The sequence below is a fragment of the Eublepharis macularius genome, chromosome 5, assembly GCF_028583425.1.
Source record: "Eublepharis macularius isolate TG4126 chromosome 5, MPM_Emac_v1.0, whole genome shotgun sequence".
In the NCBI taxonomy this organism is placed as follows: domain Eukaryota; kingdom Metazoa; phylum Chordata; class Lepidosauria; order Squamata; family Eublepharidae; genus Eublepharis; species Eublepharis macularius.
In genome coordinates, this window is record NC_072794.1 from 102433180 (window position 1) to 102577358 (window position 144179).

The 144179-nt window shown below is 42.6% G+C and overlaps 3 protein-coding genes across 4 annotated transcripts; all 3 read right to left on the minus strand.

Annotated features, from left to right (window-relative positions):
- Positions 1 to 17657: 17657 nt before the first annotated feature.
- UBL4B (ubiquitin like 4B) lies at positions 17658 to 18218 on the minus strand. The gene has a single exon (XM_054980403.1). It carries the CDS (start codon positions 18216 to 18218, stop codon positions 17658 to 17660), a length of 561 nt encoding a protein of 186 aa, XP_054836378.1.
- A 4573-nt stretch (positions 18219 to 22791) lies between these two features.
- On the minus strand, positions 22792 to 44853 carry STRIP1 (striatin interacting protein 1). Its single transcript, XM_054980526.1, has 21 exons — positions 44685 to 44853; positions 44131 to 44200; positions 42502 to 42576; positions 41884 to 42018; positions 40900 to 41020; positions 39507 to 39575; positions 38508 to 38614; positions 38006 to 38133; positions 34266 to 34448; positions 33933 to 34150; positions 33381 to 33446; positions 32679 to 32742; positions 32438 to 32509; positions 32034 to 32108; positions 31684 to 31781; positions 30499 to 30625; positions 30301 to 30401; positions 28301 to 28367; positions 28036 to 28140; positions 27652 to 27856; positions 22792 to 25078 (listed from the first exon to the last, which is right to left on the minus strand). Exons 1-21 carry the CDS (start codon positions 44817 to 44819, stop codon positions 24831 to 24833), a joined length of 2469 nt encoding a protein of 822 aa, XP_054836501.1. The 5' UTR covers positions 44820 to 44853; the 3' UTR covers positions 22792 to 24830.
- A 1522-nt stretch (positions 44854 to 46375) lies between these two features.
- On the minus strand, positions 46376 to 118755 carry AHCYL1 (adenosylhomocysteinase like 1). 2 transcript variants are annotated; one of them, XM_054980164.1, is made up of 17 exons: positions 118548 to 118755; positions 84108 to 84219; positions 79651 to 79794; positions 79063 to 79163; positions 78456 to 78558; positions 75356 to 75450; positions 61006 to 61112; positions 56394 to 56510; positions 56124 to 56187; positions 55267 to 55355; positions 52294 to 52364; positions 51953 to 52047; positions 51768 to 51866; positions 51082 to 51150; positions 50180 to 50258; positions 49036 to 49156; positions 46376 to 48656 (listed from the first exon to the last, which is right to left on the minus strand). In XM_054980164.1, exons 1-17 carry the CDS (start codon positions 118656 to 118658, stop codon positions 48650 to 48652), a joined length of 1584 nt encoding a protein of 527 aa, XP_054836139.1. In that variant the 5' UTR covers positions 118659 to 118755; the 3' UTR covers positions 46376 to 48649. The 2 variants fall into 2 exon arrangements, with proteins under 2 accessions (XP_054836139.1, XP_054836141.1); XM_054980166.1 differs by lacking the exon at positions 46376 to 48656 and having other exon boundaries at positions 49032 to 49156.
- Between the last annotated feature and the right edge of the window lie 25424 nt (positions 118756 to 144179).

Sequence of the window (144179 nt, forward strand, 5' to 3'; positions counted from 1 at the left end):
ATGATGTGCCAAGCTGGCCCAGAGTTCTGTCACATCATATGGGCCTACTTTTTTGCCAGAGGAACTTCTCTTGCTTTAGAACAAAAGAGCACAAAAGATGCAGAATGAAGCTTCTGATCAAAATGGATATTACCAGAGCTCAGTGTATTCTATCATACTATAATTGCGCTCCTTGAATGCAACAAATGGTAATGGACACGGAATTCTGTGAATCACTTCGTGGGAAAAACAGGTTCAAGTTCTGAAGCCTATCAAGATAGCTTTGAAAGAGAGACAGTGTGTTTCAGTAGTTAATGTTATGGATTAAAATTAGGGAAAAGGCTCAGATCCCCCCACTGCTGACCTTACGTTAATCACTCTCTCCTTCAGCCTAACCTACTTCATAGACTTGTTGTGAAGGTAAAAGGTAAGAAGAAAGAACCATGAACTACCTAAAGTTTCTGGGAGGTGGCAGAAATATGTGAATAGATAGCAAATAGACAGCCCTTGGTGAAATCTTCAAAGCCAGGAAGGAGCCATGGGTTTCCATTAGGCATGAAGTAGCCAGTACTTTGTGTAATTGGTTGCCCTTTGCTGTGATGTAGAATATATTTTGAAGTATATATGACTGATGAAGGACTTAGACTACTTTGGTGTAGAATTATAGTCTTGTTGATAGTGCTGTCCTTGTAGTGTCTGCTCCTTTTTAATTTCTTCATTATTTTTACATAAGCAATTGTTTGGATGACCTTTGGTTTTGAACAAACAAGCATGTCTGATGGATGCAGATTTTTCTTTTATTTATAGTGTAGAATATACAAAGCCCTGGACGTGGCATGTGTATGTACCATCAAGTTGCAACTGATTTATGGCAACCCCAGCAAGGGGCTTTCAAGGAAAGTGAGAAGCAGAAGTAGCCTTCTCTGCAAAGTCTTCCTTGGAGGTTGCCCATCTAAGTACTGACTCAGATTAGCTTCTGAGATCTGACAAGACTGGGCTATACCATGCAGCCTTCTGTCCCAGTTGTGATCTCAGGGGCCATCTTTCACAGAACTACCTATAGGAGAACAACTGTAGGACAGTAGCTGCTGATCTTCAGCCTTGGAGACCTTAACTCAAATCCCCACTTATTTATGAAGTCTCTAGTTATCTTTGGTCTAATCACAATCTCATCACCTCATTCTTCTCTCTATAAATTATTAATAATAGTCACCTGCCCTATAAGTTTATTGTCAATGCTGTAAAATATATCAAAGAGCTACAGAAATATAACACTGGAGATGAAGACACCAGGATATCATAGATATCCAGGGAGTTAAGCTCATTACAAAGGCACATCTGGAATTTCTGTCCCCATATCAAATGTTTTTTGTAAGTCTCTCTCTCTTTCTCACTCTCTTGCCCCTCTTCTTTTCTTTAATGACCAGCCAAGAAATTTGCAACATTATTAGCCAGAAAGTGAATAAATAACACTTTTATTCTGGCTCAGTCTATTTTCCTTCCTTGTTTGGTGGTAAAACGATACACACCAGCTATAACAATACAACCCTTTATTTAAAGCCAGTGGAAGTCACTAATCATATGACTCCCTTAATGCTATGATTACATTCACAAGATTTTTTTTTCTGGTTAGAGCCAGAAAAGAGAATACTAGTTAGTATAAAAACAAAATCCCCATCTTGCTATAGCAAACAGCAGCCAGGGACTGAGCAATAAAAGCAGAGCCAGTCTGCTGTAGATGGCAGCATCACCATTATAAAACATTTCCAAAAAAGTCCTCCCATAAATAAGCATATCCTCTCTCTGCCACACCATATGCCAAGTAATGTTCTCCCCTCTTTTAGAGCAAAAAATTGCTGTGGTAATAACAACCAAAGAAGGAAAATGATTCTGTGAGCAGCGAAGGCAGTGCAGAAGCAGAAAGATGCAAGAGCCACTGAAAGGGGCGAGGAAACCCCCACCTTGAAATGCCAGTGCTAGGTGGTAACATCAGGGGAGGGCCTTGGCCTCTATGCCTGTTTGTTGGCCTTTCTGGGAAACTGATTGGCCACTGTGTGAGACAGGAAGCTGGAGCAGATGGGCCATCATCAGTCTGATTCAGCCAGGCTCTTCTGATGTTCTCTCCTTAGGTTACCCTTGAGAAAGGGAGAGAGGAGGGGGGACAGGTGGAGGAGTGGCTCTGGCTGAATAATCTTAGAGGCCGCCAGCAACGCTTCTGAGGGTCCTGACATTATTCTTCATGCTTACTAATATCTATGGTACTTTTAGCAACATGCCATGCTATTTTAAATGCATCCTCCCGCCTTCTCTTTTGAATACACGAGTTTTGTGTTGCTGCACATATAATCACTACAAATCACATTTTAGAAATAGGGGTTAGGCTACCTAGTGAATCAATTCATAGTTAGCATTAGAAACTCAAATGTTCCTGGAAACAACATTCTATCTGGTGGTCCATATTGACTCTTGGCATCATCAGATGATGGTGTTTCTGAAGAAACACGCATGCTAAGCCATGTTCCCTTGAGAACATCAATATGATGTTCTTCTAGAAAGATTTTAATTTCAGCTACAAAATCACAGGCTGTGCCACAGAAGAGACCTTACTGGATTATCATGCAGTTTCATTTAACTGTAAACCTTATGTATGTGTGGGCCAAACACTGTGCTAATTTAGAATGGGTTTTGCAAGAGAATTCAGTGCCATTTGTCTAGGGAATATCATGTCATGCTGATCTAACCATTAGGTGAGCCTAGGCGTTAGTCTAGGTTATAAATGTCTCTGAGGCACTCAAGCCAGGGAGCCCAGGTTGCATGCATGGGGAGGATGTAGAGCTTGACAAGTGACCAGATGAGACAGATGAAAGGCTCCAAGAGGTCCACTCTCAGGATACGGGGGCACCATGGAAATTATTAAGCTAGGGCAACACATACCTGTCTGAAATAAGAACTTGGTATTTAAAGGTATAGTTAGGAACGATGAGGTTTCACCAAGATGCCTTCTTCTCTGGAACTTACATAGACCTAGACCCACACTACAGCCATTCCAGTTACAATTTGGTTTAAGTCTAGAAGCGCCACTGGAGAGTCACACACTTGCTTCCAATTGAATATATGAGTTAGAAGTAGAGGCCACTACTGCGACCTATTTAATGTGGGCTGGTATGCTGCAGTCTAATCAGCATTCCATTCTTCCTGCCCTGTACTTATTTAAATAAAACCATTCTAGATCCGCGAATGCCAAGGCCTCAGATGCATCAGCCCGAAGTCACAGCAACTCTTCACTTCCAGTCCCTTCAAATGAGTCAAGAGTACTGGATTTATGTAAAAGAACTGCATCCTTCTTTCTTGGGGGGAGGAGGGGGGGAGGTGGAGCCTATTTACATCAGAGGTAAAAATGGGCCCAGAACTGGACTCATGCCACAACTGATATTTTCCTCAGTGTCAGACCATGATGCCTTTCAAAACAAAAGCCACACTATTAATATCCTCTCCCAGCCCCCATTCTCAAAACGAATGTCATCTATTGCAGTCCAGATTGGAGCCCCTAAAGGAGCTTTCCGGGGGACGTGGCAGCGCCGGCGCTTCATGATTCCTGAGGGCGAGGGCAGAGTGGTTGCTGCTTCTCTATCCCAATGTTACAACCAAGGTCACACCTTGGGAGAGACACTCAAGGGCTTTAAACTTGCCTGAGGCTTAGATGGCAAAGCTGCCCTCCAAAGAGAGCAAACAACCGATCCTGGTTTGGCTCCCCACCACCTCCCTCCTTTCCTCAGCCCGCTCTCCGCCAACGGGGCCAGCAAAGTCTTCTGTCCTTCCGTTCCGCATCGCTTGATATTTTTAGGCTGCAGGTGATGCTGTCTCCTCTTCGCAGGCTCCTTCTCCGCCCTTAACCCACCTTCCCTCTCCTCCCAGGAGAGGCGAGATTCCTTCCCCCTTCTCTCCTAGCAACCGAGAGGGCTTTCCCCCCCTTTTTTTGCAAGCGAGGAAACAAGTAAATACTACCTGGGGAGGGAACAAATGGAGGGTGAGGCAGGAACCAGAGCAGCTGCCACAGCGTTGCACTTGCTACAAGGGCGCCTTACCTTTGGACGGGCCAGCCCGGGGAAGACCAGCAAGGAACGCTCAGGAGCGCGGGGAGGACTGGTGGAGCGGGTCGGACAACTCCTTGCATCGAAGTCCAGCGCCAAGGGAACTGCCCGGCGCTCGCCGTTCGTAATCGGCACGCAAAGCCGCGCGCTCCGGCTCCGGCTCCGGCTCCCCGCGCTGCGCTCCACCGGGGCTTTCTCCTCTAGCAGAGCCCAGCTGCTCCGGCCGCTCCTCTCCCTCCCCACACTTCTTCGGGCTCGGCGTCCTCCGGCCGCAGGAGCGCGATCACAGGTACAGTTCCAGCCCTCAGTGGCGCTCGCTCGCTCGATTCGCGCAGCTGCCGAGCCAACATCCAGCGGCTGCGCGGAGAGAGCGCCTTGGAGCGGCTCCCCTTTCCCTGGGAAAGGAGGTCGTCTTTTGGCAGGGCGCGAGTGACGTAGGTTTGAGTCACTGGGCGATGCGCGTCAGTGGTAAAGCGCGGGGCTTTTGTTGCCAACGAGCTCTACTCACCCTTCTGAAATCGGGCTCCGGATCACGTTGGAACTGGAGGGCTCTTCCAGAAACAGAACCAGCAGCATACCGAACGAGTGGCTTGGGCCCCTGGCTTAAAGTCGCAGCTTGTGTTGGATCAGATCGTCCGGGTCCCAAGGAAGGCCGACACCCGATGCTTCGCAGAAACGAGGGCTTTTGCAGAATGCATCGACCAGCTTTGGCAGGCCAAGAAAGTGCCCCCGATGGCCACTTGCCGGTTCATGCCGCGGGTTGATTGCTAGCATATGTATAATCGCGTGTAAATCCGAATGAATAAATGTGATGCACGCTGAAAAATCAGGAAGCTCCAGACTTTGGCCAGGTTCTCTCATATACTGTCCATATAAAGCACCAGCACTCATCATGGCTCCTCCACCCCCAGTTTGCTAGATTCCGTCCTCACCTGCCCCCTAAGACACCATATTCTTCCATACCTACACCCAAGGGGCCAAGTGTTTTGGAATACACACTGAGCAACCACAGCTCCACAGGAGACAATCGAAAACAGCTGGCCCGCACTATGCTGCTACCAGCTTAATTGGCAGGTAAACTGAAAAAGGTTTCTTGCCTGTGTTGGGGGGGGGGGGCAGAAACAGGCCACTTTTACAAGCAGCTGGTGCTTAAACAGGAGCCCTTATATGTCTCATTATGAAAAGCAAACCATTGATTGAAATATATCTGTGATTCAGAAGTGAATCTCCCATTTCCTGTCCCACCTTAACAGCATTTGTAAGTACACATTCCAGGCTGAGGCTGCAATGCTTACTTGTGAGTAACCTCACTGAACACAGTGGGACTTACTTCAGAGTAAACTTGCATAAAACTGGGCCACATAAGGCAGCATTAGTATCTCGAGATCCTGGGCAATCTTCCTGTGACTTTGTATAAAATCAGCAAAGCAAGTGGAAAGGCTGCATTGAATGTGCACTCAATTTGATGTGACTGCCTTCACTTTTCAGTCCAGCATTTATAACATGCTGAAGTGACACAATATATACCAGATGGCCTTAGGCAAACACAGATGGCAATTTGTCAATTAGTAACATACTGCAGAGTGCAGGTAAATACTTATCTGTATTGTCCTGAAGAATTTAGCCATGTTTCTGAACCTAATCAGAAATCTGGAGAAGATGGAGTATGGTAAAATTTTGTTTACCATTTGACAGGATGATACTGGCCTTCTTATGGCACATTCACAAAGTGGTAACTACAACATACAATGGTTCTTATTTCTCCCTTTTTACTGATGTATTTGGATCAATCGCTTAAGTAGTCTGTTGACTACTTGTTTTAAGTAAAAGAAACCATGTTGTGATTTGCCTTATGATCTGGCAAAAGTCGATGGGTAAAAATGAGAGATGGATCAAGTTGCATTCAGATGTCACAAACAATATTTGTCAGTGATGGAAATTTGCCAGACTCACAGGCACACACCACCCCCCGCCCTTGTTCATGTGCAAAATTGAGCCTGAGGACTTCTTGGTTTAGGAAGTTTTCATATTAACCACAATTTGATGTGGCACCCAAATTCAGATGCCTGAACAAACAGGTTTGTTCTCTGGCCACAAACCAGTATTTGAAAAAAATTGAGTTCAATAGCACCTTAGAGATCAACATATTCCAGGATATAAGCTTTTATGTGTCAACGCTCACTTCATCAGATACACACAGCTTTGACTCATGAAAGCTTATACCCTGAAACATTTTGATGGTCTCTAAAGTGCTACTGAATGTTGTTCTGCTACTACAAACTAGCATGACTATCCACCTGAAACCAGTATTTTAATCTACTGTTAAATCCTGGTTTAGAATCTTGGTTTGTGGGTAAGAAACAGACCTCCATTTGTGAAGGAGTTTGAATTTGGACATCACAACACATTGTGGTTGAATTAAAGGCTTCCTGCATCAAACAGAATGTCCTCAATCTCTTCAAACCTCATTCCACTAGTACCAGCCGGCATATTCCATTATAGGCCCTCCTGCTTTCCTGTTTATGTGAATGAAATGAAAACAAATGGGCCTACTTTAGGAACTATATCAGAATGGTAAAGAAATAGGTAGCAATGTGGCTTCTCTGCAGGATGGAGCCATGGTTCAGAGGTAGAAGATCTGCTTTGCATATATAAGTTCCTAGGTTCCATCAGTGGTATTTCCAGTTTAAGAAGGGATCAGGTAGTAGGTGACTTGAAAGATCATGGAGAACCACTGCCAGAGTAGAGAATATTGCTCTTGATCTGTCTCAGTACAAGGCAGCTCCACGTGATCACATTAATGAAAATGTATTCAGCAAATCTGAGCAGAATTTGCACAGATGTGAAAAGCTCCTTGTTTTGAGGGGTCTGAGAGGGTTTATGGGAACATCTCAAGATGAAGAAAATGAAGGTGAAGGTCACTTTCTTGATCTCAGCTTGATCAGAGATAGCATATGTTACAGAGAATCCTCCCTCAGTTCAGAATCTCCAGGGATTTGTATAATGCATGCCTGTAAAGAATAATCCCCTGCCCTGCCCTACCTGAGACATAGTGAAGATTAAAGCCAAAGCTCAAATACGGACGCAATTCCATAAATTCACAAACAGCAGCCTATAAATAACTTGCTGGGTTTGCAGCCGCCCTCCTGTGATCCTCATTCTTACATCTTACTGCTGCCATCTGTCACCATGGTGATAGAATCACATGGCCACCAGACACTCATTCATGGCAAGTCCAAGCTGACAGAATGGAAAGGGAAGGGGAGCAGGATGAATAATAAGGAAAAGTTCACAGCTGAGATTTTTTGGGGAGGGTGAATTCAAACATCTCAATAGATATGGTTTATATGGAGAAATGCCAATCTCTCCATAGGTGTTCAAGAGGAAAGATTTCATTAATTTCTAAAAGAATATCTGTCTTCAAGAAAGAGAGGCAGTTTTAACAACGACTAAACCAGTTCAGATTTATTGCTAACTCTTGATCTCAAGAGGCATTTGAAAATCTGCACATAGCACGGAGAAGTTGTAGCAAGTGTTTAATACTGAAATCTCACCTGTCAGATTTCTCCCTCCAATACGTACATCTCTTAAAAGGCACAACAGCATTCCTTAAGGCCAGGAGATAGCCATTCTTGTAAGGCAGATGATCCAGTGCCCTTTGAGACATGAGATACTATTGTTTCATTCAAAGAAAGTGACAAGAAGTAAAGGGGTCAGTGATGGAGCAAGCAGGGGTGATGACTTGTTGTCCACTGTACTAGGTTTGTTAGTGTAACCCCCTCTCTCTTACTGGAACAGCAACAACTTGGTAGTATGTGGCATCCTCACCCTGCAGTGACTCTTCCAGGCCGCTGGGAGTCCTGGGGGTCCAGCCATGGCTCCTTTGAGAACAGAGGGGAGACTTGGAGCTGCAGCAGTAGTGACGAGGCTTGGCAGCTCCTGGCAAACCCAGGTCAAGCTTCAAAAGCTAGCCTGAGCTTCAGGGGCACACTGCCTACAAAGAAGTAAAGGTTATCAGTCCACTTTGGGTATGGCATTAACTGTATGTGGGGGTATTTAGTAATATAAGTTTATTGTGTAATGTGTAATTTGTTTGTTGTAATGTATATTAACAATATGTAGTCATGAATTTATCTGCCCCCAAGTCAAGACCCTGCTGGAATCTGTTGCCTGAAGCCCATATTTAATATAGTATTTTCAGAATGTATCTATGCTACAGAGCTAAACTGGTTTAATAGTAATTCCTATCCCCAGGGGTATGCTCCAACTGACCTTATTTTCCAGTGCCACCATGTGCTGGTACCTATCCTTGTCAAATCATAGTACTTATTGAAAAAAATTGTTAATGTGAGTTGCTAGTTTCCACTCACTAAGTTTCAGATCTTTCCACAATATCTATATAAGTTAAATGTTTGTATGAGAGATATTTAACACATTTGCTTCCCTTTCCCCCATAACTACCCATCCCAAGGGTAAAGATTCTTGATGGCATTTGGGTTGCAGGCTGCTGTAATAAGTCCAATTGGCACCAACCACGCTTTGGTGGCTGGAGAGGAAGGGTTGCTGTTATCCTCCATGAGAACTTTAACTTTCGCAGACTTCCAGTGCAACCTATAGAAGGCATTGACTGTATGTTCCTTTCATTGGGAACTAGATAAGTTAGGTGTCCTGCTTATTTACCGTCCAACCACCTCCCCACTAAGCACCCTTTCTGAATTGGCAGAGATGATCTCAGATGGAATGTTGGATACATCTAGACTGATGGTTCTTGGGGACTTCAACATGCTGAATGTTCCCCATCAGGACCATCCCAGGAATTCTCTGCTTCTCTGGCACCCTAGGCCTCTCTCACATAGTGACAGGCCCCACATATGAAAAGGGTCACACCTTGGACAATATTTTGCACTGAGGCTTTGAAGGAGGGCCTTGCTTCAGGGTTGGATCTATGGCCCAAACCATGGTCTGACTATTATCTACTGAAGGCAAAGTGAATATGGCCTTGACATTCTCGAAACCAGGGCGACCCATTAAATTAAATCACCCACAAGGGCACAAGGACCATTCTAAATTCCAAAATGCCCTGGGGCATCTTAGGATTCCAAATACATGCTCTATCGAAGATGTCAAAAGAGCATGGAATGTGAAACTCCTTGAAGCTATTGACAACATTGCCCCTCACTGACTTTTCCCTCCCTTGTCTCTGAAACTTTCCTCATGGTTTACCACAGAACTGGATGACCTAAAGAGGGCTGGAAGATGTCTAGAAAGATGCTAACAGAAAACTCACACTGAAATTGATAGTGTGTGCTACAGAGCTCATTGGAAGACCTTTGGAGTGGCAGTGAAGGCAGCAAAGAAAAGCTATTTCTCTGCAACCATTGCATCAGGCAGCTCACAAACATCTCAGTTATTCAAGGTATTTCATCATCTCCTAAATCCAAATCTTTACAGCCTCAAGAACAGACCATTAGCTGTGATGCCTTTGCAAAGTTCTTTGCTGAGAAAATAGCCCAAATACGCTCAGATCTGGATACCAGCTGTAATGTAGGTGAGGTCGAAGAAACACCTATAAAACCATCTTATTCACATATGGACCACTTTAAAACAGTTACAACAACAGATATTGACAGGATCCTGGCATCTGTGAAAGCCACAACCTGTACACTGGACTTTAGTCCCTCTTGACTGCTAAAATCATATAAAGACCACATAAAGAAGCCCTTGAGATCTATTGTATATCTAACTCAGGGCGCTTCCCCCTGACTTCTCAAACAGGCAGTTATTCATCCACTATGTAAAAAAAAATCTTTGGACAAAAACAATATAGCCAATTATTGCCCAGTCTCCAATCTGGCCTTTCTGGGCAAAGTGATTGAGAGAGCAGTAGCTGACCAGCTCCAGATCTTCTTGGATGAATCTGGTGCTTTGGACCCATTTCATTCGGGACTCAGGCTGGACTATGGGACAGAGACTGCTCTGTCCCATAGTTAATTATCTCTGCCTGAACATAGACAAAGGCCATGCTTCTTTATTGCTCCTTCTGGACCTATCTGCTGCCTTTGATAGGGTAGACCATGCCCCCTTGTTGTGGTACCTGAAATGGGTATCAAGGGGTGTACCTTAGACTAGTTTAAATTGTTTCTTTTGGAACGGACTCAAAGGGTAACTTTTGGGGATCAATTATCTGCAGAATGGGAATTATTGTGTGGAGTTCCACAGGGAACATTCTTATCCTCCATGCTGTTCAATCTCTATGTAAAGTTTTTATGAGAGTTCATTAGTAGCGATGGAATTGGATGCCATCAATATGCAAATGACACTCAGCTCTATATCTCACTATCAAAATCACCATGGGATGCAGTATAGATCTTAGGTCACTGTTTGACAGCTGAGGTCAAACGGCTGAAAGCAAACAAATTGAAACTGAACCCAAACAAGACAGAAGTGATGCTGATTGAGAAGGCAAAGATCTTGAAGGAAATCATGCTTCCCACTTTCAATGGAGTTCTTCTGACCCTTGCAAACTTAGTCAAGAGCTTAGGGGTTATACTGGATCTAGTGCTACTGCTAAAAAAGCAAATTAAGGTGACTACAAAAATGCTTTCTACAAACTCAGCCTAACGTGGAAGATGGAGCCTACCTGGACACGGCCAATCTGGCCACCTGGATCCATGCCATGGTAACATCGAGACTTGACTACTGCAATGCACTATACATTGGACTCCCCTCCCAGAGACTCCAGTTGGTGCAGAATGCTGCAGCTTGGCTATTATCAGGAGCTAGGAGAACCATGAATATTACTCCCCATCTACAGTCACTCCACTGGCTTCCTATCAGTTACCAAGCCCACTTCAAGGTATTGACTATCATCTACAAAGCTCTCCATGGCCTTGGTCCGTTGTATCTATGGGACCACCTCTCTCCCTATATTCCACCACGGCAACTTTGCTCATCTGAACAGGGCCTTCCACAGGTACCACCCTTCACATGGGAAAAATCAAAAGCTGCCTGTACACGAGCATTCTTTGTGGTGGCCCCCATTTTATGAAATGGCCTACCTGAGGAGGTTAGGAAAGCTCTCACTCTTCTAGCCTTCCATAAATGATGCAAAACCGAATTGTTCAAGAGGGGTTTTTGCTCAGATGGGAGGGCTGTACTATAAGAAAGTGGCCTCAAGAGATCCATCAGTAAAGGGATAAGGAAGGACCAAAAACTTCACTGCTCTCTCTGTAAACAACGAGAGACCATAGACTTCACTACTGTTGCTGTAAGTATGATCTTACTGGGTAGTTCCTATGTTGTTTAATATATCAGTCACAGAATTTGTCTATGCTGTTTCAACACTGTTAAATCTTTAAACTTTTCTTTTCATTCATTCTTTCTTTCTCTTTAAATCTTGTAGGTTGCATGTATATACCCATTACATGAATATTGAAATATTGTGATATTGATTAATGTGTAGTGGTTAAGAGCATGGGACTCTGGGAGAGCCGGGTTTGATTCCCCACTCCTCCACGAAAGCCAGCTGGGTGACCTTGGGTGAGTCACAGTTCTCTGGAGCTCTCTCAGCCCCACCCACCTCACAGGGTGATTGTTGTGGGGTAATAATAACACTTTGTAAACCGCTCTGAGTGGGCATTAAGTTGTCCTGAAGGGCGGTATATAAATCGAATGTTATTATGTTATTATATTGATTGTACTGACTCACACCATGGAATCCACCTTGTGTCTCAGTGAAAAAGGTGGACTATAAATAAAATAAAATAAATCCATGATTAGGAGGGTTTAAATAAAAATAACTATTGTGGTCAGTTTACTAACAGCCCTGGGCAGGAAAGGCAATTTAAGAATAAATTAATACAGCATTCAGCTGGGAGAGAAAAATGTCAGTAATGCATAGTATTGAGGAGGGATGTATATCCTCCAACAGTGGTGCGAAACAAGTGTAGTAAAAACAACCACGTCTTTTTCATCTGTGAAATGTCAGAGAGTATGGAGCTGAAGGAACCGTAGTTCTTTCAATGGAGTCAGAGGTCTGTTACAGACAATTCTCAGCATCCTCACCAACCTACAATTTCCAGGATTCTGTTGATGAAGACAGCTAATTAACTTCAGGTTTATTAGCATGCTTTCATAACTTCAGCTGGGAAAGAAAAGCACATCCATGCATACAAGATGAGGAATAACTGGGTATAACCTCTCAAATGGGAAAGGGGTAAGTATCAGGGAGATTACAGAGGATTGCATTTAGAGCATGAATCATCAACAATGCTGCTACAAGAAGACAAATGATATTTTATTTAAGAAGCACCAAGCCAGAAGTACAGAGACCAATAATATCATTTTACCATGCACCAACTACACTTCTGATTTGGACTATGTTCAGTTCTAATGTTAACTAAATGGGAAATATAGCTGTCATTGGGCTTACTTTATGGCCATATCTAGAAGCATTATTCTCTGGAGTAGTGGCCTTCAAACTTTCTAGACCTTGGACTGGATGAGCATGGGATCCACTGATCTGCAAGCATGTGACAGGAAATCCTGTGACTTCAGAGTCGTGTGACAGGAAGAGGCAGTGGCATATAAAACAGACCAAGAGAGAGGGGGCAGGAACCACAAACTGAGGACTGAAAAGTACCAAAGTGAGATATAGGTCAAGAGTTGGAACCAAGAATGAATCTCCTCTGCTGAAAAACTTAGCCTTTCCCTCCTGCTGCTCCTCTCAGCATGCATGCAAGGAGATGGGAGATGTCTCATGCATCTCCTTGCATGCACACTAGAACAGAAGCAAGTCCTTCCAAAAAGCAGCCAAAGAAAATAGTGGTTCTTTAGTAGCTTGCAACCCAGCAGATGGGGCTCTGCTAGGGATCTCAGAACCCCTGGTGGGGGCGGGGGATTCCCTGCTTCTATTCTCTTCCATCACCTGGCTGTTGGGGAGGGGCATGGGCATTCTCCTGGGGTGGCGCAACAATGTCACTTCCCAGGAGTGATGTCATTGTACCTCCCTGAGAGTGCTCCTGCACTTCACAGCAGGCCCCTGCACCTGCACAATGACATCACTTCTCAGAAGATGGCATCACTTCCCAGAAGTGACATCATTGTCTAGGGGCGTCATTGTCTTGTGTGCGAGAGTGAGGAGGAATCCCAGGACAGTATAGAGATGAGTGCCGGGTCCCCCCTCCCACTGGAAGGGTAAGGGGATCTGGCAAACCCAGGCTTTACAGTCCCATTAAGAGTCTGACCCATGGATTTAAGACCACTGCTTTAGAGACAATCATAAGAGCAGGGTCAGTTAATGGTATTTTGTCGTCCCAAGCAAGGTACATCATCTCCTCCTGGGCCCACACTGCTGTGAAGTAAGTGCACACAAAGGCCCTGTGGTCACGCCCAGGAGGGATGGCAGTCACTTCCTAGGCTCCTGTTGGCTGGAAGCAAGCTGATCCCCTGTGGTACAATCACACCTTTCTCATTGTGCAGCTGCCCTCAAGAAGCTACTTGGTTGGTTTGGCCAGAGACCTGGTCTTGCATTAAAGGGTGAATTTCCCAAAACTGATTGGCTGAAGCCTCATTCTTTTTCTACAGCACAGCCAACCCAGAGTTAACTTTTTGGCAAATTGTGGCCAGTGTGTATCTAGATCTCAGTTCCTCACTTTCTGGTTCCACCCACATTCCACAGATTTTTCACGATGTAGTGAGCTGATGATTCAACATGCATCAGAGTATTCACACAACTAGTTTACCCCAACAAAATCTATGGAAAAGTAAAGTTACATAATTGCATAGCATGTGACTATGCAAATAGGTCTTCAGTGTTTCCATCGAATCCAGTACATAGTGAATAATCCACACCACAGCCAGCTCCTGTTGCTTGACACACCATCATAATCTGGTAAACAGAGACACTGTGCTTCTGAATATGGAGGCTCCATCTTTAGCTGTTGTAACTTGTAACTAAAATGCGCAATATTTTGTGAGCCACTTCCTTCAGGTAAATAGTGAAGCAGAGTGAGAGTGCCACTGTTAAGCCAATGACCAGGTCCTGACAAACAGCCTGCCATTAATTGCTAATAAGCAAACAACTGAGGGACTGCTGTTTTGAGCTCCAGTCATTAACCAGACACAGCAACTAATGACAATCAGTCAGATGTAAACCTGCAGCTGGCCCACTTGCTGTCACTACTTTCTAGGAACATCTTGCAGTTTTTTCACTGACTGACTCGGCTGCATGAAGTACTGTAGCTGGGGACTGGATAACCAGTTAGTTGCCCATAAAATTGCAAGGCAGTGTTCTGCCTTTGCTGTCCAGCTCTTGTGTGAGAAAGGGAGGGCAAGCTGGAGACAAGATGTTTCTGGGCCTGTAAATGTACACTCTTCCCCTTGCTTTGTGCCTCTACAGGGCAGCTCATATTTCACGGCTGCCACGTGATTTCTTTTGCCTCTCAGGATATTTTAAGCCTCTCCTTGACGTCAAGCCATCTCCACAGTATTCTATTCTATTTTGCTTTTCGGATCTGCACTCTTACCTTCCAGCTTGCTCCACCTATTATCTCCATTGCAAGGCACTCAGGGCTCTTTTAAGAATAATAAAGAGATGTGGCACAGCTGTAAGGGGGGATCTCGTTCTGCCCTTTTGTTCTTTGGTCACCACAAGAGCATAATTGAGTCATCACAATCAGGCCTTAGCTACCAAACAGACATTTCCTTTCTCAGCCTTGGAAGAGCCCTTGAAGAAGAAGATGCCGGGGATCTATGCAAATACTGGCCCTTGTGCATCTTACTGCCAGTCTCCAAAGGGCAAGGAGGAAAGGGGCTTGTTTCAGGTCAGGAAATGTGGGATAGACATAAGTGCCAGAAACTAGGGCTATGTTAGCATTGGGGGGAATGGAAGAGTGGGAGTGGCCTCAGAGGGAAGTGGCTGGCAGGGCCATAGCGAGGATCGCCAGCACCCGGGGGCAGCTCCAGAGCTGTTGCCGCCCCCCTGAGCACTTGTGCATGTGCACAAAGTGCATGTGCGTGCACCCAGACTGCACGATGATGTCACTGCATGTGACATCATCACGCAGGGCACTCTGCTGTGAGCCAGCCACCCCATCAGCATGGCAGGCAGCAGGGGCAGCATGCTGGTGGCCTCCCAGCCCTCCTGTTCTGTTGCCCTGTGCGCCACCCCAGCCACCTGCCGTGCCTGGCCCACAGCTGCTGCACCCAGTCGGAAGCGCATGCTGGTGGTGGTGGCAGCACGGGGCAACTGAATGAGAGGGCTGGGAGGCCGCCTGCTCAGTTGCCCCATACTGCCACCACCAGCACGCACTCCTGGCTGGGCGCAGCAGCTGCAGGCCAAGTGCGGCAGGAGGCATGGCAGGCAGCTGGGGGGGCACACGAGCAGCCTCCTAGCCCTCCTACTCAGCTGCCAGCGCTGCCGCCGCCAGCTCTGCAGCATGCACTCCCAGCTGACAGCCATGCCTGGTGCCCCCTCTTCATTGGCGCCGGGGGCAGGTGATTGGTGGCTGGATCAGCAGCTGATGAGTGGGTACACTGTGTCATTTGGGGCTATCCTTTGCTGCTCTTGCCTGGTTTGTGGATGTTGTTGGGGGTGCTACAGCCTCCAGCATGCTTGCTTTACAATATGTGCCTTCTGGAATGGCTGTGCATTGCTGTTTTGCCCTGCAGAATATCCACAGGAAATAGACCAGCACCACTACAATTGTGCTGGGGACCAGCTGCCATAGCAGCCCTTAGAATTGTACTGCCCTTTCCCCAAACACAAGCAGCAAATGTAAACTGGTCTGCTTTCTCCATGCTGAAACTTCAGTTTTGATCTTTAGCTCTAAAGCATCTGTTCTGTATAAGCATTGGTTGTTAATCAGAGGAATGTTATGACAAACTAAGAAACCCTCTAAAAATTATCATTTCTCAACCATCTTACTAGGTTGGAGACACTTGACGGCACATGACACACATATATGAAGCAGTACTGGCTAATTACGGCCAAGAAAATAATTTATTGGTAAATTGTAGAATTCAAGAATGATTCTACCAAAGGCAGGGAAACGATCACCTCTCACAGATCCATCAGTAGTTGCATCTCCTCCATGCTTTTCAACCTGAACTGCTATTTTTTTGTACTTAAGTATGCAAATTGTAACCCATGTATGGCTCTTTAAATGTCCAAAGTTAGGAATCTACCATAAACATTAATCAACTCCCTACCAGTTTGCTTGACAAGATTGCTTCTGGACTACAGGAAAGGTGCAGTCATTTACACCTATTTTACATGAAAAAAAATTCTGCTGTATTGAATAAACAAGATCGAAATAGAGAAAGCATGAGTTACCCTGGACATAGCCAATCTAGTTCAGTGATGTTAAGGCTGAGCGTTATTACAAGATCTTACTGGAGATATTTAGCTGAGCTATCAGGTATACCTATTTTTATTTGGCTACTCCACAGATGGAACCAACTTTCACAACAACAAAAGTATTCTAAAAATGTGTGGTCTGATACAATCTTTTTGTGGCTGAAGTCAGACATAGTAAAGCTGTACTTACTGATTTCAGCTACATGTTTATGAGAGAACATAAACAGCTGGTTGATTTCCCAGCATCTTTGGACCTTTCTGTTGATAAGACAGAGGGAGTGACAAGGGGCATGAAGGGGAAAGGAGAGGATTTACTGAACTGTGGCCCAGGTAAGAGAAGGAAAAGACAGTGTTCCCTGGCTTACTGCACTGGCAGCCAATGAAATTGCATTATTCAGGTTTCTTCATCAATGTGCTGCTGCATTCCCTTTTCCCAGAGTGAGGGCTTAGTCAGTCACTAACTGATTGGCTGGAAGTGCTAAGATAGGCGGTGACTGGAGAGTCTGGAGAAACAATTATACAAATTGACACAGAAGCAAGTGTTAATAAGCTTTTAGGAGAGTTCAAGTCTTATCCCCTTTCCTGAGTTGCCAGGTCCAGGTTGGGAAATTCCTGAAGATTATGGGAGTGGAGCCTGGAGAAGGCAGGGGACGGGGAGGGAAGGGACATCAGCAAGGTATCATGCCATACTGTCCACCCTCCAAAGCAGCCATTTTCTCCAGGGCAACTGAGCTCTATGGCCTGGAGATGAGTTATAATTCCGGGGGATCTCCAGCTACCACCTGGAGGCTGGCAACCCTACCCCTCTCCTCACATTTGTGAAGCAAATTTGGCACAGTATTATTTGTTATGCTGTCTAGAGTTCTGACTCTTTTTGTACAACATGTTGGTTCCTGTACTATTTAGGGTTGCCAGGTCCATATTGGGAAATTCCTGGAGATTTTGGGGGTGGAGCCTGGAGAGGATGGGGTTTGGGGAGGGACTTCAGCTTGGTATAATGCCATAGATTCCACCCTCCAAGGCAGCCATTTTCTCCAGGGGAACTGATTTTTGTCACCTGAAGACCAGTTGTAATTCCGGGAGATCTTCAGCCACCACTTGGAGACTGGCAACCCTCCCCCTCCCCCATGGAACATAAAGACATTCCTCTGTCTGTGCCCCTTGCATCTTCATGGTTTATTCCAAAGTTCCTAGCTCAAATGCTTCTTGCAAGTCTGCTCACAGTTCTTTCAGCAGGATCTTCCTTCCAGGATTTCTTGTGGCTCAGTCTGGGTGGCTTGTTCCTTCATGGTTTCAGACACTGGGGCCTTGGGTTGCCCTTTTTGATCTGGAAGCTCCCCTGTAATCACTGGCTGTTCCTCAGGGTTCAGAATATATCCTGCTAAGTCTTCAATATTTTCCAGGCTCAGCAGGCCAAGGCCTCTGTAGTAGTCATTCAGTACTTGCTCCAGGACTCTCACTGCATCAGAAGTTCTGAAGTGTTTCTCCAGGACCTGGGACAGTTGATACCACACTGAGTGGGGTTGGACAGGGGCTGGTTTGGAAAGCTCTTCAAGGTAAACTTGCTCTGGCTTTTTAATGACCAGATAGAGAATGGACTCTGGCCCAATTGGATAGTCAGATAATCTGTGCTCTCCCTCCAGTACTTTGCCTCGGAACAACAGGGTCTGCTGGTTTGCAGGAACTTTCAGTTCTTCTGATACAAGGCTCTTGACCAAAGAAATCCTTTCCTCTCCAGATACCTGGAGACGGCACTGCTGGCCAAGCAGCCTCTTCACTGTAAGCAGCATTGCCTATCCAAGTGGGCTAGAAAGCCAAGCCCTACTTTCAAGAGGCAATGGCTAGCCCACTAGAAGGAAGAGGGAGAAGGAAAGTGATTGGCTGATCTGTCTGATGTCACAATTCTGTTAAGGACAATGCCTGAAAAACACTCCCTTCTGCACTTATGAAATGTCCCTTTGAGAGCAGATTAACTTCTTGGGGAAATACTTCTGTATTAACCACTTAACTGCTACAGCTTATGTTTTATTTATCTCTTGTAATTTCCCCAATATAAATTGGTCCTAAATTTAACATCAGTTTGTTCCTCCCGTTTTTCATGAGTGAAAAGTTTTTACAATGAGCATGTGGAAAGTGTAGCATTTGACAAGAACACCAGCCAACCACGTTTGTCAAAGTGTACAGAAGTTATTCAAACACTCAGCAATGCTAATTCTGGCCCTCTTGGGACGTTCCACAGCAGTAACTGAAACATGTGAGAGGGGCATTCCTAGTAATTGTCCCAACATTAGATACACCTGAAGTGGAGAGAGAGGCAAATTGTATTTGTATCATACCCAATTTTTATGTTTCTTTAAAAAAAGGCTAAAGTGAAGAGTACGGTGAAAATAAGCAACCTAATTTCTTAGCCCAAGGCATAAAAGGAACAGGTTCAAGTCTGTAATGCTGGAGAAGATACTCTTTTGCAATTTGGACATAAAAACCACTGCTCTGTCCCTTGCCCACATCCCAATGCAACATCTTAACTCCACCATCATCATGTTCAGGGAGTTTGGTGCTCATTGGCTACCCTTGGATAACTTCCTTCCCATACAGACCTGCCAAAGCGTGAGTAGGTTTTGAAAGCAATGTATGACCTATTAAAACACAATTTTAGAGACCAGTTTTAAGTTTTTATAACTGAAAAACTTCTTGGATATTTAATATTTCTTCTACAATGAGTTACTTAATTTGCAGGTTCCTACGTAACACGAGGCAATTTTGTCAACCACTTGTAGACTGCAACACAAATAACAACTTACACATGAGTGAGCCATCACAAGTCAAACACTGAAGAAAAAATAGTCAGCAACATGAATAATTTTCAATGGAATCAGTTCATTCATTCCACTTCAAGTTTTCAAGAGCTGAATAATCAGTTGTATCTTTATCTTGTCCTTCCCTTTTCCAAGGAACTCAAGGTGGCATCCATAGGGTTCTCTTTTTGTTTTATTCTCACAATAACCTTGTAAATAAGTTGAGACAAAGTGTCTGGACCAAGGTCACTCTGTAAGCTTCAGGGCTGAACAGGAAGTTGAACTTAGGTCTCCTTGGTCTTAGTTCAGCAATCTAACCACTATACCACACTGGCAGCATAAACCATTCCTTAAAATATTTTGAAATTCCTGACACTAGACTTTCAGGATTCAGACACAGGGTCATTGCCTATGGATTGTGTTTCCCCGCCACTGGGAAAGAGAAGGCTCCCACAAACTTTTAAAGTTAGATCTGATGAACAGCTGACCACTCACATTAGAGGTGAGAGAAGGAGTTGTGCATCAGGATGTAATGAGGATGGATAAGAAGGAAGTTACTAAGAATTCCAGTTGAACAAATGGATTTGGAAAAGGGGCTCCATAAGGTTGTGGGGGGTATGGCTTGATTTGGCCCAAGTTTGATAGCCACAGTTATTCCCCACTTAACATATTTAATGGCTTCACAGATATGGAAGCAACGAAAACTGACTGATGTTATAGAACAAAGATACAATAAGTAACTCTAATTGCATCTGCATTTTAAATTGAAGAATTCAGAATGACTGAGTAGTAGTAATAGAGTGGCACACTAGTTAAACATTTTACAACCACTGCTGTAAAGAAAGACTTCATCCATGAATTTTTTTAAAATTTGACCAATGGAAGCTGTAGCATTTTTAGATGTATACTACACAATTGTTCCTCTCAATTATAGAGTATAAGCAAGTGTAATTACATAACCAACACATGTAATTGCAGTGATTGCTGTAATTACAGTCCTGAATTGCCTGCTGAAACGTGCTGAACTGAAACCTGAGTTTGTAGATGAGGAGGAAATAAGGCTATAGGACAGAATGAAGGAGACATTTATTTAAAAATATTGCAATGGGTATCCCATTGTGGGTGTCATAAATTTAAGAAAGGTGTGTCTAGGGAAGAGCAGAACACAAAGGAGAACAATTTGTGCCATAGCCGTGAGACTGCATACTCTAGAAAGACATTAAGGGCATCACTGAAAGATAGCTGTTACAAAGTGCATTAATGTTGCATGTAATTGAATTATACAAACATATGAAAAATATGAATGAAGGAGAGAGAGATGGAAGAGAAATGCAGAAGAATCAAAAGACTGAAAAACAGATGCTCCTCGCCTCTAGCTGAATCATAGGGAAAACCTGAAGGTTTCTAACAGCCTAGTCCTTTGCAGAAAGAAGTACTGAGCCCAGGGAAAGGAAAGCTTAGGGGTGACCAAACTGCACAGAATCTGATTGCTAAGCTTTTCAAAAGTAGGTGCCAACCATACATTACCTTTTGTAAAATACTCCTGCATATCATTCTTGAATGTCAACAGTCCCTTCTTTTGGGCCTGCAACAGGTGTATTGAATAGCTTTGCCACCACCCTTATTTGTGGAATATGGCTTCTCTGAAACTGAGAAAAGCTTTGCCAGATCCCACTCCCCTGTGGTTTCGGAGGCTGCTCAATGCATTCCCACACTGAAATCACCATTGTACCAGATAGTGGACTTTCACATTCGTTCACTGAAGGCAACAGTAATAGATAACAATGGTCCCTCTTTATTATTTGTTACCACAGAATAGCTTGTGTATGAGAAAATCCTGCACTAGAAACAAACACTATACCTCAAGTGCTACCATTTACTCCAGGACAATTATCAAAGGGTAAACTTGGTCTCCAAGCAAGATACTGAATTCCAAACTCCCTTGTGAGTAAGTAATTGGAAGGGTTATCCGAGAGAGCATCCCAATATCTAGACGTAATTGGAAATATTAAAAAAATTTCAAACCCAGTATCTAGAGGCAACTTGCAATTAGGCAAATTATGTATACTGATTTTGTATCTGGCTCCCATTACTTCCACTCAGTGCTTCCTCCCTTCTTCTACCATCCACAAAAGACAACAAAATGTTTTCTTACCTGGTGGTTTGTAGCTGGATGTAGTCCTCACTCCAGCCTCTACTGCTATTCTCTGCAGTAGAAGGCACAGCAAACAGATTGTCCAAACTATTTTGCCCTGAACCCTCTGCTTTTCAACCCTCTCCAATAAGAGGTGTGTTTGCTTTTCTCAGCCCCCATGAAAGATGAATGAGTGCAAGAAGACATGAGTCATGGCCTCATTTAGTACCTGAAGGTAAGACTAGCTTTACCTCCACAGATGCCACAAAAGAGAGCTATCTTATATTTGCATACAAGTTAGAGCTATATACTGTAATAAAACCATTTGTGTTTAACCTTTTTAGGGGGAATGACTTACAGTCTAAGACATCTTCCTTTCAGGTAAATATAGGTAGTGAAAAAGCTTCCTTAGTTTGTGGATGTGGGCCGTGGCTATAAAGAAAGATGAGAATGCACACAGCAGACTGTTTTGAGCACATGATTATTCCCTGCTTGAAGATGGCTTATCATGTCTCCCAAACTCTTGGTCTTCTGGAAATCTGTTAAAACTATGTTATTCCGGGGCGGGGGAGTGGTATTTCCAATATGAACTATAGGTTTTATCTGCTGTTTAGTTTTAAGATATTAAATCATTACGTTGTATGCCACTGTGAGTGCATGTTTAATTGTAGGAAGGTGTGGTATCATTTTCTAAACATATGCATTCATCCCTGGAAAGATGCCCCCCACCTTCTGCCTGCCCACAGGAGAGGAAAAAAAACGGAGCTTGCTGAAACACAAGCCAAGTGAGCACCAGTATTGACTTCACCAAGGGAGCAGGGAGGCAGAACTGAGTTCCTGCAACTGATGTTATCCTTCCATACATTGCCCCAATAGCCTAAAAACATTTTCATTTCATCTCCTGAAGCCTTTGCCTATCCTTCCTCATAAAACAGAGCAGCCTGAACAGCACGCAGTGCCCCTCTCTTTCCTGGGGAAAGTAGCACCCAGTAGTAAGGTACTATGGGCTTGGGGCACTAGAAGCCTTCTTCATTGTAACAGGCTGCCTGTCATCTCCCTCCCAGGATGCCCTAGAAAGGAGGACTCTTCTGCTGTAGCTCCACCAGGTTAGTTCAATTGGCCAAGCCCAATTAAGGTGAAGATTGGGGAAAAAATCCTGAACATCACAAAGACAAAGGCAGACTTATGTACAATGACTGTGAGGCTGTTCAGATGTGCCCACAACACACACCATAAATCTTCAAGCTTCCCTTACCCCATAACTAGTAATTTCCTAAAGCTGCTAGCATATCAAGCATAAAAAAGGAGTAATAGCTTCCTTCCAGTAGGAAGGAAGGAACAGATCCTTCACTTTCCTTCCAAATTCCTCTCTCTTCTGGGGAGGAATAATCTGAACCTCTTTCCAGAAGGCACTTGAAATTCCAGAAGTCACACACAAAAGTTGTAAGATGAAAAGTTTTTTCATTATTTTAATGCTTGATCATGTTCTTTTATGTGACAACATGCTTCTGCTGTATAACCATATAAACACCACCACACTGTTGACAGTACAGAAAGTACACTACCTTCTCAGGATGTTACATCTTGGTAAAGTTGGAAAGTCTTGTCCCAGTTGCATCACAAGTGTTCGACTGGCTGCCTGATAGTACTTGTTCAAGCTAGGTGCATTTATTTTACTAAATTTGATTCTTACTGTTAGAAGCAAAGTAGGCATTGGTCCCTACTGCTCTCTGCTTGCAGAACATGTAAATTAATCTTATAGGAGTGTTGGATATATCAGGATTAGTGCAATGTGCTGTCCCTTCCAAACCTATGACTTTGCACTACGTTTTAATGTCTTAAACATGCTTACTAAGGAATCCTATTCATTTCATGGGACTTACTTTCACATAAATAGTCTCAGCTTTGCAACCTTTGTTTGCAAAGCAGAAATAGGGGTGGGGGGAAGATACCATATTGCAGTCCTAGATGCTAACATTCATTGTATTTGCTGGTTCCTGAATGTTTGTAGTATGTACTACAGCAGTCCAACTCAAATCATACCTGTGAGTTGATTCTCATAGCAGATACCATCCCTCTTGGGGAAGATGGAACATCCTCTTTCAGGTCTGCTTACCATTTCTTTTAAATAGATGCCTTCACTTCCACCCCACTGTTTACATGCAACAGATTGTGGAGACTTAGATGCCTAGTTATCAAAAACAGTAAGTAAGATGGCAAACTGGTATCTGGACTGAACCACTGCAGGTGGGGGCTCCCCTGATTATATGCTCCTCGATACAAAACCATTTCCACACACAGAAGACTGCCATGCAGCAAAGTAAGCTTTCTCCCCAACATGCTAATTTTCTCTGTGTGCGGAGTGTGTTTTTATGGAAGAACATGCCCCTATCCTGCAATCTCTAGTACTGTAATCCAAAAATGGGTTTCTCATCTCTGTTTGCAAGAAGTAGACCTCATTAGATCATTTTCATAGGATGGATTGCCTGGGTATCTACAGACTGAAGAGCTTGGAGCTAAATAGGCTGCAGGCATAAGGATTGCACATGGAGGGAATCAGAAAATAATGTTAAGGCTTGTCTCTCTCAGGAGTAGCTTCCAGAAAGGAAGACTACTTAATAGATAGACATTAACACTGAGTTTCAGTGGGGAGTGTAGAACTGACAATTTAGACAGAGTTTTCCCTTCTATCCATGAAATAAAAATGGGACAAGATCCTTGATTTTAATGAAGCTGCTTACTCACTTCCTCAGCTGGGGCAAGCCAAATATGTTTCTACCACTTGACAGCAAAAGCAGCAGGTGTGAGAACTGTTGCCACTGCTATAAACACATTCTATTCACACCTCCTGCACCTTCCAATTACATTCAGTTCCTACAGGCACTAATGGGACCACAGAGACCTCCTTTCCCTGCACAGACAATGGTACACCATCTCTCTTTTCTTTCCCACCCACTACACACCATGAAACTGCTACTGCTCTTCTCTATAAACTAGCAGAACAAGGATGGCATTCTGCCCTTTGGGAGTAGAGGTTCAGGGCATAGTAAAGAAAGCCTCCATTCACATTTTGGAACAAAAGTAGCCAGCTGAATTCAGTGAACAGAAACATGACAAGCATTTAACCAACAGGAGCATGGAACATTTCCCTTGAACAGTAGACAAGGCTGACATTGGCATTTTGACTGAGGTTGTTCAACTACTCCACTTCTCAAGATGAACTACTGTGAATCCACTTTGCACCTTTCAAATCAACCAGTAACTGAGACAGCCCAAAAGATTTAGAACCATATTGGCAGGTCCTTAAGATCTGTATAAAGCCATGCTACCCCTGGAAGGAGGCAATAACTGCAGATTGAAAGCTGCATGAAAAAAATGACATCTCCTCCCTACACTTGGCTGAATGAAGAAGAAGAACCTGGCCTTGGGCACATACATTAGGTCTTCGCCCAATATCTTCTTCTTATCAAATATCACTGCAGCAACTCTTCCCAGCAGATAGGTCTAGAGAAAACTTCTCTTTCCAGCCATAAATCGTAATTCATTTGGAAATCTTCAGGCAGCTCCACACGCTGACCCAGAACACTCTGCAAACAATTATCCACAGGGAGAAATTCTGGGTTGTTATGTGCCCGGTCATAGCGCCGAGAATTGAATCGCTCTATGCTGGCACGCAGAGCACACTCCTCAGCTTGGAAGTCCCATGGCCGTGCATCCAGATCTGAAAAAGTCCAAGAAACACATGACCAGGCTCCAAAGCATCAAGGCAGCAAAGAAACCCCAGACACAAGAACAATTAGCACTAACTCAAGAAAGCTCATGCCGGAATAAACGCTGTCAGTCTTTGAAGTGCCAAGGGAATCCTGTTTTAGTTTGCTGCTACAGATTAACACTGTTAGCCACCAGGAATTTCTAGGGCATTCCTATACCTTGTCTAGAAACCTCAGATTCTCAGCTTTCAGTTGGACAGAACAGCCTTCAGAAGACTAGAAATCAGTGCTCCTCAAACAGCTTATTGAGATGCACCTAGTGAACTGTGGGACTCTTGTGGATGGCTGCCAGACTGCCTTCCTGTTCCACTCGCTTCTGGCTTCAGAGTAACAGGATAGGGTCATACAGAACTGATGATGGGCTACTATTTGTGATCCTCTTAACAAAATGTTACCACTAACTGCTTTCATATGCAACCCATTAATATCTAAACAAGGATTGTGCATTTTGATCAAATTTATAACAATGTTCATATAATTTTTTTTAAACCAAACGAAGTGTTCATCCACTTTGCAAGTATTGTTTAAGTCTCTACTGCCTAATCTTTACCCAACAAGATGAAAACCAAGGGCTCAGCTAAAAAAAAAGTGAAATAAACAGTCAAACCAAATGTTCTCTCCTCTGTTATTTTTTAGATGAGTGGAGTGAAAAACAGGATCAATACTATATTAATATCACACTATGGTTTGCATAACAGATGGTTATGGGTTTCAGCAAAATGAAAACAGGGTTGCATATACCTGTAACTGTTGTTCGCTGAGGTCTTCTGTGCATGCACACATGGGACTGTGCATGTGCAGGCCTGCCTACCAGATGGATTTTACAGCTTTTTCCCCCCCTCTAGAGGGGGCACTCTCCTCCCAAAGCACCTGCATGGTGATTTCCCGCCAAGAGACGTCCGTGCTTTGGGAGAGTGCACCCCCTGACTCTGTTTCTTTTCTGCCACCATACTCTCCCAGTGAGAAGTGAAGAGTATATAGGGCAGGAGGGGAGGGTATGTGTGCCTGCACTGTCAGTCTTCTGTGCAGTTCCACATGGGAGTTTAGCAAGCTATTACCAGGAGGGTTGACTCTTCACTGAAACAACGCTTGCCAAACTGCTTCTTTTGATGAACAACAATTTTGAGTGAGGCGAGGGCGTCTGAGGGGTTTTAATCCCCTCCACTGCTAGCATTTCAAAATCAACAACTAGCCTCTGTCTAGGGCCCTTCCTCCTTCTTGAAGTGTTTCAACTTGGATCCCGCCTCTTACCTAAGAGGCTCTGGGGCGTTGCATGCAGTCTCTCTTGATTCCAAGGATCTCAACTGATTGACTGTCAGATCTGAGGGATGGAGTCAAGGACTGAACCCTGCTGGACGGTTCCGATGGCCTTTTGAAAGGGGCCTGTTGGGTTCGATGGGAGACTGTTGGATCTGAAGCTGCCGCAGCAGTTGGCATTCAGCTTGGTTTCGAGGTTGGATCTGTATGTTCAGCACGCTCTGCACATTCTCTGCAAGTGCAGAGGTATTTGCTGTTGGGCTGGTCGTTGTCAACAATGCCCACTCCCACAACATAGCCTTGAGTCTGGTAGCTTGTTTGGCTCTGCATTGGAGGAATTCACATTGTGGTCTTCCCCAGGTAAACAAGGCGGAACAAGTGTCTGCCTGTCCTCACTATTTCATTGCACACTGAGTGCATTTATAGAGCACAGGCATCTCTTGGCAGGAGATTGCTGTGCAGGGAGGAGAGCGCCCCCTCTAGAGGAGAAAAAAAGCTGTAAAATCCGTACCATCAGCAGGCCTGCGCATGCACAGTCATATGTGGGACTGCACAGAAGATTGACAGTGAACTTCAATGATTTAGCCAATTCAGGTTTTACCAAAAAACAGCTCTGAGCATTTTTCCAGAGATGCAACTTTTATATTAATACCTTTTCATGATAACTGTGTACAAATCTGAACCAATCATGAGTTGCATATATGACTCATCTACTGGCTACCAAACAAATGATATAGTTCAGTGTAGGGGTGTGCACCAAAAAAATTAGTAAATCTGAATTTCCCTCCAAATCCCAGCCGCTAGCTAGCCCTCAGAGTGATTTTTCTACAGAAAATAATGGCCGAATTTTACTGAAAATTTGGTAAAAATTCAGGATACCTGTTTTTTCATTCAAAATAGCTGGATTTTACCAAATCAAACAAAATTCAGTATTTTAACCCAAATTCTGAACTGAATTGCACACTCCTTTTTCAGTGGATATTTGAACCTAAGTTTCCCTCTGCAAATAAGCGCCCAGTGCACTATATCACTGCAATAAAGCTAAGTGTCTGCTTTGAAGGCACAAGACAGGCCTTCACTGAAGAAAAATACAGCCTTCTCCAACTGGTTATATTTAGGACAAGTGGAATTGCCTTATGGAATCCTAAGATCTTTTGTGATCTTTCATTAGGAAGGCAGGCACTTCATGGGGTGTATCTTGACACAGTTAAAGCAGGTTCATGAAAAGTTTGGAGTAAGAGCATTGAGGGAGAGAACCAAGACATACCATTGCCATAAGCCCAGTCGTCATTGAGCCGATGCCGCACTTTCTGGTATATTGCTGACATGGTCTTCATGTTGCTCTTCCTCCACTGTCGCCCTAAATACTTTGTCTGCACCTTGAGAAGCTTCAGAACATAGAGTTGCATCATGGCTTGCTTCACCTTGAGAGCTCGTTTCAGAATGGGAGCAGACTTAAATACCACCAACATCTGGGGAATTAAAGTATCACAACGTCAGTTCCCTAAAGCTGCACTGATACCTTCATCACCATCCATCTTCTCACGATCAAAGTTTTAGTAAATCTTCTATAACACCTTAATGAAGCTAAGAAGAACATACACAGTGGGTACACAGAAAAGATATGGTCCTATAGAAGAGCTTCGCTCACCATGGTCCTAGAATGTTTCCACTTGGTTAACTTATTGAGTATCCTAAGAAGATTGATGCAGGAAAAAAGATTCCGCCAGCAAAACTGATTGTTGTCCCCAGCTTCCTACAAGACAAAGAAACACTGATGACAGGTGGATAATGTGATTGAGAAAGAAAAGCCAGCATTAGGAGGTTCTCCATGTTGACAATATTAAATTTAATGCTGTCCCCACCACCTCTGCATTTTCCCTGTCAAGGTAAAAGTTACAGGCAGCTTTACTCACCAGACTCTCCGCTGTCAGCTCAGGTAACTCATGTACCACACAGTAGGGATAATCCAAAACAGAGATGCTTAAACAAAACCACACGCAAAATGATCAGAAATGATAGTATACTAGGTTAGATTGTTTATCATCTCCATAACTGTTTGACACTGTTAGTTCAAACATATGAGAAATATGATGATATATGCCAATAAAGGCTTGCTTGACTTGACTTGAAATATGATGATACACAACAGGCTCTCCAAGCCTTTAAAATTCAGAAAGTTAGAATGAACACCTCTTTCCACGCCTACCTGTCCTGGGTACTTAGCTAAAGCCAATATGAGTAAGAAGATGACCAACCAAATCACATTCAGTAATGTCTCAGTGTGAAAGGGCGAAAGTATCTAAGCCTCCAGAACCACTCATGACCTTGGAACCTCTCTGTGGAAACTAAGTCAAGATGTTCAAACCTATTGTTGAGCTTTCCACCTGAAAGTAATTGCCAAGAAGGGACATTGATGACTGGGCATTTCTCAGGCAGGTTCTTATCAGGAGTGGGCAGGAGTGGGAATTATTAGATTGCTGACGCCATTGAGCAGTTTGCCACTATGCACTTTGAAACGTGAGAAATGTATTGAGCTGCTACTTTATTTATTGAAATACCATCCATCAAAATTGTTTAAGTAACTGCTTTGAGAAAGGGGATTCCGGAACGGGAACTTCCTGTTGGCGACCCGCCAAGCGGTTACTTTCATTGTATTTAAGTCTTTGTAGCACGATAGCAATTGTATATACTTACACATATTTTGAAGTTTCCTTATGATGGATATTGTACTACGTGTATACTTGCATTAATTGAGCACAAATTACCTTGTGAAAGCTTTTGATTAAACAAACTGTTGAACAATTCTTTATTGATACAGCATAGTTAGTAAGGTGCGGTTATTTGGTTTGTTTTGCAGGTTCTTATCAGTGGCAATAAATAACTTCCTTTTTTACTGGTTAAATTCTGTAACAAGATTAAATTCTGTAACAGCATTCTAAAATCCTCACCTAGGTAGCATCTATATGCCCCACTGCAAAGAGTCACATTTGCCATCACAGCATTCTAGGACATACCAGTGTTACCCTAATGGGGGTCTCCTTAGGGGGAATTTGCATTCAAGGAGATGCAGCAAGAGGGGGTAGGTGAGATCTCCACTAATGTATTATGAGGATTGTTCCCTTAGAGAACCCTCAAATAAACAGGCAGATATTCTACAGAAAAGGCTTCTTTATTAACAGAGAGATAAAAGGCAAGCATACAGAAAAACACATACAGCATACACACAGAATTAACTAGAAAACAAGGAGGAAAGTGGGAGAGAGTAATGCGATGGGGTGATATTTACCAGTCCTGAAGAGAAGGAGAGGTCTGTGGAAATAGCAGCAAAACAAACCAGTGCTTCGCAGAGAGAAGATGAGGCTCAACCAAACTTGAGCATAGATGTTTGGATCCGGAACACACACACACAGAGCACATGGCTGGGGAGTTTAATTATAGTGCAAAACGTACCCTGGGGCAGACTGATGTCTTGCCTCAAACACAATGGCTTGATGGCTTGTTGAGAAGTTTGGACAATAAGTGAGGAGAGGCATAATGGCTCTACTTGAAGTAGACAAAAGGTGTTAATGGGGCTTGATGACCCAGCAATTGCTTGATGGGGAGAGCAATCAGGTCCCTGAAAAAGCCCAGATTGGGTGGGTGAGGGAAGGTATGGAAGGGTGTTTATGAGATAAAGCTGGAATGCCGGAAAGACCTCTTTGTTTCACTTAAGTGCTTCTCTGTGGCGTGGAGGGGCAGCTAGTCAATTGACACACCTTCTGGTAATTTTCCACCTCTAGCTGAGGTTGGCATCTGTTCTGCCTTGCCAGGCAGTGTTTTGTGCTTAAGGCACATGAGGAAAAGGGGTTTATGATATTCCATATTCATAAACAGCCCTTCTAGCATGAGGAAAAAGTCTAACACCACCACTTACCTGTTCTTAGCAGTGATGTATGACATGATGTTCTGATTGAAGAACTTCAATATAAGTGGGATGCAGTTGGCAAACACCAGGTGCTGGGCCATGTATTCAAACTGGTTTAGGTAATAAACACAATAAGGTGCATGAAGCAAGCAAATTCCAGATTCACTTGATTACCCTGCTTCAAATGTTACGCCTTACCATGCTTACCTGATAAACATGATTTAGTTTGAAGTGCTTTAGCAGCAACAGCAGCACAGCAGAAATTGCTTTTACAATTATCTCTTTGTGCCGATTCACATCAACTCCCAGTTTCATGCTCTGCAACACAGTTGTTCTGGAAGCCAAAGCAGTGGTATTAATGACTGCGATGGAGTTAACTCCCTTCCCTGGGACTATTATCAAGTGCTCTAGAGGACTTTTAATTTAAGAAGCCTTTACAATCTTTGTCCTTCTCATCTTAAAGAACCCCCATGAGGAGTCACTATTATTCATATTTTATTAATACACTGGTAATAATCAGAAGTGATTCCTTGAGTTGCTCCACAGCTTTATCTAAATCCTTGCCAATTTTCTGATTAATGTCCATATAACAAAAAACATAATTAGCCATACATGTCTTCACCTACAAACAAAAGCAATCTGGGTGGGGTGGGCTGGGCTGGGCTGGGCTGGGTGGGAAAACACTGAAGGAAGTACTATCACTCAGGACTCACAGGGTACAATGTATTGTCGAAGGCTTTCACGGCCGGAGAACGATGGTTGTTGTGGGTTTTCCGGGCTGTACTGCCATGGTCTTGGCATTGTAGTTCCACTGAGTTCCATTGTAGTGACACAGAGATCTCTATCTTTTGGTGCTACACCTCTGAAGATGCCAGCCACAGCTGCTGGCGAAACGTCAGGAACTACAATGCCAAGACCACGGCAATACAGCCCGGAAAACCCACAACAACCACAGGGTACAATGTAGCATAATCTAGCCAATCTTGTGAAATGTTGATAGGTTCAGGCAGCTTTTGGTCTCACTTGAAGTATAGTATATTATTAAACTTGGAATAAGCCCTCTTCTAAAGTACAAGCATCTTGACTCTCCTGGAGTTTTCTCTAAACAAAGTTAAGCACTGGCTTAATTCCTTCTTACTAACTTAAGACGCCTGACAATTGAAAGGCAGAATTTCAAATAGCTTTCCAGGGTTGGTATGAAGGACCTACATGGATATTCTTTTCACCAGTGCTTGATTTCTTAATTATAGCCTACACATATTCATTTTGCAGTTTCCATCATCAGTGTTCCAGCTCATCACTACAGCAGAGAAAGCCAAGTAAAAGTCTAGCATCTTCCCCCTTAATTCATTGCATGTCACAACTTGCTTTTCCCCTCTGAATGGCACTCACGGCATCTCCTCTGGTAAAACATCTGCCAGAATATTAATGGAGTCCGTTTTGGCTTTGGAGGTGGGTGCTGCAGCCAGCAAGATTTTCAGCAAGGCAATCTGCGGATGAAGATCTGAGTGAGGTATAGAAGACCTTGTAGAGTAGCCAAATGTAGCAAAGAAAAGGCAAAGATAGTGGTAGATGAACATGATGCAATTTATCACATACCAACAAGCAAAGAAGTTACATATCAGAATAAACTTGTTGTATAACTCATCACTGAAATCAAGGAGGCTAGAAGAAGAAAGGAAGGAAGGAAGTGAAAGAGAGGGTGAATGGGAACACATACATTGGATTAGAATAAAGCTCACCATGTACTGGGGCAAACTAGGAAGCAGACCCTGGTACAAGATTTCTGCGGGAACTTGCTCAACCTCCTCTTCCCCCTATTAGCACAAGGAAATAATTACAATATCCATTCCACCAGTGTATGCATGCTGAGCATTTTCTGAGTATAATTTATTTTTGGAACATGGGCAAAGACTGCTTTTTATCACAAAACATCTTACTGAAGCAACCTTAAGAGTTGATATAGATGGGAAATGCACTGTGATCAGCAGTTTGGCAACACTGACAGTGATCCATGTATGTTCTCCAAACACAGAACCCACTAGAAAGAGCTCACTAATATCTAATTCCAGATAGAAGATTTAATCTCCCTTCCCTCCACTTCTTCAACACAAACTAATGGAGAAAGTCTTCCCACATCACTTACCCCTGACAAGGGGGAACGCAAGTACTCCTCTTCCATTTGTACTTGAACTTCTGCAATAGATGTATACTTGTGCTATAGGTGACAAAGCAAAGGAAACGTAACTATATGGCAGCACAGCAAATTCAAAAAATTTCCATCTAGGATGAGCACAGAGGAAACATTAATGGACTAGATAGGGTTTAAAACCAGCCCCTGCATGAGATGTCTTCTACAGATGAACACATGAATTAAGGGTACCCACCAATTTCAGAGTTTTGATACTCTCATGAATGGGTCTAGGAAGTCCCACCACAGTATTGGTGTCACTAGAAAGAACAAATCAAAACTTGTTAGGCAGCAAATGTCACAATGTAGCAAATGTCACAATGTAACAGATACAAATATTTAAAAACATGTTTTGGTAAAATTGTGTACTGGAGTGAACCTTACTCAGGGAGATTCTCTCCACTATTTTTTCTATCACCACTTGCAATCTATTAGGAACAGACATTTAAGTGAGTGTCTTTTGTGTGTGTGTGTGTGTGTGTCATTCATTTGTGAAATTTGGAAGCATCTTCTCCAAGTGAAGGCAATAGTATCTATTTTCATAAAAACCAGTATTTTGGGGATTTTTCATAATCTTTTCTTTTACAGTAAAAACAGACGTGACCACCTCTATAATGAATCCTATAGTTTAGTATAAATTAATACTATCTACCAACTTAAAAAACACAACTGTCTGAAACAAAACATTCTCCTGTGCTTCAAACTTTAAAGACATTACATTTTTAATCCATTTAGTTAATTATGCACTGGGTATAGAACTTGAAATAAAAAGAAACTTTAGAAATTGATAATTCTATAGTTCTCTCTCGCCCTTTTCTTAGAATGCCAACAATGACCCAACCTTATAAAATGCATGGTAAGCCCCAAATCCAGTAAGGCTGGGGCTGCTTTAACTTACCTCCCCAAGGTGTAGCCAATGAATTTACTCCGACTAGATTCCAAAAACATCTCTATGTCTTTTTCCCTGTAGAAAAGAGGAAAGATTAGCATAGAGTCAAAGCTTCATAGCTCCAGAAAGATAAGATTTTTTAATACTGCAAATGGGAAAAAAGAAAGGCATTCCAAAACCTTGTATTTCTCAGGTTAGCACTAACTAAGGTCTAGGAGAGATGTTCCTTATCCTTCTTAAATCAAAGCTTCCTTATTATTAGTGTGACTGCATCAACCCAAGAAGAGCACATCTTTTACTGTACCTAATTATCTGTCTGTCATGAACACTAGCCAAGTATATTGTCGAAGGCTTTCACGGCCGGAGAACGATGGTTGTTGTGGGTTTTCCAGGCTGTATTGCCGTGGTCTTGGCATGGTAGTTCCTGACGTTTCGCCAGCAGCTGTGGCTGACATCTTCAGAGGTGTAGCACCAAAAGACTAGCCAAGTATTTTAGCACTCTCATAAGGCAAAGAAAAGGGCCTCCAGCTTAAATGCAACCATCCTGGTACAAGTACTCACCTGACTTTGGGTGCCCAAGGCAAACCTTTTGGGCAAGTCAGTCGGTCAGCTGAAGGATGCTGGACAGGAGGAGGCATCACCTCATCTCTTTCAAGAGGGAATGTCTCTCCTTCAAGGCTATTATCATCATCATTCTCCTCCTCATCTTCACGGGAGTCATCAGTTTTATAGGGATCCCGCTCATTGAAAGCATCTAGATTATCCTGTTTAATAAGTGCCTGGAAGGACCAACACAGAGCAAAGAGCAAGTTAATCCATCTGTTCTTGTGAATACTGTTCTTCCCAAACAAGGCAAGGTTACCTCCTCTTAATCTCATCTGTTCCCCAGCTTACCTTGTGTTCCCGCCGGCCCCGTTTCTGCTGCTGTTCAATCAAATCCGAAGCAGATGCTGGAGGAGAAGCAGCCCTCATGTTACGGATTACTTTGATACTGTCCTCAGGAAGTGGGGGGAGTCCTAGCATCTCCCGCTTCTCTGCTTTCATATCCTGAAGTTCCTCAAATCCTCCAAGGGTACACTACATAGATGGGTCAATGCAAGTTTTTCTCTTAACTTTTTGGTTATTCATAAACAGTTTAGAAACTGGTTTGCTATCAATAAATCAAGAGAATAAGAAATGAAGGATTTGCTGCACTCAGTTATATACCAATGATTTTTCAAAGAACCATTTGTGAACGTTAGATACAATAAGCATCTTATCATTTTCAATTTGGCTGTATGCTCAGGTTATACTCCATTTTCACAAATAATTTTCTAAAGAATGAAGTCAAGGACACTCATTAAGATTTAAAATTATAATTTTTCTTTCCTAGTTATCACACTTATGTTCCTTCAAAATTCTGAGGGGTTTACATGGGAATCCCAAGCAATCTCCTGTCTAAGCATGGATGTGCATACATCTGCTGAACTTTAACAATACAGATTGCATCAAGCACCCTTAGACAATTTACCCAGCCATTCTATGGTGCCATGTTCTTTGTTACCCCGTTGCCAAATGGCTAGAAAAATAACAAGGCTTCAAAAAAGCCAAATATGGTAGGTAAATAGGTATATTGAGGAGTTAATTATGTATGTTGGCACTGCAGCAGTGAGGCCACATAGTACTGAGCTTTGAAGTAGTTCCTTTAAAATTCAGCTCTAACACTGCACTCATGTCCAATCTTTAACAGTTGTAAAGACAGTTATCGTGTGAAAAACAGCAGCCAGTAAGCTCGTAGCATCCTAGCTTTATCACTCTGGAAGCTGTAAAAGGCTGCAATTATGCAGGGTACGTTTCCATCTGCTGGCATCTAAATACTTCTGCAGTTTCTGCTCGCATGCTTTAAAACTGTGCATTAGTTCACTGCAAGTTGATTTATTATTGATAGTGAGCCCGCTTTTCTAACAAAGAAGTGGAAGTAATATTTTAAGGTAAAGAAATTAATTTTTTGAAATGATGGATTTGATAGAGTATATTATTTAATTTACTTTATTCCATTTATATTCAACTCTCCCCGCATCATATCATATGAATATTTTCACTAGACATTTCAAATTCAGACTGGCAAGTGATTTTGTGTTGGCTTAATGCTCCTGGAATCTTCAGCTAAACTGAAATTCCTCACAATGCTTTTTAGTTAGCCTAATGTCATGTCTGTGCCCATTTATGCCATTTATGTTTCTCTGACCTAATGTATTGATCTCATGCTTTGCTCACATGATTGTGTTTTGTTCATATGATTGTGCTTTGTACCGTAGTCACATAATCAAGTACCAATGTTGATGCTGACCTGCTTGAAAATGAAAGTGCCTTACTCCCAGAACAAGCAACTGTTATCTCTGAAAGTATGCTCAGTGACCTTGCAGCTGTAATGTAACTCTTCACAGGGGAAAGAGGGAGTTTTGATTCCTTGTAATCTTCTGCCTTTCTCTGTCCAGACTAAGCTATTGTATTCTCATGGAACTTTTTAGGATTTTCGCGCCTAAATGCTACCTGCTCAAAGGGAGGGGGGAAATAGTGCTCCTTATATCAATAGTGCATATGCTTGTATACTCATTCCTGCCAACCTATCCCATCTATGGATGCACCCATGAACTTAGTGGATCTCTAAATAAACCTTTTTTCACCCAATGCATTGGAGTACTTGCTGTGAGGGGTTTGGGGATCTATCTGCCATGGACTGCCGTCCCTAGAACTGACACCTAGAGAATAATTTATCATCTTTTTTCCTATTTATAAAAAGTGTACATTTATGGATTTTTAATAAAATCAGCTAGTATTCATTCTCCTTTTACATTAATACTGATTTTTATCTCCATAGGATACATTAAAGTTTAATTATGCCAGTGATGTTCCCCTGATTTCCTTCTCCTTCCAAACCCTCTCACAGATTCTACTCAGCCTGGGCAAGGACATTTGGTATTTTTGGACTCTCAATGTAAAATTGCCCCTTTGAGGAAGTGCATTGTCACTCTCCATTTTCTGAAGGAGCTATAAAAGTGTCTTGTTCAGTTAGCTTTATTGGCAGTCTGATAAGCCTGGTGGAAGGGAGTGGCATTACTTCAGATTGTTTTATACATTTTACAAGCTGCTGTCCAATGAGTATTTAACACAACATAAATTGAATCAGATGAACAGGTTGTTGAGCCCTCTGTGTTGGAGATCTTGCAAGCAGGAAGGCACGACCCTACATATGTGGTGGGAATGCCATTTTGTTCAGGAATTTTGGAGAGTGGTTCACAAAGAGATATTCAACATGATGGGTCTTTCGTTGCCATACTCCCCAGAACTTTTCCTATTGGATTTTTGGCCCAACTCTGTGTTAGATAGGAATACCAGATCTCTTGTCTCGATATTAGTTGCCTCTGCTCGTCTGGTCATTGCTGGGAATTGGAAATCCCTCAAAGGCCCATTGATAAAAAATGGTATCAGAAAATATGGGAGCAATATTTGATGGGTAGGATTATGCATAATCTGTTTTTTGGAACTTGCATATGGCAGTCCCTTCATTTGAATACGATGAAACATGGAAACCAATTTTAGATGTTTTAAATGCCAAAGAAGTAACTCCCCCAATGCAACAAAGTTTAAATGCTTGTTTATTGTAATTCTTGGGTTTTTAACAATTTGCCAAGAGTGGTTTTGATAATGTCTTTTATGGCTTAGTTTTAATCCCTTTCTTGTTTGTACTGTACGGTTTTATCATTTCTTGTATTAAACTTGGATTTTAAAAAAAAGATTGTTTTATACATACATCATATCACATCACATCACAAACTGCGCTGTCACAAATCTTGTATTTGTTAGGTGTTTTGAGTCTTCAAAGAAAAGAGTGGTATAAATGGTTTAATAATTTTTTTAAAATTAATTTTCCCAGGCTTGACTTCATGGTACCATCTCCTGATTTCAGGCAACCCAGAGAAATGTGGATGCCTAAACTCTCAGATAGCAGCCAACTTCAGAAAGCAATGGCATTATGACAAGAATGTGCTAAACAGCAGTAGCAATAAAAGGCTGCAAATGCAACACAGGATATATGTGTAGAAAATGCAAGAAATACAATAAGCCCCAAATGTCATGCTGTAGCTGCAAAGTAGTATTATTATATATCTGTTCCTTTCACACAATGATGGACAGTAATAGTCCCCACCCACTTCTCAATTTCCTGCTCTAACTCAGCAGTGTTTGTAGCCCTTGGAAATATCATGCAAGGTGGCTCCTGTGCCTGCTGCAGAGATAGAAAAAATACAATAAACCATGTTCCCAAGTGGTGGGAATTGCAAGATTTTCCCACAAGATCTTCCACTGGCAGAAACTGTTTAATTGCACAATGTGAACCATTCAAATGTAGCATGCAGACAATCCCACAGGGGCACAGATCCATAGTTCAGTGATGCCAGAACAAATACATAAAAGAACTCCTCATTTAGGCATAGTCTATACTTAAAAGGTTAAGTATGCTTATCTCTGTACAGAGCTCAGCCCAGGAATTAAAACAGCAGAGTAACATCATCTTGTTTGATCTAGCAACACTGACTACAGCATTAGGAGTATCATATTTGAAGAGCTCGTATTCATGGCTAGGAGACTCTTACCAAGACTGTCTTCCAAACCAGCAGCAACACCTTCTTCATAGGGAAGTGTGGGGCATGGCCACTGCAGAATTTGGTCACCATCCCAAAGAGCATAACAGAAAATGGCTCACTGTTATAAAGCGGTGCCCCTGAAAGTTAACATACTGGTGTCACCATTTTTACATAAAGATGCCTCTTTTCTTATGGATTATATTCCCATCCTCTGCAATCTCCTCTAGCAAACCCCATTTCCTTCGAATGAACTGTTCATAACTTCCCCTCTTTTTTTGCCCCTGAAATTTCTTCTTATACACTAGCTTAATGCTAAACTCATCCGCATAAATGTGATCCCATTCATTCTTTGAAAAGTAACAAGCTTCCTTCCATACTTGAACAGCTTTTTCTTACAAACTAATTCCAACTTTCTGGCCTACCAACATTTTATTTATTTACTATAAATCACTGAAGTTAGTAAGAAGCCTTATCTGGGCAAGTCGGAAACAACTGTAATGACAGCCCATACCTAGTTCTGCTCTGAAAGTTTGTCTCATTGTCTTCCACTCAGGCTTGTCTCCATCACACTCCTGACGGACAGTTTCTACAATAAGGTACATAATATTCAGCAGCACCCTGTAAATGGATTATAAAGATGAAGCAAGTTAGAGGAAGAAACGTTGATAATATGTTTTAGTTCATTCAAACTACTTTATAAAGTAAACCTTGCCATCAGAACATCCAGAGGGAGGGGGAATGGGGATGACAGCAAAATAAACAAATGCATGCTGAAGAGTATCATACTTTAAAGTTTTGCCACAAGCATCTCCTTGTGAGATGGGCCATTTCCCAGCAAGAGAAGTTCCTCTCTCTATGAGAGGGCAACACTGTGCACCAATTGCAACAACATCACCTACTACAGAGTTCATTCTATTATGCGCTATTCATGAAGACTTTCAGTTTGGGTGTCTCTTTGCTTCTTCTTCCTGTTCTCTCTTACTGCTCCAGTCCAGGCAAACAACATACTATGGCAAATCTCAAGATCGGAGTTTTGCACAAATTGGGGGTGGGGTAGGTGGGTTACAAGATAAGAGTTGTGTATACCTATGCTGGTCCATTACAACAAAGCAACAATAGTGGAATGCAAGGAATTAAGATCAATTACAATTTCCTGAAGTAGTGAATGCAAATTTAAACACCTCTGTTAAGCTGTTCAGTACTAAAGACAGGAGGGATAAGAAAAAAAGAAAACAGATCTTCCAGGGTAGATAATATGGGGCTCTTTCTTCATGTTTTACAATATCACCCCCTTTGTATAATTCTCACCCTGAGGACATACTAAGGAACTCAAAAGGTTGCTCACTACTTTATGAGATTTTAGTTACTCATAATATGAGTAAGCATTACTAGTGCTTCCAAGAAGCTGTATAATTTGAGCAGAGGAGGATGGGAGAAATAAGAAAACATCCTTGCTTCCATCATAAGGAAGTATCATCCCATTAGTGCTTTGTATGCCAATATTCCTTACCTCAGATCTGTGCTGTCAGCCAGGGAGATGGCTGGCTTTCTCACTGCACTGCTGCAGGCTGCACTGTTGCTGGAAAATAAAGCAGCAAGTACATAGTTCTTATTGCTCATAGTATGGGATAAAAGAACATGGTTTGAGATTAAGGCACTATGGGAATAAATGTGCATATTTTGTACTCCTGTCCTGGAAAGACACACCTACATGGCTTCACCGTTCACCAATTCCCTCTCATATCCATTTGAAACTGAGACCAACTGCTGTGGGGTCTTTCAAATCGAACTGCATTAACTGCTCCACTGTACTAAATCACTACAAACTCTAATAATATCATGCCAATTTCTTAGACTACTGTGTGGGAACATGTTTGACCTCACGGAGTCAAAGAAGAACTCTTAATAAACTATTGATACATCTGGGCATGAAAAAATTAAAGCCTCTCTTCCTTTCTGGAGAAAGGAAGGTTGTCTCCAGCCGTACTTGTTGTGGAAATAGCAGACTCCCAATGATACTACCATTACTGTCCCATCCTGTTGCAATTATATATACAAATATGGAGAGACTGATAATCTGTAGCATTCACTGCAATATAATTAAATAGACTATCCTTTGCATAATTTATCTCTTCTAAAAAACAGATTCTTTGACATCTTTTGTGAAATAAACACTGGATTCAGACACAGGAAGAAAAAAGGAAGGGGAGGGAGACAGAGCTGGACCAAGTGAAACTGCCAGGTCTGCCAAGCAAAGCATGAGGAGTCTCTAACTCAACTGAGCTAAACTGAGCTCAACTGAGCTGGCAGAATCTTTTTATATGCTTCCTGTAAACCTTTCACCGGACTACGCAAGTGCAGGCAAGACTTGGGGGCAGGCAGTCATATTCACTGGGAAAGCATTTGTAGAATATAAAGCAGAAGCCTTCCCAAACTTTAGCAGAATTGGATTAAGGAGCTTCTTCAAGCTTGATTAGACAAGTGCAGGGACTGTACAGCTCTCTTGCTCCCAGCCATGCTCCACAGGAGTTCCTGAGATCATTCAACCCCTCCTCCCAAAAGCTGGATTTAACTGCTCTCTCTGAGCTGTAGTCAGCATCCAGGACTTAGATAAGAAGCAGTTATCTTGTGAAAGGTTCTCCCTCAACAACATGTAAATTGTGACATGCAAGTCACAACTCATGACAAGCTGTAATTTTAAGTAACTACCATAAGAAACACAACTGAAATCAGCAAGGGATTTTTCAACGAATCAGATGAAAACTGGACAAATACCAGAACGAGTCTGGCATCTTTCACAATCTATAAAAAATATATATCTTGGTGGGGCATATCATAACCAGGCTATCTAAGCAGCCTGCATTCTTTTCAGACTCCCTACTTTGCAATAACATGGAACTCACTCAATTTCCATGTTCAGAAGTTCCACCAAAGCATTGAAAGTGCCAACTTCCAGTAGAAGAAAAATGTTGTAGCGCATCCAGGACTGAACTTCAGCCTCAGAGCTACACTCGTCAAATGTGCCTGCAATCACAAAGGAAATTTCTTTGAGCAGAGGCATCCCTTACTAGATCACATTCTACACTGACTCTATGAGTCTAAACCCCATTTTGCCGATAAAAGCAAGCACAGAGAGGACATAAGTTGTGCCTCATCTTGAGAACCCAGATGCCCCACCAAATTATTGTGCTGTAAAGGCAGCATCTCAATAAATATTTTTTAAACTAGCCAGAATACAGTTTTCCTATGCATCTGGAATTCAAAGCTACTGCAGGATAAAGAATGAGTATACTACAATATTCTACAGTAAAACATTGATCCCTGCGAACTTAGCTAATTACAATCTCTTCCCTAAGAAACAACACTGTACGAGATCAGCCTCTGTTTTCTTATGTTCCATTTGGTAAAAATCATGAAATTAGAACAAAAACACACGTTATTACACCATTTTAGTTACCACATATATGCCGTTTTAGTATACTGCATATACCATACCCCCCTGCCCCAAATATTCAACTAAAAATTGCAGAGTCTGAGAATTACAGTAGTATAATGTCCATGTCAGCTCCTGGTTCAAGGATACCCTGGACAGAGATGGAATATACCTTCCATGGTTCACTGCCAAGGTTATCCCACTCTATACACTTCTGAACTTGTACAAACAAGCCATAAAAAAGAAACAGACTAAGACTGAAGGTAAACTGAATCACTTAATCATGCTTTACGCTAATGTTTTTGCTGTACTGACTAATAGGAGCATCATGTCACAGGGAAAAGGTCTTTTTAAAAAAAGAATGTTGTTTAACCAAATTGCTGAATTAAATATTTTATCAAGCCATACTCAACAATTGAACTAAGCAGTTCATCTAACAATAATAATGATGTACCTTGTGCAACATAGAGGATGGCTCGGGCTACCCTGAGTCTTTTCTCCCGAGCGGTGACCTCGAGACCATCAAGTAGCCTCATGGCATGGGTACGATGCTGATGGGTGTCCAGTTCCGTCCATTTCTTATCCAGCACTGTAAAGACAAGCAGTGTGATATGATACAGCTTTCTGAAGTGTGTGTACATTATACACTACCAGGCAATTGACCTCTTATAGTATTGCCAATCTACCACAGCTAATCACAACTAAAATATAATAAACCAGCAACGTCTACAGTTCTTAAACTACGGTCTGAACTACTAGCTTTGGAAATCTCTTCAACTTAAGTTAAAAACACACTGAAAAAGTTACTATTTTGGCCTATTGTTTACAGTTCACCTTTCTCCAAATGATCACAGGAGGCAATGACTGATTTAAAACACAAACTATTCTAGAAAGACTCCAAATTAAAGTAGAACCCACATGGAAATAGATTAAAATACTCTTGTGATGTTTTAATGCAAAATTTTGCTATTTGGGAATGTAATTCTTCTAGAAGACACAGAGACCCTGATTTGGGGTAGCCCACATGTGGACAAAATCAAATTTTCACAACAGGAAAAGACAATACTCTTACCATGCATTCTAAAATCCTCTTCAAAGCATTTTCTGTTGATTTGGAATTCAGGGCCTTCAGTGTAGCTGTACAGTTCTGCAAAGAGATAATATGCATCCAAAATCTAATGGTTATTGGGTCTCATTTTAAACCAACTGGAGTATGACTTGAAGAACGTGTGTGGTGAAGCACTAAACCTGTATAAGATACCCTGAGGGCATTTATTCACTATAACAAAGGGATTAACATTATTTAACATCTTCTCCCTCATTTTTTTCTCTTTCGTATTATCCTCACAACAACCCTGTGAGGTTAGTTAGGAAGAGTGTATGTGACTGGTCCAAGGTCACCCAGGGAGTTTCCATAGCAGTAAAAAATGACAAAAACACTGTAAAGCAGCAGCAATTTAATAAAAAACTCAAGGAAATAAAATTGTCTTTACTAGGTCACTTAATAATGAAGACTCTCTGGGTAAGATGAAGGGGGCGGCGCCATGTCGGCCTCCCACCTTTGGGGTGGGGTTTCTCCCCACCATTGCACTTGGTTAATTTATTTCGTTATTGTTTTGTATATTGATTTTAGTATTGTTGTTTTCTTGTTTTTATTGATTTTAAACTGTTCACCGCCCAGAGCCCCTGAGGATGGGCAGTATATAAATTGAAATATAAATAAAATAAAAATAAATATTTCATAACTGGGGTTCCACCAAATAAAAAGCCCTTTCTCTGGCACTTATCCACTTAACTGCTGAAAGTGGGGACATTCAGAGAAGAGTCATAGATGTAGATGCATCATTTAACCATGGGTAAACACAAGCAATGGTTTACAAGCCCATTTCACATGCTACTTTTACATCTTGGTTTATTGTCCAACTCTTAACCATGATTTGGTATCCGCTTGTATGGTTTTGCTCAGGGGCAATAACCCTCCTCTTGAAGAAAAATCTGAAGATATCAAAAGCAGAAACCTCTGTAAAGTACATTGCCTTCTATCAGCTGCGGTTCATTTGCCAACTGTTTGTTGACCTGACCCTGTTAATCCAAATAAGCTTTACAGTGGGACTAAGAGACTACACTGGGCAGCCCTTGCAGAAACTACAACTGATTCAGGACACAGCAGACCAACCACTATGCAGGCTAGCCACTGGGAACACCTCTCTCCTCTTTTAACAGCCACATTAATTGCTGGTTTGTTTCTGAGTTCAATTCAAGGTGCTTGTTATAACCTTCAAAGCCTTCCACAGTCTAAGACTCATACAGCTGAAGAGCCGTATCGTTGGAGCTGCAGGCATTTTCTGGGAGAATAGGGTTAATAAACCACTTTTGTATATTTTTAATCTCATAAAATGTAAAATGCCTATTTATTTATTTAATAAACAAACAGATAAAAAGCATCACCAAATCCACACAAAACAAGAACCATCAACTGAGAGCTTTCACAGGACCCATCCTACATATTTTTATAAACACAGCATCATCCCCCACCCCAAGTATAACAAACCCCTGAAATTCAGCAACTCAGTACATAAACACTGAACACTTGACTTGTGCAAAATGACTGTGCTGAAAATTGAATTATAAGACCAATGGCACAAAATTTCTTCTGATCACAGCAAGATGTTAGGTCAGGCTAAGCCAACTCATACTTTACCTGACAGCTCAGCGGCCCATTTGTCCGTGTCTGCATATTCAAACTCAAAGTCTGGCGACTCGGAATAGCCCTGGGAAGTGGAGACATCAGTTCAGTTTTCCAAAGAGCGCTCAGCAACCTCCCCTGCACGCAGTCCCGCGGTAACCATAGTAACCCATTAGCCTGTCAGAGATGGTAGCAACGTCGCTCCCTTTCACCTGCTTTGCAAACCGGCTCTGCTACCTTGCATTTCAGCCCGGAATTGTGACAAGTCGTTCTGACGACAGAGCGGTCGTTCACGGCAGGCAATCCAAAGAGTTCCTTCGAGCGGCTCCTGTGAAGCCGTTCGTTTGAAGAAGGTAAACCACGGCTCGTGCCCACGAGGGCTCTCCCGGTCGTCTGAGGGGAGCGGGCGCCGAGGTGAACCGGCAGGGGACCCCAGGGGCACATCGCGACTTCCCCTGCCTTTTTTTTAAAGCCACTCTCGTCACATTGGGCCTGGTTCCTGTAGCAAGAGGCGCCAGAGGGGGCCACTCCTAACCCTCCCTGCAAGTCCCCTCGCAACCCAGCCTCACCTCCGAGTCCTTGCGTTGATTGCGGTTGAGTTCCCGACCTTTCCCTACCGGCGGCGGCGTCAGGCCGAGCCCCGCACTCCGTTGCTTGTTATTGACAATTAGCAAGCCCGTACCGCCACTACCGCCCAGCTCCATCGCGACGCGCCGGCAGCTCTCGCGGATAGTCAGAGTCTCGGGGCTAGAGTCTCACAGGAAACGCTGCCATCTTGAGCGTGGCGGAGGTTGTGTCGCGGCTTCGTAAACGCGCCGGAGATTTTTTAAAAGTCCACGGATATGTTGCGTTTCGCGCGCTTGGAAAGAAACGTCGCGGTCCCTCGCAGCCACCATCTTGATAGTGGCGAGGCAGGTACCGAATTACCATTAGCTTTTACTGGTGTCGCTCGATTTTCCTATGCGTCAAACTGCTTCTTTCTTTACACATCTTTATTGCGCTGTAGAGTTCATCTTCGCCGCGTGCGAGCCATAACCTCTGACCATCATCAGCCAGTAAAGCGCTCAAGTAGATCAAGTCCCGGCTCCCGCAAAAACTTCCCAATTTATTACACTAAGTCTGTCTTTGCTCAACTCCTCCCTTTCTGTAATTTTCTGTAAAACAGTTTGAGGCTTATTTCTCCTATTGTGCCTGAAGTCAGCTCTGTCCCGCAAAAGCTCATACCGGAATGTTAGTCTTTAAGGTACCATTGGACTTCTAATTTGTTTTGCTTCAATAAAATTTTAACACGACTACCCCGCTAGAATTGCCGACTATTCGACATGAAGACCGAGTTGGTTTCCAGGACAACAACGTCTGGTTTGCTGCTTACCTGTGTCCACAGTCTTGCTTCTGTCACAAACTCAATGCAGCCAAGATAGCCTCTACAAAAGCCACTCGACTGTGCAAGTAGACTTTTAATTTTGGCAGGATAACGTTAAAAAACCCTATCGTTTGGGGGGCTTTCAACATGCTAGCTCTCCTGTTCCTTCAACTGCTGTTTATCTTCTTTGCATGCCAACTGTTTCTATTCTCCTCCTCCTTGCTCATAGGGGGTCCCTACAAAGCTCACTCCCCAATTCCTTGTTTTTTATGGTTTCTTCCACTCTGATACTGACAGCTCCAATATACTCTTAATTCTTTCTGGAATTCTAATTAATGTCTCGTGCTGAACACCAGTAAATACAATCACAATTTTAGTCGCAAAACTTTACTTAAACATTTTTCAGAGATTATCCATGATGTTTTCAGCTGGACCGTTGTTTATATTTTTACATATTAAGCCATATAAGACATTGAACATGACTATTTACACACTATATGAATCTGTTCTGGACATTAATTTTAGATCTACTTCTATATGGTTTTATCCAATGGTGTCATGTGGTTGCAATGACAATTATAATCTGCTAGTTTTATTTCTCTGTATTCTCTGCATTCAGAGCTGCTAAAGATACAGGAAGCATGGATGCAGGGCCTTCCTTCAAAGCATGTAGTCAGTTACTAACTCTGGAAGTTATTCCCTTTCTTGTGCTTAAACACCTCTGATCCAGCCTACTCTGTCCAGAGAACGATAAACAGCTTGTCATGGATGAAAACTGAAATCAACTTCAACTGTAAGAAGCGGCTATTTGTTTCTTCATTTTCTTACATCATAAATTCCTGCAACCTGGCAGGTGAGCCTTGTAATAATAAAAAAAAAAGAACCCAAGGCAGTAAGAGTTTTTCTAATCATTTTATTTAGACTTTGCGTAATGATTTATTGCTCATCTGCAAGGATTAATATTGCGTTCATTAAAAATCATTCATATACAAAATAAACCTATCCCCACATCTGGGCTGATGCTATAACATGCTCCCTCTGACTGAACTGAGGTGTTGCCAGGCATGAGAATTTATTCCATGGCTTATACAGAGATGGAGCCCTTAGCTAAGGTATCTATTGACACTGCAACATAGAGGCAGACAAATGGAATGAAAGGGCCCTCATGGGCTTAATGGAGGACTTTTGGGAATATGCTCTCAGCATGGCTTAGAAGGATCCAAGCCAGTTCAGTGATCAGAACCTGTGGTACTAGAGCTGTGCAATTAACAAAAGGAAAAAAAAAACACCTCATGCCACCCTGGTATGTGGCAGACTAAAAGAACAACTTAAAGGAAACACACAAGACAAACGCACAGTCCTGGGCTCATTATACTAACAAGAAAGGTCATTTGGCCCGGCCAAACTTAAATGAAAGCTAATCAAATTCTGTGAAACTGAGTGGATAGGAGTTGCTGAAAGGAGAGGGAGCCCCTGTATTCAAGTCAGAGTCATTGGTCTAGAATACTTGAAAAGGCTTAGTTGCCAACACGCAACTATTTGGTCATTGATAAAAGTAATTTTGCTATCTCAGAATTATACAGCAGGCATTACGAATGTGCAAAGGTTTAGTGGCTATGAGACCCTCCAAATCACACATTATTCTCAGTGGAGGCCCATCAGGGAGACCATAGCCTACATAACCCAGCATGGATCATACAATTGTGGGACACAGTATATTAAGATGGAGTTAGGAATTTTATATTCAGTATTTACATCAAGTTTTCTGCAGAGTTTACATAAAAGGCAGAAAGTTCAAGGTTGGTTATGTGTTCACCATGCTTCATAGTAGTCTCTTCACATTGCTTCCCACTGAGATTTCAGCAAAAGTGTGAATCACTAAGCAACACTTGTTTGAACCACTCTTAACTGATTGTGTGCTTCCAAGTTGCTGAAACTTCCACTTTTTATGGCACTAAAATATGAAAGCTGGGCTACACTGTGATCTCACAGGACAGATACCAGTGCATCACATTAATTCAACAGAATATACTATCCTACAGATATAAGGTAATTAAAAGCAGCAGAAGAGCACTTAAAATAGCAGTGCCAATGGGAAGGAATTCCACCTTCAATATTCATTTGCTACAAATGGAGCCTGAAGATGGAGGGAATGCTTTATACAATGAATCATTCTTTATAAGACCGGAACAACTAGAGCTGCTACATAATCTGAACATTGCCAGTGCAATGCAAATGAAGGGCTGGAGTACAGGAAATACCATCTCAGCTCAAAAAGGCTGATGGGGCAGCACTAATAGGTCTGCAATAAAATTGCTGACATATTCTGTTTAAAATTATCACAACCAGGAGAAAAAGGAATTCTCACCCATTACTATTTAAAATAGGGTATTGGTACATCTTGTCTTAAAGAAAGAAGTCTAAAATCTAAGTTGCAGAAAGGCAAAGACACTGGATAGGTAATATCCATTCAAATTAGCACCCTAACTTCTCAAAAAGAGGAACTAACATCCACCTAGGCTTAGTGTAACCATGTATGCAACTACGAGTTTCATGTTGAAAAAAAAACAAATAGTATAACTGTTTGTATTTGAAATTGTCCCACTGAAATTAAAAGGACTCTCCTCTCCCTCAGATCATAATTAGGATCAGGGTTAGGCATTGTTAAATATAAGTTTATATCTTAGGTGGACACAAGGTGTCAACTCTGTTCCAGTGCAAGAAGAGGAGCATTGATCTAGCAGCTAACAAATTGGGGCTCATTAAGGCAATTTAGAATTTTCCTCACAAAAAATAGTACTCTTAATACTTTTATGATATATTAACTAGAACTAAGGTGCACTGGAAAGTTTTAAATTTTAAAAAAATCACCACAGGAAACAAATGCCCTTCATCGCCGAAAGAAATCCTCCCCTAGTGAGGGAGGTAAGAGGATGAAACCACACTATTTCAGTAGTGATGCAGCAGGGAAATCCCAGGTTGTCTGCAAGGTCAGACACAGAGACATGGAAATAACATATTTAAAATCAGAATGAAAAGGGACAATAAAATCACATGAAGAAATAAAAACAAAATATTTCAAAAAGTGAAACAAAAATACGTTCTTTAAAAATATTCTTGCTAAAGCTCTTGTTTTGCGTATGTGGTCTGGTCCTTCAGCATTATGGTCCATCAGTATCTACAACAAAGACACACAAAATTAAGCATTAGGTACCTCACTGAGTCACAGCAATCAATCACCTGTACTCTTGCCATAGCTACTGGTAGCATTTCTGTAAACTTGAGTTTCCTGCAACTGTCCCATGTCAATCTGTTGCAGGAAACCCAGCAAAGAGTCAAGTGGCACCTTAAAGATGACATTTATTATGACAAACTTTCGTCTACAAAAGCCAACAGCACAATCTATCTGCTCATGAGATGCCATGAGACATTGTTTTTGTATCTGTTCTCATCAATACACCAAGAAAACTACAGAAATCTACAATCCATGTTGTCAGATCTGTATATTCTTCAGAACACCCAAGTTGTGTCCCATTTTCCTTCATGGAGACAGTTACCTGTAATAGTTTGGTTTGAAGGGCCCATTTTTATTGAGACCCAGGTATTTTGCTTGATCATCTGTTAATTCTGTCAGGTGGGCATCAAATGAAGGCAGATGTAAGCTGGCAACATACTCATCTAGAAATGTAGAAAGGAGTTGAGATTATTAAAAACGTTTTCCAGAATACTTTAGAGTGTCCAGAAACATCTTTAAGAAGCAGCTAATGCTGGAAGCTGTTCCCACTCGATTCAATATAAAGCTAAATTACATATCTAGCACAGCAACTCTAGAACTCATTCTGTTATGGACCAAAAAGAGACTGTGTAATGATTTGCATGTAAATAAGTTTTTGTATTTTATTTCTGCTGATTAATGTGGGATTTTTAATATTTATTACCATGAGTTTAAATGCAGGCCTCTGAGGAAATGGGGGGGATGGGATGCTGTGATTGGAGGGGATGGAGTGAACTGCAGTTTTTAGTCACAGTACTGAGGGGAAGTGTTCATTCTGGCTGTTAGGCACTCTGTGAAAGCATGAAATGAGTCTCATTCTGTCAAATTCAGAAGAGATCTAAGGTGAAAGCCTTTGGTGGCAGTGAAAACCTTTTGGGAAGTAGCAATATATAGGTCACACAAACATGGCAAAATGCCATAAGGGGTGTTAGCAAAGAGATTCAAACCCAAAGGGAAGATATTCTCGAGGTAAAAAGCCTGTGCAAAACTGCTAGTGAATTTTTCACATTTTGGTGCTGGCAGACCCAAGGCCTTTATATTTAGAATTATACATTGTCTTTTGATAATGCTATTCCTAGGATATACCCCAGGTTTACAGTCATATTAACAATATGCAACAGATAAAAACTAACCAACACACATGATTTTAAACACAAAAGAGTCAGTATCTAAAAATTCCAGGGGTCTAAAGATCAGGGGCAAGGAATGAAAACAGCATAGGCTATGCACACCTCAAATCCATGGAAATACCATACCATGCATCTTCAACATTTCTTTCACATTGGTGAACCATGGCTGTTCATTACAAACTTATGATTAATAAGAAACTAAATGTATTGCAAATATAAATGCGAGTTATCTTTGAATCAAGGACCTCTCGCTGGTCAACAGGCTACTGCTAAAGCTTCAGTAATACTTTGTCTCACCCATCTTTTTAGGCAGCAGGTACACATCTTGTTTGTATCGTCCCTCAGGAGCATTGTAAAGCTCAATCAAAGCCAGAGCCTGTGAAGATTAGAGAGATGCTGAATGCCATTCTAGCTATTCTTTCCAGTACATGCTGCCCACATATACAATAAAAATTAATCTTAGCATGATTTGGTATGCCCTGAAGCTAACCAATTATCTTGTTACTCTAAAATAAATGTGGAGGCTGCCAGGAGGAGGGAAAAAGGAAACAGTGTGTGGAAACAGGCAAAAATGAAATACCCCCGTATGTCCTTGCAGGTTCCCCACCATACAACTAGGCTGTAAGGGAGAGGCTGCTGTGGGGGGGGGGGAGGTGAAGACGGGGGGTTAGACAAAGATGGATGGGAAGGAAAGAAGGAGACAGGAAAGGGGGAAAGGCTATGGCAGACAGGGAAGGGAGGACATGATGGAGTAGGAAACAAGTTGCCCCCCATAAGTCCTTGTAGGTCCCCTGCCTGTGTCTATCTATTTTCTGCCTCATTATATAGCTTCACTTCTAGTTCAAGTCTTTTCCCATTAAAAGCCATGTTTGATGAACTTTTAAGATTAAAGAATGCTGCAAAATAAATATGCAAGATTATCTGTATATGTATTTATACTGGTACACAGAATTTGTTTATGGTTAGTTGCATACTAGTATTCTTAATGCAGTAATATTTAATACTATGTGTCTAAAACTTTAAAGTGACATGCAAAGCACTGCTCAATATGAATTGGTCAATATGCTAGATATGCTTTTGCTCAGATTTAAGCTGTTAAAAACTACGATAACTTTTTCATATATTTTGCAATCCCAAGAACACAAAGCATTTTAAACATAGCACAGGATAGGAAGGCCAGGGATGTCACAGCCACATACCTGAGTGGTAGCTGTGATTGAGAGAACAAAGGTAGGAACAGTTGAACAGCTCAGATTGAGAAGTCGCCCCTAGAAAGACAGGACAGAAAATAAATCTGTGAGAAATTACCAGTACATGCAACCTGAGAGCCATGCAAATGTGTGCACAGTATTTCAGATTCAAGCATTACTATACTAAACCATCCAAGGCATGGACTTACCACACTATGCTATTACTCCAGCTATTTTAAGCATATATATCACAATATCATTTGGGCCATGAACAGTGTGGCTCTAATCCATGACTAATAGCCACAATTATCTGATGAAGGTAGTTTTTCATCAGGAAAAGACTCACTTCCAGTTACTGAAATCTGTGCTGAATCCATACAGGTAAGGAAGGTGTTACGTTCTGCTTAACATATACCCTGAATCCTCCCCATATCTAAATTCCCACTGTTCATCTGACATTTGTTCTCTGCTGTAAAGAACAAACCAGATGACAAATACAAGGTATCAGAAGGACATCCTTCTATCCTTCACCACATACAAAACTCATTTTCTCAGCACAACAGCTTCTCCTTACTTGCACTGTATAAACTGGTATCTGTCCCATCATCTTTCAATATCTTGAGCTTGAAAAGCAGAAAGCTGACCGCTTATTTCATCCTCTACAGAAGATTCTATTTGTGTTTTCCCAGACATACCTCTGCTAGTAGGACAACACGCTTGCCATCAGGCCAGATTACGTGATCCACCTGAGAACGTACACGCTCCCAAGTAAGCTCAGGGGTACGCAGACTAGCCTGGGAGAGAAGAGATTCAGACAGGGTTCAAACATCAGACCTTGTTGAGAGAGCTCGAAGAGCAAATAAACTTAAAAGATGCTCACCACATCAATTTCCGTATTGGAATGACCCATATTACATACAATACAGCTGTTCTTCATTCTGTCCAAGTGCTCCCTAGTTACCACATTCTTGTTTCCTAAAATGAAAAGAAGCAGCTAAATGAAGGGGGAAAATTGATCTAAGGTTTCCCATTCTGCAGTTAAAGCTTTGTTTTCAATGCTGCACATGGAACAGGTCAGAAAGTAGTACAATATAGAAGGATTTCTTGATGACATTCCAATATTAACCTGTTAAGCAGCAAGACAGAACTGGATTCCAAAGGGGACAAAAATAGCATGGACATATACACACATTCTTCTTCACCCCTTCCAGACTGCTTTACCTGTGCAAGTTATGACCACATCCACCTGGCGAATTACTTCACTGAGCTTCACTACCCGAAACCCATCCATGCTGCAAAAGAGAAGGCAACACAGTAAACGGACATGATTGACCACAGTAACAAGAGAGAAAACAGGAATGTTAAGGCTACTCTGACCGACCAAAACCAGTCACAAATCTAAAGTAGAATTAAAGAATCCACTGGGAGTATCACAGTGTGATCATGTACAAGTATCCACCACACGTATGCTGCTCTTTGATACTCCAGTTTCACGTATTTGTAGTTTTTACTAGAATATTTCATAAGTGATGTTTAAATCTCAGATATTAGGTGTAAAGTCTTTGAAGCATGAGATTGTTTATGTTCTGCTCTGCTTTTTGAACTGCAAGATCTGTTGGTTCTACCGAGTCTTTGTACTCAATTTACAATGCTGTTCCCCCTGTGGAAAAGTCCTCCTTGCCCCTGTTTCCTAGACATTCAAAAGATGTAAAATCCAATTGGAAGGGATTGCCTAGCAGTTAGACCAGTTTATATTAAATGGTTCTGTCAATGGAGATTTACCTGGAGAATTTAGTCAAATCAGGGAGCTAGCACTATTGATTATGTTCTTGCCTCGTGCAACTTGTTAGAACATGTAGCTCTCCTAAGAGTTGATTCCCGACAAGATAGTGATCATCTACCCATCAATGTAATTTTTAATTATCAATATTCTTCAATTCATTTAACTACAAAATTTGATGTAGAACCAGGGCTTTTTTTCTGGGAAAAGAGGTGGTGGAACTCAGTGGGTTGCCCTAGGACAGCCAGTTTGGTGTAGTGGTTAAGAGCGCAGGAATCTAATCTGGAGAACTGGGTTTGATTCCTCACTCCTCCACTTGAAGCCAGCTTGGTGACCTTGGGTAAGTCACAGCTCTTAGCTCTCTCAGCCCGACCCACCTCACAGGGTGTTTGTTGTGGGGATAATGATAACATACGTTGTAAACCGCTCTGAGTGGGTGTTAAGTCATCCTGAAGGGTGGTATATAAATCAAATATTATTATTATTAAAATGGTCACATGGCTGGTGGCCCCACCCCCTGATTTCCAGACAGAGGGGAGTTTAGATTGCCCTCCGCGCTGCTCAGCGGCGCGGAGGGCAATCTAAACTCTCCTCTGTCTGGAGATCAGGAGGCAGGGCCACCAGCCACGTGACCATTTTCAAGAGGTTCCAGAACTACATTCCACTGCGTTCCAGCTGAAAAAAAGCCTTGTGTAGAACTGTCACAAGCTTCCAATTATAAAAGAATTCAATGGTCTAGCAATGTTGTCAGTCAAACAAAAGCCTTTATAAGCTCAGATCAGTCAGCTTCATAACATGATCACGAACTCCAAGTCAGAAGCTGTTTTATAAAGTTACATGCAAATTATTAACAGGTGGCTAGATATATGCCTTCCTAATGAATTAATTAATAGACCTCAGAAAGCTAAAAATTTCTCTCAACCGTGGTTTGATCATGAATGTCTAACAGTTAAAAAAAACAGCTAATAGATAAGTATAATTGTTATAAGGCTCAGAACCTGCCATTTATTCCACCAGAACTATATGCTTTAAAACAGCAATATAAAAAGCTAATTAAAATGAAAAAAGAGAGACACTGACTGCAGTGGCTTATAAAACACTATAAGAGTAACAAAATATAAATATAACTTTCAGACTATTAAGCAAAAATCAGCATCCACAGAAGAAAGTTAATTAGCACATATTAATTAAACACTTGGAAAGAAGGCAAAAGTTTTAATAAAGCTGATTAAAATGCCATTAGTGATGGAGTCTGGCAAACTGTTCTAATGAGGGAGTTCCAAACTGTCACCACAGAAGGCAATATCCTTGGCTGCCACCTACCTCACCTCTAAAGGCAGAGGCACCCAGAACAGGGCCTCCCTCAATCAAGCTCATATAGGATCACCTGATTTTTCAGATCTGTCTCAGACCACTTACAGTGTTACAGGACAAAACCAGAACTTTGAATTTCCTGTGGACATTACACTTCCTTTTCATTGTTCAGCCTATCTGTTAAGATCTTCCTCCCAAGTCTTGCTCTCTAGGCCCCTACCTGCAGAGCTGAGGCAGGTGGCAACCAGAGACAGAGTTTTTTTAGTGGTGCCATCTTGCCTTTAGACAGGAAAGGCTGCTGTATAAGTCACACAGCTCTGAACAGACCTTGGGCTAATTCCCAGAAGGTTTCCCTATCATACACTGAAGCTCTTCCTATGCCTTGCAAATAGAGAAAGAGTATCCACATTTCCTGATATTGATTGCAGCCCTGAAAACAGACCATGTGATGGTCTGAAGAGAAGCAGCTATTCTTTAGGACAAAAAATAATTTGAACGCTAAACAGATGTTCTGCAAGATATAAGTAATACAGCATACCTCAAATGCTTTTCAATGATCAACAGCTAAGAGAAATTACATCCTGTTTAAAAAATTAACTCCAAAATAGTCAAAATGGCTATTCTAGTTGGATTTTACTGCTTCTCTACATCAAATTGGATGTTGTCTTCTTATTCCATCCTTGGATCAGACAACAGATTGGCTGTGGAACATTTCAGAACCATCTTCATACTTAGCCATCCGCTGTTCCCTTTATGAGAATGACTCTCTATTTCACTGTATCTTTTCATTTAATATTCAAGTTGATAAAAGCATCTGAATCAACTTATCCTTAGTACATGCTGCAATGTATGAAGTATGATACATACTGATGAAACTCAAATGAGATCCTACTATTTGATCACAGGGGATGGAAGATTCCACCAAAGATCTGTACTTTAATGAGGAGAGCCTTAGATTATGACAGCTCTAGGTACAGAAAGGCTCCTCTTAAGTGGACTGATTTCATTTCAGCCTCCTTAAGTGGCTCAAGAGAATGGCAAACAGTAAGACAAGGGCTAGTGCTCTTAGACATCAGCATTTGTAATACCTCATCTCTTACCAAGCTTGAAGAGCACAGATGGGGTCTATCTCTGTGATGTAAACAATGGCTCCTAGGGCTTTCAGTGCTGCACAACATCCCTTTCCAACCTGCAGTGCACAAAAACAAAATCAAAGAACTTGCTCATTCTTGGGTAGAGAATTTTTCCCACACATGAATTAGACTCTGGTATGATAATTCTTTTACCGCCTTACAATAACTCCAATATTTGTGAAAGTCAGTGGTCATGGGAGGACAGTCAGGAGCAGGTCCCCTGAAAATGTGGTGAAATTCGGTCAAAAAATGAAGCCCCTCCCCAGGCCCAGGCCATCAGATAAACCCGAACTGAGTTTTACCATAGGAAACAATGGCCAAATTTTACCAAATTTTCCCTGTAACACAGAATCAACCTAGGGAATCAATTTGGTATTTAGAGAATATTGATTTTTTCCCCTTGTGTGGTATTACCAAACTGAATTTACCATTTTTCTTGTGCACATCTCTACTTGTAGGAATAATGCTGAAACAGAGCAGTCTATGCAAGTTTTCAGACAATCTGGAACATAATGCGCTCTGCAATTGTGTTTTAAACTCTTTCCAGACTTTACTGAATGAACACAACTGAGACTATATATTTTCATCTAATGATGTGCAAATTCAAAACTTGCTAACATTAGCAGCCTGCAATCACCTCTGAGAGCCATTACAATTAGATAAGTAATGTTCTGTCAAGATACAATTGTTTTCAAATGCTCACCTGATTAACCACACTAAGAAGCCATTACTAATATAAGACAACAATGAATACTATGCAAGAATAATTTGGTAAGAGTTATTAAAACAGCCAGGCTACTGCAGGATTGCTTTTTAGAACTCACCTCACCATAGCCACACACTACCACTTGTTTCCCTCCAAACATCACATCAGTTGTCCGCTTTAGGCTGTGGGATAGAAAGAGACTCTTGTTGATCTGAGTCTGATGTAATGCTAAATACATACTTAACAGTATTTCAAAACTCCAGAAAAACACTACAACTAAACATCACAGAATGGTTTTAAGTTAGATTCATCTGCAGAAAGGAGTGCACCGTCACAAGATGGAAGCCTGGAGCTGTTTGCTCCTCCCACCACTTAATATCAGACTCACCCATCTAAGATGGACTCTCTGCAACAGTACAAGTTATCAAATTTCTGTTTAGTGACCGAGTCATTGACATTCATGGCTGGAACACACAGTTTCCCAGCCTTTGATAGCTGGTACAATCTGAAAAGAGACATGGATATAAAAATATCATTTAAACATCTGACAAGAACATGATAATTTAGAGGAGCACTATGTGTAACCTGGACTACAACTAATCTCTATAGCTTGTTTTCTGTAAGTGATAGCAGAATATATATTAAGACTTTTTGAGTTCCAAACAGCTCTTACTTGTAACTGTTGTTCATCGAGTGGACTGTGCAGGCACACATGGGAACTGAGTATGTGCAGGTCAGCCACGGATGTTCCTAAGTTCCTAGAGGCGCTTACTTAGCCTTTTCACACAGTTTTCCTTTAAGCATGGCTATAAAAGGCAGGTGAGCGGTTCCCTCCCTCTCTAAGCTGCTGGTGTAGAAGGAAGGTAAGAAAAAAGAGTACACAGTGGGGAAGGAGGGAGGATGTGTGCGCCTGCACAGAAGACCACTTGATGAACAATTACAGTTAAGTGCAACCCTGTTTCCATCATTATGTCTTCTGTGCAGTCCCACATGGGAGATTAGTGAGCTAACTTATCTAGGAGGTGAGCGTGAAGCTCTTTAATGGAAGAGACTTTTCAGGTCAGGCTTGCCAACAGCTGCATCTCTTCTGGAGTCTATGTCAATGGCATAATGCTTGATAAATGTGGATGGCGTAGACCAGGTGGCCACCTTACACAATTCCACTGGGATGCTCAATTTGAAGGCTGATGCAGTGGGCTGAGCCCTTTGAGAATGTGCTCTTATGTGCAATGGACATGGTTATTCATATTGTTTATAACAATCCTTAATGAGCCAAACTATCCAATCTGAAATAGTCTGTGTGGTGACCTGCAGGCCCTTTTTGGGTCCTTTAAATGAGACAAAGAGATTAGGGTCATTTTGGAAAGGAGCTGTCCTGTCCAAGAAGCACAAAGCACATTTAACATCAAGGGTATGCAAAAGTCTCTCTGTGTCAGAGAGGGAAAAACTAAACCAGGGGAGATATGAACCAGGCTGTCAGTTTCAGATTGCCCAGGTCATGGTGGAGAACCACATCATCCTGTAGCAGGATTGCGGTTAGGGGGGAAATAGTAGATTCTGTCCCACACCATTTGAAATAGAGTGGCAAACCAGGCTGCCTTGGCCAGTATGGGGCTGTTACGACTGCTGAGGAACGTTCCCTCATCCTCTTGCTGAGTGTTAGCATCGTAAGAGGCAGCCGCGGGGGGGTGGGGGGGATGCATACAAGAGGGTGCCTGATCAAGGGTTCTGAAAAGCGTCCCTGAAAGAGACCTTCCCCTTCCCCACCCTTGAGCAATACCGAGTACATGTCTTGTTGAGGTATGTGGCATGTTGGATACCCACACTTTAAAAAATGGCAGAGGAAATTTCTGTGGATAGACAATTCATAGTTCTGAGATTTGGACCAACTCAGGGCATCCACCAGAACATTGACCTTGCCTGCCATGTGTATGGAAGAGAGACTGACTGATGCTGGATAGCCCATTCCCATATTAGTGAGGATTCTCAGGATAGAGCCAGGGAAACTGTGCCCCCCTGTCTGTTTAAGTAATGCATGACAGTCATATTGTCCGTGCATGTCTGAATGTTCTTGCCTTCTACTAGGTGGACCCAGAACAAGCCTCTCATCCCAACAGGTCCCAACAGACCTGTGCTTTTTTGAAGGTTTTACCTTGAAGGGACCTTGGTGCCAATAGAATTGACCGGGGGAGGGGGGTGAGTAAAAAGAAAACCTGACCCTTCTTTGTTTGGTCTTATACATATTGTCCAGTTTTTTTACATCACTGGAGTTGAAGCTGGTCCAGACCACATATCTTTGGTCATGTCAAGCCTTCCTTGCATGATCAGAAATGCCACCGGTCTGGCTGCTTCTGAGTGCAAGTCCCTGAAGACCGGATTGGAAGAGGTCAGAGCAGAGCAGGCCACCTCAATGTCCACAGGCCTCACCATCCAAACTAACTGCTTGGTATAAAAGCGGAGATCCTTACTCAGAGACAGAGCAGAATCCTCAGTAAGGAATTCTGGTGGCAATGGTTCTGATGCAAAATCTGAGCCAATATCAGAGTTGTCATCAGAGGGTGTAGTGTGGTTCAACGTTGGTTCTAGAGCAGTGTTTTCTTCTGGAAATGTAGTTGGAATTGATGTAGGTTTCATTTTACCTCTTGGTTCCAAGTGAACTGAAACATAAGGGTCTTCAACATGGAAGAAGTAATGGGGGAGCAGGTACACACCTGGTGAGACTTCAAATCTGTAAGCATAGTAATGGTAGGGAGATGGAGAATAATGGAACTCATGGCATATATGATGAGAAGCCAGTTCCAAGCAATTGTCATTTTCAAATGGAACTGAGGAACCTCTGTCCACAGGCCATATTGGTGAGGGTAGCAGTGAGGAAATGGCTATAAACAGTTCTATGACTTCAGGAATCTTGCTCTCTGAGAGAGATGGGACTGAAGTGGAACAGTGTCTGGGAATGGGGATGGAGTTCTTGGAACCTTGGACAGGCTCGATGGACCCGAAGAAGACGATTAGTTCCTCTTGTGTGGTGTAGAGGACTATGGCTTACCAACATGTTTCGCCTTGAGCTTAGTCTCTTTAGCAGGCAGCTCTGACTGGCACCGCGGGGAAACCAACGAAGATGCAGCTGGAACCAACTGGTCCTTCTGAGCCATGTTAGGGGCTGAACATGTTGGTGGAACCAAGGCCCATTCCAATCACTGCAGTTCTTTTTCTGCAGCATGAAGATCGGAGTTAATGGAGCCCTTGAAGGCTGACTCTCAAAGAGCCACTTTTAAGTCGTGACACCCTTTCATGGTGAGCTTTAGGCATAAATTGCTTGCAGACTGAACCCCACAAAGTGTCTTGGCCTTTGCCCAGACTAAGCATTTGTTGTGCCCATCCAATTGGGCCATCTTTGTCCCATGATGGGAACACTTCTTAAAGAGGGCCTCTGATGCCATGAAGGCCCTAACTCGCATATAGAGTCACAGAACTGAGAAGCGGAGAGAAGATGTGTCCTTCAGTGGCAGCAAAAGAAAAACTGAGGGAGGGAGCCACTTGCCTCACCTTTTATAGCTGCACCTGAGGGAAAAGCATATGAAAAAGCTAGGTGTGCATCTTGCATATCTAGGAGCTTTGTAGTGTCTGTGGCTGGCCTGTGCATGCGCAGTTCCCATGTGGAACTGCACAGAAGACACAATGATGAATATATGTTTAGCTTCAATGTAGCTAGAGCCTTTGATGATCATATACTAGATATTGGAAGCTAATCTCATCACATACGTCATCAACAAGAATTAGAGAACAATGTGCTTCTTCTCACATTACTAGGGTCAAGTTTACTATCCCTATAAATTAACAGTGAAATCTTAAGCAGAATTACATCCTTCTAACTCCATTAAAGTCATGGGCTTATAAGAGTGCAACTTTGCTTGACTGCACTCTAAGTTTATTAGTGTTCAGAGCAGCATTCACTGGAAAGGTAAGTTAAGAAATGAGTTTTACTCAACTGTGTTATTCATAAACCATAGAGCCACTGAAAACTTTAACCACTGAAGGAGTTTAAATATACAAGCACAGTAAAAGCATTGTTATCTGGCACTTGATTATCAAGAATTATCTGTTATCCAGCACTGTCCACAAGGCAAGCTCCTCCACTGCAGCCACTCCTCTACATCTTCAAACACACCTGTGTCCCATACTCCCACCTCTCCAGCCAGCCAGCTTGATGTCTCCTCCAGTAATTGCTGGGCTTCTGACAGCTGGTGATGTCACCTGGGTGCCCATCCCCTCCCCCAGCCTGTCTCAAGATATCAGGAGCCAGATCTGGTGGAGGTCTCACCAGCAGCTGACTTGCCTACTGCACAGCTCTATGGCTTGGGTGGAAGGGGAAGGTCCTGCCAGGCATGTGGATTTTGTCATGGTGTTCTCAATAGAGGGGGGGGGGGTTGGTTGGTTGCTGTGAATTTTTCTGAGAAGTGGGTACAGTAGAGTAATACGTTTGAGTATCCAGCACATCTGATTAAGCAGCAACCCTCATTACACATAAATGTACTTGTATTGAAATACAGATGAAAGGGCAGGAGAAAAGTAGATTGTGCAGCAGCAGCTCAACTTCTTTAAATGGATTTTTGTCTTATCATAAAATTATCATAAATTGTATCAAGAGGAAGCCAAGAGAGCAGTAGTGTGTTGCAGGACGTATTCTTCACATTAATTTACATTCCAAAATTGTAGTTTTATGGTTTAACAGATAAAGCACTTAAACCTTCAGGTCAGTTATACACAATCTTTTTTTGGCCTTAGTTAAGGCACTTTACATAACCTATTCTTAACTTTGCAGCTTCTAAATGATGACACATCATTAATTGATAGAGATTTTATGAACAACAGAATGAGCTTTACTGAGTTTTTAAATCTGTTATTAATTATGGGGAGGGGTAATAAAAGAGCCCAAAGCCTCAAATTTAAGGAAAACAGCCAAATAATGTGCTAGATTTGCAGGTTCTATTTTGATTTACCTGTGCACACCCGTCACACTTTCTTCTACAATCCCTCTGATCTTCTTAAATATATTTGGATATTTCTTATAAACCCAGTGGGTCAGGTCACCCCCATCATCCAAGATCTAAATATATGAGAAATATAATCAGCTTAGGTCTTCTACTAATAAACAATTATACAGCTTTGTTTTAAGGCACGGACCACAGCTTCTCACATGGAATTAATCAGTTTGTCACATACAAGTTAAGAATAAGTACTTTCATTGTCTTCTTACGCTATTAATAAAATTGGTATGCAGTGTCCCTCATGGAGTGATTCTCTCCCCAGTGTTATTTAATATCTATATGTGCACCCTCGTCCAGCTGGCATGAAGTTTTAGACTGGGTTGTCATCAGTATGCTGACGACACCCAGTTATATCTGATGATGGACAGTCAGCCTGACTCCGCCCCAGATGTTGTGGCCAGGGCTTTGGATGTTGTGACTATGTGGCCAAAACAGAGTTAATTGAAATTAAATCCTACAAAGACGGAGGTCCTGCATCTGGGGCATGGGGTGATGAGACCAGGAATTCATCTCCCAGCCCTTGATGGGGCGCTATTGATGCCTGTGCCAACAGTGAGGAGTTTGTCAGGTGAGGCAGCTTGTCCCCTATCTCTCCACCCATGACCTAGCTGCACTGATTCATGCAATGCTCTACGCAGGGCTATCCTTGAGACTGACCTGGAAACTGCAACTGATTCAGAATGCAGCGGCACATGTCCTTACAGGGACAACGTTTAGGGCACATATACGAAAAGTGCTGCACCAACTGCTTTGGGTCCTAGTTGAATTCCAGATCAAGTTCAAGGTTTTGTTTTTATCAGATAAAAGCCCATAGTGGACTGGGACCAACATATCTGCAGGACCATCTCTTGCCATAGGTCCCCCAGAGGGCTTTATGTTCAGCTGATCAACATCTGTTGGTGATCCCCGGCCCAAAGAATGTTCACTTGGTCATGACCAAGGCCAGAGCCTGTTTGGCTCTGGCACCAGTCTGGTGGAACGTTTTCCCTGGTGAAATCTAGGCCCTGCGAGATCTGTTACAGTCCTGCCAGGCCTGTAAAACAGAGATGTTCCACTAGGCCTATGGTTGTGGCTGAGGTACTGGTGAACTATCCTGCAGGCCCTCTTGCTCTCGTTCGGCTCCATTTTTTGCTGGTTTCGAACTTGGTGGATGTCTGCCCACTGTCTAACCCTATAGTGTTCCAAATGTTTATTTGATCTGTATGCTAAATACCGTATCTTGCAGTAAATTTGTTTTATTTTATTTATACTGTATTTTATAGTGTATATTTATTGACTTTGCTTTTATATATATAATTATATTATGTTTGTATGTAATTATGACGATGTAACCCACCCTCAGCCGCTTGTGGGTAGGGCAGGCTAGAAATCGAATAAATCAAATCAAATCAGAAGCAATGCCTTTCTAAGCAACTAACATGGCCTTATTTTTTAATACATAACAGGGATACACAGAGAAAATATACAGTGCAATGAAATCTAAAGTGAACACTATTAGAAATGACACTTCACTCAAGTATCCGTGTAAGGATTTTCTACTTTTCTTTTTGAATGTTGAGTTTACTATGTGAATATTCAGAAGCTAAGCTCAAACTACCAGTACAAGTAGCCTGGTCAAAAGAGTTAGACTCCCTCCCCTTTCCTAATTTCAAGTTGAGGAGAGACAGTAAAGCAACTTAGTATGATAATTAGGGTAACCAAAGAAGACAAAGAAGAGAGGGGACTCTGGCTCTGTTACAGTCAAGTAAGAAATGGTGCAGTCTTTGCCTTGTTCTGCTTGGCTTATTTAGACAAGAAGGGGTTGTAGGGAGAAGCTCTCCCTAAGTCGGGGGACAGACATTATTTGACGCAGTTGAGGAAAAACAGACATCCTATGTAGACATGCTTTAGAGAAGATACATACCGAATGGATAAAAAAGTATCTGAACTGAACAGAACCTGTACAGACCAGTAAGAAGTATTTGTCTTTTTGTTACATAAACTAGCAACCAAGCCCGTTGTATAAAAAAAGACCTCTAGAAAATGTGGTGCCCTGGCTGCACATTCGGCCCTTGGAGTGGCCTGTGCCGTGCCTGGCGCTGCGTAGACCACGGGGGCTAACACTCAGGAGGGACTGGCGTGGCTCTGCTGGCTGCTCCGGTGGTTGCTTGGCCCGGCACCTCTCCTTGCACCTGGACTGGCACCTGAAGCTCAGGAGGGACTGGCATAGTTCTGCTGGCTGCTCCTGCAGCTGTTTGGGCTGGCACCTCTCCTCCTTGCGCTGGGGCCAGCAGCTGAGGCCGAGGAGGGACTGGCGTGGTTCTGCTGACTTCTTCTCCCTGCATCCGGGCTGAGTTCCTGGGCATGGGCTCTGTCTCTGGGCTATGGCAGACAGGTAAATCTGTTGTTGACAACTGACGTTTTATTCCCCTGAATGTGTCTGTGTGGGGATAAAAAGTGAGTCGTCGGAAACATGGTTTGCCTTTTGTATCTTAGGATAGGTGTCATGGCTCGGTCTGGGCTCAGTGAGAGTGAGGACTCCTCAGGAGGAGAGGAGCTTTGTGTAGCCAGCCAGGACTCTTTTGAATCTTGGACTCCCCCTTGGCTTTTGTGTGAGTGCTCAGACTGTGGATTACCACCTCGGGTGAGCCCAGCCCATGACAATGTTTAGTTTTAGACAAGCAGTATTGCATGTTTAAACCTTTTTGATGTACTGTATGCTCAGATGTGGTTGTATTTCGCTGTGCAACTGTTCTTATTTCTTTTGTATCTTGATAATTTCAGATGGGTAACAGTGTTGGTCTGCAGTAGACAAGCAAAGTTCAAATCCAGTAGCACCTTAAAGACCAACAGAGTTTCCAGGGTATAAGCTTTTGAGAGTCAGCTCCCTTTGTTAGATACAAGTAGCAATGGAGATCTGCATCTTTTTTATCCCAGTCAGAAGGTGGGAGGAGGTGTTGAAAAGAAATAAGGTGTGGAGATACAATGAAAAATGTAATTAGCTTGATTAGAACAAGGGAGGAAATGCAGAAAATTATCATCTGTAGTGAGAGAAGAATCTTTATGTATCCTTTGTATTTACAGATTGTTTACATACTTATACATAACTCTTGTTTTCTGAATTTAAAATTATTTGGTCTCTGCAACTATAAACAAAGTCCCATGCTTTGGGTTCATGCTTACCAAAGTAAAAGAGAGCTTGCACAGTTAGGAGCATCTCTTAGTAAGCAAGACTTCTAAATCTGGATCCTTCATCCCAAGACAGCAGAAAGAGAGGGGATTCTAACACTTGCAGAGTCTCACTCAGGCTGTCAGATGGCAATTCTATTTGTAGCCTGTGGTGGCAGCAGACAGCAAAGAGATGGAGTGGGATAGACTGAAGGTAGGTGAATTCCTCACTGAGGTCTAGAAGCTTAAGACCAGTGCAAATGAAAACACAAGAGTGTTGACCAGAGCAACAATGTAGAAGCACTTGGGACAAATTCAGCAGAGTGCAAGCTACAGCTCATTTAAAAGCCTACTCCATGGCAGTGATGGCAGCAAAGAAACTATTTCTCTGTCTCCTTTGCATCCGCATAGTGTAGGCCTGCAGAACTCTGAGTGGTCAAAGGCTTATTGGGTTCCAGTCTACAGGAGGTGGAGGACTGCTCTGCACCTGACTGCAATCATTTTCCTAAGTACTTTGTGAATAAAATCTTTCATATCTGTTCTGACTTGGACTCTACATGAGCAGTGACAGGATTGGATGGTCCCAGGGTGCCATTTGTCCAACTGTGTGGAATAGTGATTTAGACAGGATTCTTGGAAGTTTGAGATCTACCACCTGCTTGTATGACCCTTGCCCCTCCTGGCTGCTTAAATCTGCAGGGTGGGGGAGGGTGTAGAGTAGGTCTGGGATACCGTAAATGCCTCTTAAAGAGGGCGTGGTGAATCCTGCCTTGAAGAAGAGAGTGGAGTGTCCATTCCTAAAGAAACTTACTTTGGACCCAGGCAAACTGAGTAACTATTTTCCTGTCTCAAATCTACCATTTTTGAGCAAGGTCAATCCCTGGAGCTGGCTAGCCAGCTCCAGGGATTCCTGAATAAAGTGGATTGTTTGGATCCATTCCAATCTGATTTCAGGCCTGGTTATAGGAGTGGAACAGCCATGGTTGCCCTGGTGGATGACATGCTGGGAGATAAACAAGGGGTGGGTGACCCTGTCAATTCTTCTGAGCCATTTTGTACTATCGATCACAATACCCTTCTGGAACGCTTTTTGTAGCTGGGAAGGATTGTTCTGCAGCCATTCTGGTTTTATCTTGAGGATGGGTTTCAGACTGTGATCCTGGGGGACTACTGCTCTGCCCACTGGCCTCTAGCCTACGGGATGCCCCAAGGTTCCATCCTGCCCTTGAAGTCTATCCCAAAGATACAGTTGGTACAGAATGCTGCAGCCTAAATGTTTATTGGAGTAGGTCACAGGAACCATTATCACTCCAATCTTGTTCCATTTACACTGGCTCCCAATTTGCTTCTGAGCCCAATTCAAGGTGTTGGTATTGACTTTTAAAGCTCTAGAATGGCTTGGGGCCAGCATACCTTAAGGATGCATTTCTTCCATATGAACCTACCTGTTCACTCCAGTCATCTTTGGAGGCACTGCTTCAGGTGCTCCCCCCCAACTGAAGTTAGATGGATGGCAACTCGAGAAAGGGCTCTTTCAGTCATGGCACTAAAACTTTAGAACTCCCTCCCTGGGAAGATTCATCTGTCCCTCTCAATTGCTGTCTTCCACCAGCAGGTGAATACTTTTTTATTTTGTTTCACATACCCCCAATAAATGTTATCAGCTCTCCTCCCTGTTCTTGGTGTTGTGTGTTTTTGTGTGTGCTTACTGAATTACTGTACTATTTAAATGTTGTTTAAAAATTAAATCAGTTTTTAAATGTTTTGGGTACTCTATTTGGATGGAAAGGCAGCATACAAATGTTTTAAATAAAATAAATAATAAAAATGCCTTATTCCCTGTGGTGAAAAAGGGGTTCAAAGTGTCATTTTACTAAAAACACATTGAAGTAAAAGCCAGGTAACTGAGTGCATGATATACGCCCAGAACAGGATAACGATTAACAAGACCTTTTGGATAATGTACTTGGTGGATAAGAGGAATATATATCTATAGTCCTTGTCCCTGCAATAATGAAGCAGCAGCCAAAATGTGAATATTTTGATATTCCAGTTCCAGTTGTTGTAACAGCCTGTTGCAGCAAACAAACAGAAATATAGTGGTACTTAAAGACTAACAAAAATTTATTCCAGCCTAAGTTTTTGTGGACTGCGGTCCATTCTGTCTGATGCAATGTAATTGGCCCTAATTAGGCAGATAGTTATCAGTGAAGGGCAAATTTTAATAAACTGGAGCTAATTTCATCAAGTGCATTAAGTGTACATTGATTAGGCTAATGTATTTATATTAAAAGGTTACAAACAGAAATGCTCTGCCTTTAATGTAAATGCGTTGGCCTAATGGATATATACTCCCTCTTGTGTCAGGAAATATGGATTAAAGCACATTATATTTAGTGATATACATGTATTCTAGTGAACTCTGTATGAACTTTACTATGGTTTTTTTTCTAGCATGTTGTATAACTACACAGGTGCGCCTTCATTTTTAACAGTCAATTAAAAATAGTGGACAGTATCAGATAAATGTTCTCTAATTGTAGAATGGACCAATGATGATCTGCTCACTTAACTTTTCCTGTCATCTTTACTGATTTATATCTCTTTATCTTGCAACTGGACCATAATGTCACTTTTTGGCTAGAATATCAGGATTGAAAATATGAATAATTAAATGTCAAATCAATCATAGTTTTTCTATGCTGTCACATGAAAAAGATCTTAGATTTCTGCATAAGGTAACAGAGTATAAAAGTACTAACAGAGACAGCAGATCAGAGGTTTGGCTGAAACAAACCTCATAAAGATTTAGGTGAGAAACTTACATTTGTAATGTGTGTTATGGGAACTTCAATGCATTTCATAGTAAATCTGATTGATTTAAACTTAGATTTAATTGAGAAATGTTAGGAGACTTTGATATCTTGCTTTATTAAAAAGACTAGAGTTAATTTTAATAAAAGAAATCATTAAACTCTTAAGAAGAATCTTTTTGCCTTGATGGGGAGAGTACTGCAAGAACCCTATAAATTATTTTCTACTGACAGTTTCTCTAAAAGGAGCTAAAGTTATTTTCAGGTCTCACTTCAAGGTCTGAACGCTGCTCAGAAGATAAAATCTTTAATCTGAACAGTTGGATGCCTTAATGAGATGTGGGTAAGTATTCCATTACACTTGGAAACATACCTTAACATGGTGAGAAAGTTTGAGTGTGTCAGTGAAGCTGTGAGCAATACTATCAGGAGTCTAAATTCCTAGCAGAGTCACTGAAGGCTCTGGTAGGTGCAAATTCCTACACAGTCCAAATCCTATTGCATTATCCATTCAATGTCCCATCCTGTTAACTGTATTGACTTACTCAATGTAATCTACCTTGAATCTCAGTAAGAAAGGCAGACTATAAATGGTGGAATAGGCAAAGCTGAAGCATCAGACTGAGATGCACACACACACACACACCCTGTTTCAGGAAGCAACAGTCACATCAGCCGATGAGAACTGAGAGTTCAAATGGTGATGAGGTGGAGGAATTCTTGAAGGGTTGCTACTAAGCAGCAGCAGTAGAGGATGATGAAACTGGTAGAGGATGTTTCATAGACTACGGCAGTAACACTTCAGCTAACCCTGGTTAGTACTGTGCAGAAGAAGGCAATGTTGGACCACTTCTGATCATCTCATACCTCAAAAAGCCTATGATGAGACAACCCAAAATGAAAGATATCATGCAGGAAGCCAGGGTGCCCAGATCAGAAGGCACTGAATTAGCTACTGGGGAAAAGCAGAGGACAAGTACAAATAGCTCTATTCTTAATGATGCAGCCGACATGAAGTTGCTGACATGAAGAGATGCAAAAGCAAAGTCCAAAGTTGTACAACACATACAGGAACATGGAATATGAGAAGCATGAATCAAGGTAAGCTCAAAATCATAAAACAAGAAATGGAATGCTTAAACAATGTAATCTTGGGTGTGAGTGAACTAAAATGGACTGGTTTAGGCCATTTTCAGTCGGAAAATTACGACGTGTTTTACTCTGGAAATGACAAACTCTAATAGTGAGTCTTGCTCTAATAGTGAGGCGATGCCTAGCGGTAGCAATTAGAAACTATAATGCAAAGTCTGACTGTGTGTGTGTGTGTTATGTGCTGTCAAGTCGCCTCCAACCTACGGCAGCCCTATGAATGAAAGACCTCCAAAACGTCCTATCATTAACAGACTTGCTCAGATCTTGCAAACTGGAACACGTGGCTTCTTTTATTGAGTCAAGCCATCTCGATTAAGGTCTTCCTCTTTTTCTACTACCTTCTACTTTTCCTAGCATTATTGACTTTTCCAGAGAATCTTGTCTTCCCATAATGTGACCAAAGTACGATAGCCTCAGTTTTGTCATTTTCGCTTCTAGGGAGAATTCAGGCTTGATTTGATCTAGTATCCACTTATTTGTCTTTTTGGCTGCCCATGTTATCTGCAGAACTCTTCTATAGCACCACATTTCAAATAAATCAATTTTCTTCCTGTCAGCTTTCTTCACTGGCGAACTTTCACATCCATACATCGTAATGGGGAATACCATAGTTTGGATTTTCTTGATCTTGGTTCCCAGAGAGACATCTTTATCTTTAAGGATCTTATTTAGCTCTCTCACAGCTGCTCTTCCAAGTCTCAATCTCCTTCTGATTTCCTTGTTGCAGTCTCCCTGTTGGTTGATGACTGAGCCAAGAAATAGAAAATCTTGGACAATTTCAATTTCCTCATTGTCAACTTTAATATCGTGTAAGTCTTCAGTAGTCATTACTTTTGTCTTCTCGATGTTCAGATGTAATCCTGCTTTGGCGCGTTCTCCTTTAACCTTCATCCGTGGTTGTTTCAAGTCTTCACTATTTTCTGCCAGTAACATGGTGTCATCTGCATATCTCAAATTGTTAATTTTCCTTCTGCCAATTTTTACTCCAGCTTCTCCTAGATCTAATCCAGCATTCCTTATGATATGTTCTGCATAGAGGTTGAACAGGTAGGGAGATAATATTCATCCTTGTCTGACACCTTTGCCAATTGGAGACCATTCTGTTTTCCCATATTCTGTCCAGTAGCCACAGAGTACAGGTTGCGGATCAAAACAATCAGATGTTTGTATTTTTATATTTATAATTCTTGATGTAAAATTCTGAGAATTCCAGATTTCCCCCCAATTTTCATTAGAGGAGTTTATATTATATTCTTTATGCCATATTTTTGACATGAAAGTATTTTGTTGTTTTTCTTCTAGAATAATATGATATATTTTGGAAATTAATCCTTTCTGTTTGTCCAGATCTGTTTTAAAGATTTTTTTCAAATTCTGTAAGGGGTTTTCCTAATATATTTCTAATCTTAAGTTTCTTCTGTGAGATGCTTAATTTACAAATACTCAAACCATGAGATATGCGATGTTGCATTTTTTTCCAGTTTTGCTTTTTCTTGTATTATGCCTTTATCAGTTAGGTCAATCAGCCTTGTTTTTTTGTTAAGTCTCCACCATTTATATGAGTTCATGTCAAGGGTCGGGTGAAACCAGTATTGGCCTACAAAAGGAGAAACTTGGGAAGGCTCATGTACTACTTTGCCTCTGGTTTTGTACCAAGCTTTTAAGTAATTGTATACTCATTGGTACCTAACACCTGTTAAATTAAATCGTATGAACCAATCTTTGTCAGCAAACTGTTAGAAACAATGCGGGGAACTGAGGACCTACATTCATTGTTGGTGGGAATGTAAATTCATTAAATCCTTTTAGGGAAAAAGTAATTAATAGAATTGAACATATCTTGGGCTGCAAGATCCCAAAAACACTAGAGGTGATCATATTCAATTGCTGGGAAGACCCCAAGATTCCAAGATCAAAAATCAACCTTATTTTCTCTTTATTAGCTATTGCTAAATTATTGCTAAATTAGCAATAGCTTCTACTTGGGAGACAAAACACAATACCCACACTTGCAAACTGGCAAGCCCATTTATGGGACCATTTTGTTGTTGTTGTTGTAGTAAAGAGAACTTTCATATTATTCATGGTTTGTTATTGTTATAAAATATTAAAAATGGAATAAAATCCAATTAAAAAACAATCAGCTGTTGTGACACCCCCATTTCTTTTAACACTATTCCTAGCTTTTCATGATCCACACAATCAAAAGTTTTGCTGTAATCTATAAAACACATGCTGATTTTCTTCTGAAATTCCCTGGTGCATTCCATTAGTCATTGTAAATTTGCAATGTGATCTCTAGTGCCTCTTCCTTTCCTGAATCCAGCTTGAACATCTGGCATTTCTTGTTCCATAAATGGTAAAAGAGTTTTTGCTGTAGAATCTTGAGCATCACTTTGCTTGCATGGGAAATTAATGCAATAGTCTGATGTTGCTGCACTCTTTGGCATCTCCTTTTTTGAAATTGGAATGTAGACAGAACGTTTCCAGTCTGTGGGCCATTGTTTTGTTTTACATATTTGTTGACAGATTCTTGTTAAGATTTTGATGGATTCCATTTCTGTAGCTTGAAATAGCTCTATTGGTATTCCATCTACTCTAGATGCTTTGTTTCTCCCAATTGTTTTAAGTGCAGCTTTTACTTCACTTTCTAAGATTTCTGGTTCTTCATCAAAGGAATTTTGAAGAAGAGTCCTGTCATCCTTCCATCTCTTCTGTATAGTTCTTCAGTGTATTGTTTCCATCTTCCTTTTATTTTGTCCTGATCAGATACTGTATTTCCTTGTTGATCTTCCAGCATCCCAAGCCGTGGCTTGAATTTCCCATTCATTTCCTGGATCTTATGGAACAGATTTCTTGTCCTTCCTTTTTTGTTGTTCTCTTCCATTTCTTTGCACTGGTTATTATAACAGATTTCTTTGTCTCTGCATGTAGATTGCTGAAAAGCTGCATTTAGAATTCTGACTCTATTTCTGTCACCTTTTGCTTTTGCTTCCCATCTATCTTTCCTCAATCATCCATTTAAGCTCCTCCTTTATTTTGGCTACAGGAATAGTCTTTGAACATTCTTCCTTGATAATATCTCTGGTTTCAGCGCATAGTTCTTCTGGTTTACAATCAATTAAACTTAGTATTGCAAATCTATTCCTTACCTGGACTTTGAATTCTTCAGGAATATCCTTTAAGATTGTATTTTGGCATTATGATTCTTTTAGTGTTTCTCTTCAGCTTTATTCCAATTTTTGATATTAGCAACTCATGATCTGTACCAAACTCAGCTCCTGGTCTTGTTTTAGCAGACAGAATAGAACTTCTCCATCTTCTGCTTCCAATTATGTAATCTATTTGGTTCTGTATTGGTTACCCAGTGATTTCTATGTGTACGATTGTCTTTTCGGCTGACTGAAGCATGTGTTAGCAATGAACAGGTTGTTGGCTTCACAAAATTGTGTGAGTCGCTCTCTTGCTTCATTTCATGATCCTAGTCCAAATTTTTCTACAATGTTTGATTCTGCTTTGTCTCCTACATTTGCATTCAATCAGCTGTGATTATCAGCATATCTTGTTTAGGTGTGTGATCTATTTGATCTTGGACACTTGCGTAAAAGTTTTTGATTTCTTTCTCCTCAGCATCTGTAGTTGGGGGCTATTCATACTTGTCCTCAGCTCTTCCCCAGTAGCCAGTTGTGTGCCATCTGACCTGGGGGTCCTGTCCTCCAGCAAGATCTTTTTTCATTCTGGACTGTCTCATCATAGGGTTTTCAAGGTAAGAGATTAGCAGAAGTGGTTTACCATTGCCACCTTCTGCTTCACAGTACTAACCAGGGTTAGTTGAAGTGACACTGCCATTGTCTGTGAAAGATCCTCCACCAGTGTCACCTTCCACTACTGCTGCCGCCCAGTAGCTAACCTTCAAGAATTCCTCTGCTCCCATCATCATTGGAACATTCAATTCTCTTCTGCTGATGTGACCATTGATTTCTGAAGGGCGTGGATACATCTTAGTCTGGTGTCTCAGCTTTGACCATTCCGCCTTGAGTGCCTCTTCCAGGAGTTTAGACTCTTGACCAAGCCTGTGTTCCTGACGGTGTTGATCTCAGCTTCACTGACACACTCAAACCCCCTCACCACGTTAAGGTGTGTATCCAGGAGGGGGAAAGTCTGACTAAATAATATCAAACTTCATGGAAAGCCTATTAACATAACCATCATTCAAGTTTATTCCCAAACTGAAAGCTTTTATGAAAGTGTCCTGGAAGAAATTAATCATATTACTAAACAAGATGTGCTGATAATCATTGATGGCTGGAAGGCAAAAGTATGAAATAAAGTAGAATCAAATATTGTTGGAAAATTTGGAATAGGATTATGAAATGAAGCAGAAGAGTTACTCATAGACTTTGGTGAACCGAATAACTTGTTCACTGTAAACATGTTTCAGGCAGTCGAACAGACAATTGTATATGTGGTTGTTATCAAATGACTAATACAGAAATGATTACATAATATGAAGTAGAAGACAGAGAAGCTATATTCTGTCTGCTAAAACAAAACTAGGAGCTGATTGTAGTACAGATCATCAATTGATAATATCAAAAATTAGAACAAAGCTGAAGATAGAACACTAAAACAATTGTCGTGCCAAAATATAATCTAAATAACATTTCTGAAGATTTTAAAGACCAGGTAAATAACAGATTTGTGATACTAAGTTCAATTGAACATGAATCAGAAAACTATGAAATGAGACATCATCAAGAAAGAATGCACAAAAACTATACCTGTAGCCTAAAGAATCTAAAAGTCTCAATGGATGACTAATGAAATTCTTGAAATTGCTAAGGATAGGCAAGAAGAAAAAGGAAAAGATGACAAAAATAGAATCAATATAATCTTTATATGCGCCCCCTCGCCCAGCTGGTGCGGAGTTTCGGACTGGGTTGTCACCAGTATGCAGATGACACGCAGTTTTATCTGTTGATGGGCGGCCAACCTGGCTCTGCCCCATATGCCCTTCTGAGAGCTTTGGAGGCCGTGTCTGGTTGGGTGAAGCAGAGCAGACTGAAGTTGAACCTCACAAAGACGGACGTCCTGTACTTGGGCCTTGGGATGTCGGATGCGAGGTTCCATCTCCTAGCCTTTGGGAGGGCCCCGTTGGTGCCCGTTTCATCGGTTAAAAGTCTTGGCGTGATCTTGGATTCCTCCCTGTCTATGGAGACCCAAGTCGCATCTGTTGCCTGGACTGCTTTTTTCCACCTGCTGCAAGCCAGGCAACTTGCCCCCTATCTCTCAGCCCAGGACCTAACGACAGTGATCCATGCAACGGTCACCTCCAGGCTGGACTACTGTAACTCACTCTACGCAGGGCTTTCCTTGGGTCTGATCCGGAAACTACAATGGGTCCAGAACGCTGCTGCTCATGTCCTGATGGGTGTTCCATACAGGACACATATTACACCAATCCTACAGCAGCTTCACTGGCTCCCTGTGGAATTCCGGATCCGTTCCAAGGTGCTGGTTTTAACCTTTAAAGCCCTAAACGGATTGGGACCAGCATACCTGAGGGACCGTCTCTCCCTGTATGTGCCCCGGAGAGTGCTTCGTTCAGCGGGTAAGAACTTACTGGTGATCCCTTGCCCTCGGGAGTCTTGTTTGGCCTCGACCAGGACCAGGGCCTTTTCTGTCCTGGCCCCAACCTGGTGGAACTCTCTGTCTGAGGACACTCGGGCCCGCCAGGATCTTGTATCATTTCGGTGGGCCTGCAAGATGGAGATGTTCCACCAGGCTTATGGTTGAGGCCAGTGTCAGGACCATCACTGAGCCTCCCACCAGTCTCCGGTATTCGAGTACAGCTCGTCTGTCTGTCTGTCTCCTCTTTGTATGCTGGGGGCAGGAATGTGTAGCCAACCATTGAAGGTTTTTGTATACATATGATTTTAACTGCTGAATTTTATTATAAAATTTTTTATGCAATTGTATTTTATGACTGTTGCACCCTGTCCTGAGCCCACTTGTGGGGACGGCGGGTTAAACACCAAATAAACTAAACTAAACTTTCCATTTTTTAAAAAACTTCATTTAAATCCTGCCTTTCTCCCCAACGGGGACCCAAAGCAGCTAACATCATTCTTTTTTCCATCTTTTTTTCTTGAGTTAGGCTGAAAGTATGTGACTGGCCCAAGGTCATCCAACAAGCTTCCACAGCAGAGCGAGGAACTGAACCTGACTCTGTCCATCACTCTAGCCACTACACCACATTGGCTCTCAATAGATTCAATTGGCAAAGGGGTCAGATGAGGATGTATATTATCTCCCTATCCAATCTATATGCAGGAGAAGAAAAGCTGCATTAGGTTTAGATGGTGGAGTGAAAACTGGTGGAAGGAACATTAACTATTTAAGATATGTAGATGATACCGTGTTACTAGCAGAAAATAGTAAAGACTTGAAACAGCTACTGCTGAAGGCTAAAAGAGAAAGTGCTAAAGCAGGATCACAGCTGAACATCATTTCCTATCCTGCAGCTCAATCATCAACCAGAAGGAAGACTGCAACCAAGAAATCAGGAGATGGAGACTTGGAAGGGCAGCCATGAAGGAATCAGAAAAGATCCTTAAGGATTAGGATGTGTTGCTGGGGACCAAGAGCAAGTTAATTCATACTATGCTATACCTTGTTACTATGTATGGATGTGAATGTTGGAAAGTAAAGAAAGCTGACAGGAAGAAAACGTATTCATTTGAATTGTGGTGCTGGAAGAGAGTCTTATGGATACTAAAGACAGCCAAAAAGTGAGTTCAAATCAAGAACTATGAGCCAGACTGTCTCAATAAAGGAAGCCATGGCCTTCAGTTTGTGAGACCTGAGCAAGGTTAATGATAGGACATTTTCGAGGTCATGAATTCCTATGTTCATCATAGGTCAGAAGCAACTTGACAGCAGACAACACACTGGATGTATACCTCATGAATCTGATGAAGTGAGCTCTACCTCACAAAAGTAATTGTTACTATTCCTAGTCTGAACCTAAGAGTTCAGAACAATGCAACGACAGTCTCTCCTTCTTTATGCATCTACTTAAGAACCCAAATTAATTTTTCCATTATTTTGACACAAAGCATCACTGAATGGGGGAAAACAGAAGAAAGGGCAGAACAAAAGGAGAGAAACATAATGGAATGTCCCATTACCATGTTGGCCTGCCATCCATCCACATTAACACAGCGGTCAATGCACCACCAAAAATCATCCTCAGACTCCCCCTTCCAGGCAAACACAGCAACACCTAAAAGAAAAAAAAGGTGTTGCATTTTGTTGAAGCAAGAGTATTCAATGCACACTTGGCATTAAGACAATATTGACACAGAGAAGACAAGACAAAATGCTCACCATAAGCCTTCAGCTTCATCTGTACCAATATGTATAACTGAAGCTATCTATACATGGTACATTTTTGAAAGAAGTTATGTTAAGGCACCAAAAACTGAGAACCCAAGAGTCTACTGAACTAATGACTGACAGCCAGCAAATAGTATAGTTTGTGCCCTCTTCTTTTCTTTTCCTCAGTTTAGACAATCTGAATGACCAGGCTAGTTGAAGAGTCATTACCTTTCCAGCATGAATAAATTATAGGACTCTGATCTCTTGCAGCAGTCTCTAGATGCTTAAGTATACCTAACAACAAGGCTCAGTTTACAGCTCACCCTGCACCAGCTTTATATGGTCTTCTTGTACAATCTATAGAAGATTTTGGTATCTCTTGGTCATTATTTCACAACTAATACCTGTTTCTTGTTTGCTAGTTTCAACATTCCACTAGACTGGATTCTTGGCTGGAATATGTAAGAACAGAGAACAAACTAAAACAAAGTCCTGCAGCTCCTTAAAAAATAAATATATTATGCCTTGAGTTTTTATAGGCAAGAGATGCATCCAGAATAGGGTAAGTAATCCAAAACTAAACAAGCTCTCATTATGTAACCTAGCTTCTCCCAACAAGTTCAAGGGAGTCCACCTGGGTGTGGAATGTTTCTTTGTACAAAACTGACAGAATACTCAACAGGCTGGTCATGGAGGGAATTTATAAAAATATTAGAACAGTAAATTTGGCAACTATATTTGACTCCCCCCCCTCCCATTTTAGAAACCCAGGCAGATACGTGTTAGAGTCATACAAGTTTTACATAAGCCCAGCAATAATATAGTATTTTTCTATAACTGCTAACATTCTAAATGATTACTTTTTTTCCTGGAAAACACTTCCCATTAAGATCATTATACTGGTCAATGACTGCCCATTATTTAACCACAAATATGCCATACAGCCAAGAAAGCCACTGTGTAGGAGGCAGCTTACCTCTTATTTCACTATGGTGGCATTTTTAGCAACACCAGAAATTAGAGTTGCTTGCCTCCCAGCCCTGCAGCAATCAGGGGAAAACACAGTATCATAGCAGAGTTCCTCCTTCAGATCATCTGCTATAACTACAAGCATCTACAAACAGACTTATTTTTATTAGCTGGGGTTACTTTGCTTTTAAAATTGGGGCTTTTAATATTTGGTAACTGTAGGCAGACCATTTCAGAAGAAAAGCACCTTGAGGCCCTTTTTAAGATGCCTTGATTTAGTGTCAGGTTATAGTAACACAATGCATCTTTTTAAAAGTTAGTTTCGCAACAATTCATTCGTTTCTGAAATTAGCACAAGTTTCACACATATTGATGTTTAAAAGACTTTCCCCTACAAGTTAATGTTTTAAAAACTACCCAACCATGCACAACCCTATAGTATAGTTGTTCTTTTTTATTTATATAGTTTCATACTTTAACCAGTGTTCCACACTGTTCCACAGTACCAATTCCTACATGAAGCAACTTTATTTATTGCAACAGGCAACTCTATAAGAGAGATCCATATCTGTAGATCTAGTGGTGTCTTATTATCTAGTAAACAAATCAATCAGCAAATGAAGCTGAAAATCATTATGAATCTTTGTAAGGATCTTTTAACCATTTTTTTCATGTACAGTGCCAATTCATTTGTTTTGTGTACAATGCCACTTAATCATTAAGTGATTTTCTTTCAAATTGGTGTTGAAAAAAATTAATCCTTTATATTTACATCTGAAACAAGGTGTTATGACCTTTACTTTCTTTGAGTAGATATTTCTTTTAATCTTTCCCTTAACACCCTCTGGGTAGTTTGCTGCCACCAGGAATATTATATTCCAATATATTTTATTTAAGTTTTCCCTTTGGTAACGTTCCTAAGCGTCAGGCTCCTTTGTGGTTCTATGTGGCCCTGAGGATAGGAATGGGATATAGCAATGACAGCTACTCTGGGATATAACAAAACAAAATAAACTTTTATTTAGTCAAGAAGCGTATTGGTTTCATAAACGTAGTTCTTGGTTCTTAAAGTTACTTCCTATAAACTCATTCACACAGATCTCTTCTAAGGCTTCACACACAGTTAACCTCTTTCTTTAACTCAACATTTCTCTCACAGAAATGCTTAAAACTCCTCAGGCAGCACACAGCCAGCCTCTCTTTCTCTGACTCTCATTCACAGAAATATTAAACCTGCTCAGGCAGCCCACAGCTGGCCTCTCTTTCCCTGACTGAGTGTCCTTTCACAAACATGCTCAGTTCAGGTTCCACACAGGTTATATTTCTGTCATAAATACTTCAATATACTCAGGCAGCACACAGCTAGCCTGCCTTCTTCTGACTGAATATTTTCTCTCTGCCCTGTCAGTCTCAAACTGCATTCACTCCGCCCACACTCTCAGTCATCAACCAATCATATCACTCACTCATCCCTCTCTTTCACCCCTCCCTCTCCACCTATCTCACCAAGCATTTAAAGATACATGCACACATTTACTTGAAATCATTACACAAGGGTTCTAAAAGATCTTCTTTTTATTATTGTCAGAAGCCTGCAAAGTTAGTATCCTACTGAAAAATTCTGATAATAGAGCTTTTATGCTTTAAATTTCAATTTTCTGCAATTCCTACTTTTATTGTATTGTTTATTAGATTTATTATCCTAATGATTGCATTGATTTACAACATTGAATAATCCGCCTCAAGTATCAGTGAGAAAAATGTAAAATGTAAATAAATAACAATAAATAAATAAAAAGAGCTAGAAATGTTCTGACTCAAGCGTATATGTTGGTACACCCTGTACCTTTAAGCATTCAAGAATGCAATGGAGCTAATAAGTACTGTATTAAATAAAAATATCATTTGTATTTGTGACTCCAGTGACTGTTCTTTACTCACCAGCCTCAGCTAATGCTGCAGCCACCTCATTCTGAGTGGAATAAATATTGCAAGCAGACCAACGGCACTGAGCTCCCAGTGCACACAGTGACTCAATCAATACCTGAGGGACAAAGCAAATATACAATCAATTTGAACATCAATGGTAATAGTTGACCGGGGGTTGAGCACATACAAACCCACAGCTAGAAAGTTATTTACTTCATTTAAGTGTATAACCCACACTTCTCCAGGGTCTCGAGACAGGTTATATACAATAACCAATGCAAAAAGTTGTAATACCTGCAGGACATAAGAAATGCAACCCCTATACTTCTACAGCCATTTTACCCAACATTATCTATGTAGCAATGCACCGCAGTCAGGCAAACCCAACATGTACCCTCTTGAGATTCTGGTGTTGCCAGAATGGCAAGTTTCTGGATAGAGCAATGACGCACGTGTTCATGAGCATGCACACGAACACACAGACAGCATAATAACCAGATTATGTCAGATTACTCATGTGTATTTATGCAGCTCTTCCTCTTCTCTCCCTCTGTTCAAAGGGACAGATGACCTGCAGAGATGCCAGCTTGCATACAGGTAGCAGAACAGGGATACTTACCGCAGTCTGTGCTGTTATGTGAGTACATCCTACAATTTTAGCTCCAGCTAAAGGCTTCTCCCCCTGAGCTCGTTTTCTAAGTGAAATCAGTGCAGACATATCTATGAAAGCAAAATAAAGAAATTTATTGAAGTAAAAATAATCTTGTGTTCACAGATTTAGATAAGTCAAAGAAATATCTGAAGGTGAAGAGGTACTAGATAACAGGGACTGTAGAAAAGAAAAGACCAATGATGCCCGCCATCTTTGATAGCACAATGGAATGTCGGTGAAGGATACTGACAAATTGCCACTGTTGCTCCACAATTTAGGGTTCACAGCCTATTAATTTATCTCTAGTATTGAAATGGTTAAAGACATTTTTCACATGTTGATCACTTTCAATTGCTGGTGACAGAAGCTCATTAACTCCACTTGTTGAGAAGATCCTGAAGGTTTTCTTTAAAATAAAGCCTATATTGTTTGCTGACATTTCAAAAGAGGTAGGTTCCTAAGATAACTGCCAAAACCTTGGCAGTACCACAGCGCTTTTGAATATAATTTTCAAAAACCACGAGGAGGAAGTCAGTCAAACAGCCCATCCTTTACCTTGCTCTGCTATTTCTATTTCTCGGCGCCCGAACTCTGCCTGCTTGATATTTTTAACACAAAAATTGCTGCTACCCTTGGAATTAGTTTGCTGCTTTTCTCGAGGGGAAACCTCATCATCAGAGCTGTCTGTGTAGGATGCCGCTAGAAGAACAAAAACAAAACATACTCCATAAGAACAGGATACACATGAAGGAGGATCAAGACAATCATGATGTCTTACCCAACACTGACATTTTACCATCTGTTCTACTTTAACTTTATTCTGCTAATTCATCTTAAACACAGAAAAAGTCCTGGACGATCTGCTTCCTATTTCAAGTATTTCACTTCTTGGCTTGTATATACGAACATAAGGTGGTACCATGTGGGTTTCAAAAACTGCATGATATCAACATCCTTGAAAGATTACTGGCAGACAAAGCACATCTTATTTATAAAAAATGTATACTGTCTTTCAGATAAACCAAACCACTAAATCGAGGCATCTTAAAAAGGGCCTCAAGGCTCTTTATAGTTAAGGTAAAGCAACCTCTAACTGCATGAGAAACATTTCACCAAACAGCATGGCAATAAAAGTTCTGACCTTGTACACGCATAAGCAAAATATATGGGATGTAATAAGCAAGGGTCCTTCAGAACATATGTATTCAATGGGGGAGATGACTTTTATCACATTTAAAGCAACTTTTCTGCAGGGTGAACTTTACATCAGGCTTGTTGCATATTCAGCTCATGAGGACTGGATCCATTTTATTCATTGTTTCTGGTCCCATATTGCTTCAATTCTTTAATTCTTCATTTTGAGGGAGATAAACTGAAGTGGTGTGTTTTTTATTTCTGCATTTGAAAAATTCTGCGCAGGCTCTGAGGACTCATCAGTTTTCTCAGTTGATTGATGAAGAAACTTAAAAGGTTTTTTTTTTCTTTTTAAATGGCACCAATGTTTAAAAAAAAAATAAGGAAAAAAACTTGATTGGTTGCTGTTCAACCAATCAGGATGCAGGGAAATAAAGGGGCGGGTGCAAGGCCAGGTCTCATGTCAAAGAGAACATCCTGCATTTCAAGAAAGCCCCAGGTTGACTTTGCTGGGGAGAAAAATTGTGGTGTGTGTGCAGAGAGAAAAGTTGAATAAAAACTGGGAAAAGATTGATTTTGCAGCACTTGCAGCCTTTCTCTGGGAAGAATGAAAAAAAGTATGGAAAGCAGTTTGGAGACTGAATTAGGGTATTTTGACCATGTGTGCAGAAGTCTGGAGAGAAATCAATGCTGTATGAGAATCTATGAAAAAGATATTTTCTAACAAAACTGAACCCCTCCACGCTGGGAAGAGTTAAAATTCTGCTCATTCTGTGCAAGCTAGGGAGCCTAGAACTGACAGGAAACTGGGTGACCTTTTTAATGACCACCTTTTATTAAAAGTCCCAGCTGTCGTGTGCTCATTTCTCAGGGAAAAATGCCAAGGAAACATCAGTGATCAATGTTAGTGCTTTGATTTTTAGTTCATTTTCTAGTTTCTGCAGCATCAGCTGCCTTAGTCCTGATATATATTCCCATGCTTGTGTTCTTAGTTGATAGGAGTGCTTTCTAGTTAAATAAAAATCCCTTTTCCTTTTAAAAATCGCAGACTGTGCACAAGTAATACATTCAGAAGGATGACTGTTCATACCCAACACCTAGACAAGGTAAAGATTTAGGAGGGAGACAGACTCTATACTTGTGTGTGTGTGTGCATGCGCGTGCACACACACAATACCCTACTTTCACTGAGCTGAAAAAACGGGGAGGAAGCTTAGTCCAGCTGGTGGCACACTACTTTAACAATATCCAAATATGTTGATAAATCTACCTATTTTGACTGTATGAAAGTGTTTCTATCCAAATAATACATTTTATTTTGTTTACTAAAGAATTTGTTTTCTACCATATTTATTTTCCCCTCAGATGGTAGAAATGAAGAAATATGTATTAAGGTGCAGCAGTCTGCAATAGACATGGGCACGAACCGCATTATGGACTTCAAAAACCCATGAAATTGGCGATTGCGCAATCGCGATCTGGCAGTTCATGATTGTCCACGGCAAACGAACCAGTGTTCAGAAGAAGCCTGGTTCAGTGTGTTTGGCCACGGTTCAGGAAGCCAGTCAGGCGCCATCAATCAATTCCCCTAGAAACGGAGCCGGGGGAATGCCTGAACTCTGTCTGCGCTCTTTCTGTTGCCCTGGAAACCCGAATCGAAGCCCAGCTTACCTTGATCGGCAGGTCTTCCTTCCAAGCATGGAGCTGCAAAGTGATTACAAGTTGGGAGAAGACACTTGGGGGAGGGAGGGGACATTCTGTAGCCACAGGCACTCCAATCTCATCCCTGCAAACCCTGATAGGCAGCTTTGATGGCCAAACACAGACCTCCTGCGTTGCTCTATGGGACCTCAGCTTATAAAAAGCACTGCACTCCTAGGCTGGCTTCCACTTTCAGCGAGCAGTGGAATGTGAGAGCTGTTGCTTGCTACTTGCTAGCCTTTGGAGAGAGACAGAGAGTATAATTGAGCTTGGATTTTTGTGGGAGTTTCCTGGGGGCCTCGGATTGGAGGGGGTATAACTCCAAGATCCCTAATGCAATCTTGACCAAACTTGGGTGCTGGCTGCAGGAGAGCCTGCTACACACTCCCTGTGAATATGGGCTCTCTAAGTGCAACGGGGGCCATTCTGAGCACCACGAACCGCGAACCAGTTTGGCAACGGGAAATGTCAGTTGAGGTTTGCGACTTCTGGATCGTCATTGGCACCAAACCACGGATTCGTTAAATTTTTTTGGTTCGTGCCCATGTCTAGTCTGCAACTCTCCCTCAAGTACAAGGTGTACTTTCATTTATGCTTTTAAATTCCATAAATATTCCAAATAGTATATAATTCCAAAAATTTAGATGCGTTTTATTTTGTTAAATCAATCAAAGAAGTTAGGTTTCATAGGAAAGTATCACATGTATTTCCATTCCCCCCCAAATTTCCATTGTTTTCTGCCCCCCAACAAACTCCCTCCCCCTCACAGTTTCAAAATTTCCAGCAATTTTACATCCCTGTTCAGACTGAAAACAGCTGCCTCTAAAGAGACTGGAAAATAAATAAGCTGTGAGCCTACCCTGAGGTGCAGACCTTGTACCATGGATGAACATAAAGGGTCCATATTCTCAAACAACCCCCCCCCTCCTTCTCCACAGCGTCTACTCTCTCATTCCAGCACCTGGGCCATTGCCAGGAGGAGAGCAAACTGGCTACATAGAGGAGAGGCTAAAACAATCACTACCACCCAGAAAAAGAGCAACTGGCCACAGTGGGGCAGTGATGGTTTTCCTCCGTTTCTCCATGGTCAGGGCACTCTGCTCTGGGCACCCTGGAAATCTCTCACTCTCACCTGAGTAGCTGTGGCCTCATGCTGAGAAGAGAGAACAAGAAGTCAAAGGGAAGTAGCGGGTACACAGGTTTCTTGCAAAGAGAGGTTTCACAATACTGCTGGCTGGCTCAGAGCAGGCTTCTGTAGTAGGAAACCTAAGCATCCTTTTTACTTCCCTTGCTGCCTTCTCACTCTCTGTGACGCAAGGCAGAATAACTCTAGCCATCTTACTCTCATATGAGCTGTGAGCCTTGTGCCAGGGACAGAAAAAGACAATCATGTGGAAAGTAAAGGGAACACAGGCTTCCCACTGCAGGATCCTGCTTACAGCACTGGCTTGGAGCTTCCCTTTGGAACACGCACGGCCTTACCCAAACCAACTCCTGCAGTGGGAAGAGGTTTGAATTCCCTTTACTTCCAATCTCTGTCTTCTTGCCCTCTTCTCTTCATTCCAGGTATACAAAGTCTGCCTCATCAATGCTGGGAAAGACAAACCTATATGCTCAGAGGTATTTTGGTAAAAAGATTATTTTGAGTGTGCATATATGGCAGGGTGACAAACAGGGCATGAGTACTCATGTGGCTCTTTTGGTTGGTGTAATTTCTAATGTGGCTCTCAAAAAGTTATGGAGTGAGTACTACTGATTCACAGGAAAAGTGGACACTCATTGCCTTGAAGTATAAAAAGCCAATCTAATGTATTTTAAAACAAAAAAGCAAACTATATTCTTTGACTGAGCTTTGTAGTTGTGGCAATGTACGCTTTCAGAGTTGTTTGTATTGCTGGGGTCTATTTGGTTGAATACCAGATAAAAATAATGAACTTTAAAAGCAGATGATGCCTACTGAATACCAACTGCACAGATTCTGGATCACAGACTGAAATGTGCAGTATTTCCCCACCTTGATAGCCTGCTGCCAAGTTAGTCACTGCCTTTCATCATATCAAGAAATGTGAGCAACCCAAACCAGCCCTATGAATACTACTGGTGCTATGACACTTTCAGCTGCTGAAAAGTGATAAAACAAATCAAATGGGAAATACAAGAAAATAGGAGATACCTACCAGAGCTATAGCTGTCAGTGGAAGACTGTGAAATGGAACGAGATAAGGACCTGCGACCAGTCTTGGTTGGGAACTTGGTGAATTCTTGCATATCATCTGCAAACTGGATTTGCTAAAGAATAATAATAAATACACAAATGTTTTATCATTTATCAATAGTCTCATTTTTCCAGAGATATCAGAACACAAATGAACTTTACAAAGTAGGATTTGTGCTTGCCAAAAATCAGACGCAATGTTTCATCTCAGTTCCTCAGTGCACTTGTGTTATCAGGTGCATATGGATGCAACACCAAAATTCATTTCTCCTCCTCATAAAGTATCAACATAACCCCCATCAGAAGGAACTCCTAAGAACAGTTAATAGCACTTAACAGACCAAAAATATGGAATATGTTCTACACAGCCAAATCATATGGTAATAATGATATTTCTGCTAAAGCCAATCAATCATGCATGGTGGCTAGGTAAAGAGAATAATGGCATGACAAGAACTAAGCTATGACCTCCACAACAGCAACGTTCAACACCTGGTACTTTGCGGGAGATGCATTTATAGTCTAATTTAATAAGTTACATATTCTTGGCTAACCAATAGTTTTAACATAATTACATATGAAACAAAATACATTAAGAGAGCCACTGTGGTATAGTAGCTAGAGTGATGGACTAGAATCTGGGTGACCCAGGTTTGATTCCCCACTCTGCCATGGAAGCTTGATGGATGACCTTGGGCTAGTCACACACTCTCACAGTCTACCTTACCTCATAATGTTGTGGGGAGGGGGGAAGAGAGGAGAATGATGTAAGCCACTGTAGGTCCCCATTGGGAAGAAAGCCAGGGTATTAATTAATATAAAATTAATACTCATTTTATGTAATGTGTAAACATCAAAATGAATTTTCATTATTTTGAATGGAGTATCTGATTTAGTATGAATAGTCTATTCTGTGGCTAATATTTAATATGAAAAATTTACTAGGAGAAAGATCTGTAGAACCTAAAGCAATTATTTCGTTCTTGGGACAAACCTCTGTCAAATCATTTTTTCTACTGTGTTCAAGTCTCACCAACAATGTTCAACCATGGTACCAGTTCAAAACTACCATCATTGTCAAAGCTATTATGCATACTATATAATTTGTCTAGTGTCACAATTAAATTGACAAACCTGATATAGTCTACATAAGTATCCATATATTAATTGGATTGTGATATGACTGCCTGGTTAGGACATCAAATGGCATCCAGTTAGGCACTATAGCTCAGAGTTGAGAACATGGGTGTCAGGTATATGGAGCACATGCAATACTGACAGGTATAGATGGCAGAGGACAGAACATAATCTGAAATTGTTCACACTTTCTCAAATGCTTCCAAGACTTTTAAAAAACCCAAACAATTCACCAGGGAACACCTTCTTTCCAGAAGCAAGCAGCTGAACAGAAGAAAACAAAGTACTATAGTTAACTGTTTCAACTAACAAATCTCATGTGCTGCTTGCAAGGCTGTGCAGGCAGCATAATAGCAAGAGAACTTCTGAGAATTAGAGCTGGAAAACAGAACCCTTGATTTTTAAACAAGTTTGTCTCTTATATTTTCATTTACTTAGACACTGGTGGTGGTGGAGAGTGCACTCAAGTCAATGTTGACTTACGGCGACCCCTGGTGGAGTTTTCATGGCAAGAGACTAACAGAGGTGGTTTGCAACCCTGATCTTCGTTGGAGGTCTTCCATCCAATTACTAACCAAGGCCAACCCTGTTTAGCTTCTGAGATCTGAGGAGATTAGGCTCACTTGGCCTATCCAGGCCAGGGTTACTTAGACATTAAGCCTTTGTAATGATGCTTTCCAAAGTTATAACATTTGCCATGGTGTAGCATAGTGGAAAGAGTGTTAAACTGGGATATGGGAGAATCAGGTTCAAATCCCCACTTACCATGAAACTCACATCTTAACCTACCTCACAGGGCTGCTATGAGGACAAAGGGAAGGAAGGGACAGAATCTGAGTTCCTTTGATAAAGGGCAGCATAAAATGTTCTAATAAATAACTATACAAGATCCTATTTCTGTGAACTTTTTTATAGAACCAAGGATAAACACGAACAATATATTGTTAATATTATCTATTATTGTATCCTAATTCAAAAGATGGAGGGGAATCTATTCACCTAGAAGCTTTCTGATTAAATGTCCAACCTCACGATTTTCTCTTGGGTCTTAGAAGAGAAATAAATGAAGTTTGATCAAAGTAATCGTATCAACTGTGCCAAATGTTCTTAAATTCTGTAAGAAAAACACATGATTCACTATGCCTTTAGGCAAAATAGTTCTGAATAAGAAAGCTGTTCCTTGGGATGAAGTCCTTTCTCTATTAACTTGCTTGCACTTCCACTGTAATGTTCTTTGCTTCACACTGGTCTAACTCTTGTTTAATGAATGCCTAGTATAGATTTCTGTAACTTCTACTGATAAGATCAACCAGTAAGAACTGAGTTCAAAAGTGTTATTCATCTTATACCAATTTATTATACTTAGCTGGAGAATTAATAGGGACTCTGCACTGCATTCAGATCTTATCAATGACATCTAATAAGTCAAACCTTAACTGAAGAACTCCCAAGGGGAGTCCATCTTGAGCAATCATTTATCTTTGACACAGACTGTTATTTATGTATTACCTTATAAGCATGGGTTGAAACCCATGAATCCTTCCCATTAACAGTGGTGCTTTTCTCGAGCACAGGAAGCCTTCCTCAATACAAAAGGCTCTTTTGCTGGTGTAAGAACCCGCTGCACCAGGGGAAGTTTCCTTGCACTGAGGGAAAGCATTGCCTTTCATTGAATAGATCCAGATCTTACCCCATTAAATTCTCAAAGTGATATACAAAACCAATTAGTAAATTTGTCTCAATAAACAAACCACTGTTTATAAAAAATACAGATAATAGCAACAATGAATCAAAATAATCTCTTATTGTCAAGTCCAATAGAATCCATTCTGCTTATGAAGCTGCCTTATTCAGTATCAGACCACTGGTCAATCAAGGTCAGTACAGTCTACTCAGACTGGCAGCAGTTCTCCAAGATGTCAGGTAGACCTCTTTCACATCACTTGATCCTTTTAGCTGGAGATGTCGGGGGCTGAATCTGAGACTTTCTGCAGGTCAGGCAGATGCCCTACCATTGAGTCATGCCGCCCCCTGCAGTGTTCCACAATGCTGCTCCTCCACAGGATTGAAAAAAAATCAACCAAAAATTAGTTTTAAAATTGGAGCCCACTTTTATTTAAATATCTTTAAAATAGACCTTTGGAGACTTACTGAGAAGGGTCCTTCTCCTCTGAGGAGAACACCTCAAGATGTCCTCCACCTCAGAGGGAGAAATGTAAGTGTTTTTAAAAATAATACGCCTTTAAATAAAGTCTACCTAATACTATAACCAACATGTTAAAGTCTACACATAGCCTTTTAGATGTGAATCCATGAATTTCTATGGAACATATTGAACTAAAACTTACTTTCCTATGTATCATAATCATAAGGGACAGTATCTGACAACTGATGTCAAACTCTATAAACACGATTCAACAAGTCATTCTGGCCCAATAACTACTAGTCCTACCGTCTTAAGGGATCTGAGCATTACTTAAGTAAATGATGTGCCTTGCTTATGTACAATGAATGCCAAACTGAAACCCGTTAATTTCATAATCACTTACTCTGTCTGTTAGCAAATATTTATTTAGTGCAAAAGGCATGTGGAGTATATGTTCAAGGTTTTAGATTTTACAAATCAAATAATTACATGATATAATAGATTTAAACAATCTAAGAAGCCTCCTTTAAAGATCTTAATTGTTATTTAAATCACAGATTTAAAACAGTCCTGAGCAAAATAAAAGACACCCTGTTTCCTCATCACATCTTTGGAGCTCCAAAGAGCTTTCTTCTCACTGGGCCAAGAACAGCTAGTCACCCTTTGGTATGGCTAAATAAAACAAAACTCCAGTAGCATGTAAAAACTAACATTTCAATATGAGCTTTTGTGAGTCACAGCTCACTTCCTCAGATATGTCACAAAAGCTCATTGAAATAAATGTTCTAAGTATTATATTTCTAATAAATTCTAATTTCTTCTGATAAATTTCTTTAAGGAGCCACTGGACTTTTATTTTGCTGCAACAGACAAACACAGGTAGTCCTTTGCTATCATTTGTAGTATGGCTGACTTGTGGATTCTTTTCCCAGACTGACTGAATGAGGAGGGCTAATGAGTAGAGATGGGCACGAACCGGGGGAAAACCGAACCATGTGGTTCGTGGTTTATCAAATTTCACGAACCACGAACTTTCACGAATCTGCCCCTGGTTCGCGAACCGGTTTGTTTGGTTCGTGAAAACAGCTCATCTAGGTCAGAAAAACCACCACTTCCGAGTTAGCAGAAGTTCACTTCTGGGTCAGCAGAAGGTCTGCAGGAAGTCCATCCCCTGTTGCCTAGGAAACTGATTGATTGGCACCCGGCTGTCTGCAGTGACGAACCAAAAAATGAACCAAACAAACCAGCCTAAAAGTTCGTGGTGTTTTGTCAGAAATGGGATCTAACAAACTGTGGTTCATGAACCAGGAACCGGCCTGGTTCGTGCTTAATTTTGGTTCGTATTTCAGTTCGTGCCCATCTCTACTAATGAGCCCCCCACCAGAGGTCTCTGAAGTGATGTGGCCCTCAGAAATTTAGACAGCACGTGGACAACATGCTATAGAAGTATCTTATATACTAACAGCCAAGAGGCCCGGATCTGTGGATACTTAAATCCAGAGACTGAAGTCATGAATGGACAAGACAGATATCCCTACACACCTGAAATATGCCCCAGCTTTGCAGAAAAATCTAAAAATTGGCTTGTTTTTTTTTTTAAAAAAACCCAAATGATAAAAGGGGTGCCTATAGCTTTAACCACATGCCTTCAGTGGCTGTTGCTAAACCACTGTAGTGGTTGCCTCAGCTGTATTTAGGCCTTGGTTTCTGTAAGTAAAAAGCAGGGGGAGGGAGCAGGGTCCTTTCCAGGGCTGTTTTGGCCTCTGAGAGAGGACTCCTTGAGGCCAGGTCCAGAAGCAACCACTGGGCAACTTGATACCACCCAACTTGCATGATTCACTAAGGCTTGGCTGTTTGATACTGCTGAACAGCAGCTTCCCATGGAAGACAATGGGTTTCACCATACGAGACAAAACACACTCGAATTACATGGGTAATTCAAATGTATTTTGTAATTTGAGTGTGTGATTCAGGTGTAATTCAAGTGTATTTTGTCTCATGTGGTTTGACCCAATGTGGTGTAGTGGTTAGAGTTTCAGAGTAGGATCTGGGAAACCCAAGTTCAAATCACTACTCTGCTGTGGTAGCTCACTGGGTGACTTTGATCCAGTCGCACACTCTCAGCCTAACTTACCTCTGAGTGTTATTGTGAGGATAATTATGGAGGCAAGGAGAATGATGTGAGCTGTTTATGTGTAAACATATAAATGAAGTAAATTAATAAATACAAATGAAATATACATGAAAATGGGGTCAGATAAAAGGTAAGTCATTTAATAGGTTTGAAGCAGAGAAAGATTTAGGGAAAGGTGAGCATATGGATGCTGCTGGGAGGGAAAGAGGAAATAGTACGGGGAAGGTAGAGTTGCCAGGTCCCTTAACCCTCCTGGCAGGAGGAGGGGGAAATGGGCACTTAACTGGAAAATGTTCTCCATATTTGGGCCCCTGTGAAGTGCGGTAGCATGCCCACTGGCAGGTGCAATGTTATAGCACTTGGAAGGACTGTGCCTGCTGCATGCTGACTGGGAAGTTTTTTTTGCCTCCCAAGCCCATTTCCTAGGCTTGCCCCCCCCCACACACACACTGGCCAGGTGAGTGGTGGTGGGTGGCAGAGGCTGGTGGGAGGCAGAAGTAGGTGGCTGATCTCCCATATGGAAAAAATGAAGTACCCCCCCCAACAAGTCTTTGTAGCTTCCCCACCACACAACTGGGCCCATTTCAGCCAGCACCATGCAACTGGGCAATAAGGGGAAAGCTGCTGAAGAGGGAGGGGTAAAGTGAAGATGGGGGGGGCAGAAAATGATAGGTGGGAAGGACAGAAGAAAGCAGGAAAAGGAAGAAAGGTTCTGGGGGCAGGAGAGGAAAGAGGACATGGTGAGAGAGGGGAAATGAGATGCCACCCGCAAGTCCTTGTGGGTCCCCACTTCTTAGCCTCTATTAGGCTTCTGGTACATCATAAGGAAACACAAGTATTCATTCTTCTGAAGACAGAGCTTCAGAGGCCTCCAACATTTTAAATACTGCACTGTCAAGTCCCATTAACTGCAGATCTGTAGGAAAGTATTTAACATACTAGTGATAAACAACAACTTGCTTACATCTTTAAAATCCAAGCAATCACAACCGTGAAGACTTTTTTTATCCAAAAAAGGATATATTAGAAAGTTAAAAGAGGCAAGGAAGGACATGAATGCATAGCTTAAGAAATACTTCAGCAAAGACTGAAGGCAGCTGAAGCAAAAAGCTGCAAAAGCAGCTGAGGCAAAAAGATTAGAGACAGAAACAATTAACTGGAGCACTACTGCATGAATAGGGGGATTCGGCATCCCTACAGGAGATGGTGCAAAGGTTCCAAAGCTGCTACACTACAGTGCTATGCAGGCACATAGCTGCTAAATAGATAGCAGTTGCTAGTGTGACACACTCCTATAAGGATATCAGATCCCTCTTCCCATTCAGTGGTGCTGTACGGCAGTAGCTATTAATTTTTCAGTGACCAGTGCATGAGCAACGCCTCATTAGGGATCAGCAAGTGGAAGCCCAGAGGCCAATACAGCTCCTCAAAGCATAGCTTTGCGGCAAAGGGGTTGTGGGTAGAGAAAATGATAGTGTGGCAATGGGACTTGTTTACAATCTACTCTGAGGCCGGGAAGCAGCTTGACCTTTCAACTTCCATTGCTTTCTCAGAGAAGCCCTTGAATAAAAAAACCAGAACTTGTCAGGGGCCTATCTTTCAGAGTCACCTTTTTATCCAAAGATGCTCTGCTCAGGACCACCTTTGTCATATCAAAATTGACTGTACTGACTCACACTGGGTAATCTGCCTTGAGTCTCAGTGAGAAAGGTGGACTATCAATGAGGTAAATAAATACAAATATTCAGACCTTACTAGTACCAGTGAGCAGGAATATTTTAGCTGATATGTTAATGACCACACTCTGAAAAAGCTTTAAGCAGACTAAAAACACACACTCACACACACTCAGAAACATCAACTGCTATCAAAGAACTGTTAAGGTATTAAGGCTTGAACATGGGCTACTTCATCTAAAGTTGTTATCACAGAAAAAAATGACTCTCTTTCATTCATAGGATTACCACAAGTCGGAAGTGACTTGATGGCATATAACACAAACACACAATCCCCAGGCTGTTGTTCTTTATAGCAGATGTACACTAGGGACAGCAAGCAGCAGCCAGAGCCTTTCCAACTTAAGACTCTTCAGCTATGAAATTGCTATGTTTTGAGGGAAGATGCTATTTTTCAGCTTCATACCTGAGCTGAAATGGGAAAAGTTGTAAGGATTACATGGAACAGACACAAAATACTTTGAATATTTCAAAGTGCTATATAGATGACTAAAGTTATACTGTCTAGCGACATCTTGAAGATATGATGCATCTGAAAAAGAGGGCTCTAGACTGCAAAAGCTCATGCTGGAATAATATTCCGTTGAGTCATCAAGGTGCCACTAGACTCCCATTTATTTTAACTACAACAGACTAACATGGCTACTCCTCTGGAACGATATAAATGGCTAAGTATCGTGACTTGGCTGCTCAACTGGATTACTTTGCCTTCATATTGAAATAATATACTGCAGTTACTTACTGGACTTGTTAAAGAGACCTAGTTCACTTACATCATTTCAGCTGAGACAGACAATAACTACTTGAGACAACCTAAAAGTTGATAATAAATTACTAATAATGACTGGTGCAGATTTTATGGGTTATTGCTGATTTTAAGTATAGGGGAATGTCAACATTTGCTCCAAATCAAGTTTTCAACTGGAGGATAAGAGGAAACCTTCAGCTACAGAAATGTTTGTACAGTTTGGAATAGCATAGATGTGTCCTCTGAACCAAAGCAAAGAAGCTCTGAGCACTGAGAATGCACAAAGAGGAAGTATAAAATGGGGGGCAAGGTAAAACTATTCAATTGTTGACATGAAGTTGACATGAAGGAACAAAGACTTAGTGTATGTAGAAGCCCTACAAGGCATGCATAGATTGTCCAACCATTCAAATTTGTCTCAACCATGATAAAACAAATTTATAAAAGCAGAAACCAGGCAATCACTGTAACTTTATAATCAGACAAGAAATTTAAAAATCCAGGATGACTACCACATGACAAACCTGCATAGCACACATTGTAACATATACAGTAAGAGATCAGTAATCCAAGCTACAATCTATCATACTGGCATTAAAATAGAAGTTGATGGCCACAAATCAACACAATTTGTGTATTTTGTATATTTCTGCATTATGTTCTTATATAATGAACCTTAAGCATACCTTTTCTCAGAAGTCCAGATTAGCAGAAGATTCCCATTTCCCCCAAGAAACACCTTTTTTATCTAGTGATAAGATTTTTATGCCGCAAACTGACCAGTGCTCCATTTCATCCACCAGCATTTACCCAGAATACAAGGAGGAACAAAGCAAGTTGTATGTGAATCTGGCATTTAAGCTCTAAAAAGGACAATTTGGATCTAGGAAACTGCTTGCTAATGAAATCAACTGCTGAATTTACCATCATAATCCCTGCACCAGCTTTAAAGGAGCTCATCTGAACTCTGCAGCTTAGTGAAATCTGTTCTGTCTAAAAATATTATCAAACATTGCAAGCGGCTTACTAATGAAATGAATTACTCCAGCATTAAATCAATTGCAAACTTAGTGAGCAATCAAAAAGGTGTTTGATAGAGGGCTGGAATACTATCCTAGAATCAAGACAGGATGCATCTGCAACCTCAGCATTGACCTCCACATAATACCATATCCTCCTTGTTCATGGGCTAGAATCTCGAACTAGCATTGGAGGGAAAAGCCCTTCTAAAATCTCTCAGACGCCAATACAGACTGCTGCAGAGCATGTCCTGCACACAGCTCTGTGGGATGCAGACCTCCATGCCCTTGTTTTTGGAACAGCAGAGCCAGCTTGCCACATTCAGGGCCCGGTAATTTGGATTCACCCAGAAAACAGCTTCTTTTTCACTGCAGAGCGACACTCTATATTTCCAAAGCCAAAAAAAATCTTTATAATGTCATCTTTTTATTGGAACGCAACCTTGTTTCACTGCTGGAAGTAGTTTTCTCAACTGGGTGGAACACAATGTTTAGAAGGAAAGAAAATATTTTTTATCTCAGTACTCCAATACAAAGTATGGAAAATATTTTTTAGTTCTTGCCTAGACATTTAATCAATCTCAAAAGCAACAAGGTTTCAGAGTTAAACCAAATTATCAAACGTACCATTCCAGATTTCAATTAGTATCTACTAAAATTACTGAAGTGGATCTCTTTTTGCATCTGAATATACATTTATCATGTGTTTAAAGGGCCTCTAATGTGATTCAGTTGAAGGACAGAAATCCCATTTCCAATACTTCATATATGAATATGGTTCTTAAAAACAAGGCTTCATGAAATTATAATAAGATGCCATGTGCATCCCAAGTTTCCAAAACAATGCACTCCACAAACATTACCGATTTAAGCCAAAAATCTAACTATACAAAACCAGAAACCCAAACTAAACCTTATTGTCTCCAAGGTTATACTGTTCCAAAGAAAATAGCATACCTTTTACTGGATTAAATCTCAGGTTCTCAGTGTTCTACAGGCCTATTCCTGAGGCTATTTATACTGACATTAAATACTTAACCACTATTTAGGTCTCTTTCTAGAAAATGAACAAATCATTAATGCACGGCAAAATGCTACAAACAGAACGCCACATTTTGCTATAGTGATTCTAACTGGGGACTATATCAAACTATGGGGCACATTCTATTTTAGAAGGGAGATCAATCTTTGCCATTTAATAAGCATATGAACAGCATATGTAATGACAGTGGTTCCCTCAGTGGAAGATATGTGCTCTGCATGCAGAAGGTCCCAGATTCACTCCCTGGCATCTTCAGTTAAAAGAATCAGATAGTAAGTGATGGGGAAGACCTCTGCCAAAGAAAACAATATTATCTTTGATAGATCAATAGATTCAGTGTAAGAAGCTTCCTGAGCATTCTTCTGACAACTGTTGGAACCAACATCTTTAATTTAAGGTTTATGCTCATTGAAATTTGCCCTGAAAGCTAAGCTGCATTTAGAACAATCAAGTTACAGCCCTCCTGGGTTTTGGTTACTGCATACAAAGCCGTTCATTGTCATGGCCCCTCATATCTATAGGTCTGCTTCTCTTCCTGTGTTCTACCATGGCAGCTTCACTCATCTGAACAGAGTGTTCTGCAAATGACCAATTATCAACTTTATGGAATGGCCTGTCTGAAGAGGTCAGGAATGCTTCCACTCTCTTGTCTTTCCACAAACTATGCAAAACTGAACCATCTAGGAGGGCTTTTATACAGGTAAGTGGACTGTGTTATAAGGAAATGGTTCAGTAAACGGATGCTTTAGTAAAGGGATAGGAACTGTAGACTATACTACTCCATACCCTGTTGCTGCGAGTATGCTTCTACGGTATAGTTTCCTCATTAACATGTTATGTTAAATTGCTTATGTTTAGGATTGTTTCAGCTCTGCATCAGATTTCTGCTGGTTTTCAAATTTTTGCAACCCATACCCTATTGTGTTGTTTATTCATACCCTATTGTACTGTTTATTGAATGTCCCAGCCATTGAATACATTGACTTTCACTGTTTAATCCACCTTTAGTCTCAATGAAAAAGGCAAACTATAAATAACATACATACATAAATGTAGCCTAGGTTTTGCCAGGTGATTTCCATGACAGTTCCCTCAACACCAGACTACTATCGTCCTGATCAAATCAGATGCTTTAAGTTTAGAATCTAGTGCACAGACCCATAGTTGTAGCAGCGATGAAATCCCAAGCCACAGTGGATGAGAGTGCATGTGCCAGGACAGATGAAGTCTTCCCAGCAAAATAACCCTGTACGTCCAAATAGCAAATCCAATACCATCCTCAATGGTTCAGCTAAAAAGTATGTTAGGTAGAGAGGTTGGCACTATGCTGGCAGAATCCCTAGTCTGTTCCAAACACTAGGTATGTACACTCCAAGTGGGACAATGACAAAAAGAGAAGGATGGAATTCTGATGGAAAAACAGGGTTTCTCACCTGTAACTGTTGATCGTCGAGTCTCTTCTGTGCAGACACACATTGGGACTGCGCAGGCGCAGGCCAGCCGCGGAGAAGATTCTTTTAGCTTCTAGAAATGTGACGGGGACGTTCGGGCCCACCGCGCATGCGCGCCGGTGTTCCCGCCAATTTCGAAGTACAAGTACCCGAACGTCCCCGGCATTCCCTCAGTTCACCTGAGCCGCCTGAGAAACAATGGAGAAACCAAGCACTCACAGCGGGGCAGGTGGGAGGGAATGTGTGTCTGCACAGAAGAGACTCGACGATCAACAGTTACAGGTGAGAAACCCTGTTTATCGTCGTCGTCCTTCTGTGCAGCCCCACATTGGGAGAATAGCTAGCATCTCACCAATGGGGGCGGGTGTGAGTGTCTATGTGAACAGAGAGTGCAGAACAGCCGTGCCAACAGCGGATTCACGGCGTGCATTCACGTCTATGGAATAATGTTTAATGAAAGTGTCAGTGGTAGACCACGTTGCAGCTTGGCAGACGTCTTGGAGTGGCACTCCTCGCAGGAAGGCAGCAGAGGCAGCTTGTGCTCGAGTAGAATGAGCAGTAATCGACAACGGGCACCCAACTCCAGCTTGCTGATAACAAAGTTTAATTGCAGACACAATCCAGCGAGAAATGGACTGGGCAGAAGCTGGCGAGCCCTTGCGAGGGCCAGAGTAACATAAAAACAAGGCAGGAGACTTCCTGAAACACTTGGTGCGATGTAAATAAAAGAATAAAGCACGTTTCACATCCAATGTGTGTAGAGTACGTTCCTCTGGGGAAGAGGGTGTAGGAAAAAAGGAAGGAAGGACCACCTTTTGACGCAGGTGAAATTTTGAAACCACCTTGGGCAGGAACTGCATACTAGTGTGGAGCATGACCGTACCGGGGAAAAATTGCAGGAAGGGGGGGTCACACCTCAGAGCAGACAACTCCCCAACCCGCCTGGAGGAAGTGACTGCAACCAAAAAGGCCACCTTCTGTGTGAGCAGAGGCAAGGGACAGGTAGACAGGGGCTCAAAAGGGGAGAGCATCAGACGGGAGAGCACCAGGGTCAGGCTCCACTGAGGAATAGGATGGGCCCTAGGAGGAAAGGACTTTAGTAGGCCCTTCAGGAACTGTTTGGACAGCCAATGTGCAAACACAGTCCTCCCATCAATCTGCTCATGGAAGGCAGAGATAGCAGCCATGTGCACCTTAACACTGGAGAACGCCAGGCCCTGGGAGCACAGGTCCAGGAGGTACTCCAGAATGACAGGCAGCGGGCAAGTGAAAGGGGAAACCCCTTTGGGGGCTAACCACCTAGAGAAACGTGACCACTTCCTCTGGTAGGACAACCTGGTAGACGGCTTCCTGGCATTCAGAATCACATTAAGCACCCTAGTAGAGAGGCCTAGTCTGGGGCGCAGAGGAGCCAGGCAGTCAGATTTAGCACTGCCACATCGTGATGCCACACTCCGTCCCTGAGTAGCAGGTCTGGGGCGTGTGGCAGCGGGAGACACCGCCCCTGTGACAGGGAAAGTAAAAGGGGGAACCAATCCTGGCGAGGCCACCGAGGGGCAATCAGGATACAATGGGTTCGGAAGGCCCTGATCCTGGAGAGGACCTTGTGAAGGAGCGGGAAGGGCGGGAAGGCATAAAAGAGCCCGGGAGACCAGGGTATCTGGAAGGCATCCCCCAGTGAACGATGGCCAATCCCGGCCCGGGAGCAAAACAGCGGGGCTTGTCTGTTGTGGGCTGTGGCAAAGAGGTCGACCAAAGGCGTGCCCCATGTGCGGAAAACCTTGTGGAGATAAACCGTGTTGAGGGACCACTCGTGCTGGGGCAAAAACACCCTGCTCAGCGTGTCTGCTGCTGTGTTGTTCTCCCCCGCAATATGAATGGCCCTGGGCAGGACGTTGTTGGCAATGGCCCAAGTCCAGAGTGTAGTCGCCTCCTTGCAGAGCTTGAGCGAGACCGTTCCTCCCTGCTTGTTGAGATAGTAACAGGCCGTGGTATTGTCCGATAGGACCTGCACCCGCTTGTTCCGAATGACATCTGCAAAAGAAGCAAGGGAGTAACAGATCGCTCTAAGCTCTAACAGGTTAATGTGCATGCTCATTTCAAGGGAGGACCAAACACCTTGAGCAGACAGGTGCCCACAACGCCCTCCCCAGCCTAGATTGGAAGCGTCCGTAAAGACGGTGACCTCCGGCAGGAAGGGACCAAAAGGACAACCCTTGGACAAATTCTCAGGGTCAGTCCACCACACCAATGTCCGCTGTATCACCCTCGGGACGGAAAACCCACGGTGTTGACTCATAGTGAGGGGGTTGAAAACCCGAACAAACCAATTTTGTAGAGGCCTCATGCGCAGGCGTGCAAAACACACCACCCCTGTGGAGGAGGCCATAAGGCCTAACAACGTTTGAATCAGGAGGGCAGTTTGGAACCGGTTATGCACGAAGTGGCGGGCCAGGGAGGACAGCCTGCTCAAGCGGTCCGGGGGTAGATAAGCCCGGCCCAGCAGAGAGTCAAAGTGGACCCCAATGAATCTAATGCTCGTACCAGGGGACAGGACCGACTTCCCCAAATTGACCACTAGCCCCAGACCGTCTAGGACGGACAAGGTGAGGGCGATAGAGGCCCGGAGGGAGTCAGAGGAGGGACCCACCAGGAGCCAATCATCCAAATAGGGATAAACAAAACAGCCACTAGACCGTAGATGTGCCACCACGGTGGCCATACATTTAGTGAACACCCTGGGCGCCGAGGCCAGGCCAAAGGGCAAGGCCGTGTACTCATAGACAGCGCCTCCACAGGTAAAACGGAGATATTTCCTGTGGCCCTCAAAGATGGAAATGTGGAAGTAGGCGTCTTTGAGATCCAAAATGGCCATCCAGACGCCTGACTCTAAGAGTTCCAACACCCGCGACAGGGTAAGCATCCTAAACTTCTCCACCTTCAAGTAGGTATTAAGGGCCCGAAGGTCCAAAATGGGACGAGACCCCCCATCTTTCTTATCCACAAGAAAGTATCTTGAGTAAAACCCCCAAGGGGAAGTAGAGACATTGACCACCCGGACAGCACCTTTGGCAACCAACTCCAAAACATTATTTTGTAACACAACATTACAACAAGAAGCACAACGGGGTGGGTGCGAAAGAGGGGGTGCAGTGGTAAACGACAACTTATAACCACGGGCCACAACAGAGAGGACCCAGGTATCCGTAGTAATGAGTCGCCAACGGGGCAAGAAAGGCCGTAGCCTGTCCAAGAACAGGACATTAACAGCGTCCTTGGAGACCAACTGGGAAGCGTCCTGGTCTAGTCAGAAGACCGTGGGCTTCTGCGCTGAAGTCGAGGGCTTGGGCGAAGGAGGCTGCTGTCGTCCCTTGGACCGGCCGGAGCGTCTCGAAGAGTGGCGCTGCTGGCCAGAGTAGGAACGGTGGCCATAGGATTGACCGGAGGGGAACCGTCCTTGGCGCTGGTGGAACTGCTGGTAGGGGGACTGACAGGACCGGAACCTGCCGTACCGATATCTCGGACCCGTCTGCGGAACCGAAGGCGCAACCCCGAGCGACTTGGCCGTCTGCTGGTTCTTCTTCATAAGAGAAAGGGACTCATCCGTTTTCTCTGAGAAGAGCTGAGGACCTTCAAACGGAAAATCCTCGACCTTGGCCTTCTTCTCGGGGGGCAGGGCAGTAGATCGAAGCCAGGCGTGCCGATGCAAGAGCACTGAGGATGCCATCGCACGCGCCGCGGAGTCGGCAGTGTCCTTGCCAGCCGTCATCTGTTGCTTCGACAAACGGAAAGCCTCAGCCTGGAGAGCCTTGACCAAGTGACGGCGATCGTCGGGGAGGTCAGAGAGGTAGGACGACAGACGCTTCCACAAGAAAAGATTGTAAGAGCCCATTATTACTTGGAAATGGGCGATCCGGAACCCCAGGGAAGCCGAAGAATACACCTTCCGACCAATTCCATCCAGCTTTCTCCCCTCCCGATCCGATGGAGCCGAAGAGGAGCCCCGTCGGAACCGAGCCTGACCCTCCTCGGCCACGATGGAAGAGGGCTTCGGATGGGCAAAGAGGTAAGGGCAATCTTCCTGTTTGAGGCGATAATATTTCTCAACCTTCTTGGCCGTAGGCGGTACAGAAGCAGGGGTCTGCCAGAGTGCCAGGGCATTGTCGACGAGATCCTCGACAGGAGGAAACGCCACCGAGGCAGGAGAGCCCGAATACAACGGCTCCAACAGCTTACTCTTGGGTTTGGAGGTCGTGGAGGCGACGTCGAGCTCCAGTGCTGCGGCCATTCGGACCATCTGCTCTGCAAACACCCTGTAATCGTCATTAGGGGACGATGAGCGGAGCTCCCCCACAGCATCATCAGGGGAAGGGTCAGAGGCCGCGTCCGACGAGTACTCAGACGGAGACGCCAAGCCCTCATCATCCTCGGAGTCGGAGAAAGCTGCTGGGGTCTGCGTCGGAACCGACGGGCGGTCAGCCGGAACCGAGGTAGAAGGCTGGGGTGCCGAAAGATGGCGACGCGGCTGAGTGGCAGGCGGAGCTGGAGGCAGAGTTGAGGGCGCCGGAACCGTGGCCAGGGGCACCGAAGGACCAGGCAGAAAGGGAGCGGACTGCTGAATCCAAGCCACAAAATCCTGCCAGGAGGCCACGTTCCCTAGGCCCGGGACAGGCTGCCAAGGAGGCAGAGCAGCAGGCAACGGAACGGACCGGTGAAACGGCGCTGGAACCGAGAAGACTGGCTGCGATGGAACGGAGACCTCCGCCGGAACCGGAGCACACGGCAGAGAGCGCTCAAACTCCTGGAACGCGTCCGAAAATCCACGGATCGACTCGCAGTCGTCGGGAATCACCGGAGGAGGTGTGTGAGGAGGCGACGGGGTATGGAGGAGACTCCGGACGTCCTCAGGAGGAGGGGCCGGTCCAGGAGAGGAACCAGCCAACGAGGCCGGGGCCGGCGACAGAGCACGGCGCTTGGTCTTTGACTTGGCCTTTGCCTTCTTCGGCGGGGGCTCCGAAGAAGCCTCGGTGGCCACAGGCTTCGAAGAAGGCTTCGAAGAAGCACGTTTCTTCGCCTTTCGACTGGACGGAGCACTCACGGAACCGGAGGCGATCGAACCGTCCGGAGCGGACGCCTCCGTCGGAGCCGAGATGAGCGGTTCCGACGAGTGATGAGGAGCCGGCGAGGGGGCGACAGAGCTGGGCTTGCTCCCGGACGACCCAGAGGCTTTGGGCGGTAGAAGGTTGGCGTCCCAAAGAAAGGCCCGGAGCCTGGCCTTGCGGTCGTTCCGCGCTTTCGGAGTGAAGGCCATGCAAAACTTACAGCGCTCCACGACGTGCCCCTCGCCCAAACAGATGAGGCAGAGGTCATGACCATCAGAGTGGGTCATTTTAGTGCCACACTGTTGGCATTTTTTAAATAAAGCGGAATGGGACATAGTGGAGGCGTTTCCCAGTCAGAAGGAAACGGCAACTCACAGCTAGAAGAAAGTCGGAAGACACAAGCGACAGCTGAAGAACCTTTTCGAACGGCGGCGAAAAAGGAACTGAGGGAATGCCGGGGACGTTCGGGTACTTGTACTTCGAAATTGGCGGGAACACCGGCGCGCATGCGCGGTGGGCCCGAACGTCCCCGTCACATTTCTAGAAGCTAAAAGAATCTTCTCCGCGGCTGGCCTGCGCCTGCGCAGTCCCAATGTGGGGCTGCACAGAAGGACGACGACGATCACAGGAATTCTTCCTTCTGATCACTGAACCTGGGTCACTGAGAACCAAGCTGGACATAAGTGGGATAAGTTCACTCTGCTCATCTCATCGTTAGGTTTTAGTGATGCAAACAGAACCAACCCCCCACAAACAGGAACTGATTTATGCAGCAGTTACTTCATTATGGATGGACCTAGCATTCAGCACCAGTCCTGAAGACGTGATGTTGATATGGTAATCAAAGTAGTAATGTTTGTAAAAAAAAAGGGCCCCCAAAGGGGAATAGCATGTAATTGTCTAAACTCCTTCCCTTATTGAACTGGCCAGTTCCTACCATTAGTTTCCCTGCCCTTTACAGAAGACAGAGATTCAACTCCATCCCCAGATGTGCACAACTTCCTGAGCACAGTGTCCATCAAATTCATACATACAAACTAAAAGCAAGATACAAAGAACAGCAATATGGACTCATCATAAATAACATTCCCCCCACAACCCCTTCCACTTGGTGGAGTTCACATTACAGTCCTCATCAATATGAAACAGTCTCTCCTCCTCACTGAGGAATGCTAATGAGTCTGCTAGCAGCTTTTTACTACCCTGGCTGTCACCACAGGGCCATACACACAGTAATTCAAAACCCAGTATAAGTTATGGATGGAGAACCGGGGAAGGGGGAGTAAGTTCAAGGTCTCCTACCTACCTACCTACCTGTTCCTGGAGATAAGAGCATGGAAGTGAGAGAAAAAATATAACATCCAAGCAGGCCTTCAAATTCTTTCAGAAACAGAGAACTGATGAAAACTGTGTGGGATGTAAATCACTACACAACATAGAACTGATTTTCTTCATACCTGAGATTACTGAACTCATTTCAGCTCATTAAATTGCTTTTGATAGAACAAATGTAACAACATCTGAACTCTGCATGTAGCTTCTTTGACTTATTTGTCCTGCACATATGGTTTTTATCAAATAAATTGGAGAGACCAACCCCTTTGCTTAGAATGAGACTAGAATAAACTAGATCCTGAAGGAGAATAAACATCTATAAAAAGCAGCAAATTGCAACTATTTGCTGAAAAAGCAAGACAATTAAGTCTTATGAATTGGGAGAATAAAACAGCAGTGGCTTTAATGAAGGGAAAAGCTTACCTTAAAAATACCCTTGAGGGAAAAAATACTTTATAAGTAGGAGTGAATTTAAGTTTTTATCCATATAAAATCAGGAGTTAATTATTCTGATTCTGAAACGTTCACATAAGTAACCCAAAAATGTGGCAGAAAGGTGATGTAAAAAACTAAAAACTTGTTAACTTGTGTTTGAGGTCTGTGTCAGAAAGTTACAACCCATTTTTGTAATCTTATTTTTTTATCCTATATAGTCTGAAAAAGCCACATGATTATGGAATGGAATTAGGATTGTTCCAATTTATGTAAAATGTAGATATGATTTTAAATAAATTCAGCAAATGCAAGATCAAATTTGCACCTTCCCACTTCAGCCCAACTTATGTTTGTCTCTGAAGCTTGCAAAGAATGTTGGGCTGATTTTGACTTTCAGACATCTGATGGGAATGCCTTTAAAGGGGAAACAGAATTGTACTAAAGATCTATACTCCAACACTGTGTCCATCAAGTGCTTTTAGAATGTGGTGGGGCCTAGTGGGCTTTTGTCTCACAGGACTTCTGATTGGCTGTGCAGATTTTTTTAAAAGTTGTTTGGCAGCAATCACCACCACCACAGCACAAGCAGTGCAGGGAAATAAAACAAACGTATGAAGCTGAAACAATCTGGTCACGACGAATGGGCCAAATTTAAGTATATGGTGGCATAATATATAAGGGAAAGTTAACTCTAAGTTCCCTTTCCTCAACAATCCTGGGCAGTAGCAGGGTGAGGGGAAGTAAATATAGAGAACTGTCCGTCTATCTGGTAGAGCCTCTTGAAGGGGAGAGGGGACCCTATATGGATTTGGGTCAGGGTTCTCTGCCTGGAAATTGGAGGTTAGACAGGTGGTGTGTTGTGACGACCCGTTACTGCCTGGGAAGCCCCCAGACCTATGAAGGGAGGTTTATGGTACATGGTGGTATGTAAGAGCATCCCTATCAGATGTGCCTTCAGCATATCTGCCATGCTTCCGGTGTATTGTGATGTAGTGGTGTGCTAGAGTGCCTCTGAGTCCGTGTAGAGAGGAACCAGAGGCCTGTTGCTTTATTACTAACTGCTTGTCTTCCAGGCAAGGTGTTTTGGTTACAAGTCCCTGCCAAAGCCTGAGAACCTGACCTTGGACTTAACACAGAGACTGAGCTGAGCTCTTTCCTCCCCCTCCCTTCTTCCCAGGTGATGTGTGCCAAAACTGCTAAAGGCCTCTCCTTCCTACTGGAGGGGTGTGTGTGTGTGGAGACACTGACCTATAATTGATCCTGCTTTACTACCTTTAGGCATTCCAGGCAATTTCCATTGTTACAGCTTCTTGATAGACCGAAGTGATGCAATGAAGTGTTTGAGGAAGTGCCTGGCAAGACCTGACAATCCCAACAGCATCTGCCTGAAATGTTGAAAAGTTTTAAAGCCAGGAGCAAACTAGGAAGGGAAAGTTGCTCTGAAGCAAGCCAAGATGAATGCCCTCTGTGATGCTACGTGTCAGTTCTGCAAGAGTCATTCAGCTCAGCGATGCAAACAGCAGATAGCAGCTGACCAATTGCTCTCTCCTGGAAATAGGCAGCAGTGTGGGAAAAGACAACTGGTGAACTGACACTAGCTATCATTTTCGAATGATCTGGGTCAGGTGGCCCCCAAGGCTCTGGCAGAGTGGTTAGAGCTTGGTTAGGTTTCTTCCTGGCCATGAGAAGTCCTCTTGGGCAGTGGCCCACCAGGAAATTTCCCTATAAGTTAAATGGCCAGGCTGTCCAAATGACAACAAAGGACAGTCTTTGTCTTTTAGCCTCATCTCTTCAGTATGGAGCCTGCATCAGCACCAAGAACTGACCATAGCAAAGGCCTTCTGCCATTTCTCTGAGAAACATCAGGCACAACAGCCAACCTAAGTGCAGCCCTGAATTACTAAGCAGGATAGGTACTTTCTGTTATTGCCCAGTGTGCAATCTGGAAGTCAGACCTGTTCCTAAAAGGAGTTCATTTGTACTGAGAGGTTAGTAATTTTCATATTGCTTCCACAGAAATTAAATACTGCAACATGGCCAAGTATGACTTGTTATTGTCATTCATTGCTTTGTATTTTTTCTAACACAAGGCTTCCATAAATGGAATGGGCAGTTCCCTCAGGAATATCTAGGAAACAAGTAAATGCTGATGTAAGGAGATTTATATGATATTTGCCAATGATCTACAACATGTCTTTGATGCTGATTGTACTAATCTCACATTATGTAATCCGCCTTGAGTCTCAGTGAGAAAGGCGAACTTTAAATTAAATAAATAAATAAAATAAATATACTACACACTGCAATATATGAGAAACATTTCAGATCTAAAGTTACATGCATACTACTTTGGTTACCCAAATAAAAAGGGGCAGTTTCTAAACCTATGAAATAATTTTGTTAAAAATTTCATTTCCCCCTCAAAATAAATGGAGGGGAGAGTATAATGTTCAGATTCAGAAGCTACAGTCAAAAAGTTATCCAGCAAGCAATCACTTCATTTGGTTGACCTGAGAACTACTGCATTTGACTTCCAAAAATTCTTAATGTTAAGTTTTTAGATGAGAAATGGTAGCAATGCAACTGGCAAATTCAAAGTTATTTAGGGAATGTTTATGAAAAGAGTTCAGAGAATTCTGCAACTATCTTATACAGTCACAAACGAAGTATAGCACAATAAAAATTGATTCTGAAACTAGACAGTGCCTTAAACTTGGAAAATCAACTGCTTGATTTGAACCTGCAGACCCAGATTTAAATTCTGACTCTGCTGTGAAGCTCTCCGGTTGTCACTCTGTCTCAGCCTAACTCAGCCTAATTGTTGAAATAATAATAATAACAACTGTGCTTATATACCACTCTTCTAGACAGATTAAGTGCCTCACCCAGAGTGGTGAACAAGTTAATGTTATTAATATCCCCACAATACAGCTGGGGAGCTGGGGCTCAGAGGAGTGGCCTACCCAAGACCACCTACTGAGCTCATGGCAGTAGTGGGATTTGAACCAGTACAGTGCTGATTCACAGCCGAACCACTTAACCATTGTGCTACAGCAGCGCAAATAGAACATAATCAATTCTAGGACTGACATTAGACAACATGAAACATAGATAGTATATAGGGGTACTTAACACCACTACCAACTAAAAGGCCAAGACAATTTAATCTGAATCCCTATGACCACCACTAACAGAAACGATCATTTTCCCAGCATGACTTCCTCCTAGAGTTAGACGTATTTTCTTGTAACCAGCCAATTCCTGTAGCGTTTGTAAGTTCAGAGTCTCTTGAAAGGCAATTGTTTTAATTCACTTATTTTTGGAAACAAGTTGAGTTTAATAAAATATAGATAATCATCAGTTCTGTTATGTATCACCCATTCAAGTGTACTAAATTCCCACAAATCAGACAACAACTGAAGACTTTTAGTCCCTAAATTCAAAATAAAGGCAATTGTCAGATTAGTTTGATAATATTTCCTTTAAGGATACATGCATATCCTACATATCAATGATAATTTTGATAGAACAAAGGGTGGGACTATCCTTACTGTTACTATGGCCCTGTCCCTTACTCATCAGCTGTAGCATACTATGTCTCATACTAATGAGATAATTGTGGTAAGTTGGGACAGGGCAGTTGTGGAGGGGTCTAGCTGTAAGAAGAAAATGTCTTCCCCTAATTCATAACTGTAGCTGCTTGCACCATCCCATACTAGTCTACAAAGCTGTGTAACTCAATGGACAGAATCAAAAAGAGTCCAGTAGCACCTTTAAGACTAACCAATTTTATTTTAGCATAAGCTTTCGAGAATCAAGTTCTCTTCGTCAGATGCCTGATACAGAGGCATCTGTATCAGGCATCTGACGAAGAGAACTTGATTCTCGAAAGCTTATGCTAAAATAAAATTGGTTAGTCTTAAAGGTGCTACTGGACTCTTTTTGATTTTGCTACCACAGACTAACACGGCTAACTTCTCTGCATCAATGGACAGAATGAGCAGCTTCCAGTTTTAAAAAAACTTGCTAATGAAAACTTTTAAAAAGAAGTTTTAAAAGGAAGTAATGTCCTGAAGGAAGAGAAAAAATAAGAAAAATGGATTTTAAGATGAATAAAACATTCTTAAAATAGAGTTTTGCTGTCTTGGGAACAGGTATCCTTGTACTCATTCTTTTAGAGCTACATGATAACAGTGGATTTGCATATGTTAAGTAATGTCACAGGCACTATCTAATCAGTGCCTCTGATATATCTATTATAATTGTACTGCCCACTGGTGATTGCTTTGGCTCTTCTCATATACTACTTTAAGCATTTCAAAAAGCCACAAAACCAGTCTGACAAAACATGGTAAGATAAAAGAATCAATGTATACACCAGGAACAATGATATCCCTGCAATACTACTATTATAAAATCTTATAAGAGTACCAAGTCCAGCAGAGAAGTAACGCGTGAAGGTAGCAAACACAAGTGGAATGGAAGCCTCTTTCTACTTATTGTCAATTATTCCTATGAGAACACAGTTGCAAAGTAAAAAAATAAACAGCACACAAGTGAAACTTGTAGGACCATACTGTTCTCCACTAACCACCAAATCAGAGGGTTAGAATGGAACATTAACCAATTTGTGCTGATGCAACACTGCACATGCCTCTGATTTTGGTTCACTTGAAAACAAAAGCTAAACCACCCAGAGCTTGTTTTGACAAAACCTTGCTCTCACAGCTCCCCACCCCCACCACCAAATCATGACTGGTCCCTCTTATGTCCCTGAAGGACATATATTGCAAAACTATTTATATTTTAATGTGATAATGATCCATGTGCATCAACTGTGGACAAGTGTTATTGGGAAAGGGGAGAATGGCATCAGCCTCACAAGCAGGACTTAAATCTGCTACTTCCTCTTGCAGAACTTCTACTCCAAAGGACAACAATACCAGATATAAGGGCATCTGAAATGAAGACTGCTCTTCCCTATCCTTATAACCTTGACCGACCAAGACTGAAGGGAGGGAATAAGGTATATTGGTAGCAATGCAGTTATGGTGCTGCTGCCTGGTGATTTGTGCTCTGTGTATGGTTACCAGGAGAGTTACCAGATGGTAAAGTAGTAAGTTGCCATGGGAGCAGCGAATTCTGGTGCTTCATTTAGTCTTCGTTCAATACAGTTAAATTGCTGTTGTATTAGGACAGGATACTGACAAGCTGGTTTCAATCTACCTTTCGCACTCTGAGCCAAACTAGCAGAGATGCCTGACATGTGGACGACATGCATCAGTGTCCTGCAAGTTTCCACAGGAAATGTAGCACACTCCCCTTGCTCTCCTAAATGCACTCGGGAGCCGAGCACACTAGCAGCAGCAAGAAGGGGCCAAGCAGACTAGATGAGACGCCTAGAGAAAGAACCTCTGCCAGGGAGAAGGGGGAAACTGATGCGTGTTCTCCACTTGTCAAGCGTCTCTTCTAGTTTGGTACTGAGAGTCAAGGCAGATTCCAAAGTGTAAATCAATGCAATCAACAGCATGAGACATCCAATAAGCAATGCAATGGGATCTGGATTGCAGAAATCTGAAACTAAGCAGAAATTTGAAACCAAGCTGAAACAAAGCATAAGTATTAACGTAAGACGTTAAATGATGCAAAAATGATACGGAAATTACTGTATACTTAGAGCAACAGTATACAGTAATATAGTCAAAAGTCCCTGTCCCTTTACCAAAGCATCTTTCTGAATCATTTTATTACAGGAGACCCCCATTATCTGTGTAAAAAGCCCTCCTGTATGATTAAGTTTTCCACAGTTTGGGCAAAGCCAGGAGAGGGGGAGCCTTCCTGACTTCATCAGGTAGCCATTCCATAAGGTGTGGGTAACAATGGAGAATGCATGTGTATAAGCAGTTGTTGATTTTTCCCATGTACAGGGTGGCACCTCTGGAATGCCCTGCCCAGATGAGTGAAGATGGAGCATGAGGGAGAGGCAGAATTGCAGGTATGAGGGGTCAAGGCTATGAAGGGCTTTGCATATGATGGCCAGTACCTTGAATTTAGCCTGGTACTGGATAGTAATTTTTTTTAAAAGTCAATAAAAACAACTAGGTTTTCACACGGGCAACATGTCCTCCTTCAGCAAATGCTGAGGGGTATGAATCACATGTCCCATCTCCTATCTAGCTCTCTGCTGTCATTAAGGAATGCTTATAGCCATGATAGAAATATAATTGCCCAAAAGGGAGAAGTGGAGGCTGTTTCTCCCGGGCCTAACGTGGAAAAATCTTGTATGATGTATTTCTTCATTATTAAAACTTCTCAAATCAGCATTTCTTAAAGTGTTGCAGACAATTCACAATGTTGCAACCCTTAAATCAAAGACTAATATTTTTGATGGCAGCAAGGCAACAACCGCTGATTGGATTATTAAACAAGCAACCATTTCAGAAAGATGCTGGGAAAACTGTTTTCAAACAACACTGCACTGAATTTGAGGACTAATTTTTGCTGAGAAAGTTAAGACACACAGATGTACAAAAGAGCTTTTCTACCATTATTCCTCCATTTTATTGCTGCTGCGTAGTAGGATTGAGGTGACAAGGAACTCACCAGCATGCCTAAACAACTTCTGTCTTGTCATTTTTAATGTTTACAAACAGCTGTAAGATTTTAGACTGGGTTTAGGCCTAGCTGCAAAAAAGTTATGAATGGCAAGTTGGATACAATGTGGTTGAGGGTATGTATCTAAATGCACACCTGAATGCAAATGTAATCCTCTGCACTATATGATTTAAACTGAATGCATATTCTTTCTCTCCACTCTGAATACCAAAACAATTGTGAACCATTTTGCACTTATATATAAGGAAAATAACATCAAAAAGAAAGGGACTTGAGGAATGTAAATTTTAGTTTACTGCTACTTTCAAATATTACAACATACAGATAGTGTTCAGGTATTCAGATCATCAGAGCAATATATTACTCGTAGGTCACAGTGGCAAGGTCTTTCTACCTTGTAACTTCCTTTGTAACTGCTAATCCTGTTCTAGTTACCTACACAGAGAATTTACACTTGACTCATTCACACCCAACCTCTTTCTCAACCACTCCTTATCTTCCTTCTCTGTAAGTAGAACTCCCAGTTTGACTTCCCTCTGCACATCTGAGGACTGTGACTCATGAAAGCTCATGGTGAAATAAATGTTGCTGGTCTTATAAGATGCCACAAGACTTGCTTTGTTTTCTGTAACAAAGCAACACAGCAATACCTTTGCAAAGGTCTTTCTACAACAGCCCCTGACTTCTCTTCCTTTTCATCTGACCCAAACTCTTATATTCTGTTTCAAGCTAATGATTATTTGCATGTATGTATATGTATGTGTGTGTAAATACAAATGTTCAAGGAACAAATTAACATGTAAAAAAACTGAGCTTACTCAGTCCACATGTGCCTTTTGTTTTTTGAAATCCATGAAACTCAAAATAAAACTTGGAAGGCATTTATGATTTTCCAGACCCTGATTACAACTGGAGAAAGAAACCTGTGAGATGCTGGCATTATCAAAAATATATGACCTATGGGATGGATCAGGATATAGATCTAATAAATTATAGCAAATTTTCTTTAAAATTCTATTTCTTTCTTTAAAAGGGTATTCTTCTACAATTTCAAAATTTCTAGAAATTCTCCATTTTTAGAAGTTCATAGTATTTTTCAAACTTCAAGAGGCCAGAGAGATCTCTTAAACCTTGTTCTCATGGCAAAACTACACATCATATCTAGCACATGAACACCATGGGAACTTGCAGCAGGACACCAGCAAGTTGCCAATAGGAATTTGATTCAGAAATGCTGCAGGGGCCTGTTTTGGGTTGGGACTATGGTAAGAGAGGAGAAGGGGCTCCTGCTTTACCCATGTGCCGTTTCTCTGGCCCAAAATGGCCCTCAATATGCAGATGATACTCAGCTCTATATCTTGGTATCCAAATCCCCTGGTGATGCAGTAGAGGTACTAAAACAGCTGTTGTCAACTGGATGAAAGCAAATAAATTGAAATTGAACCCAGACAAGCTGGAAGTGATATCAGTTGGAAAAGCAGAGATCTTGAATGACACTGTGCTTGGCTGGCTCATTTAAGAGCCTAGGGCTTAATACTTGTCCCAACATTACTGCTAGAGATTCAAGCAAATAAATGCAGTTGCAAAAAAGGCCTTCCCCCAAATCAGACTAGCCTGGAAGATGGCTCCCTACCTTGGCACAACCAATCTGGCCACCTGGATTCATGCCACAGTAACATAAGAGACTAGACTTCAGTAAAACCCTCCACATAGGTCCCCCCTCAAAGCTGACTTGGAGACTTCAGCTGGTGCAGAATGCTGCAGCTCATTTACTCTCAAGAGCTAGACAGTTGTATACATACCACTCCCAATTTTACAGTCACTCCACTGGCTTCCCACCAGCTATCACATTCAAACCCCTGTGGGCCCAAGGTGCTATGTAGGGTGCAAAATGAGCTGCCTTGTTTATGTTTAAACACTGTATTTTACAGTTGCTACCAATGTTTTAAATTGTTTTTAAATTTCTGATGTAAATCCACTCTGAGCCCACTTGAGGGGAGAGCAGGCTATAAATTAAATTAATAAATAATAAATAATATTTCACTTGCACTGTGTAATCCACCTTGGATTTCAGTGAGAAAGGCAGACAATAAATAATAAAATAACAGTAAGAAATGAGTGCCCTACTCTCAAAAGTCTGTTGTTATTATTCCCACAATACAGCTGGGGAGCTGGGCCTGAGAGGAGTGGCTTATCCAAGGCTGTCTGCTGAGCTCATGGCAGTAGCAGGATTCGAACCAGCAGAGTGCTGATTCACATTCCAACCACTTAACCACTATGGGGCAACAGCATAGTTGTGAGAATAAAATGAAGGAAAAGAGAATGATATATGCTGCTTTTTGTCCCCGTTGGGGAGAAAGATGGGATATAAATGAAGTAAATAAATGAGCATTCAGTGCATGCGCAGCATTCTTGATGTGGCAAATAATGCCACTTTAGGGAGTAGCGACATTTCAGATCAGGAAAATGGCATGGGGATCATGCCATTCTTCCCCTTTTAGAAGCATAAAAGTCAATCTGGAGGTTCACCTGAGCCAAGCCTCACAAGACACAACAATTGGTTCTCTTGTCCAGATATTACAGGATGGCAAAAAGAGTTGGGAGGCTCAGGCAAAGGATATGAGAGAGAATTGTTTTAACAGTTCCTTCTATGAATCCTGAAGAGCAGAGCAGCACTCAAGCTTCATTTTATCAACAGCAGCTATTATCCTTGCCAGAAGACTGTGCAAGAGTAAATAGGTCTGTTTCCTCCATACTAACTCAATCTGCAGAGTGGAAGGGACGACAGCTACTGGTGACAATGCGAAGATGTTATGTGGCTCCTTTCTACTTCAAGTGCCTCTAGATGAGTTGATTGCCTTCAGCAAGGAGTAAGGGAGAGATTGAAACAGTGGCTTGTGCCAACTAAACCAACCCATCTGATTATTGGTAAAAAGCAGCAGAATAATATCTGAGTTGTATATGCGTCCAAATTTCATAGCTACAAGACAATAAGCAAAATCATTCCATCAACATTACTTACATGAAATGAGTCATTTAAAGGCTATCAGTTCTATGCATAAATAATGAGGATTCTGATAACTGCTCTCCTACAAATTTGTTATTTTTTTAAAAAAAACTGAAACCTAAAGCTCCAAAATAAAACATTTGGATTTTCCTTTACAAGTTACAGGGTATTTTTAAAAAAACAAAAAGAATGACAGAATGCAATCCTCAGTCCACACAGCTGCAGGAAGTAGAACGCAAGAGAATTAGCTTGATTGAGTGAAAAGAAGGTCATGCTTTATTATGTATACAGTCACTCAATCCAACTTTAATAAGAATTGGCAATATGCTCTTATTTGGAGCTTGCCTAAATTCAAATTAATCTTCACCCTGTGGGGCCAGAAAAGAATGTGAAAAATTCTGACCAGAATTCTTTTGAGTGTGAGAAGAACAGCTGAAGGTGAAAACGTCTGCAACACACAGGTTCAAGTTACACAAGATATTTTTCAATAAAAGAGAAAAGGGGCACTATCACTGATTTGCTCTTCTCCAATATGCCTAAAGACATGAGCCATGCATTTCAGCTTATCTCCAATTTTAACAGCAGAACGCTGTTTTCTAGTTCAGATATCCATGAGTCAAACTGCCACATATACTGCTAATGTTAGGAAAACAATGATACCAGATGTTTAGTTGAAGGCAGCTCACCTGCAAGAAGTACAAGCACATTCAGCTCCTCCCTAACCTCAAGGATTCTCAATTTGTATTGCCATACTTCCAGTCTGATTTATCAGAACACCTTGTCCTTAGCCAGCTAAATCATTTTCTGTTACAAACCAGAAAGGAGCAGATTCTACAGCGGCAGTAAAGCTGTTACCAAGGCCACAGTATTGATCAGAGCATAAAATAGAGTTCAACTAGCTTGGTAAGATAGGACAAAGCAATCCCTGAACCCTCAGGAACTCTGACTAGGCCAAAGGAAAGACTCCTTTTAAAGACTTTGATGGGATTTAAAAGCGGGTTGTTTGGCTGTTGCTTGTTGCATGATTAAAGGTTAACTTCGTGATGTTATTCCTTCAAGTAGTTTCCCATCATGCCACCTTCAGGGATGGCTTTGTCATTCTGGAAAAACACACTGAACTGCACTCTAGGGAAAAAGCAACCAAACTGTACAAGAACATTTAAAGCAATTTCTGACTTAAGTCATTCACAATGACAACTCAATTTACAAAGGAAAGGACAGTCAAAGATTGCAAGTTCAGTGCTGGTAACGTCATTAGGAAACTATGAACTAGTGAATACCAAATGGAAACTAGTACTTCTATCATGTGACATTCGATGTCTCAGGTAGATATTTACCACATTACAAAGTCCCGCAGAAATCTGCAGATCAAAGAATGCAAGTCTAACTCCTTGAAAATTTCATCCAATGGCAGCCTTGGCAAGTTCACATAAATTGCTTACTCATGGGTTTTTCCTATTCTTCTTGTTCATACATTTTTATCTATAATTAGTGGCATATTAATGGCCCATGTGCGGGGGCGGGGGGAATACTTTGACATGTTACACAAGTGTGCTATATATGTAGACGGTATAGCAAAGCCAATATAAGCAACCTCAGTAATAAGGCAGTATTTTGAGCACTTTATCCAATATTGTCATGTCACATTTTAGTTCTTGATTCAGCCAGTGATTATACAGGAACAGATTTTGGTATACACAAACAGGAGTACCAGAATGATAGAATATTGCTGCACAGTTCAGATGCTCATAGGCAGCTCAAACTACACTCAAAATAAAGTAGAAACTGAGAGAGAAGGTCTAAAAAGACTGGATCCCACCACAGAGAACAAAGGAAGCACTAAAACTCATTTCAAAATGCACATCACTCTTTCATTTGTGAGCAAGTTTTAAAATCCACAGCTATTTTTTGCCTCCCAAGTACAGCTTTACAAGAGTTCATATCTACCACAACTAATTTCCCATTGTTTTATCGGGATGTAAAAACAGCAGTTATGCAAACTATAATATTTATACTGATCTTCACTTCATCAACAACTGGGACAACGATAATGAGACTCTTGGGAAACCTGTCAGGTTGTTCCATAGGACCAGGCTTAATAAATGCAGAATGACCCCCTCCCTATCAGTATTTTTTAAATACCAAATAAAAGCTATTATCAACCTTAGTGCATAGAAAAATCTACACTTATTTAGACTTCTATGCGTAAAAAAACTTGGAATAAGACAGAGTTGTTCCGCCAGGCTCATAGCTTAGGTTGGGCCTCTACTGGCCGGAGGATGCAACATCAACGCCCCTCCCTGTGAAAGTTGCCCACCACTGTTTGTTTTTCAGCTGCTGTTGCTGTGCTGCTATATCCAGTTGTATTGCTGTATCGTTGGTTATTAGTTGCTACCAGGCAAAAGAAGTTGTATTATTGCCACCAGGCAAAAGAATACTGCTATTTTAATATGTTTTAATGTTTTAATATGGAATGTTTTAAAATGATTTGAAGGTTGTTATCTGCCCTGAGCCTGCTTACAGGGAGGGCAGAATACAAATATGAAATAAATAAATAAATAAAAATCTATTTACCGACCCTCATCCTGAACTCCTTTGCTTACCTAATGAGGAGGTGCACCGCCAGGAATCAATCCTGAATGTGTGTATGGAAACATTACAAAATGTAATGTAGGGGAGAAAATAGAATATGCAAGAACTAATAAAACTTAATGGAAGTGAATATATTACTTGCTGGAAAGGCAGAAAAAGTAATGGTTAGAGAACAGGATTAAAACTCTTACATACATTTTTACATATTGCCATTGAAGAAGATTCTATAGTGTAGGAGTATACGACGCTGCTCTCTGATGTAAAGACTTAATTCCACGTTTTTTAAAAAACCCAGGTACAATCTATTTTTAAAATTACACATTTTTAGAAGAGTTACTCTTCTCTTCCATACCACCACCACCCCAATATTTTTCCCTCTTGCTAAATACCATAGCATTGTAAAACAGGCAGCCATGTTTTGGGGGGAAAGAAGGTTAAACTTTTATAAAGAGGTTGGCTATGATGGAAGTATGAGCCAGGAGGAGACCTATGAATCTCCTACAAGTATTAGAAGAAAGGTCCCACAGGGAGACAAGAAATATACATTAAGGAAAGGTGCAGGAATTAAACTAAACAGATGTAATAATATACATGGACATGTCAGAGAAAAATAATCCTAAATTTTGTATGAAGTACAAGAGCAAAATATGCCCTGGTCATTTCAGTCTCCACTTTCTATGGAGGATGCCCTCCAGTATTCCATAAACCAAAGCACTGGATAGCTGCTCAATGGCTAAGAAGCCAGTAAGTTCAGAGGAATTTGACAAACTATGTTACAAGATATCCTGCAAAATACATTTCCTCATCTGATCCCCCTCCCATCCCAGATAAGGGCATAAAAGAAGGAATGTATTTCAGTTCTTTTTTTTAAAACAGTGGTTGAAGTCTTACTTTGTGTACATCCAAAACAATTTGATGCTTAAATATTCCTTAAAAAACAGTATTTTCCCAATAGCCACAATTAAGGCATTAACAGAGAACCTGGTGTATACTAGCAACTAGAAATTGTCTTGGGCAGCCAGCCAAAAGCCCTGATTCCTCAGCAGCATTTCTAGACCACCAAATTGATAAGCTGAGTTAGCTCTCTTCAATTAACGAGCCATTCCAAAATCTAGGAAATTTAGATTAAAATTTAGGTTAAAAATTTGTAAGGGCATTGTGGGCCATAAAATACAAATTGCAAACTTGTGCAGCCTCAATTTGTGACTGGGTCATAAAGGGGGGGGGGTCCATTTTATTCTATTCCATTTTCATGATTTGAAAACAGCTTCCTTAGCTCTATTAGCATTTTGAAGGCAAAAGAGGAATATCGTGTTCGGGGTGGGTGGGTGTTGTTTTTTATTTACCTTTGTTTTTTCATGTTTTTCTTGAGACAGAGAGAGATGTGAAGTGCTCTACTCGGGAGCCTGCATTTGAGGAACGTACAGTAGATCTTTGTCCCAAGAAGAAAGTGCTTTATGCAAAACTGCTAAATGTTATTCCACCAGTTGCCCTTGCCTGAATAGCCCAGGCAAACCCAGTCTCATTAGATCCTGAAAGCTAAGCAGAGTTGGTCTTGGTTAGTAACTGGAGACCTCTAAGAAAGTCCAGGGTTGCAGAGGTAGGCAATGGCAAACCACTTCTGTTAATCTCTTGCCTTGAAAACCCCAGCAGGGGTCAACATAAGTCAACTATGACTTGACAGCACTTTCTACCACCAAAGAAGCATTTTTGCTAATGCTCAGAGACCATTATGACTTGAAGTGTTCTTCAACTGGGCCTTAGCAGCAAGGAAATCCTGACTTAAGTTCTAACCAATTCTGCTTCAAATTAAAGAGGAGATGGAAGGAACAAGGTGTACCAGTTCACCTAAAAAGTCCTGCACAGTTTTGGTTTAAACAGGTGTCAATCTAGGGAAAATAAAATCTGTCTTCTTTCAAATCAAATCTCTGACAGGCAACTGTTCCTATAACCTGAGGGCCAAACTTGACATTACAGAGGCCATTGGTCCACCATGGCCACAAACACTATTTTAAAGAAGAATTTAGCTATTTAAAAATGCTGCAAGGGCCTGACCATGACTGAGCCCATGGCATGGTGACACCATGCAATCTTGTTCCCCACCACCATCACCTTTGTAAGTGCTAAAACAGTCCTCCATGGCTGTTTCAACACTTGAAAAGGCACAGAGGGAGGGAACAAGATCAAGATCAGACCATCATGGTAATTTTTAAATGGCTAAATTCTCTTCTAAAATGGTGCAGTGGCCATGGGTTGGACCTGCGGCCACCATAACATCAAGTTTGGCTCTGAGAGAGTAAATATATACTACAGCTCAAGAGCCGAGCAGATGTTCTAACACTGAGCCCCAGGCCCTCCCTAATCATGTTGGGGGGAAAGTGAGATAACAGGACTGAGTTACTGAAAAGGGATCGCATCCTTTTTAATGAATCAAATGAAGAGCCATCTCTGAACTAACCACACAACTCATGCCAGAATAATCTCCTTGCTTGCAACCTGCTCCAGTTTAGAAAAGTCATATGGGAAACTTTCTGTATGATGCAGTCACCACACTCAAAGGAGATATGGTGGGATAGAAATGGCATCAGAAAATCTGGAAAACTGTACTAATGAGAAAACTAATTTATAATGCAAAATCTAAGGATGTGTTTAGTAACACAGTCAATCAGTATGTGGATAAATAGTCTATATGTTTCATATTCTAGAACAGTACAGTCCAAAATAGAGCTTAGCCTTATGAATCATTTGATGACTAGATATAATTGGGGGGGGGGGATATCATATTTTCTTTTATTACATATATTTTCAAAATTGTTTATTCTGTTTAGGAGGATGGGAGTGTCATGAAATGCAAACAGACAACAATAGGGTGTCGTAAAGCCAAAACAACTGGGAAATAATCCCGCTAAGATATGTGAGAGGACCTCTGGGGGCAACAGCTTGCTGCTCCCTCTCTTACATTGGGCATATCTAGAATGCTTACTGAATATTAAGGCATTTATACTTTCATAAGTATACTCAACCACACATGTGTTATGCACAACATGCTTTATGTTCAAGTACTAAAGTAATTTTAGATTAGCTAGGAAAAGTGCTCATGTTCCAGTCTTTCCTAATGTACAGTTGTGCTTTTCTTTCTGATCTCACTCCCATCAAAATTCCTGAAGTTTTACATCTGCCCCAAACCAAAAGGTGCAAAGTGTGGACAGGAAAGCCAAGTAACTCTTTCCTGAGGGGGCCCCCGACTGACAGCCTGTGCTACAAATCACCTAACTCTGCATGCTGGTCCCGCACTGATCCTAGCTATCAAATAAGGATGACGACCTACCATCATAGCTCAGCACCAGCAGCATGGGGCTCAGGCACCATGACCAGATACAACCAGTGCCCTCAACCGCTACTACAGAGCGGTGGGGAAGGAGAACGCCAGGCCAGCCAGTTGCAGAACACCGCCCGGGGCGGCCCTCCCAAGGAACACTTTCCCAAAGGGCCTTCCCTTTCAACGCTCTCGCTGCCAGCAAAGCAAAATGCCCGGCTGGCTACAGAGCCTTTCCACGCTTCACCTCCGTGCAACTTTTTACTCCTGTTCGTTTCCCCCGAACTCCACCTCAAGGGGTCACGTCCACAAGGCTTAAGCCCCGGGATATGCCTTCAAGTGTCAGGTCTCAGAGCTGGGGCATAAGAAATGCGCAGCGTTCCCCGAGGCATGTGCAGAGCGCCAGTCCCCAGCCACAAGCGACCTCGATGCCAAGGGGCCAAGAAGAAAAGCTCACCAGCCATAGGCATGACTTCAGGGGCAACTCAGCCCCTGCACCTCGCCCCACTTCAGATACTGAGCCCGTCTCGGCCCGTCCCACCCCATCCCGTCCCACACAGCGGGCGAGGACGCCGGCCGGCCCGCACCTTCTTGGGCGCCTTGCTAAGGGTGGACATGAAGGAGTATTTCTCGGCGTCCTCCATCTCCTTCGCTTGCTTCAGCTCGTCTCCGACAGCCGCATCCGGCACAGAGGACATCGTGGGGGAGTCGCAAAGGACAGGCCGCTGAGGCAAGAGAGCTGCCGCTGCTGCCTTCTACCGCCGTTCCTCCTCGCCGGCTCCGCGACCGCCAAGACTGCAGCCGCCGCGCTCCGATGGGGGGCGAGGCCAGGCACCATGACGTCACCGCGCACCCCCACACGCCCCTGGCACGCAGGAGCCGGGCGCTAGACGCCACACGCAAGGTCCTGGCGGCGACAGCATCACGCGCAGCCTCAGTGAGGGGGCCGCAGTGTTACTGAGGAAACGACGGTCAGACAGAAAGGCTCGGGCGGGCGCGATCGCGATCGTTATAACGGGCGGTGAGGCTGCAGGGCTTCGTTTGAGGCCACTCTGAAGGCCGGTCTGCCCGCGCAGCGAAATTAGGTGGTAGAAGAGACAGACTGCTTGTAAGTGTTGTCCTGTGAATACTCCGCCATGTTTTCACTTTGGCAACTTTGAAAAATGTCATCTCCGACCTTCAGGCTAAAATGGTGCATTCCAATCTACCACCTCAGAGCGCTTCACCTCCTCATTTCCACCTCTGAATATGTAGAATAGTCTAAGGCTCGAGTGTGATGTGAAGCAACAATGTCGTTCCTGAACATCAAAAAGAGTCCAGTAGCACCTTTAAGACTAACCAATTTTATTGTAGCATAAGCTTTCGAGAATCAAGTTCTCTTCGTCAGATGCATCTGACGAAGAGAACTTGATTCTCGAAAGCTTATGCTACAATAAAATTGGTTAGTCTTAAAGGTGCTACTGGACTCTTTTTGATTTTGCTACCACAGACTAACACGGCTAACTCCTCTGCATCTATGTTCCTGAACATGGCACGTATTGAGCGCTTAGCCAGGGTTGACGCCTAAACCAGGGCTTCAAGGTCACAGACCAGGATTTCAGGCAACCTTGACCTCCCCCGGCCCTTTATCTTGATATTGGTTGTACTGTTTTTAGAAACTGAGCATCTCCAGAACCTTCCTTAGGAGATGGAGGGGTAGAAATGTATGAAATAAATAACAGTTTTAGTTTAAAAGTTAGGCAGAGCTCAAACAAGAGGTGCTAGAGCTGAAATCTCCAGCAGATAATACAATTCAGTTGAGTCCATTGAAGGAAAAATATGAAACTAAGAGGGGTTAAGGAAGGAGCAGGGGAACAATTGTATAGTTTTTTGGAGGAAACATTTTCATCTATTTGAGGCTCAAACTTTACTGAGAATATTTTCATTGAGCATGCTCAATGTGTAAACTCTAAATTTGCAAGCCAGCCAAATTACAGTTGTGATATATTAGTGGAATTTTAGAGCTGGATGCCCAGCTAGGATGCAGTGTTGCCTGGGTCTTTCACTAGCACATCTGGGAGAGCTGCTATAACATATTGTTAAGTAGCTGTGTTCTGAGCCAGCACTCTACTGGTTTGACTCCCACTACTGCCATGAACTCTGCAGGTGGCCTTGGGTAAGCCACTCCTCTCAGCCCCAGTTCCCCAGCTGTATTGTGGGGATAATAACAACACTGACGTTGTTAACTGCTGCTGCTGTTGTTGTAATAGTACACTGGCATAGCAACTAGTTGGCTCCCTGTGGAATTTCACCGTTTCCTCTCACCCAGGATTGTGCTGCCAATCTCTTTATAGTTAATGAAATAATCTTTATTTTTTCCATTATAAAATACTGAATTAATTCTATGCACCAGCAAATACTCAGTAACATTGAAATCTACTCCCTACAATCAACTGAAAATTTACTATTTTGTGCTGCTATGTTCATGTTTATATGTATTTTAAAATGTGTAATTTTGGATGTTTTTGTGGTTTTTAACTTGTATTAATTGTCTTATGTATTTTAACTTGTATATGTTTGTAATCCACCCTGAGTCTGCTGGTGTGGTGAGAGCGGAATATAAATAGAAAATAAATAAATAATTTTCTAAATGTATTGGTGGCATCACTGTGGTCAGACGCTATTTGCAGTAATAAAGTTCCTTCTTCAGTCTTACTAGCAACCAGAAGTTCCTGTACAACTTCAGAAAAATTCCTGCTAACATGATCCCTTAATCCCCTGATGGAGCTATTTCCTGAAAATTCAGATTTCAAAGTAATGCTTCTTCTTTTCTAGAGAGCCATGTGGTGTAGTGGCTAGAGCGTTGAACCAGGATCTGGAAGAACAGGTTCACATCTCAACTGTACCGTGGAGATTTGCAGGGTGACTGGGCCAGTTAGACACTCTCAGCCAACCCGACTTCACAGGGGGATGAAATGGAAGAAACGAGAATGTAATAAACCACCTTGGGTCCCCAGTGGGGAGAAAAATAGAATATAAATGAAGTAAATAAATAAGATCTTTTAATGGCAGCGAAAATGTTATTCGAACAGAATTGGGAAAAGGTAGAAAAATAATAAATAAAAGTGGGGGGAGGAATGTCTGGGGAAAAGCAAAGCTAACTATACTGACCAAATTGGCCAGGTTGACAGATGGCTGGGTGAACGGAGCTAATTTCTCAGACAGTAGGAAACCTTTTTACGGATTTTGTAAAAATACATTTAAATCTTAGCATATTTAACTATGCTGTTTCCAGGAAAACAATACTTAATTGAATTCAAATTGGTAGAAGTTTAATTATTTCTGTATATTATTTAAACAGTATTTTTCTTAGATTAATTCAAAATGCTTATGCATATGGTGGTATATTTATAGTTCTGAAAATTTTAAAAACTTAAAATGTGTAACATGGTGTTTGCTTTTGGATTGTTTTGAGGATTACCGCCCACTTCGCTTATGGAGGCAAAGACAGAATGAGTAGGGTCTGAAGCAGATCTTAAGGTCGACCAGTTCATACAGGAAAGGACAGTCCAAGCCACTGATTCCTTTATAGTTCAAAAGCGGCAAATTGAATTATGCTTGAAAGTATATCAGAAGCCAGTGCAGAGCCCTTAACACAAGGCAAATATTCATAGTAGCACGTCCCAGTTAACTGTCTAGCTGTCATATTCTGAACCAGCTGAGATTTGTGAACAGTCCTTGAAGGCCCTGTATATAATGTACCACAATAATCTAATCTGGATATTACCAAACATGGATAACAGTGACAGGGTTATCACCAGTTTAAACTGATAAGTATCCTGTGCCATAGCAGTCACCTGGGCATCCAGTTTAAGGGATAAATTTAACAACACCCCCAAACTGTGTACCTGTTCTTTAAAAAGGGAACACAATTTTACCCTGGACAAGTTGAATGCCACTTCATAATCCACTGACCATCAATAGTACCTCCCACCTTGTCTGGACTTTATTTCAGTTTATTAGTCCTCATCCAGCCCATTACCAATTCCAGATTTCTACTTCCTCTTTTAGCTCTGGAAGTTCAGCTCAGGACTGCTACTGCCTCCCTTAATTCAAACACAAAAGGAGAAAAAGCTGAATGTCACTGTCATTTTAATGACATCTGACTCCAAAATGCTCCTAGTTGTTTCAAACAGAAGTTGAACAATAAAACTGTGAAATCCTGTAGTATAAATGCTATGATCCCAAACTACAACACCCCCCCACCCCCACAACACCACCTTCAGTTCTGGAAGCATTCCAGCAGATAATAGAGAAACTTCCAAAACGTGGAGCTTTGAATCCTCTCCCAATCCAGAAAGATACGATGCTCAGTCAATGGTATCAAAAGCCCCCAACAAGTTCTGGAAAACTATGAAGTTACAGTTCCTTCCTCTATCTCTCAGAGCAGCCTATCTGTCAGGGCAACCAAGGCAAACTCTGGCAAACATGAGCTGGAAGTCAGTGTGAAATGGGTCCAGACTACCTGGAAGTGGGTTCAGGTAATGCAAACTAAAATTGTCCCAGATAAATGGATCCAGATAACCAGAGACATAGCCAGGCCAGTCAGTCAGCCACACTGCCTATGACAAGCATGATAGCAATAGTTGTGCCATAGTAAACTGGGGAAGTATCCAACATTTCCCCCAGGTATGCTGTATTGCATGCTGAATTTTTGAAGCACAGTCTTAAATGAGAAACGAATGTAATTAAAAGAGGACAAAGAAAATACCAGGAACTGGCATATGAGCAGAGGGGGTGGGGAAGGAGAGAGTGAGGGGAATCTTGTTGAGATGGAAGTGAAAGAAACATAAGCAGGTGAACTTGAAAGGATTGTGCGGTCAAAAGTGGACGGAAAATGAAAGATGGGCTTTCCACCACTGACCTGAAGGTGGCAATGTTGTACCACTTTGCACAGCTTCTGCCACTTGCTTAGGTGCTTTGGGAGTGAAAGGCAAACATCAAGAAGAGTAGCCCTGTTAATCTGTTGCACCCAGATGTCTTGTAGCACCCTAAAAGATAACAGATGTATTGTGGCATACATTTTATAGATTAGAGTTTACAAAAATGTAAACATGGAGATACAGTATAGCCTTGTTAGTTCATTAGGGGAAAAATCCAAAAGCAATAGCTGCAGAATATTTTTTTATTAGGTCCAAAAAAGCAAGTAAATTCCTGATGTGGGCATTTAGTCACTTCTTTGTGATAGTTGATCCTAACAAAAGGGAATGTGAATGGCACTTTTCATACTTTGGTTTGTTGAAGCCTCTGCATGTAGATTCAGGAAGGCCAACACCCTTGTTTATGTCCTGTGAACATTATGTTTGTATTCGTTTAAGTTTAACCAAGTTTACATAAAGTCATAGAAAATGGTACAGATTGTTTCTGTCTTTAAGAAAGATGAATCATCCCACTGGGTTAGGACCACCTGATCTTAGGGTAAATGAGACACATTTCTAGGGCACTGGCCCATTAGGGGAATGCTAAGTATGCCTTTATCTGCCCTTCCCAGAACTCTGCCAAAAAGAAGCTGATGGAGAATTATGCAGTAAAGAAATAAATGAGGGAAGGAGAGTGGCGTGGATCCAAATACTGCACTGTGGAGACAAATTCAGAGTGGGGTGTGGCGTTGAATTTGTTCATGTATGGAAACAATACAGCCAGCATAGTGGAGCACTAAGAGTGTTGGACTAAGATCTGGGAGACTCCAGGTTTGAATATTCACTCTTCCATGGAAGCTTGCTGAGTGGCCTTTGGGCAGTCACACTCTCAGCCTAAACTACCTCACAGACTTGTTGTGAGGATAAAATGCAGGAGAGGAGAATGATATAAACTGTGTTGTGTCCCCTATTGGAAAGAAAGGCATGGTATAAATGAAGTTAAACAAAAAATAATCTATCAGTGCAGCTGCATGGCCATGAGATGTTTTCCTTTGCATCTAAACCAGGTTGTGTCACCTTACCTCAAAGTACTAAAATCGTGTTCTGTTTCTGTTTCTGTTATTAATGTGTAAAGCCACCAGGACGCCAGAGGAAACCACAGAACTGTGTTCTTGGAAATCTAGCATAATCTAATTACTGTAGGACCATTGGTATGAAACACAAAAATCAGAAAATACTACATGTATGGTTGCTCCTCATCAAACTTCCTTTTGACCTGTTTGCCTTCTGAATTGCCCAAGAGTTCACCAATCAATACTGAGGCTTGTTACAATGTTACTAACAAGAAATGGACTGCATCACTTCTGTTGGTGGTGGAAAATGCCATCAAGTCATAGCTGACTTATGGCAGTCCCTGCTGAGGTTTTCAAGGCAAGAGACTAACAGGGGAGGTTTGCCATTGCCTGACTCCATATAGATTCCCTGATCTTTAAAGAAACAGCATCCCTAATGTGGACAGACTGCCATCCCCAGCCTAGAGTTTTTTCATACGCTTATTCTATGCCGTTCTGGATTGTGGAGCAGCCATTCCAAATATCAGAGCAGATGGGGAGGAGGGAGAGGGGTGGGGACAACTTTCCAAGGATCTTAAAGCTGAATCAAATTCAATAGTTTATTCTCAAATCTGTATTCTTGTTATATATGTCCTTTTCAGGTCTGATTTGCAAACACCTGTTACGTGGAGTGACGTCAACTTGCTTTAATATTTCTGGCAGATGTGATGCTCAAACCAACCATGTGTCTGAATAGGATCCAGGTGGGGCATCCTGAAAAAGCTTCCTAAAGTGGATAGGCCCAGGCCACAGTGAATATATATATAAGTATTCTAAAGGCTCACTCAATATCCCACAAGTCCACTTGGATTGACTTACACCAGATAATCTGAACTGGAAATTTGTGGGGTATTGTGTTTTTTAGGGAGGCACATGCGGCACAGCTGCAGGTAACAATTTCTCTACCTATAGTTTTGCATACATCACTATATCTATCTAGCTATGTGCCACATTTGTATTCCAAGGAACTCAGGGGTCTCTCCTCCATTTTGCTTTCACATCAATCCTGTGAAGGAGGTTAGGCTGAGATAGACTGACTGGCCCAAGTAACTCAACCAACTTCATGGCAGAGAGGGGAGTTTTGAACCTGTATCTTCCAGAAGCTAGACCAACCCTCTAACCACTACACCACACTATCACATTGCATCACACTGAGTGAAAACAAGATGCAGCTGCATTTGCTACCACTGATGATAGGCCTAAAAAGGCATGAAAGCACAAAAGTCAAAGTGATATAAACTCTGCTTCTTTTTTTGGAAAATGTAAGACAGCAGATCTAATAAATCCTTGCTAATAAGTTCATAGAAGTTACTAACCCCACACACATTTTTACTAGTCACACCTGTGTTAGATATTTATGGTATAGAAGTAGGGTTGCCAGGTCCCTTCACTCCCCCGGCAGGAGATTGGGAGCCTGGCACCTACCTCGCTGCTGCCTGGGGTCTTGGGTTTGCGTGTGCGTGCACTCCTGGCTTGCGCAATGACATCACTTCTGGGAAGTGACATCATCATGCGTGTCAAAGGGTGGTGGGGAGTGCTCCTGCACTCACCAAGGCCTTCTGTAGGGCACGATTCGGCCCAAAACAGGCCCGCTGCAAGGCGCGTTTCGGCCAGAATTGGGCTGCTGTGGGTGTGGGGTGCCACCTGGGGAGCGCGACCTCCCCCTACCGACCAAGTAAGTGGACATGGGGGGGGGGAATGGCACCCCTATTCCACCGTCTCCAGGCTCCACCCCCCAAATCTCCAGGAATTTCCCAACCTGGAAAAGCTGCCATGGTGAAGCATAGGGAGAGAGGTGGCCCTCAGATACAAGGGGCCAAGGCCATGAAGGGCTCTGTATGTGATGGCCAAATTGAATTGATAGCTAGACTGCCAGCAGCTACTAATTATAGGGACCAAATCTCTGTTCTGCACTGGCTGCTGATTTGTTTTCAAGCACAATTTGAAGAGCTGGTTATTATCTATAAAGACCTGCGTGGTCTGGAACTAAGTCATATGAAGGATTCCTCTTCTCCCACCAAATGAGCCTGCCAGATGATTAAATACTTAGAGACTCTTAGAGAGAGGGGGGGCTGTTTCAGTTAAACATGATCCCCCCCCAGGCTATTTTTACATTGTGCTTATAAGATCTTTTTATTGCTCTAATTGTTTTATGCATTGTCTTTTAAAACTGGCCTTGAAGCTGTCTTTTTATTTTGATATTCAGGTTTTGTTTAGTGCACTTCACACTGCTTTGTTGATATTTGTATGGAGAGATGGGCTAGAAATGTTTTAAATAAATAAAGGGCCTTGGGAAGGGAGCAGGTATACAGAACCCTTTAAACTCCTGTAATTAATTCACACTGGCATCTTCTGTTACAGGAAGGGGAAAAATCCTCAAACCCTTTTGAAAACTTTTCTAGATGTTGCTGGTTCTGCTTTACTGGGATGTCCTGTAGTATACTGCATAAAATCTACTATGTATTCCACAGGTCAATTTACATCCAGGGCAACACAAGATATCCTTGCACAATATATTAGCTGGGATAGTTATAGGGTCTCCAGGTCCAAGTTGGGAAATTCCTGTAGGTTTTGGGGGTGGGAGCCAGGTGGAGACGGTGGGGTTTGAGGAGAGGAGGGGCCTCAGAATGGTATAATGCCATAGAGTCCACTCTCCAAAGCAGCCATTTTCTCTAGGGGAACTGATCTCTGTCACCTGGAGATCAGTTATAATTCCAGGAGATCTCCAGCCACCACCTGGAGGCTGGCAACCCTATATAGAAGGGGGGGCTCTTCCAGTCATAAACAAAGGAGAGCTGCATGAAGGTGATATTTTATCACCAAACAGTGAGTGGTAAGCCTTCCTTCCCTAATGGTACAAAAAGGATACTTACTATCTCTTTATTATCATGATCTGTGATGTTTTTTGACTGATCAGAGTTTGGATGAGTGGAAAAAGATCACTGTATCTTTGAAGCCTCCCCAAATTGTCATTAACTATTGGCATCAACCAACCTTAATTGGTATATAGAATATTTTAAAAGATTCATTTTAAAAGAAAAAGAAAATGCTATACAGATAATATGATTCCATATATAAGTGTATGTCTGTGTTTTGTTCTACCAACATTCAATAGTTGTTTGTAAAACAAAACTCCAGCCAGTCACAAAATTAATATTTTAAACTAGTGGCTGTTTGCAAATAAACTGTTTCCTTGCTCTCTGTGTTTATTTACATGGTTAAATTATTGATCTGTGACAGTATGTCTCCCTCTCAAGACTGATGCCAATATTATTAAATATACTTGCCCTCTCTTCTTACATCCCTGTTAGTCACCAGTAGTGAATAAACTTCTCTCTAGCCTTTCTGAAATAGTAATAAAAGGGCCACTATTGTATAATAGTTAAGAGTTGCATACTCGAACTGAGGCAAGCTGGATTTAAATCTCCTCTCAACAGTAACTTCAGTGGGTGACCTTGAGGCAGTCACTCGCTCTCAGACTAACCTCTCTGACAGAGTAGTGAGGATGGAATGGAAGAGAGACCCATATATGCTGTCCTGAGCTACTGTCCTATTTTGGGGGGAAGCATAGGTCACAGTCTTGCTAAAGTGTGGTGTTTATGTGATTATCTTAGCATGTATGGGATACTGGTCAAACTCTGACCTTACTTTTGAATCACAACCAAATCCATAACCTACACAGCAACTAGAGAGTATGCTTATATTGGATCTGAAATGTTCTCTTACAGTAATGCTGGGGTTTTCCTACAGTGCAAGCAGAATCCTGTCAACACAAGAAGCCTTCCTCCAGTGGAAGACTTCTTATATTGGTGGAATTCTACCTGTGTTTGATTAGCAAAAAGAAATTGCTGTTAAAAAATTGGTAGAACACAGAACCTTTGGATCCAACCTATAATTATTGTACTCTGGAGTGTGTGAACAGGTGTGGTGGACCTATTAAGATAGTTCACCCCAAGCATCTGATGGATCCTGATGGCTTCCTGTCTGTACTTGGGGATTTCTCCATCTTGGCTGCTGCGTGCTGATCCTGTCAATGCTGTGACTAGAGATGGGCACGAACTGCATTATGATCTTCAAAAACCCACGAAATTGGCGATCGCACGATCGCGATCTGGCAGTTCGTGGTTGTCCACAGCCAACGAGCCAGCATTCGGAAGAAGCCTGGTTCAGTGCGTTTGGCCATGGTTCGGGAAGCCAGTCAGTCAGGCACCATCCATCAATTCTCCTGGAAACGGAGCCGGGGGAATGCCTGAACTCTGTCTGCACTCCTTCTGTCGCCCTGGAAACCCAAATGGAAGCCCAGCTTACCTTGATCGGCAGATCAAGCTTCCAACCATGGAACTGCAAAGCGGTTACAAGTTGGGAGAAGACACCCGGGGGAGGGAGGGGGGAGGGGTGTTCTGTAGCCATGGGCACTCCAATCTCATCCCTGCAAACCCTGATAGGCAGCTCTGATGGCCAAACACGGACCTCCTGTGTTGCTCTATGGGACCTCCGCTTATAAAAAGCACTGCACTCCCAGTTCTGGTTTCACTTTCAGCGAGCAGTGGAGTGGGACAGAGCTCTTGCTTGCCACTTGCTAGCCTTTGGGGAGAGAGACAGAGAGTATAATTGAGCTTGGATTTTTGAGATAGGTATCTATCTCCTCTGGTTTCAGGGCTGCTGCCTGGCTCTGGGGCCAAGCTCAGTGGGCACCTCGGCTGAGGGCTCACACATTAGTGCCTGATCTGTTCAGGTCTGTGGGAGTGGTGGGCTACGGCTCTAGTCCCTCCCTCCCTCCGGTGCCAGGGCTGCTGCCAGGCCCTGGGGCCAAGCTCGGTGGGCACCTCGGCTGAGGGCTCGCAGTGTCATCTCCTTTCCTCTCCTCAGTGGTTGTTTGCTGGCACTATGAGGCTCCAGGTGGAGGTCAAGAGTGGTTGTGGGGGGAAGTGCAGAGATTGTCCTGGTTGCAGCATGGGAAGCAGTGCTGTGCAGGGCTCTGGAGCAGCAGAGACTCCCACTCCCAAAAAATCACCAGTTGCGGCTGTGGAGGAGGCTGAAGAGCTTTCGTTGCTGGCAGAAGAGGAACTCCTGAAAATTTTTGGGGAGGGGGAGGCCGAGGGATCCTTGGAGGAATGGTTGGGGTTCGAGGAAACATCCAGCCCATCCCCATCCCAAACTACCAGTGGTGCTGTCCCTGCCTGCAGTCCACCCATCACTCTGTCTTCCATTGCCAGCTCCGTGGCACAGCCAGCAGTAACCCTTCGTCCTCCCTCCCCTGGAATCGTTAGTGGGCCATGGTTCAACCTCAATGTTTGGAGGCACTTTCAGTCCCTTCCTACTGACCCCTGCGTGGTGCGGTGCTGTGTGTGTGAGGGCCTGATGCGTAGGGGCAATGACCTGAAGTGCCTGTCATCAACGGCCCTGACTCGGCTCCTGAAGAGGCACCACCCGAGCCTGTGGTCTCCGTCCTCGGCCAGTGAAACATCCATTGGGGGGAGACTGAGGGCCACCAGCTCGTCTGATCCGGGATTGGTGGGATGGTCTCCGGAATGCACCCTGAGCAAGAAGCTTTGGCCCGAGGGTGCTGCTGGTGGGAGCGGAAGGGTCAGGCAGGCTGCTCTGGGGGAAGTTGTTCCATCGGGGTCAGGAGTGGTGCTGCTGAAAAGGGTGAGGTCAAGGGCTCAGGAGGCGGGCGTTCATGTGGTGGCACAGATGATTGCCCTACAAGGCTTCCCCCTATTGGTTGTGGAGGGCGTGGGCTTCCAACTGCTGCTCCAGCACTTTGCCCCATGGTTCTCCATGCTCTCACAGCGCACCGTTGGGCGTCGAGTCGTGCCTGCCCTCTATGAGTCGGTGCGAGACATGGTGCACAGAGAGCTGTCATCTCCCCAAGGCAGAACAGTGCACTTCACGGCCAACCTGTGGAGCAGCTGCCATCACGGATACCTTGCCATCACCGCCCACTGGTGGCAACCAGAGGACCTCCGCTGCCCCAGGCCAAGATATGGCAGCCGTAAAAAGGTGCCCAGCTTGAGCCTGGGGGAGGGGGAGGAGGTGGGAAGAGAGCCATGCCAGGGAAGAGCCACCCCAACGGCCACATTCAGTCTCTGGGCCTTGTCGGTGGACTGTGTGGTTGGCCGCTGCACGGTGGCGTGTCCCTCTCAGTGGAGGATTCGGCGGGGGCCATGGTGCGCGAGTACCTTGCTGAGCCCACCAAGCCCCCCCCCATGCCAACCCGTTGGAGTATTGGGCAAGGAAATCTGCCCGATGGCCAGACATGTCCATCGTGGCAACAAACATCCTGTCCTGCCCTCCCTCCAGCATGCAGAGCAAGTGGGTGTTCTCCCACCTGGGAGACCTCCTCCATCCCCGCCACACATGTCTGCGCCCGGACCTGGTGGACATGTTGACCTTCATAAAGGTCAACCTACTGGGGCACCCTCCCATAGACCTGGACCTACCCAGGCTCTGAGCCACCCTGGGGTTGTAGCCAGCCCAGCTCCTCCACAGTGGGCTCAATCCTTCCTCAGTTCTCGGGGCTGCTTCCATGGCTGGGGACCCTTTGCCCTCCTCTCCCAGACAAGTTCCCGTTCCCTCTTTCAACCTCTTGCTCTCCGGATGCTGCCCCAATGACCCCTTCCCACAACTTGTCCTGCCCATCCCATCCTTCCTGTGAAAGCAGGAAGGTGGGTGTTTTCTGATGCTCTGGTTTTTGGGCACTTAGGGCAGCTCTGGAGCTGCGGCACACCTGGTTGCACAGCACGGAGCTCACTATCCTAGGCTCCTGCTGTCCGCTCTGAGCATGGTGGGAATGGGTCCCTCGACTCATCTCCTGTCCATGAAGGCAGGGAGGTGAGTGATGTTGGCGACAGACTCCACTGCAACACAGGAGGAGCGGACAAGCCTCTGCCACAGCAGCCTGCACAATTCGACACAGTGGCTGTTTGGGGCCTCTTGGTCATCCTCTCCCTGTCAAATTCCCAGTCCCCCTTCACACCTCTCCCTCTCTGGATCTGCTCAGATGCCTCCCAACCTCTTCTGTCTTTCCCATCCCATCCTTTCCCCGAAGGCAGGAAGGTGGTTGAGGTCTGCCACTGCTGCTTTTAGGCACAAGGGGCAGCTCAGGAGCTGTTGCTGGTGTTAGTGTGTCACCGCACGCTCCCCCCCCTTACCATGGGCCCCAGCTGCCCCCTCTGAGCAGGGGGGAATGGGTCCCTCACCCTCACACCCTTTCCGTGAAGGCCGGAAGGTGGGTGCTGTATGATGCTTTGGCTTTTGGCCATGAGGGACAGATCAACTGCTGTTGCACGTGAAATTGTACGTCATGGTGGCACCTGCCAACAGCAGCGGCTGTCCCCTCTGGGCAGGGGCGAATGGGTAATGCCACGGCCATTCACGTCCTTTCCGTGAAGGCAGGAAGGTGTGGTGCTGCGAGCTGATGTTGCTTTCTGCCACGAGGAACAGCTCTGCTGCTGTTGCTGGTGTTAGTGTGGCACCGCACGGTCCCTCTCCTTTCCATGTGCACCTGCTGCCCCCTCTGGGCTGGGGTGAATGGGTAATGCCACCATGACCAGTCACGTCCTTTCTGCGAAGGCAGGAAGATGAGTGATGCTGGCGACAGCCTCCACTGTGACATAGGGGGAGTGGACAAGCCTCTGCCACAGCAGTCTGCGCACTCCTTCAGGATAGATGTTGGGTCCCTCCGTCCCGGTCCTGCTGTGCAATGCGGCCAGGGCTCGGCCCTCCTCTCCCACACAAGTACACGGTCCCTCTTCTCACCTCGCCCTCTCCAGAACACTCAGTCCCCTCCCAACAACCTCTCCGGTCCTGTCCTATTCCATCCTTTCCGCAAAGGCAAGAAGGTGGGTGCTGTTGGCTGCTGCCACAGAGTTCCTCACTGGGATCCTCGGATGAGGCCTCACGGCTGTTGGGATCTTCCAACTTCACAGACCCTCTTTTGACCTGTCCCTCTCTGGAGCACTCCGACCCATCCAAACGACATCTCCTCTCCCTCCTGTCCTTTCCGCAAAGGCAGGACGGTGGGTGCTGTTGGCTGTCGCCACAGAGTACCTCAGTAGGAGCTTCGGAGGAGGCCTCGCGGCTGTTGGTGGATCTTCCCACTTCCCCACCAAATGGCATGTCCTCTCCCACCCATCCTTTCCACCAAGGCAGGAAGGTGGGTACTGTCGGCTGACATGTCCTCTCCCACCCACGCTGGGAATACCAGCATGCTCCTCTTTGGCCTGGCGGGTGGGCACATGGGGGTGCCACCGGTGAGCAGCCAGACCCCCTGCCCGCCAGGACCGGCATCCATCCATCAACCACGTTCCTGCCCTTGCTGGGAATACCAACGCGCTCCACTTTGGCCTGGCAGTTGCAGGGGGATCTTCCCAATTACCCCGCACTTGACAGGTCCTCTCCCTCCCATCCTTTCTGGCAAGGCAGGAAGATGGGTACTGTCGGCTGCTGCTGCACTGTTCCTCAGTGGGACCCTCGGGTGAGGACCTGAGGTTGCTGGGGGATCTTCCCCCTCCCCCTCCTCATGATGACATGTCCTCTACCTCCCATCCTTTCCAGCGAGGCAGGAAGGTGGGTACTGTCGGCTGCTGTTGCAATTTCCCTTAGTGGGACCCTCAGGTGAGGACTCGCAGTTGCTGGGGGATCAGGCCCCCGTCCGAATGTCATGTCCTCTCCCACCCACTCTGGGAATACCAGTGCACTCCACTTTGGCCTGGAGGGCGGGCACATGGGGGTGCCGCTGGCAAGTGGCCAGACCCCCCGCCCCCTGAGGGGAGGTGGCTTGTCACCACTTCCTCGTGCCCACCAGGACCAGCGGCCACCATCATCAACCATGTTCCTGCCCTCGCTGGGAATACCAGCACGCTCCACTTTGGCCTGGCGGGTGGGCACATGGGGGGTGCTGCCGGCGAGTGGCCAGACCCCCCCCCCCGCCCCCTGAGGGGAGGCAGCTCATTGCCGCCTCCCCGTGCCCGCCAGGCCCGGTGGCCACCATCAAAACCCACCTTCTTTACACTGGGCCAACGTCAACCGGTGGCTCTAATTGTATCGAGTTTCCTGGGGGCCTTGGATTGGAGATGTCCCTTTTGCAATCTTGTCCAAACTTGAGTGATGGCTGTAGGAGAGCCTGCAAAACACTCCCCGGGAATATGGGCTCTCTAAGTGCAATGGGGGCCATTCTGCACCCCATGAACCGCGAACCGGTTCGGCAACGGAAAATGTTCGTTGTGGTTCGCGACTTTGGGATCGCCGTCAGCATCAAACCACAAACTGCATAGTCGTTAAATTTTTTTGGTTCGTGCCCATGTCTAGCTGTGACATCTCTCTGGAATAGGGCCCAGGCTATTGCTACAATTACCCCTAAGCACCTCCCGCTGCCCAATGAGAACCAAACAGTCTCCATGGTTCACAGGGGAACTGATGGTGATGAAATGAGAGGGACAATGGGATAACGAATTCTATGAAGAGATGGATGGGGTGGCCATGGGGAGCCCTCTCAGCCCAGTTATAGCAAACTTCTACCTGGAACATAAAACAGCTCTAGAATCAGCACCCCACAAACCTAGTGCATGGTTCCGGTTTGTGGATGATACATTTATCATTTGGAGCCATGGGGAGGAAGAATTGATGGGGTTTTTGAATCATCTCAACAACATCCACCTGAACATACAATTCACAATGGAGAAAGAAATCGAGGGAAAACTCCCATTTCTGGATACCTTGGTCATCCGCAAAGCAAACTTTCAGTTAGGTCACAAGGTCTACAGGAAACCAACTCACACTGATCGGTACTTACACAAAAACTCCAACCACCACCCCCAACAGAAAAGAGGCATAATGAAAACATTAGTGGATCGTGCAAGACGGATATGTGAGCCGCACTTTCTCAATGAGGAAATTAATCATCTCAACCATGCACTTCAGGCAAATGGCTACTCCAGAAATGAAATCCGAAGAGCAATCAAACCCAGGATGAATCAAACAACCAAGGAAAAACAGTCTCCTACAGGAAAAGTGTTTTTGCCATATATCAAAGGAATTACTGATCAGATGGGAAAGCTTATGAAAAAGCATAACCTTCAAGCAGTATTCAGACCCACCCGAAAAATACAACAGATGCTACGATCAGCAAAAGACAGTAGAGACCCCCTCACCTCTGCAGGAGTATACTGTATACCCTGCAGCTGTGGACAAGTTTACATCGGGACCACAAAGCGTAGCATCCAGACAAGAATAAAAGAACATGAAAGACACTGCAGACTTGGACAACCTGAAAAATCAGCAGTGGCTGAACATAGCCTAACTCAAACAGGGCACAGTATCTTATTCCAGGACACCAAAAGACTGGACAACACTTCCAACTACTTTGCCAGATGGCACAGGGAAGCCATTGAAATTCACAAGCATAAGCAAAACTTCTACAGGAAAGAAGAAACCTTAAGAATGAACAGAGCATGGTTTCCAGTTCTGAAAAACACCAGGCTAACAAAACACTCTATACCCGTCAATAGCCCTGCAGAGAAGATTAGCACATCAAGCACCAATCCATATGCAAAAGAACCTCCTCAGGATACAGTGAAGCCTCCCTCCATTAGCATTCCACACCCTGGGAAACTCTTACAGGATGACTCAGCTCAACCCCACCCCTCCTGAGTAGATATAAATGACCTGCCAACATCTTTTCCACACTGTGACACTGAGAGATCTCTGTCTTTTGGTGCTACACCTCTGAAGATGCCAGCCACAGCTGCTGACGAAACGTCAGGAACTACAATGCCAAGACCACAGCAATACAGCCCGGAAAACCCAAAACAACCATCGTTCTCTGGCCGTGAAAGCCTTCGACAATACAGCTTTTGCTTAACCACTTTTAAATGTATTTTAACTGTGTTTTTAAATCTGAGTTTTTAACGGTTTTTTATATTTATGTTGGTTTATATTTTATATTGTAAGCTGCCTTTGTTTGGAAAGGTGGCTAATAAATGTTTTAAACAAATAAATAATAAATACATGTTTATCTAAAAATTTAACATAACATGAAAGCAGATTATATATTTTAAATTTTATTTATTACAATATTTCTATCCCACTTTTTATCACAAATGCTCACAAAGTGGTCATTAACTTGAACCAACATTAAAAACAACATCACAATAAAAACAGAGCGAAGTAGCAGTTTAACAGTTAGGAATAATAGGAGCATGAATGGTTAAATTTTCAGTGTCTCCTAAAGGCCCTCTGCCTTGTACCTACCAACCGAGCTTCTTCGGTTGATACGACAGTCCCTATGCATTTAAGAATGGTATGGTACAAATAGCCCCACAACACCACCACTTTTAATACAATGCAGACATCAACATTAGGCTTGTACATGTACAGTGATGATTGTGCATGGTGGATGTGTTATAGCATGCAAACAATGCAAAACTTACTCAAGTGGGTAATCTGAACAATAATGTAAAACGAACACACAAATGTGCATGAAGTTGGACACTGTCTAACAATCATTCTCTGAAAGATGAGTAAGCTTTAAATGTTCATGCCTCATTTTTAGACTTCGGTTTTAACCATGTTTTTTGTTTAAATTTTTGTGGTTTTCTCAAGAACACGTTCAGAGGCTTCCGGACATCAGAAAACATTTCAGAAGTATAAATTGTCCAATCACAAGCCTCTCTTATGCATAGGGCATTTTTAAACATTCAGAACATTCATTTTATGCTTGCTTCAGCATCAGCTTCTACATATCAGGTCTTTCTTTTTCATGTGGTTTGGAGGAGGCGATTGCTAACGACACCTGCCAAATGTGAGAAAACCAATTCTTCCTATTCCACCCGCATGATTTCAGAATGACCTAAGCAAAGAATCTGAAGAGCAACAAGGTCTCCTGACAAATTAAAATGTATAAAATGCTGCTTTTAAAAACAGAAATAAAGCTACATAAATAAGTATCTACAGGGCTTTTTTTCTGGGGAAAGAGGTGGTGGAACTCAGTGGTGGAACTCAGGACCGCACAATGACATCACTTTGGGTTAGCTGGAACAAGGGGGGGGGGTTAAAGTTTAAATTGCCCTGTGCGAAAATGGTCACATGGCTGGTGGCCCCACCCCCGATCTCCAGCAGCGCAGAGGGCAAACTAAACTCCCCTCTGTCTGGAGATCAGAGGGCGGGGCCACCGGCCATGTGACCATTTTGAAGAGCTGCTGGAACTTTGTTCCACCGCGTTCCCGCTGAACAAAAGCCCTGACTATCTACGTTATTGAATGGTTCAAACTGGAGCAGCAAGAATGAAGTTGAAAAATGTTCCTTCTTCAAAACATTGATATTGTTATATGTTCTTCACTTCTACAAGCAGTGAGAAAATCCAGGGGTGTAGTAATTTGGGAGACCCAGGTTCAACTCCTCACTTCTCTGTTTTTTTACAGGAATAACACTTATCTGGGTTGGCTTCCTTTGGAGGAGAGAGCAACTTCTTAATCATTATGGTCCGCTGAGAAAAATATCTACAGTCATTAAGAAACATTATTATTCTTTGTCATAGTTCCCCATGGGCCAGTACCATAGTCGCCACAGGACAGAACCATTCACAAATCCCAAGTTCCTAACAACATAAGAAAACCCCTTTCCGACAAGATAGAAGATATGTTGTTTATATTTAATTGCCTTCAAATGTTTATCATCTCAGAGGTGGATCCCACTAACTTTTCTGCTGGTTCAAGAGTGAAGAGGGGTGCTATGGTCCAGTTTCCTTCCTCAGTGCAGTGCCATCCCATATGGCAGTGCCAGGGGAGGAGGGGAGTTTCAGGGGATGTGACGTCACTTCCTCTGTAGTGCTTTAAGATTTTCTGCAATTTCTATAGTACAGATCATAGAGTCTTGGGAAATTCCTATTATATCATAGAGGATGTGATGTCAGTTCTGGGTGGAGGGTCAGAGAATGCAACCTCACTTGCAGATGATGCTCTAGGAATCTCTTTGAGCTCAATGGTTCATAGAGATTGAGGGAATTCCTATAGCATCACTGTCAATGTTATTTCTCCCCTTTTTTCTGGTTCCTCAAATCATCAAGGGTGGGATTTTGCCCATGGGCAGGCAAATGGCAAGCCTAATTTGAATGCAGGGGCACCAGAATGGGTAGCAAGAGCAAGCAGTTAGTTGGTTAGATGAACATGTAAAAAAAAGGAACGGAACTGATAACAAGAAGTACACAATGGGTGTGGCACCAAACTCTGCGGATGGAAGCAAATAGCAAAAACAGGAGCATGTGTCCAAATTAACTGGGATTGTAATGGACAGTGGGCCAAGTTTGCATGTGGTGCCCTTAGGGTACTAATGACATTCCTTTCTCAGTGTTGCTATGGTGCAGTGCTATGTGTGGATAGGAAAGAATGAACTGAAATACACTTTTCCAACCAGAAACCATCTGGCTTACCTTGGGCAAGTAGCCATCTCTCAAGGACACACGTGTTGCAATTTAACCCCAAGAACCAATTTCTAGCTATATGATACCAGGCTAGCAATATCATGATTTTGATTGGGATGTGAGAAGAATCTGGAGATACTTCTGTGCTTAACCATGAGCTAGCTATTTACACACACATACACATTTGTCCAGAAGATCCAGGCAACTTAACTTTATGGAATCAGCTCATCTTTGGGGATTGTTAAGTACTTGAAATGACTGTAGAAACACCTACTGTCTGAAAGTGATGTGTTTCTTGCGCTACTCACAGTATTGCAAAACTCCTAACATATAACATTGGTGTGAGGCATTCTGCCATAAAGCTGTATTGTGCTGAAAAGTAATACAACACAATAGATTTTTTTTCTACAAGATTTAAGAAAGGGAACTTTCTGTATCTTAATTTGTGTTTATTTGTTTATTGACTTCTATCCTGCCTCTCTCCCAAATGACCCAAGGCAGGTTAAAATAAAACAAACCCCCCAAATAAGTCTAAAACATACAAACCAGAATTAAAACTGACTTAAAATACTGAGTACCAATACCTTTTAGGGTGCCCTCTCAAGTCCTCATGGGGGAATTGGTGAAATTTGGTGCATCCTTATATATGAGTACCAGCACTTTAAAAAAAAAAAACAGGAAAGGCACTGGTAACCAATAAAAAACATTAAGCAAACATCAAAACAACCATGCAACAGGAATGATGTTGGGTACAGCCCAGGTCCATAGATCATGTGTGCTTGTGAAAGGCTTTCAAAACTCAAAGTAAAATCTTTACCTGTTGGCAGAATCTGGAGACAGAGAGAGAGAGCTTGGCAGATTTCCCTGGGCAGGGAATTCCAGATTGCAGGTGTCATAACAGAAAAGGCTACTCTATACATGTTATTTTGTACCAAAGGATCTGCTTTCCTAAGTGCAAAACGTAAGAAACATATGACACGACGCCCATCTCAAAACCCTTTTGTGAGAATAAAAAGGTAAAAATTGTAAGAACGCTTTGTATACAGATCAAAAGTACAGCATGCCCCTCTTACCTGTGCCATCTGGATTTTCTGTTAGTAAATTTAATCTTTGCTGGAATGGTGCACCTGATTTCTTACAGCTTGGGCATCTGAATGCCAATTGGTTTAACTGTTACGAGTGCTAATATTTTGTCCCAGTGATCTGACCTACTCAGCCTTCCAGCCTTCCAGTACTGTAATTACATTACTGTAATTAAATTACTGTGAACTGTTATGTACTAATGTATCCATTTTAAAAATTTTCCAACTTGCCAGAGTGTGGCAGTACTGTTTCAAGCATGAAACCAAGGTCAGTTAACCGCATGTTCCAAGATCAAGAAGCTGAATCATTTGCTAGGCACAATGACAAAGACCTCATTGTTTTCACATTGCCCTGTTCCTGTTACTAATGCTATGGCACAGTTTCTATTGACTATTTATTAATCTATGCAACATTGGAGTGCTATAAAGCCTTGCTCTACCACAGCAAAATGGATTCCTAGGGTGAAATCCTGCCCTTGTTGAAGTCACTGTTAAAATGCATGCTGATTTTAGGGGAGTAGGATTGCAGCCCAGACTTTGTAAATAGGGTCTTGGTGAAGAAAGAAGAGCTTTACATGATCACACTACCTACAGATTTGTCCGATTACTTACGGTGCAGCTAAAGGAGATCAATGACTGAACCTAATAGCTCATTAGTAACACTCTCAGCAGGCCCCCCCCCCCCAAATTGAACCAGGACTGTAGTTCTGCAGGAAAAGAGAGTAAGCTTCTCCTGCAATTCCAATTTCCCAGAGAAAACGCCACTCCTTGGTTTCTGTTTAGGTCAGCAAGGAAACATGTGGATTCAAGTTTACAAACAACTTGTAACTTTGAATACTAATAAGGGTTGACATCCAGTCAATTGACCAGTCAAATATTGTCAATTGTCTAGTCTGTGGGTCACATGTAATTCATCAACTATTCCATGGAATCAAGAAGGTTAAAATGTAGGTAGCAGTTTGTCTTTTTGATTTCTGTATTGTAACAGTTCTTATCAAGGGCAAGACTAAGGCCAATTTCCCTCCTAACCCTGCTGCATTCAAGGGCAGATTTCACACCAGTCACATCTTCTGCCAGTCACCTGCTAAAATTACAGACATCTTCAAACAGGAACACAGATGGTGATCAGAGGCCAAGGTTACTGCCTAGATTGCTCACAAGACTATCTTGTTTGCTACAAAAAGCAGGGAGTATCCCCTGCATGGGATCTGTCTATCCTGAAAAACTCCTGTGAGGGACTGAATTCAGATCTAGGAGACTTGGCTGGTTGCCCAGACAGCACAACTGTCTTTTGAAATGGCCTTTCATTTAATAATTGTTCTTACTTTGCTTTATTTCTGATATGTTTCATTGTTTGAATTGTGAAACGTTTGGCAGATCTTGATGTTCCAGGACGAAAGCCAAAGAAAACTATTCAGTGAATTGCTCGCATATATAAAAAATGTAGTTAGTTTTGCTAAATGTTATAACAACTTATTACATTTGAATATAATCATAGTTAATTTGTTCCTTGTAATTAGCATAAGCATCAAAGTGACTTTTTGTTGTTCTAATAACAGCTGTAAAACAGATGATTAATTTGATTGGACCAAATCTCTTGACTGGTCAAATGACTGTCCTAATGCCCACAACTGAGTGGAAACAAGATACATTCAGCATAATTTTCACATTATCTACAGCAGTGATGCTCAGTGGTTTGGGAGTCACATGTGGCTCTTCTAAGCCCCATTTCCCAATGTGATACCTGCCCCATGTTTTAGGTAAGTGGGCAAGACCTTTGTCCAGTGGGGCTAGTGGTTGGGAGTTAGTTCCCACCTTGAAACAACCATTGGAGAGGAAAGGATATGCTGCTAGCCTTCTTGAGGTGCAGGCATCAGGGCAGGGATGGACGTAAATGTGGCTTTTGGGGTTGATGGTAACTGAGCCTCCATGATTCACTGAGTGAGTCCCACTGATCTACAACAATTCAGAGGGGAGAGTGGGAGGGTATCTAAGACAGAGTGGGAAGTTTAAATTGAGGGTCGTTCCAGATGATCAGAAGCCTCCAATGTTATCACTATTTCTAAGGGGGCCCATTACAGTAACAAAAGTTGCATAAGGGGGGCATCTAGAAAGAAGCAGAGGTTCCAAATATTCATGGGATACCAGGTGTAAAAAAGAAAGCCTTTGTCAGTTAATCAAAATTAAAAATCCAACATCACTTGGTAAGAAATAAATACACTCCAGGATGCATTAAATGCTGAATATTTATTCAAAAGTCAACAATGAAAGAGGGGGGAAATTGGCCTGTTTAAACCCATGAGACTTTATTAGAATCTAACAGACGGAGACTTGGGGGTTGAGGAAGATTTCTAAATTGTTTCCACTTTTAGTGATTGCTCAGATGCCTCCAGCTTGTTACTATAGTAGTAAAGTGAGTAGATTGATCCAATGACAAAAGTTTTCACCCCCACACAGGACAGGACATATTTGGGGACTTCCAAGTTATACACAAAAACCGACTAAATTAACTGGGGGGGGGGGGGATATGACTGGTGAACACTGAATTTTCGGGAGCACAGATTTTTAGGAGCAGCTAAGTTAAAAGAAATGGGGTGGCGTAGCTAGCTCAGTTTTGAGGAGATTTTAAAGGTGTGATGCAAATTTCCAAATTGTACCCTCTTCTGTGATTCCTCCTTGGCCCCCAACTAGATACGTAACATTTATGGAAATGCTGAACCCATTTTTTTAAATTAAAATTTTCTCTATTGCTTTAGAATTGCCTTCTAAGAGGTAGGAAACAATACAAGTTAAAACTAAAAATCCACTAAGGGAAGTGTATTATTTAGAACAGAACATTGTTCTACAGTCATAGGACTAGCAGTGTGTCTGGATATCCAGTTTAGTTTAGTTTATTAGATTTTTAGCCCACCCTCCCTGTAAGCAGGCTAAGGGTGGATTACAACAGCATTAATTAAACTTAATAACACTGAACACCTCAATAATATATTATCATATACATTAAGATATTAACTATGGACAAACAAATTTAATCTTATTTAAACATATCTTTGAAAATACAGTGTATATGTCCACAGTATACACTGGAATTGCCTAACTCTATAGATTATCTTATATGTTAAAAAAAACTTCATGCTACAGATTTTTAATTAAACCTTATTTTTAAAGTGTTTGTTCTGAATGAAGGAGGGGGTTACTAATGTTCAAAATGACACTAGCATGGTGAAAAATCACATTAACAATACATTAGGTACTTATGCTGATACAGCACATAGAAAGGATGTTTTTGACTAACAATTAGGGTTTTAATTCATAATGTTCACTATTCTTTGTTTATACTATCAGGGTTCTGTAGGATAGTAGAACAATTTTTATAGCATAAAAATATATAAGAAGGGGAAGGCTAACTTATAAACTTTTTCTAGAAATATATTGAGAATAATTCTATTAAAAACTTCACTAGTTTAATGGACCCCATTAATTTAAAGTCTCTCTCTCTCCCCTACATGTAGGCTATGACAGAACAGGAAAGTATGTATGTATGTATTTTATTGTAACGGTCCTTAGACCAGCTATACATAATAAAATCAAAGCATAAAACAAGATAAAATACATTGTTTAGAATTCATATACTTCAAATAAAATCCAAACACATATCCTAATACATCAATATAGAGGTAAGCTTAACAAAATCCTGAATGAATTTTGTTCCACTGTATTCTCCTGATATAAAAGTGGTATTAGGCAGAAGTCTTTAAAACTTAATCAGGGTGAGGAGAATCCCTCGTGGCCATTCCAGTATTTGATGGTCTGTTTTGTAGCACAATCACCTGGGCGCAAAACTTAGCTGTCATCCTAGTGACAGCTGGATTTTTGTCAGCCAATAGCTTTGCCAAGGAGATGTTATCTGGTATCCCCTCCAATCCAGATAACAAGGGAAGAATTGTCAAGTCTCTAATCCTTTTATGGAGGGAGCAGCGAAAAAATGTGTTCCAGTGTTTCCACCTCTCCAAGGGGACACCCGCAAATCCTTTGAGCATACGGTAACTTCTTATATCTCCCTTCCATTACCTTGGATGGCATGGCATCACATCTTGCTAGAGGGAAAGCCCTCCTATAGAGAGGGAATTCTGAATTATTTAGATATTGGGCCATCTTTATATGGTATCTGGATTCCTCTGATGCCCTAAATTTAGGAGTTTTTATTATGTCTTGCTGATGCTCAGTGTCACATACCCTTTGTTTTATTTGCAATTTTGCAGCATCAAAACTTTGGGACAACAGAATTTCAAGAGAGAAGCCCATCTTTTCAAACTTACTCTCAGTCAGCTGTAGCCACTTTGGCAGGTAGCCATCCTGAATTATTAAATGGAAAAGGCCTTTTGGATTCTTGTGCATCCTAAGCCATAGGCGAACCGAGGCCAGAAAAAATCTTGCATTTATTCTCATTTGTCCCGTTTCTAATCGGAGTAGGGAATTGGAAACAGGAAAGTAAAAGAAATTAAAATGGATGAGCTCAATCTGCAGTAGTTCATTGTGCTTGACTTGTTTGAACACAGACAACATACACATTACGAACAGAAACATTTTTGATTGAAAGAACTCTAGCAGGGACTGTTGAGCTGAGTAGGCCTTGTACAATCTCAGTTTCTTGAGCAAGAGGGAAAGGAACAAAGTTAAATTGGTTAAGTCAGATTCCCAATTACAGTTAAGCGCAGAATGAGCTACAAGCTGCAAAATACTGCAGCCACTGGAGACATAAGCTGAGCCAAGAGGGCATGAAAAGATGTTAAGCAGCCGCATGTTCAGTGGATCTTGCACAGAATCCGTGCCTGTGGATATAGTTATTGATAACATGCCTTTTCCTGTCCTGGAACTCAGGCTAGAGTATTCCCAGGAGGTTTCCCACCCAGACCTTGGCAAGATGGCTGCATCCTGAGCCCTCCAAATGTACCTTGGGGACCCTGAGCAATCACCTAGAATTTCTAGTTGGAACTCCTTTGATAGAAAGAAGTGAATCCACTCAGGAGAGAAACAGCAAGCACTATTTGAAGCAATGACTCTTCCCTGCCCCTTCCCTAGATACAGTTTTTGAAGGGCTATGTTTGTTATGCCAGCAGTACTGAAACAATTAAGGCAGTGATGCTCACTCTGCAGATTGTGGAGCACCACCTTTTAAATTTAATTTCAATCAAAAGATCCACATTTGCATGAGGCTAGAGTTGCCATCCTCCAGGTGGGCCTTGAAGTTCTCCAGGAATTAAAAGGGATCTCCAGACTACAGAGATCAGATACTCTGGAGAAAAAGGCTGCATGAGAGGTGGACTCTAGTGTCACATTCCTACTGAGTTCTCTCCCCTCCACAGGCACCACCCCCACATCTCCAGGAATTTTCTAACCTGGAGTTGGCAACCCTACATGAGGCCTGCACCTCAGGGAGGCTTGCAGCATTTCTGTTCCTCTGATGACCGCTGTTTCAAAGTGGAAACCAGCTGCCAACCAAAGTCCCCACCAGTCATGGGTGTTGCCCACTTTTCTGAAACATAGGGTGAATGCCACTTTGGGTGCACAGAAGAGCCACAGGTGGTATGTAAAAGAGCTTCGGAGCCACTGAGTGAGTATCACTGTATTAAGGTGTAGACAGACAAATGTAATTTGAGCAGGAAGTCTGTTGCTGAAGCACACTTACTACATTCTGTTTAGACAA

Excerpts from the sequence above, each read along its gene's own strand:
- STRIP1 (XM_054980526.1), bottom strand. The coding sequence starts at position 44,819 with ATGGAGCTGGGCGGTAGTGGCGGTACGGGCTTGCTAATTGTCAATAAC. Across the intron at positions 44,201-44,684 it reads ATCAACGCAAGGACTCGGAG|GGCTATTCCGAGTCGCCAGA; the intron begins GTGAGGCTGGGT and ends TCCACTTCCCAG. Across the intron at positions 30,402-30,498 it reads AACTAAATCATGTTTATCAG|TTTGAATACATGGCCCAGCA; the intron begins GTAAGCATGGTA and ends TACCTAAACCAG.
- UBL4B (XM_054980403.1), bottom strand. The coding sequence starts at position 18,218 with ATGCTGCTTACAGTGAAGAGGCTGCTTGGCCAGCAGTGCCGTCTCCAG.
- AHCYL1 (XM_054980164.1), bottom strand. The coding sequence starts at position 118,658 with ATGTCCTCTGTGCCGGATGCGGCTGTCGGAGACGAGCTGAAGCAAGCG. Across the intron at positions 52,048-52,293 it reads TGTGGTCATAACTTGCACAG|GAAACAAGAATGTGGTAACT; the intron begins GTAAAGCAGTCT and ends TTTTCATTTTAG. Across the intron at positions 51,151-51,767 it reads GTGTTGTCCTACTAGCAGAG|GGGCGACTTCTCAATCTGAG; the intron begins GTATGTCTGGGA and ends CTGTCTTTCTAG.